The 144,179-nt window shown below is 41.1% G+C and overlaps 4 protein-coding genes and 1 long non-coding RNA gene across 14 annotated transcripts; 2 read left to right on the top strand and 3 right to left on the bottom strand.

The window, feature by feature from the left end:
* Positions 1 to 18,769: 18,769 nt before the first annotated feature.
* Positions 18,770 to 31,065, bottom strand: Klhl23 (kelch like family member 23). Its single transcript, XM_059260637.1, has 4 exons — positions 30,944 to 31,065; positions 27,961 to 29,175; positions 24,111 to 24,263; positions 18,770 to 19,495 (listed from the first exon to the last, which is right to left on the bottom strand). The coding sequence occupies exons 2-4, from the start codon at positions 29,171 to 29,173 to the stop codon at positions 19,185 to 19,187; spliced, it is 1,677 nt and encodes a 558-aa protein (XP_059116620.1). The 5' UTR covers positions 29,174 to 29,175; positions 30,944 to 31,065; the 3' UTR covers positions 18,770 to 19,184.
* Positions 31,066 to 62,371: 31,306 nt separating this feature from the next.
* Phospho2 (phosphatase, orphan 2) lies at positions 62,372 to 69,154 on the bottom strand. 2 transcript variants are annotated; one of them, XM_059260635.1, is made up of 4 exons: positions 68,918 to 69,154; positions 68,476 to 68,509; positions 66,372 to 66,529; positions 62,372 to 63,134 (listed from the first exon to the last, which is right to left on the bottom strand). In XM_059260635.1, the coding sequence occupies exon 4, from the start codon at positions 63,106 to 63,108 to the stop codon at positions 62,383 to 62,385; it is 726 nt and encodes a 241-aa protein (XP_059116618.1). In that variant the 5' UTR covers positions 63,109 to 63,134; positions 66,372 to 66,529; positions 68,476 to 68,509; positions 68,918 to 69,154; the 3' UTR covers positions 62,372 to 62,382. The 2 variants fall into 2 exon arrangements, with proteins under 2 accessions (XP_059116618.1, XP_059116619.1); XM_059260636.1 differs by having other exon boundaries at positions 68,952 to 69,154.
* A 119-nt stretch (positions 69,155 to 69,273) lies between these two features.
* Positions 69,274 to 100,787, top strand: Cfap210 (cilia and flagella associated protein 210). Of its 2 annotated transcripts, XM_059260633.1 has the most exons (9): positions 69,274 to 69,408; positions 70,176 to 70,402; positions 73,528 to 73,701; positions 73,814 to 74,007; positions 79,300 to 79,456; positions 81,484 to 81,623; positions 85,162 to 85,354; positions 93,044 to 93,208; positions 100,340 to 100,787. In XM_059260633.1, exons 1-9 carry the CDS (start codon positions 69,360 to 69,362, stop codon positions 100,682 to 100,684), a joined length of 1,644 nt encoding a protein of 547 aa, XP_059116616.1. In that variant the 5' UTR covers positions 69,274 to 69,359; the 3' UTR covers positions 100,685 to 100,787. The 2 variants fall into 2 exon arrangements, with proteins under 2 accessions (XP_059116616.1, XP_059116617.1); XM_059260634.1 differs by lacking the exons at positions 85,162 to 85,354; positions 100,340 to 100,787 and having other exon boundaries at positions 93,044 to 93,155.
* Positions 100,788 to 110,681: 9,894 nt separating this feature from the next.
* Positions 110,682 to 139,195, bottom strand: Ppig (peptidylprolyl isomerase G). 8 transcript variants are annotated; one of them, XM_059260626.1, is made up of 15 exons: positions 139,048 to 139,195; positions 133,826 to 133,939; positions 132,779 to 132,849; positions 132,305 to 132,382; positions 132,141 to 132,215; positions 131,647 to 131,754; positions 129,992 to 130,036; positions 128,387 to 128,474; positions 126,861 to 126,890; positions 126,634 to 126,773; positions 120,130 to 120,337; positions 118,199 to 118,366; positions 116,143 to 116,230; positions 112,197 to 112,333; positions 110,682 to 112,014 (listed from the first exon to the last, which is right to left on the bottom strand). In XM_059260626.1, the coding sequence occupies exons 4-15, from the start codon at positions 132,363 to 132,365 to the stop codon at positions 110,919 to 110,921; spliced, it is 2,244 nt and encodes a 747-aa protein (XP_059116609.1). In that variant the 5' UTR covers positions 132,366 to 132,382; positions 132,779 to 132,849; positions 133,826 to 133,939; positions 139,048 to 139,195; the 3' UTR covers positions 110,682 to 110,918. The 8 variants fall into 8 exon arrangements, with proteins under 8 accessions (XP_059116609.1, XP_059116614.1, XP_059116611.1 ...); XM_059260631.1 differs by having other exon boundaries at positions 132,821 to 132,849; XM_059260628.1 differs by lacking the exon at positions 133,826 to 133,939 and having other exon boundaries at positions 132,305 to 132,418.
* A 26-nt stretch (positions 139,196 to 139,221) lies between these two features.
* Positions 139,222 to 141,166, top strand: LOC131909203 (uncharacterized). Its single transcript, XR_009378798.1, has 2 exons — positions 139,222 to 139,339; positions 141,002 to 141,166. It is a non-coding gene; the product is annotated as an uncharacterized LOC131909203 (long non-coding RNA).
* The last annotated feature ends 3,013 nt before the right edge of the window (positions 141,167 to 144,179 follow it).

Genomic DNA, 144,179 nt, shown 5'->3' with positions numbered 1-144,179 from the left:
TGCTGAAATGTGTTACGGAATAATCCTTCTGTACACTGTATAAATTATGTTGTGATTGGTTTAATAAAAAAGTTGACTGGTCAATAGCTGGACAGGATAAGGTTAGGCGGGAGAACCAGACTAAGGATACTGGGAAGAAGAAGGGTAGAGTCAGAGGAGTCGCCAGCCAGACACAGAGAGGAAACAGGAGGTACAAGATGAAAGAGAGGTAACATCACGTGGCAGAATGTAGATTAATATAAGTTGAATGATTTAAGTTGTAAGAGCTAGTTAGTAATAAGCTTGAGTTATCAGCCAAGCATTTATAATTAACGTTAAGCCTCTTTGTGGTTATTTGGGAGCAGCTGCTAAGACACAGAGAAACTCCGCCTACAAGAATGCCCTTCACAAAGAACACAGTTCAGAGTCAGAAGAGACACACACCTGCATCTTTACAAGGCTACAGACAGCATCTAGTAATCAAAAACTTGTCTTAGATGTGTTTTCACAAGACCTCACATAAAATGAGAGCAGCATCCCCATTAATCTGCTAATACAAAAGTTGTAGTTGAAGCTGGATGTAACACGAATGATAAAATGGTCTTTTAATAAAAACCCGATCCAAATATTGTTGTAAATGTTGAAAGATCAGAGAAGCAGAGCCACAGTCAACTTCATCTCACCAACTCTCAGCCAATTCTGTTTCCACGAATCCTCAGACTGAAAGCTTCATTCAAAAGGCCTCAGCCAAAAAGTCTTTAGTTCCTGTCTCCTCATGCCTTATATACCTTTCTCCGCCCTGCCATATTACTTCCTGGGATTAAAGGTGTGTGTGTGTGTGTGTGTGTGTGTGTGTGTGTGTGTGTGTGTGTGTGCTTCCCAAGCAAAGGCATGAGATCTCAAGTGCTGGGATTAAAGGTGTGTGATTCCCAAGTACTAGGATTAAAGTTATGTGTCACCACTGCCTGACTCTGTTTTCTCTCCTAGACTGAGTCAACCTCATGTTATCCAGGGTGGCTTTGCATTCACAGAGATCCAGACAGATCTCTGCCTCCCGAGTGCTAGGATTAAAGGTGTGTGCCACCACTGCCTGGCGTCTATGTTTAATCTAGTGGCTTGTTCTGTTCTCTGATCTTCAAATAAATTTTATTAGGGTACACAAATACCACCACAGCTGGATGTGGTGGTACATGCCTGTGACCCCAGCCCTTGGGAAACTGAGGCAGGAGGACCATGAGTTCCAAGCCAGCCTGGACTACATTTGTGAGCTCTTGTTTCAAAAAAGGAAAAAAGTCACAGGTGATTTGATAGTAAGAATTTCCATGTTGTGGTGGGAATGGAAGCCCTAAAGTAGAGTGAACAGTGAACAAGGGGTGAGGAATTGGAACTAGAGTAAGACCGGTGATTCTCTTGAGAAATTTTTCTACAAAAGGGAATTAACAGAATGCTTCTAAAAGGGGGTCTAAGGTCAACTGAGTGGCTTTTTGTTTTTAGTTTTTTAATCACGGGATTTTTAGGATGCTAATTTAAGAATGGTAAAGTCCATATAGTAAAAGGAGAAACTAGTGTTGTGGAATAATCTTTCTGTACACTGTGTCTCTCTGATTGGTTTAATAAAAAGCTGAATAGCCTATAGCTAGGCAGGATTTTCAAAACAGAGAGGACGCTGGGAAGAAGAGGGCAGAGATGCCTAGAGACAGAGAACAAACAAGACATGCAGGAGGAGGAGAAGTGACAGCCACAGGCCAAGTGGCAGCCCGTAGTAATAGAAATGGGTTAATGTAAGTTATAAGAACCGGTTAGGCCGGGCCATGGTGGCGCATGCCCTTAATCCCAGCACTCGTGAGGCATAGGCAGGTGGGTCTCTGTGAGTTCAAGGACAGCCTGGTCTACAGAGTGAGACCTAGGACAGGCACCAAAACTACACAGAGAAACCCTGGAAACAAACAAAAGGGAGAAAAAAAAGAACTAGTTAGAAACAAGCCTAAGCTATTATGAGCTTTCATAATTAATAGTAAGTTCCTCTGTCGTTATTGGGAAGCTGATGGTCTGGTGAAAAAGTCTGACTACAGACTAGGAACCAATGAGAGTGGAGATAACGCCATGTTACCTCCCCAAGAAAGGAAGAGCTGGCTTCGGAAGCTGCAATGCTGCCCTCTGTCGTCATCGGAACCGTGGGAGGTGCAGATGTAGGAGGGTCTGGTGGGGAGAACAGTGTCTTCCTAGATGTTTACACTTTGTTTGTCCCCCACCCCAAGTCAAGTACAGGAGAATGGGACCAAAAGAAGAAAGGTTGGAAAGTTTAGCCACGTGGTGGTGGCACACACCTTTAACCTGCCTAATGTGGATATTAGGGGACTAAACTTGGTTCCTCTGGAAAAACAGCACACTTTCTTAACCACTGAGCCATCTTCCCAGCCCCCCAAAACAGCTTTTTAAAAGCAATGAAATTGGTGGACTGGAGACCCTAGGATGTGAGACAAGATGCCAATAAAAATAAAATGACAGGAGCAGGGATTAAAGGAAGACTGGGGGTCACCGCCAAGTCTTCAGGGAGTGAAGAGCCATGGGGAGGAAGGGTCGAGGGGCTGAGAGATCTGTAGACTGTAGAAACACAGAGCTGAGGCTTTTGAAGAAAGAGCAACCGTTTGAAAGCGACACTGTGTCAGGGAGGAAAAATCAGTAGGCCACATTCTGGCCCAGAAGGACACAGATTACGTGGGGAATAATTGCTCCCCTTGGAAAGGCTACAGGGGGCCAGTGTTGTCAGGACAGTGCCGGCCACACACAGTGAGGCCTAGGAGTCAAGGGAAACACCGTGGAAGGCTAAGGACAAGGAAACATGCTTATTACACACTTGGAACTCCAGCCTCTGGAAGGCACATAGAAAGGAGAACCTGGAACGGAATAGAATGAGAGTAAAGGCAGCCGGGGAGACCTGAGCTTCTGGGGGCCATGGAGCGAGGGCGCTGAGGCCGCTGAGTTTCTCAAAGGGTGGAGAAACAGATCAAGCCTGCTGTTCTCACATCTGCCATCGGACATCGTTCCTTGGGAAAGCTGCCATCTTCTATGACCCTCGGTATCCCCGCTTCCCCAGCGATAGCAGTCACTACTGTTTTGTAGAAGTATTAAGGCTCAGTCCTCCTCTGGCCACTTTGTATTATTAGAATCCACCCACAGGTGCTCTGACGTCCATTCAGAGGCCAGCTTATCGGGTTCCCCAGTATAAAGGCCAAACTTTTGTAGCTCTATGTCCCTTGCTCCTGATGAAAGGGTGCACACTCACCCTTCACCTTCCAAAGCTTGAGAGGCTGAGACTTGGCCAAAGACTCAGGACCATATGCGAGTCACAGTGACACCTTGGGTAGCTGCTAGGGAAACAAAGCATCCACATCTACACGGCAACAAGTGAGCCATCGCAGACATCACTGAGAGAATAAATTACTGTGGGTTCCCACCCCAACATCAGAAAACCATGTGAGTGGTATGATGGTGTGCTGATAAAGATAGTCTTGGCCAGGTGTGGTCATGCACACCTGTAATCCCAATACTTGGAAGATGGAGATGGGAAGATCAGAAGTTCAATGTCCTTCTCAACTATGTATGTAAGTTCCAGGCCAGCCTGAGCTACATGGGACCTATCTCCAAAACAACCACCAAAGCTTCTCATTTAGATAGATTAAATAATTCTATATTGAATAATCTTTTGTTCTATCTTAAAATTCTAGGATCAGTGAGCGATACCTTAGTGGGTAAAAGTATCTGTTGGCAAGCGCAACAACATGAGTTCAATCCCCAGGACCTACGTGGTAGAGAGCCCATTCCTGTAAGCTGTTCTCTGATTGTTACAGGAGTACTACAGTACCCAGAAATCACCCCCAATACACACACACACACACACACACACACACAGACCACACACACACACACACAGAGACCAGACACACAAGATACAAATACTAGTGTGAAAACAAATACAATTCTATAAAAATATAATTTGAGTTTGAGGCTAGCCTGGTCTACAGAGCAAGTTCCAGGACAGCCAAGGCTACACAAAAAACCCTGTCTTGAAAAACAAAACAAAAAAAAAGAACAGGATAATTTCCACCTGTTGGGGTGTTGGGGGCAGGGCACATTCTTACACTTTCTTAAAATAACACTCATTGTACACAGATTGTCATCTTTTATTATGTGTTTACTCTAAAACAGAGAAGGAAAATATAATGTAAGCTAAAACCTGAAATCTGGTCTGAGTTTGAGGAAAAGAGAGAATAAAGTCTTGGATTTCATTCAAGTCGTTTGTACTTAGTTCTGGATGAACTAAGAAGGGCAGTGGGGGGTGAGCGGGAAGGGCAGGGCTTCCATCGTCTCCCTTCTGTGTCCTGGAGTTGACACCAAGTTCTTGTTTCTTGCCAGTTCTGTGTAGTGGGATATCCATCAAGCCACAGAAGCAGAGGATGCCAGGCTTGAGGCTCAGAAACACTGTCACCATGCCAGGTGACCACTCTGACACTAACTGAGCCATACGGTACACATTCTGAACCTGACTTGCTCGTGGCATCCATGGTCAGGCTGGCCTGGTTTCCTGCCACTGTGTGTTGGGCCTTGAAGATCAAAGGGTTAAGAGTAGACTCTTCTGCCCTGTGCCTCAGGTTAGTTAGTCCTTGGATTACTCAGGTCACCGTGCTTCTAATAAGCATTCCTTTATAGAAGGTGGCTAGGTAACAAACAGGATATACTGGTTTAAAACTGTTTTTTTAAAAAAGCATATTATTATTAATTCTGGGTCGTTTAATAGCCTTCCTTCCAGCCACCCCCTCCCTTTCAGAGCTGTTTCTCTTACAATAACACCCTGAGCACTAACATTTTCTGTTTTCACTAAGTGGACATGTTTACTGTAGAAACAGCTAGGAGTTGTGGGAGGTGGGGGGTGGGGGGGTGTTCTTCCTGTCCTGGCCTCTTTGTCTCTGAGTAATCCATGTTTTATAGGACTTAAAGAATGGGTAAAGGCCCAAGCAGTGAACGCCTTTAATCCCAGCAAAGGCAGGCAGACCTCTGTGAGTGAGAGGCCAGCCTGGTCTATAAAGTGAGTTCAAAACTATCCAGGGCTGTGAAGAGAGACCCTGTCTCAAAAAATAAAAAATAAAAAAATAAAAAAAAACAAAATAAAACAAGAATGAATTGATTGCTCAGTGAGTACATGGATTTATTAATAGACTCCTTGATTTTGTAGATTAAAAAGAATTTAGGAAAAGTCCCTTTGGATAACAAGTACATAGCAGACTTCACAGGGCATGTGCCTCAGGGCCTCTGTGCTTACTGTTTCCAGGGTTCTTAACAGGTCTTAGCAGAAATGCTATCTTATCAGAGAGGCCCTGGCTGACCACGTCTGTAAACAGTACCTGTGTCCCAGTGATATCTATCATCTTTACAGTACTTATTGTATCTGCTCTCTTTTGAACACATCCTAGTTTGGGGAGACTCGAAGTTCATATAACTTGAGGCTAAGGACATCCTTGAGAAACAAAATATAGGTAAGGCCTGGAGAGATGGCTCAGAGTACCAACTGGTCTTCCAGAGGACCCAAGTTTTATTTCCAGAACCCACAAGGAGGCTTACAAGCATCTGAAACTCAGGTTGTAGAAGATCCAGACCCACTCTTCTGATGTCCAAAGGCACCAGTACCCATGTGGTGCACAGACAAACACACAGACAAAGCACTCATACACCTAAAATAAAACTAATAAGAAAGAAAGAAAATGTAGCCAGGCATGATGGTATACACTTGTAATCCTAGCACTTGAGAGGCTGGGGGAATTACAAGTTTAAGGCCAGTCTGAATTTCCTAACAAGAACCTTTTTCAAATAAACAAACAATAATTAAAAGGTAAGTATGAAAAATGAGTATTTAATTAGAATGCAAAATCACCATAAATTGCTGGAGCCTTGAAGATTCAATTATTTCTTAAGCCAGGCATGGTGGTGTATGCCTTTAATCCCAGCATTTAGGAGGAAGAGGCAGAGGCAGGTGGACCTCTGTGAGTTTAGGCCAGCCTGGTCTATAGAGCAGGTTCCAGGACTATTGTGGAATATTATTTTAAGATACGTTACATTTGTTTATGCTGTGGAACATTTGTTTTAATAATGCAAAGATGTGTTGCATTCTTTTATGTTGCATTTGTTTAACTCTCTGAAGCTGTGTTACTTTGCCTGTCCAAAACACCTGATTGGTCTAATAAAGATCTGAACGGCCAATAGCAAGGCAGGAGAAAGGATAAGTGGGGCTGGCAGGCAGAGAGAATAAATAGGAGGGGAAATCTGGGAGGAGGAGAAGGAGGAGCAAGAAAAGAAGGAGGACTTCAGGGACCAGCCACCCAGCTACACAGTAAGCCATGGATAAAGAAGTAAAGAAAATATATACAGAAACAGAGAAAGGTAAAAGCCCAGAAGCAAAAGGTAGACAGGATAATTTAAGTTAGGAAAAGCTGGTTAGAAGTAAGCCAAGCTAAGGCTGGGCATTCATAAGTAAGAATAAGCCTCCATGGAAGCTGGGTGGTGGCCCCCAAAAGAGTCAGAGTAAAAATAACCCAACTACACAGTTAGGGCTATGTAGAGAGACCTCGACTCAAAAACCAAAACCAAAAACAATTATTTCTTTTAAGATTTATTTATTTTTATTTTATGTGTGTGCTTGTTTCGCCTGCATGTATGTCTATGTATGTGCACCAAAGGAGTGTCTGTGTCTGCAGAAATCAGAAGAGGGCATCGGATCCCCTGGAACTGGAGTCAAGGGTGGCTGTGAGCCGGCATGTAGGTACTGGGAACTGAACCCAGGTCCTCTGAAAGAGCAAGTGTGGTTAACTCCTGTGCTCCAGCTCCTCTTCTAGAGTCTAAGAGTCCATAGACTGGAAAGATGGAGTAGCTGTTAAGAGCACTGACTGCTCTTCCGGAGGACCAAGGTTCAATTCCCAGCACCTCCATGGCAGCTCACAACTGTCTGCAGCTACAGTTCCAGGGCTCCCGACAACTTTACACAGGCAAAACACCAACACAGACTAAATAAATAAATAATAATAATAATAAAGATTCCTTTAGCCAGGAATGCTTGTGTAAAAATTTATAAAGCTATTGATTGCCGCCTGGCTTCTGCTTGTCCCCTAAAATACTATCATGCCCTCAGCAACACCCACCCTTTCCTGGAGCATCCCAGGAAATGTGACTCTGGAGTAACGTCGATTTGACTGCCATTGCCAGCTGCATCAGCCTGCCTTACGCTCCCTGAGAGAACAGCCTCCTCGATCATCTACGCTCATTGCTTTACAGCCGGCGCCCAAACAGTGCTAAGCCTTCTGAGGAGGAGGAAAGCCTGTGCGGAGGGTTCTCGGCGTGTTCCTTACCCTTTAACCATCAGGAAGGAAGTCATCCCCTCTTCCCCAGGAAGATGCAAGCAAAATGGGGAGAAGCCAGGAGAGTCACAGCAGAAGAGCTTTTCTGGCCCGGCAGGACCATGAGCATCCCCAGCCTCACCAAGTACTCATCTCTCCAAAGCGCTCTATTTGTGTGTGTGTGTGTGTGTGTGTGTGTGTGTGTGTGTGTGTGTGTGTGTGTAGATTGTGCAGGGCTACAGCACTCATACAAAGGTCAGAGGAAACCCCAAAGGGTCAGTTTTCTCCTTCCTTGTGGGTTCCAGGAATCAAACTCGGGTCAGGCTTGGCAGCAAGCACCTTGACCTCCTGAGCCTTCTCCACCCTCTACTCCTAAGACAGGGTTTCTCTGTGTAGCCCTGGCTGTCCTGGAACTCACTCTGTAGACCAGGCTGGCCTCGAACTCACAGAGATCCGCCTGCCTCTGCCTCCCGAGTGCAGGGATCAAAGGCGTGCACCACCACCGCCCGGCCTGCTGAGCCATCTTGCCAGCTCTCCTGTATCTTAATACATTTTCCTTGACTTTAGAGATGTAAACGATTCACAGTCCTTCCAGGTGAGCATATAGACCCAGACACACACACACACACACACACACACACACACAAATTTATGTGGCCAGAGAGATAGCCCAGTGGTTAAGATCTCTTGCTGCTCTTCCAGGGAACTGAGTTTGGTTCCCAGTGCTCCCTTTGGGCAGTTGCTAATCACATGTAAGCCCAACTGTAAGAGATCCAACACCCTACTGTGGCCTCCTCACATCCCTCCCCCAACAAACACATACACATAAAGAGAAAAATAAAAATGAATATTTAAAAAATATAGTACAGAGTCAAAGTTTTCCAGTTTCTCAATACCTTGAGGGTGTTTTTTTTTGGACCTAAGGTTTTTTTGTTGTTTTTATTTTTTAATGTTTATTCTCTCATTCATTATATCCAGATCAAAGTCTCCCCTCCCTCCCCCCAATCACCCATCTCCCCCAGATCAACTCCTCCTCCTCTTTCCCTAAAAAAAAAAAAAAAAAAAAAAAAAAAAAAGCAGGCCTCCTAGGAATATCCACCGAACATGGCCTAACAAGATACAATACAATAAAACTGGTCACAAACCCTCATATCACATCTGGACGTGGCAGCCCAGTAGGAGGAAAAGGGTCCCAAGCACAAGTAAGAGTCAGACACCCCCACTCCCATTGTTGAGAGTCACACAAGAACACCAAGCTACATAACCTTAAGGCATATTGTGGAGGCCCACAGAGGCTATCTAGTGAGACCTTACTCAGGGTCAGAAAATCTGGACTTGCTTTACCCAGCAGTACTGCATAAGGAGATGATTTGGTCACGGGCATGTTTACCAGGTGTTTGGAAGGGTCTACACTTGGCTGTACGGTGTGCTTTGATTTTGCAAGGGCGAGGTCTTTTGCCTCTCCCCTTGGCATATTATAAAAAGCCCTTTCGACTAAAGCTCTGGGCGGTGCCTGGGTATTGACCCAGGGCCCTCCCGAAGCTATCCTGTGTCTCTGTCTTTCTCCTTGTTGTCTAGGTCTATCTTTCTGATATTTCATAATTCCTCTATCCTCTCCCAAGAACCTGTCAAAAGGTGGGAGCAGGTTGGAGCTGGTCTCCAACAGACTCCCACAGCATCTGCAGAGGACCTAGCTCAGACCCATACAAGGTGGATGTGTTTGTTGCTCAGTCTCTGTGAGCCCCTATGAGCCCTGGTTGATTCTGTGGTCCGTGTTCTCATGGTGTCCTTGACCCCTCTGGCTCCTACAATCCTTCCTCCCCATCTTCTGCAGGGCTCCCCTGGCTCCATCTAGTGTTTGGCTGTGGGTCTCTGCATCTGCTCCCATGGGTTGCTGGATCATATCCCTCTGCTGACAACTGGGCTACGAATCAATCGATGAGAATATTATTAGGCATCATTAACTTGTTGTTGTTGGCCAGTCCTGTTTGGATCTATCCTGGGTCTCTGGGCTGTCTGGCCTCTGGTTCCTGGCCTTCCAGGCAGTGTCAGGTGTGGTTCCCTCTCATGATGTGGGCACTAGCCATGACTTGGCCGCTCCCACAAGTTCTGCACCAGAAGGTTCCCTTTAAAAAAAAAAAAAAAAAAAAAAATATATATATATATATATATATATATATATATTTTTTTAAAAAAAGTTGGATGTAGTGGTGCACACCTTTAAACTGAGCACTTGGGAGGCAGAGGCAGGTGGATCTCTGAGTTCCAGGTTAGCCTGGTCTACAGAGTGAGTTCCAGGACAGCCAGGGCTACTCAGAGAAACTGTGGTTGCATTTACATATGTGTGTCACATATGTGCCTGGTCAGAAAAAGGTGTGTGACTCGTCTAGGACTAGAATTACAGATGGTTATAGCTGCCATGTAGATGCTGGGAATAGAACCCAGGTCCTCAGCAAGAACAATGACTGCACTTAACCACTGAGCAACTCTCCAGCCGCCTAGGGTTTCTTTGTTGTTGTTGTTTTGTTTTTCGCTACAGGGTTTCTCTGTGTAGCTTTGCGCCTTTTCTGGAACTCACTCTGTAGCCCAGGCTGGCCTTGAACTCACAGAAATCCGCCTGCCTCTGCCTCCCGAGTGCTGGGATGAAAGGCGTGCGCCACCACCGCCCAGCAGGTTCCTTTTAAAAATGTTTATTGTGTGTGCATGTGCTCATGGTGTATATGTGGGGGCACTCATGCATGAAGTACATGCAGAAGTCAGAGGACATCACTGTGGAATCAGTTCTCTTCTTTTGCCTTTATGGGCATTCGGAGATCAAACTCACCACCAAGCTGCCACACCAAGTGCTTTTCTTGCTGGGCCTCTCACCGGCCTGAAGAGTCCTTTGTTTGCTTGTTGTTTTTTAAGACAAGGTTTCTCTGTGCAGCCCTGGCTGTTCTGGAACTCACCCTGTAGACCAGGTTGGCATGGAACTCAGAGATCCACCTGCCTCTGCCTTCTGACTACTGGGAATAAAGTCATGGGCCACCACCGCTGAGTTCTTTGTTTTGAAATACAAAACAGCCAGATTTTAAATTCTTGTTGCTTTATAGTATTTTGCTTTATTTAAATTTAAAAATATTATTTTGTGTGTGTGCCTGTGTGTGTGTGTGTGTGTGTGTGTGTGTGTGTGTATAGAAGTCAGAAGACAACTTGTGGGAATTGGTTTTCTTGTGGGTCCTGGGGATGACAGTCATATTGCTGACATACTTTACAATATTTTAATACCTGCAGAGACTGTCCATCACGCTGGGAGTTACTAACAAGGTCTCCCTGTGGATTATGGGCCTACAGCCCGGGCTGTAGCTATCCACCTGTCACTTACCTTTAGCTAGAGTGCTGTGCACAGCTGTATGGATTCCAAGTGAGATGGGATGTCACTACAGAGCACTGGACAGGAAATGGTAAGATTGCAGTGTCCCTCGGGCTTTGTGACCGTATTTATTGGCTCATGAGGAAATCCTGGTGAAGCTCTAGGCACTTCTCCCATCAGCCATCTGACCGGTGGGTCTTCGAGGGGTACAAGGGTGCTGGGGAACTGGGGAGACGGCCCTCTCCTCTCTATCTCAATTCTTTTTTTTTTTTTTTTTTTTTTTTCCGAGACAGGGTTTCTCTGTGTAGTTTTTGCGCCTTTCCTGGAACTCACTTTGGAGACCAGGCTGGCCTCAAACTCACAGAGATCCTCCTGGCTCTGCCTCCCAAGTGCTGGGATTAAAGGCGTGCACCACCACCACCACCACCACCACCACCACCACCACCACCACCACCCAGCATCTATCCCAATTTTTCCTGGTGAGTTTTACAGACAAAGAAGGAGAAAGACAACCGGTGTCTCCTGACCCTGAGTTCTGAGACAGGATGAAGTGCTGCTTCCACAGACGTTTCGTCAAGTACTTAGTTATTTTCTTATTGAACTTTGAGCTTCCTCACTGGAAAAAATATCAGTTTCAGTTTATCCGCAGCAATGGCCAAGGCCATCTTCATTTATAAGTCACAGATAAATACAGAGGTTCACAGAAGGCAGGTGCCACTGTGGAAAGATGCCCAGATAGGATGCTTCAAACTCTTAGAGGTATGCAGGAGAATAATCTCACACAAGGAATACAAAACCACAAAAATCGAAGCTGTGTCCAGTCAGATGACTGGTAATCCTTCCTGGCACATCTTTGGTTTGAGCCGTCTAAACCTTCCCTACGCCAATTGTCCACTGACTTTGGTGAGGCTGAAGAAATGTTTGCATGTGTGGTGCTTCTGAACCCTGTGCCATCCTTGCTCCAAACCTCCAAGAGCCGCCTTTTTGCTGAGGAGATACAGGTGATGACTCATCACTTTGTCTTCCTCATTTTTTTTCTTTTCTTTGGCATTTTCTCATGTAGCCCAGGCTGGCCTCAAACTCTCTATGTAGTCAAGGATGACTCTGAGCTTCTCTTCCCCCAGCTTCTACCTCCTGGATGCGCTACTATGCCTATTTTAACGCAGGGGGGAAAAAGGCCAAGGTATTGTGCAGGCTGGGCAAGTATGCTACCAAATGAGCCAGGTCTCCGTACAGCTACTTTCTCTTTCAGGCTGAAAAATAAGGTTTACTTCTGTAATTTGGGGAAAGTGATCACACCTGAGTCCCAGTAACTTTGGAGGCTAATGTGGGAGAATTCCTTGAGCTCAGGAGTTCAAAACCAGAACCAGTCTGGAATTATTGTGAGCCCCATTTCAAAAAAAAAAAAAGAGGTTTAAAACCAGTAACTCTGAGTGTGTGTGTGTGTGTGTGTGTGTGTGTGTGTGTGTGTGTGTGTGTACATGCATGCTTACATCATTCAGAGAACAGTTCCCAGGAGTCAGTTCTCTCCTTTCATCGTGCAGGTTCTGGGACTGAACTAAGGCTGGCAGCATGTACCTTTGACCATCTCAACAGCACAACTTTATTGCTGTTGTTTTTTTAGTTTGTTTGAGACAAGGTCTCACTAGTCAGCCCAGGCTGGCCTGGAATTCACTGTAAAGCCCAGGCAAGCAAACCTGAGGTCCTCCAAGGCTCAGCCTCGTGGTACTGAGATTAAGTATGTACCAATGCTCTTGGCAACTTTGTATTCATACATTGACTTAAAGATACTACAAAATAATTTTATTTTTCTTTTGTGTTGGTTTGGTCTTCCAAAACACCCGGTATGGAACCTTATGTTGTAAACGAGGAAACGGAAAAGTGGGAGAAGGCGACTCTCCTTTAAGAGGCCCGTGCCCACACTCCTGGTGTGGTTTTCTTCCCAAGTGCGTCTTTCTCTTAGCCCTACTGTTACAAGGCCTGGAGAGATGATTCATTGGTTAAGAGGAAGTGCTGCTCTTACAGAGGGACTGAGTCAATCCCCAGTACCCACAACTGGGGAGTGTTGGGAATCAGTCCCTGGTCCTCTGCAAGAAGAGCAAATGACCCCCACAGACTCATGTTTGGACACTCCACTCCCAGCTGGTGTCGCTGTTTGGGAGACCGTGGAACCTTCAAGAAGTGTGGTCTGGCTGATGGAAGTAGCCACTGAAGGCAGGCCTGAGATGTGGCCTGGCTCAGACGCCAGCTGCCTCAAGCTCCTGCCCCTCTGCTTCTCCCATCATGACAGCCTATAGCCATGAAACGACAGAAGTCCTTCTCCTCTGTCAGCAGGGGTTCTTCCAACCTTTAAGAAAAATAACTGATATACACAGATTTCTGTATTTCTATTATATTTAACAATAAAGTTTTAAAAATAACCATATCCAAATGGTCTCAAATGGCTGCCCATGCTTAAAGGCCTCATCTCTTGACTGGGAAGGCAGTGTGACTTGTGTCTCAACAAAAACAAAGGGCCACAAATAACCCAAGACACATTCAGGAAGCTACAAATAACACATTTCTGGTCTATCTGTCCAGAAAAGAACTAGAAATAGAGACTATCTGTGGGCTTTCTAACAAAAGATGTAGTTAGCGCCTGACAGGTTTTGCTGAATGCTCACAGATTACATGCGCCCAGCTGGCCCTATTGAAGCTGGTGAGTGAAGACTGGGGGCAGGATAATTACTGGCTGCACTAATTAAGCCTGCTCTATACAGCCCTGGCATTTCAGCTTGCCCAAAAACAATCTCTGTAGGTACTTGTAGGTGTACTGTCTTGTGGTTTGGTTTGGATTTCAGACAAAAGCTGGGACACTGGCAGTATCATGGAGACAGCATGATTTCTCAAGCAGCACAAAATGCTCTCAGGATGCAGCCAGTCAGAACGAGAGTGTTCACCGGGGGTTAGGCAGCATGCTTCCATCCCAGCGAAACTCCAAAGACAATATTATGTTCTGACTTCCAGGGCCAAAGTAAGAGGTAACAGTTCCTGACTCACGTTCTCAATGACAACTGTCATTCTAATAATGACACCCCCCACCCCCACCCCCACCCACGTAATGAGAATGTTTCATTGAGATTTTTGTGTCCACTGTAGTACATGAAATTCATGTTTTCAGCTTTTTCTCTACTGTGTCCGGCTCCCCATGTTTTGTTTTGACCTTTTTTTTTTTTTTTTTAACCCCTCTAGCAGAATATCTTCAGAAAGCATAAGATAAATTCACCCAAAGGGAATGCTAGAGTCAGGAGAAGGCAGTATTTTATCTAATGCTCCTTAAAAATGCCAGTGTCCTAATGCCTGGAAGCTGTGAATATATTGGGTTAGATGGCAGGGCCAGTTCATACCTGGTGGCTCACACCTGTGATTCTCTTTGTGAGACAGCGATGAAAAGATCTTGAGTGTGAGGCTAGCCTAGGCTTCATAATAAGACCTCCATGTAAAATAATTTTTTTTTTCAAGACAGGGTTTCTCTGTTGTAGCCTTGGCTGTCCTGAAACTCACTCTGGAGACCAGGCTGGCCTCTGCCTCCTGAGTGCTGAGATTAAAGGTGTGTACAACCACTGCCCAGCATAAAATAATTTTTTAAAGGTTGCTAACATTGACACAGTGAGTCAGTCATTAATATTTTTATTGTTTTTTATTTTGTTAGAGACAGGGTCTCACTCTGCATTGCTGGCCAGCCTAGAACTCAAGTTGGCCTGCCAGTCTCCGGAATGCTGAGATTAAACATGAATAGCCCACCCTTGATTTTTTTTTTTAATTTACTTATTTACTTGCGTGCATGTTTATATGTGTGAACATGCATGGGCCAGTGTGTATATGCAAAGGTCAGAGGACAACTTGTGAGAGTAGGCTCTTTGCTCCCACTATGTGGGTCCCTGGAACCCAACTCTGGTTGTTAGGTTTGGGAGCAAGTGTCTTCACCAGCTGAGCCACCTTGTCACTGGCCCAGTAATTTATTGTTTTAAGACTACTACTAAATTTGTAGTCTGTTTGTCTCCGTTAGGGTTTCTATTGCTGTAAAGAGACCCCATGACCACAGCAACTTTTGTAAAAAGAAAGCATCTAATTGGGGCTTGCTTACAGTTCCAGAGCTTTAGTCCATTTTCATCATGGCGGGGAGCATGGCGGCACGCAGGCAGACGTGGTGCTGGAGAGGTAGCTGAGAGTTCTACATCCAGATCCACAGGCAGCAAGAAGAGAGAGACTGGGGTTGGCCTGGGCTTTTGAGACCTCAGGGTCCACCCTCTCTTCCCCCAGTAAGGCCACACTTCCTAACTGTTCAAGTAGTGTGACTCCCTGAAATACTATGAGCCCACAGGAGCCATTCTTACTCAAACCACCACACTGTTGTAGCACAAAAAACAATACTTTCCAAAAATATTTAAATTTAAAAAAACAGGCAGAGTCCCCCTCCCTTTAATATAGTATATATCATTGAATTGTACATTTCTAATTTTGGGAGGTGTTAGAGATTGAATTCAGAGCCTCACAAATGATAAGTAAGGACTCCACCACTGAGCTCCACATAGACAAACCTTTTTGATACTAGTCTATGCTTTTTTTGGTTCTAAAAGTCAGAATCTGCAGGGCGGTGGTGGCACACATCATTAATCCCAGCACTCAGGGGGCAGAGCCAGGCAGATCTCTGTGAGTTCAAGGCCAGCCTGGCCTACAGAGTGAGTTCCAGAACAGGTACCAAAACAACACAAAGAAACCTTGTCTCAAAAACAACAACAATATAAAAAAAAGTCAGAATCCCAGCTCAAAGCAAAAAAGGCTAACACAGCCACACTGAAGAAGGTGGGGATGGGTCTGCAAGAAATCTAGGCTCTGAGACATTATCATTTTCATTTTTAGCCACTATGGCATCTTCTCTCAGCCCTTGTCAATCAAATTAACAGAGATCTTGGCCAGCCATGGCTCCAGACTCCCTGACCAGGGATGGGATGCTATGTATGTCACAGAGGGAGGGAGCTAGAGATCAGCAGATTTGATCTTTGGGAAGACTTCTCTGAGGTAGGAACTATGCTGTGTTTCTGTTACCTAAGAAACAGGCTGACTTTCTGAGTTTTAGAGATTTTTTTCTATTATTATTATTATTATTATTATTATTATTATTATTAGGTTTTCTATGCATTTTACATACTAACCACAGATTCCCCTGTCCTCCCTCCTCCCGCCCCCTAGAGATTTTTTTTTGTCTGACCAGGCTGGCCTCAAACTCAGAGATCCACCTGCCTCTGCCTCCTGAGTGCTGGGATTAAAGGCATGCCCCCCCCCCCAGCAAGTTTCAGATAAAACAGATGGTGGTGGTGACATGTGACAGGGTGAGAGAGTTGTCTGCCTCTTGCTGATCTGGCACCTCCATCCTGTCATATAAAGAGCCCTCTCCTTTGTAAGCTGCATCAGTCAACTCAGGCTGCCATAGCAACATACCAGAGACCAGGTGACCGCAGTACTTTCCAAAGGACCAGAGGCTGGAAGAAATGGCCACCAAGTTCAGGTAAATAGTGAGGCATGAGGGAGGGGGTGCAGGTCTTCTAACGACTTGTAAAGACACTTGCCTACCTGATGAAGGCCTATATTCAGGATATCACATAACTGTAAATACTTCCAGAGTATTTGTCCTGTTTCAAATACACTGAGGGCTACAGCTTTGATATATGAATACTGGGAAAATACAAACACTCAGAGAAATGGGACATACTGACATGGATATGCAAACAAGGGCCATTATGTCTTTAAGCAGCAAGTACCCTAGATGTTCACTGTCCTATGGTTCTGCTAAATGATCAAGAATAAAGCCTGTGAGAAACGGCAACTTTAAAAAATTGGGTAAAATCATTTCTGCAAATGTAAATGGTGTCTGCCTTCTCAAAGTAATGGCTTTTAAATTCAAACACATTGAGCCAGGGTGCAGTGGCACACGACTTTAATCCCAGCACTTGGAGGCAAGGGCAGGTGGATCTCTGTGAGTTCGAGGCCAGCTTGGTCTACAGAGTGAGTTCCAGGACAGTCAGAGCTACACAGAGAAACCCTGTCTCGAAAAACCAAAAAAGAAAAAAAAAATTACAGATTTTAACGTGATATAATTTATTTCATCGATTCAGACTGCTTTAACCCAGTTGGCTCAAACTTAAGCAGTCTTCACCACATATACAGTGACTTATATATTTTTATTGAAAATACAAAGAAAAAATTCAATAAATTTAAAACCATTCCACATCTCCTTACACTAACACCTTGAATTTATTTAGCACATTACCATCCACATGCATAAAGGCTTTACAGTGACAGTCCTAGTGTGAATACTGTTTTGCATTGTGCTTATTTTACTTAGCATAGACACATCATACTTCTACAGTCTTCCAAATAGTTATTCTCAGGGCAGTATACACCATTATTTCATTAGCACGCTCTCTTTCACATATAGATTTAGAGTGCAGACATAAACATTCTCATGCATTTACAATTTTTTAATCATTCTTTAGTTTAAAAATAATGGGAGCTCATGGGGCAAAGGATATAGTCATTTAAAATTTTTTTTTTTTTTTTTTTTTTTTTTTTTGGTTTTTCGAGACAGGGTTTCTCTGTGTAGCTTTGTGCCTCTCCTGGAACTCACTTGGTAGCCCAGGCTGGCCTTGAACTCACAGAGATCCGCCTGGCTCTGCCTCCCGAGTGCTGGGATTAAAGGCGTGCGCCACCACCGCCCGGCTCATTTAAAATTTTTAAATTTACTTCTACTTTGTGTGTGTGTGTGTATGTGTGTGTGAGAGCGCGCGCGCGTGTGCGTATGCACACATGTGGCACACACAGCACACATGGAAGGCAGAGGACAGCTTTCGGGAGTTCATGCTCTCCTTCCACAGTGGGTTCTGAGATGTGGGTCTCAGGCCTGTGAAGTAAGCACATTTACCCACTGAGTCATCTCACTAACCCAGTATGGTCACTTTTATGACTCTTTATAAAAAAAGTACCGTATAGCAACTCCAAAGGGTTGTATCTATTTAAAATGCTATCTCACGTGAGTATTAAATAGTCTTCTTAAAAGTTTTTTTTTCAATCAGAAGTAGTTTTATTTAAAGTAAAAAAACAAGTATTATCTCTTAAAAAACAAAACAAAACAATAAAAGCAACCTAGCGCGGAGTAGATGGCCTCGCGCTCACTGGTGTTTGGATGAATCAGTTGCCTCCCTCCCCCTTCTTAAGTTACAGCACATTTGGGAAGTGCCTGCACATAGAACAAGCTAGAAAAGGGTTTATCTGGCCCATAGGCCACCCAGGTCTCATCTGGCTTCAAAGGTTGAGGGGTTCTTGATCTAGATAGATCTATGTCTCAAAGTGCCAGTGTCCATGGGTCAAGAAGCTCTAGTCACAGATGGGTTCAGAGAATAAAGTCACAAAGTCTGGTTATGGCAGTGCCAGCAAATGAAGGCAAATTCTTCTCATCAGTGCATTTTCTACTGCATCATCACTGCTCTGCATGCTTTCTGGCTGTGGAAGTCAACTTTATGCGCAGGCATTTAACTATAAAGAGGATTTGTCAACATGCTTAAGCCTGATACCTAAACTAGCAATTTACACCCAAGCTAAAAATTAAACATAGTCCTTAGCATCAGCAAATATTTGACTATTTTCTCTGTGATTTTTTTAGATTTGCAATTCTTTTAAGTTGAGTTGTAAACTCTTTGAACAATCATTTGTACAGTGTTCAGTGTAGCTCTGATAGTAAATAAAGAATACTAGCAATAAATTATATACACCACAAAGGAAAAAGACAGTGAGTAAATCCACATTCTGAGTAATTCTAAAGGGCAACATTTGAAGTGTTGGTTTTGTAGAGGTAGAGACGGTTCCCTCTTTACATTTCAAATTCCTGCCAGCTAGAGACCTGTAATATACACAGGTACATCATAGGCTCTTAAAGACAGGTTCTCACTGTAGTCTTGACTGGCCTAGAACTTGCTATGTAGACCAGGCTGGCCTTGATGTCCTTGAACTCATCTGCCTGCCTCTGCCTCCCAAGGGCTGGGATTAAAGGCATGCGCCACCACTGCCCAGCTATATTATAGGCTCTTAACAGACATTTCATTACATAGAATGAATGATTTTGACTTTTACCCAGTGTTGATGCTACCAGGAAGGAAAGATTCACTACAAAGGTATTTCGCCTTTACCACGTGTCAAATACTCCAGAGACTCTAGAAGGGGTTAGCTCTCTTAACTGAATTGTATACATACATACATAACATTTTTCTTATGTTATTCCCATTAATCCCTGGACCTGGGAGTCGTGCAAGGTTAGAATTAAAAATCTCCAATGGCCTAGCATGTGCCGAACCACAATGACGGCAAGCCACCCCAAACTCTGCATTCTTTTTACTATGCCCCAAGTGATGACCTGGTTAGTCCTGTGGACTCAATCAGACATTATACACACAGACGCATCCATGAGAACGCATCGCACTCGGGAGATTGCCCACTATTTCCCACTTATTAAGATCTGGGTCGTATTTCTCAATACTCTGGAGATACGTCCCCTTTGAGTAGGAGTACCCTCCGGTGACATAGATGCACCCATTCATGATGACAGCCCCGCACTCCATCCTCCTCTCCATCATGGGCGCCGTCTCTCTCCACTCATTTTGTTCCGGGTCATAGCACTCTGTGATTGTAGTTTGTCCACCAACCAAGTAGAGCTTGTTTTCAAATGGAACTGAGCACAGTCCATATTCTTTGTAGAAGGAAGAAAAAAAAAGGAAAGAGCAAAATTTGAATCCTGATAACAAAGGGGCTATCATACTTTGGGTACAGTAGCTCCGTAATTGAGAACACAAAAACAGAGACATGGTGACATTTTGATCCTGTCATACTCGTGCTGTACACTGAGGCTTAAAATCCAATCCCTGTCATCTGGCTCAGCTGGCCTGTTCCTGCTGCTCGGCCATTAGCCCTCGGGGATAACCATCATTAATGGTAATCCTAAGCCGGCTCCGCATGATGACAAGGAGCAGCCCACCCTCACACCACATCTTTCTGGGAGCTGTCTAACCTATGGAGCTCTTCACTGACATTCATCTTGACACCTATCAGCTTCCCAGATGACGGCAGTCGAGTCCTCCTCCTGATGGGACATTATACTCAGTAACTGGTGTAGGCCTGCCAAGGTTTCCGCAACCTTGTGGCTAAGGACAGGCCACCCCATGTGTCAGCTGCTACACTTGCTTCAGAGGATGGACTGGCTAGCCTCTCTCACATTGCCAGTCTAGTCAGAGACACAAGTGGGAGAAGCATAGATCCAAGTTACTGAGGCCTATGGCTATCACACTCAGCCATCATGAAAGGCGTCCCCCGGAAGAAGGCTGCTGTGGGCACCAGGGCCCTCTCCTCCAAAGGGGCCTACCTCACCTAGACTGTCATAGTGTTTTAATTTTGTTTCTCTCCTCCCGCTGGTTCTTCCAACTACCATGATATGAAGCAGGCCAGGGAGAAGAAAAACAACACACCAAGTCCTTTGGTCTGGGATGTGACCAGAATTGGAAGCATCCTCGTGAGATGAAAAACATAAGCCTCATCTGACCAGGACAGCTACCCCCCGGCTTTCACCGCTGCTGCCAGGAGGGGATACCGTCGTGTTGCCAGAGCTTACCACTTGTTTCTTAAAGGCTCCAAACCATGGTTTTTGTTTGAAATCTTCTGAATTTTAAATTCTGGTAATGAGCCAACTCAAAAATAGTTGAAGCACTGTGGCAGCCAAATAGGACATACTGTGCAAGGTGCTAATTAGTATCTTTAAAAAATACCGCATCAGGAAAAGCTTAATATAGATTAAAACTTCACAGCTACAGTTGGAGGTTTCTATTAGTTTATGCCGTCCTTTCTGGACTGTTTTTCAATTTCGTGTGCCTTCTAACACTAGACTTGAGTAACACTGCCTCTTAGACTCTTTTTCAAGTAGCTAATAAGCCATATGCAACTCATTGACTTTGTGGGACACTTATTTATTTATTTTTGGTTTTTTGAGACAGGGTTTCTCTGTGTAGCTTTGGAGCCTGTCCTGGAACTCACTCTGTAGCCCAGGCTGGCCTCGAACTCACAGAGATCCAACCTGCCTCTGCCTCCTGAGTGCTGGGATTAAAGGTGTGCACCACCACCGGCCAGCTCGCTTTTTTATTTTTTTTAATTAAAAAATAAATATTTGTATATTTGTCTCTATGTGTAAGTGTCTGCATGTATGTACATATGTGGACCTTGTGCATGGCTGGTGCCCACAGAGGTCAGAAGTGGACTAATGAGCCATCATGTGGGTAATGGATACTAAACCTCGGTCCTCTGCAAGGGCAGCAACACTCTTAACCTCTGAGCTATCTCTCTAGTCCTAGAACACTTATTTTTAAAGTGATCCCCCTGTATAATGCATATTAAATATATTAATGTAAATAACTTTTCTAATTGTTTTTGTTGTTTATTCTATTTTTTTTTCTAAATCTTGGGGTTTGTTTTGTTTTGTTTTGTTTCAAGACAGGGTTTCTTTTGTAGCTCTGACTGTCTTGGAACTCACTCTTGTAGATCAGGGTAGTCTCAAACTCAGAGATTCACCAGCTTCTGCCTCCTAAATGCTGGGATCAAAGGCTTCTGCCACCATCACCCATCATTTTTTTCTAAATTGTAAATCTGATTTTTCATGTATTGGATTTTGTTGGAAAGATAAGTCAGACCACAAAATAAGCAGATTAACATGGGACTCAGGTTTTAACATGGTGTTCAAACTAAGGTAACAGTGGAGACCGTGGGCCCCAGGCCAGGCTACCTGGGCTGACCCTCATTTCTAACAAACATTCTAGATGGCTGACTTTGAGTAATGCATTTAATGTCACCACTTCAACCACCTGTTAAACCAGTTAACAACAGTACCTCTCCAGCTCACAGGATTACTAGAAGGTTTAAATATGGCAATGTGGCTCAGCAGGTTAAATGCTTCCCACGTGTGGTGGTTTGAAAGAAAATGGCCCCCAAAGGGAGTGGCACTATCAGGAGTTGTGGCCTTGTTGGAGGAAGTGTGTCACTGTGGGAGTGGGCTTTGAAGTCTCTTTTGCTCAAGCTTCCCTCAGTGGAACTGACAGTTGACTTCCTGTGGCCTGCAAGATGTAGCACTCTCAGCTCCAGCACCACATCTGCCTGCACGCCACCATGCTCTGCGTCATGATGATAATGAACAATTTCTGAACTGTAAGCCATCATCCCAATTAAATGTTTTCCATATAAGAGTTGCCATTGTCATGGTGTCTCTTCACAGCAATAAAAACATAAGACACCATGCATGAGGACCAGAGTTCAGAACTCTAGAACCCCAACCCCTAACCCTAACCCTGCAGAGGACAGAGAGAAGGGCATTCCCCAGCGTAAGCTAGACTAATCCAAATAGTGAGCTCTGGGTTCATTGGGAGACTCTACCGCAATACATAAGGTGGACAGCAATCAAGGAGATCCATCTCAGGCCTTCACATGTATGTTTAGTGTGCTTGTACACAGTGTGAACACACATACCCCACAAACGAGCATGCACACCACACACAAACACACCAAATAAATATATAGCGCTGTGGTTTGAATATGGGTAGTGTCCCCCAAAGGACTATATATAAATACTTAGTCCCCAGGACATTGATATTAGGAGGTGCTATGGGTTATAAAAAGTTGGGGCATTACGGGAGGTCCCTAAAGAATACTGTTTGACTCTGGCCAGTCCTTTCTCTGAGGTAACTACCTGTTTTAACACATGCTTCTGACATCACCATTACCTGCTCTCATCAGAGACCAGATGACCAGAGACCACAAAGGTGGCACCCAGTCTTGGAAAAGAACCTCACACTGTGAGCTAAATAAACCCTTTCTAAGTTAGTTGCCTCAGGCATTTCATTGCAATATTGTAAGATTGACAAATATAAACAGATTAATACATGTAAAATTATTGGAATAGTGTGCCTAGCCAATACTGAGTAAACCTTAGCTATCACTCAGAATGACCTACTATTATTGCTTTCCATTACAACTTTGTTGGTCGCAACAGAAAGTGACGGGAGTATCATCTAGACTAGACAATATGTCTGGACTACTAAGACCAATGTCTGTGCAATCCACGTTTTCAGAGCCAGGGCAACCTGCAGCTGGTTTCCTCTCATCAGCACCAGATGCAGGGCAGATGCGACAGGTGCAATGGGTGGAAGCAGCTACACGGGCTGACAGCAAGAAAGGCTGCTCCACTTGGCAGAAGCTGGCTACTCCGTGGTCACATCGCAGATGATGGAATCAAGACTGGCAGGATGTGGATCCCGGGCCATCACTTTCAAAATGTGATGTTGGAAAAGTTACTCATCTTTTCTAAATTACCGACCCTCCGTTTCCAAACATGTAAATCAATGATAAACAATACCTATGGACAGAATTTCAGTGAGAATTTCAGATAATGTGAAGTGCTTAGCCAATCCCTGACCTACATAGTGTGCACTCAGTGGTGTTAGCTATTGCTGTTAGTCACAAATATCTCAAGCTTGCAGATTTGAATTTCCCTCTCCAGTGACCCACTGAAAGCCTGATGCTCTGAAAAAAAAAAAAGTTTCAAAATAGCAAGGGGACATGATATAAATTCATCCAAATGCAAACTCTTCAACATACGGCATAAGTGTAACAGTCTAAAATATCCCATCTTTCACAGTGGAGCTGAACCCAGGGCCTAACCTATGCTAACCACATGCTCTTATCACTCCCAAGCCTCTGTAATAGGTTAAGAATAAAAGACAGCAAAAGGGGGCCTAGGAGCTAGCTCATTTGATAAAGTGCCTGACATACAAGCATGAGTTCAGACCTGAGTTCAAACCTCCAGCATTCCTATAAAATGCTGAGCTCAACAATGTATGCCTAAAATCCCAGCGATGGAAATGTAGAGATAGGATAACCTTAGGGGCTTGCTAGACAGCCAGTCTAGCCAAATAGGTAAGCTCCAGGTTCAGAGAGAGACCCTGTCTCAAAAAATAAGGTGGTGATGCCATCTTCGCGCGTGTGCACGCGCGCGCGCGCACACACACACACACACACACACACACACACACACTCACTCACACACCACAGAAGCAAGCATTTCTTTGATAGACAACACTTTCCTTTATGACTGTCAAGGTAGCGCACAGGGCTCTGCATATCTAGGAACAGGTGTTTAATAGTCCTTGCAATGCAGAGTGAACATGCTTCTAAAGAGGAAGAAACACTTGCCCGACTTTCATCTCTCTGCACCGTCCCGACCGACCGTCCTAAAGACAACAGTTGTATGCTTGAAACAGGGCTTTTATTACCTGGGTGTGGACTGGCAGTGATAAGGCTCCACTCGTTGATGTCTGAGTTGTAGCTCTGCACCTTGTCATAGGTGCAGCTTCCTCTGTAGCCACAGTGGCCGCCAATGACATAGATGACTTCATGTAGGACACAGGCAGTAGCATTTCCCACACCTGGATGTCAAGTGAAATCACAGCTTAGCTCGTTCATGCTTTTCTGAAATAAACACCAATCTGTTACTGTTTCTGTTGTTATTGATGGTAAATGCAAAGCACTGTGTTAGGTGCTCAGGGGTAAAAGTGAAAAATGAAGGCTTCTCTTGCTCTTTTAGGAGTACAAATAATTAGAACACTTATAGTAAGGGGGAAATACCATAAAGAGAAAGAGAGAGAGATGCTAACATTATTGGTCAGATCAAAGAGACATTGCTTTTGACTGGAAAAATCACAGCAGGGGTGACATGACTTGCCCTGGGCCTGGTGGTCAGGACTTTGGCAAGCAGAGGAAGGCGAAGCAGCTCTACGCAGAGGAAAGCCCCACAGAGGCTTATTAGGCAACGTCAAGCAGGCTAGCACAATGGGAGTCAGCACAGGAGAATTAGGACGGAATGTAAGCTGAAGCTAGATGCCTGGCTTCGTTCAGCAGGACATTTCAGGTTTATAAACAGAGGCAGGAAGGGACTAAAAAGGAAGGAGAGGACTCAGAAAAGATGTAGGTACGACTCACAAAAGGATTATCAAGGGCCAGGCAGACTTAGAAGGTGCTTTGGGTGTGACGGGAAGGGCAGAGGTGAGAGATGGGTCAAACAGACAGGCTTCCATGACAAGACAAACCAGGCGGATTCTGAAGTCCTGAACTTGGAAAACTGGGAGACTCTGGTGCCACGGAAAAGTGAGGAGGCGGAAACAGGTTCAGCCGGGTAAGAAGGGAGGCTCTCTTTAGTTGAAAACAGGCAGTTTGAAGTCTTTCCGCCAACTTTGACTAACACTGTTACATGTACCTGGCGCAGTTGAATCTCCTTGCTGGTCTCTACTTCTAAGTAAAAGTGGGTTTACAAGCAAGGTCGTTGTGATGAAAAAGAAAGACCTAGGGGTCCCAAAGAAGCCAAAGGCTTATTTCTCCTCTGTACATCACATCCCTAGATGCCCTCCCCCAAAAGGAAATGAAACTGAAATTGGACTCTACTCAAATGATGTTTATCTTACTAGAAAAGGTGTTACTTCACTTCAGACTGCAAGTAAAATCAACTGAGAAAACCTAACATTATTCTTTCTACTGGAAAATGGGAAACTAAAATGTTAGTCTATGCCCACCCATCAGAACAGTACAAATTAGGGCCGCACAAACTGGAGCCGAGCCGTTACCTTGCCCTTCCCTGGGCTAGCCAGCTAGAAACAAAGTTCTCAAACGAAAGTAATACACCTCTGCCCTTGCCTGTGGCTCACGCTCATAATCCCAGCATCTGGGAGGCTGAGGCTGGAAGATTGGGGGTTTGTGGACAGCCTGGGCTTCCACAGCAAGACACTGTCTCAAAAAATAAACAAAAGAGCAAATCTCTGTGATTTCAAAAGCCAACTGGCATCTGGGGAAGGATGACGGAGTACGGAGACCTCCCATACCACCAAGGCTAAGGTAAAAGCATAGGGCTTTCTTTCCCGGTAGCTACACAGGGCTAGTTACCCCACCCCACCCTCACCCCCAGCAAGCACTGTTTCAAATATAACTCTTCAAATTTTCAATAGAGCAACAAATTTCCATACTCAAAGATGTATTATCTATAAAATCTTTGAAGTTGTTATCACCGAGAAATAAAAAACAATAATACCAGCAGGTTTATAACTGCTGCTAACATACTTGAACCTGGCTGGTTTCTTCTGCAGGAGAGGAGTCAGAACATTCAGGATCAGCCTCTCAATCAGTAAGCCCTAGGTACAACCAGGCAAAGCCAAAACCTAGACAGCAACACGCTGTTACCTTCTCCCACTCACCCACACAGGTAGCTGCCTGTGAAAAGCAGACCCAATACCGAGGCTTCCTGAGCGCCACGCTCTGCTCCATGTGGTCTATAAGCACAGGGGTCTTTAGTTTTCTCAAGACCGGCAGCTGGCTAATGCCGCCCTCCCTGTCAGACAGATGGCAAAACGGGGCAGAGGGGTTGTTGAATCACTCCTCCAAGTTCAGCAGAGAAAAGTCAGAGCTGGGACCCAGGCAGCTTAGCTACAGAAGCAGTGTATGATCACAAGACCATCTGCCTCTAAGCTTCGGGCTTGTCATCCAAGGATCACATCAGGTCAATTTCTAGTCCAGGTCACATTCCCACACCCTCACTGTGTTAAAAAAGAAACAGAAAGGCCTGGGAAGAAACATTTGGGACAAAATGACACCAGTTTGTTAAGAATCTACCAGCTGGTTATTTTGTTTTGTTTTTAAGAACTTTTATCCCCCCAGCCGGAGGGAAGAAGAGCAAGGCTAAATAATCTCACCAAATACAGTGTTTATCAGGCAGACACTGGGATTCAGTGTGCTTGGCTCTGTGGGCCACAGGAAGTAAGACAACTTCATCTCTGCCCTTCCTTTATTTGGAGAAAGCCTGCATCACAAAAGCACAGGCTGTGTGTCTCTAGTTCTCGGGAGAATGTAGTGTTATATTCTGAAGTTTTAGTGAAAGACCTCATAGAGATGATCAGTATATTCTAAGAGGGAAAAGCTGGATATTAAAAAGTAGATCGATGCCAGGTGTGGTGGCTGCACCTTTAATCCCAGCTCTTGGGAGGCAGGGGCAGGTGGATCTCTGAATTTGAGGCCAGCTTGATGTATATAGCAAGTTCCAGGCCAGCCATGGCTACATAGTGAGACCCCGTCTCAAAAAATAAAATTAAATTAAAAAACAAAAACAAAGCAGAATTGAAAAACATTTTAAGAGCAATATAGTGGGTAGCTGTTCCACCTATGACCTTGAAGTACCTGCCCCTGTGGCGTGGCCGCTGAGGACCCATAAGACCTGGGATGCACGTACAAAGCAGTCCCCTCTTCACCTCCTCGTGGTATTGGATGTTGAGATCTTAGACCAGGCAAATCAGCATGGGATATAGCTCAGCTTTCCCAGACCCTACGATAAATCTCCCACGGTAGTGAGTTAACCCCCAAATAAATTACTTTGTTCATTAAATAGACTCCATGGATTTCTCCCATTATGTGGCACACAACGTGGGGCCCGAACCCACAACCCTGAGATTAAGAGTCTCATGCTTTACCAACTGAGCTAGACGGGCTTTAAAAAACAAAACCATGAATTAACAAAACTAAGCTGGATACAAATTAAGACTTGAAGTAAGATCTAGAAGGATGATGTAAGGAGGGAAAGTGAATTATACTATTTCCTTCACACAAATTACCTTTCTGTTCTAACCTGAACAACATGTTTTTAAAAATAGTAAAACACTTTACTCCATTTAATTAAAAAAAAATTTTTTTAAGATGGAGTCTTACATAGCTCAGACTGGCCTTGAACTCCCTATGTGGCCGAGAATGAACCAGAACTTCTGATTGCCTTGTCTCTGTTTCCTGAGTGATCGGTCATAGGCATGAGCCACAGGCCCAGTTTATATGATGCTGAGGATGAAACCCAGGCTTAGCGTGTGGAAGGCATGCACTCTACTGACGAGTTCTTTTGTGCAGCTTGAAGTCTAGACAAGCTGGAGACTGTTTTTACCCAGACAATGCTGGGCCAAATTACTTGCATAAGCTACTGTAGTTCCTCAAGAATATCTCAGTGTGATACAAACTTCCTAAAATTACCTCTCAAAGAGGGAAGATTGCGGCCTAACCTCAAGCATGTAAAAACACCGGGCAAGTAAAAGCTACCCTTACCTTTGATCATGTTTGCGATAGGAAGCCACTTCTCTTTCAGTGGATCGTAGAACTCGGCCTCTTCCGCCGGAGCCCCCTTTCTGTAACCACCTAGGGCATAGACACAGCCCCCCAACGTGACTGCACAGTGGTAATACCTGGCATTGAGCATCGGCAAGCCCTCTGTCCACTCGTCACCCTCACTGTTATAGATCCACACTGTGTCAAGAGCATCTATGTTATCTGTCCTGTACCCTCCGGTGACATAAATGTTGGGCCCCAAGCATGTAACACCATAGCTCTCCCTGGTATAATCGGGTATTTCTGCTCCCTGAATCCAAACATTTGTCAAAGGATCCCATATGTGGACCTCTGATAGAGGATGCCAGTAATAGCCTCCAATGATATACATGGTGGCTGTGGACCTCTGGGAAATCTCTTTATGCATGGGATTCAAGGCATTGTATATTAGGGAGCGTATTTTATTTTCAGTTAGTAGACAGCTTCTTTGGAGGCCTAACGCTGTCTTTAAGTACACTGGGTCTACGTCTATGTTGATATAGCTTAGTAGGTTGTACAGGCACTCAATTCGATTCTCCACATCATGAGCTGTCCACTTAATGACGGGCTCTATGACGGCTTCTTCCTTCCAGACATTGAGGTTCTTCCTGGACAAGATAAAGAGAAACTTCTCAAGGCTGATTTCCAGAAACTCTTCTTGTTGCCATACTTCCTTAAACCTTGAGCACAGAATTCTCCGAGACTCCTTCTCTAGTTCTGAACACACATGAAACTCTGCAAAGGAGTGCATCCCGATGCAGTTATCAATATCCAGGTGCCTGACCAAAAACTGCTCACAGGCCTTCTTTACCGAGAGAAACTGCAGCAGGTCGGCTGCTTCCAGAAGGCTTTGTACATTTCTTTTAGTTATTTCAATTTGGGAAGTATATGCATAATTTACAAGGCCTTCCAAAATATCATGGTGGATGCCAAACAGTTTTATTTTACTTTTAAATTTTTCTTTCATGTCAGCCGTGAACATGGCCTTAAAATAATTGCTGCAGGCAGCTAAAACGACTCGGTGGCAATGGAAAATTATGCCTGAAGGGCACTGAAGGGTAATATCAGTAAATAATCCATCCAAATAAAATGTTCTGAATGCATCCAGAAAATCCGCTGGATGCGATGAATCCTTGAAAAGATAAATGTAATCTTCTTGCCCTTTTAGAGCCATGGCTGTAATAGATATAAAAAGAAAAAGAAAAAGAAAAACGTTTTCAGTTTTGTGTAGCACCTCTAATAATTAATGTTCAATATCCCAATCGTCAGACATTTATGGCATCAGGCATATTCCAAAAGTAGACTGAATTCAGCCTCCCAAACAGCATATGCAAAATGTGCTGAACTATTTATACGATGATCTATTTAAATTCAAGATAGCTTGGAGCCCCCTATATGAGGCCCCTGAATTTTTCGGTTGTCCATTTGCTAAGAGATCCTGGCTTACTACCCCCAGTCACCTAATTATCTGCGATCTGTCCCAGTCCTGAGAGTTCCTGAGAGTTCACACGCAGGCCAAGTGTCCGAGGGGGTCACCCCACCGCAGCTCGGCCCCAATTCAGCGGTTTTTTTATTTATTTATTTTCTCTCGGTTTCAAATCCCACCGAGAAGCCACCAAGATGGAGAGACTCTCGGAACAGGGATCCCTGCGCCCTGCCGCTTGCTGACAGCAGAAGAGCGGCCCCGGCCCGAGCTAGGCTCTCCAGCCCGCGCTAGCGCCTGGGCCCGGCCCGCGTTCCCGCCGGGAGAGCGCCCCGCCCCGGGGCCCGGCGCGAAGGTTCGACTCCGGGGCGTCGCGCGCCACCGTTGGCCGGTGCCCGCGGCCTCTGCCAGGCCGGGAGCGCAGGTGTGGACGGCCTCCCGGGGCCCACCGCGCCCGCCCTCCCACCCGGCTCGCACCGCACGGCCATTGTCTGCGCTCCGGGGCGCGCGGGTTGGGGGGCGGCGCGGCCTCGTCTCCCGCGCGGCCCGCTCGCCCCTCCGGCCGGCCCCGGGCTGCTGGGCTCCGACCTACCTCGCTGGCGGCGCGGGGCGCGGACCCGGGCTAGCGGCCGGCGGGGGTGGGGGCGCCTCCCGACCCTCTGACCATCTTGGGCAGCGCGCGGCGGGGCGCGGCGGAGGCCGCCTGCTGGTGCAGCTCCAGCCCACAAGCCGCTCCCGCTTCGGGGGCCCGCGGCTCCCCGCCTCCGCCCGCAGCCCCCCGCAGCCCCCGCGCCGCAGCGCCGGCTCCCGCGGCAGGTGGGCCGCGTCCACGGGTCAGCCCAGCTCGGCTGGCGCGCTCACTCCCATCGCACCGCCTGCTCCTGGATCAACTCCAAGTCCCCAGTTAATGCCGGAGGGGAGTGTGCACCGGTACCTTCTCTCTCTCTCTCTCTGGAGACCTCCTGCCAGCCCAGGCCCGAGGGGTGCGGGTAGAGAGAGAGTGCCCAAAGAAGGCAGCGAAACTAAGGGCTGGGATTAGGGCTGCCTTCAAATGCCACAAGTAGCCGCTTTCCCACAAACTCCATGCTGCCTCCAGCAGAGCGCGCAGGAAGGCGCCTCAGGGCTGCTTAGCACAGCAGGAGTTAACCTGGAAGCTTCCAGGAAAAGTGGGGAGAGCCTGGATCAAGGCTGAGACCAGGCACCAAGATTCAAGTTATTGTGTTAGAACACAAGCAGCTGCAAGGGGCAACCTCCAGGCTTCTGGCGATGTCCATTGTGCCACACCAGAAAGTCCACTTTCTTATTGCAACAAAAGCTACGTATCACATGGTTTTATCAGCAAGATTTTGAATAACTTAGGAGCACCTCATAAAGCTGGGGACTGGTAATCAGGTTTGACGGCTGTCACGGAGCTTTCTGGAAGGTCAGGGAGAACTAAGAGAACTGAGAGAATAAGAGGACTAAGGTGGTTCTTCGAGTACTGTCAGAATGAAAGAGTATACAGACACATAATGGCCATACCTTACATGATGGGAGAACTCTGAAACACGTAGGAAGCGCAGAAAACCGAACCACAACCTCTGCTGAAATTGCACCAGAACAATCGGAAGCCAACTTCTGTTTCTACCCCCACTTCCACTCCTGGATCAACCCGGGAAATATAAATATGTCAAAACGGATCACACACGTTTGTAGCCCACCCCCGGCTTTCCCAGCCAACACCCTCCAATCAGATTTCTAGGGTGGCAGAGGTGGAGGCTGCCACTGCCCCGCCTCCTTGCTTCTTCCTCTTCTTTTTCTTCTATTTTTATACACCCTTCTCATGTCCCTGCCTGCTTTGAGCCTCTGGGAAGGACAAGTGATGATGATTGGCTTTCTTGCCAAGCAAGCGCTGAACAAACACATGCTTGTTCTCCTTTGAGTGGTTTTAGTTTGATTCCACATCCTAGTGTTGGTGCCGGGGGCTGATTGTGTAGAACCTCACAACCTCTACCCCAGATTTCTGAAATCTTCATTCTGTTCAAGAGCACCACGTGATTTTTAGAAGAAAAAAAAAATGAAAGGTTTAACATCCCAGAGTCTGGTCAACGATTTAATACCACAACAAGAAAGCAAATGAGACTTGGTTGGGGGCCTAAAGTTCACTCTGTCGCTTGGCTAACTAACATACAGCCTCCAGCAAGCTACTAATCCACAAACACCTACACTCACAAGCAAGCAAGCAAGCAAGCAAGCAAGCAAGCAAGCGCGCACACACACACACACACACACACACACACACACACGGATGGGGGATTTTTTTTTTTTTTTAAACAGGGTTTCTCTGTGTAACAGCCATGGCTGTAGACCAGGCTAGCCTCGAACTCTGCCTCTGTCTCCCGATTGCTGGGACTAAAGGCATGTGCCACCACCGCCCTGGCTGAGAAATAGTTTTTAAAATTTTATTTGTGTGTGTGTGTGTGTGTGTGTGTGTGTGTGTGTGTGTGCCTGTATGTACATCACATGTGTGCAGAACCTACAGAGACCAGAAGAGAGACAGCGTTGGATGCCCTAGAACCGGAGTTACAATGACTGTGAGGTGCCTTGAGAATTCTGCAAACCAAACCCTGGCCCTCTGCAATTGCAACAAGTGCTCTAAACCCATGAACCATCTCTCCAACACCCCACGGAAATAAATTGTAAGAAAATATATATTATAGGTTCTATACCTAACTTAGCGAATCGTAACAGCATAGGATAGATAATTCTTGAATAGAGAGGTTTACTATACTGTTATTTGTGCAAAATTTTTGCAGGTTGTTATAGGAACCAGTTAAAACTTTTGCTTCCAAGCTATCGGTGCTGCCATACTTCTAATCCTAGCAGAGTGGGCTAAGGCAAGAGGACCTTGAGTGAGAGGCCACCCTACAGAAAATAACAAGACCCTGTCTCCAAACAAAACAAAACTTTTGCTTCTAGTGTCTAATGTTCCCTAGTTCTGAATTATTGCTTAAAAATGTGTTGCCTGAGGCTAGGGATAGAGCCCAATTGCTAAGGTGCTTGCTGCACAAACACGAACACTTGAATTCAACTCCCATAACCCACGGAAAAATCTAGGCAGGGAGACATGTACTTGTAATCCCTGCACTCAGAATGCAGAGACAAATGGACTCCTAGGGCTCACTGAGAAGCCAGTCAAACCTAATCCTTGAGCTGCAGGCCCCAGTGAGAGACAAAAAAAAAAAACAAGATAGATAATTCCTAACACCACCAGAGGTTGACCTCTGACATCTATGTGCAAGCACATCACATGTTAATCAGGCTCACCTTGCCAAGAGAAGCACAGCCCCTGAGGCGTATCACAAGATACTCTTCACCGGGTGCTTTATCAAAGAGACTACAGGTTCGTTTTCCAGCAGAGAAAAACCACACCAAACAAAAACCAAAGAGACCGCTGCAAAGGTGAGTAGACCTGATACATTCCAGACATATGAGTAGCATTCATAAAGTAAATAATGACAGAAAACAAGCCATCCAGGATTCTAAGCCTTAATGAAATATAGGCCCAACCGGAGATGAGACTAAATGATTCTTAGCAGATATAGAACTTGACTTAGAGCTGACAGTGAGTCCACATTATACATCACCTTTCGAAAGCTCTTGACTTCTAAACATAATTATTTTTACCTCATTAATACATTACTAAGTATAACCCTCCCATTAAATGCTAGATATACTAATTGTGGTATCCTTATCAGCATGAGTAGGTGGTAGGTAAAAAAAGAAATTGTTATATACTTCATTTACATACTGGATTGAACAGGTTGTTACTGATAAAAATAGTAGGTATAATTTTATAAGGCTGATGCATACAGATATATAAATTTACACCCATTCCAGCTCAAGTTATTCAAGAAATGTTCAAAGTGCACACTGCAAACAGAAGTTGTACAATCCATGGAGCAGACATGTCTTGGTAAGTTCTCTGGTATCCTTCCTGTGAAATGAAAAAGTGAGCCAAGCGGTAGTGGCATAGGCCTTTGATCCCAGCACTTGAGAGGCAGAGGCAGGTGGATCTCTGGGCTGGAGGCTGCCTGGTCTACAGAGTGAGTTCCAGGACAGCCAGGACTACACAGAGAAACCCTGTCCTGAACAATGAAAATAAAACAAAGAGTGAACATTACAGGGTTGAGAAGATGGCGGAGTAAGGTGCTTGTGGCACAAGCATCGTGGCCTGAGTTCAGATTCTCAGCATAAAGAGCCAGGCACAGCCAAGCATGGTGGCACACTCCTTAAATCCCAGCAGTTGGCTGGGGCGGTGGGGGCAGGCGAATCTCAGTGAGTTCGAGGCCACCTGATCTTCATAGCAAGTTCAAGGACAGCAGGGGTATGTAGAGAGACCTCATCTCACAAAAAAAACTAAAAAACAAAAAACCAACCAACCAAAAACAAACAAACAAACAAAAAAACATAATAATGGGCACAATACCAGCTAGGCAGCTCTCTGTGAGTTCAAAGCCAGCCTGGTCTACAGAGTGAGTTCCAGGACAGCCAGGAAAACCTGGCTCACAAAGAAACCCTGTCTCAAAAAGCAAAAACAAACATACAAACAAAGGATGGAGAACAACGACAGAAAACACCTGCCACCAACCTTAGTCTCCACACGTAGGACGGGCAGCCAGCCACAAACACGCTTACACATATGCAACCACCCCCCAGACAAAGACATTCTAACGACAAATACTGCTACAATCGGAAGGTGTGGTATTTAGTCTTTAGTTGTCAACTCTCCGAAGCCTAGACTCACTTGGGAAGAGAGGTTTTTTGTTTTTGTTTTGTTTGCTTTTTTGAATGTTTGAGATAGGGTCTCACCAGACCAGGCTGGCCTTGAACTCACAGAAATCCGCCTGCCTCTGCCTTCTAAGTACTGGGATTAAATGTGTACTCCACTATGCCTGCCTCCATATAAGTAATTTTATTTCGATTACTAATACGATGAGGCACATATGTACATCAGTCAAATTTAAAATCCTCTGAAGGGGGCTGGAAAGATGACTCAAAAGTTAAGCGCACAGGCTGCTCTTCCAGAGGACTTGGGTTCAGTTCCCAGCACCCACATGGTGGTTCACAATCATCCATAACTCCATTTCCAGGGAATATGATGCCCATTTCTGAACTCTCTGGGTACCAGGGTACATGTGGTACACTTACATACATGCAGATGAAAACACTCATACACAAAGAAACTAAAATAAGCAAATCTCTTTTTAAAAAATCCTATGGAAGGCATTCATCTTTGTAAGACATCTGACACTCAGACTTTGGTATTGTTTGGTAGGTACCCTGGAAGTATTTAGTAAATGACACCCAAAACGGTGCCATAGGAGAGTATCTGGATTTAAACATGCAAGGAACTGTCAATAGTTTTCTCTGTGAATATACTTTTGTATTGAATTTGCTTGTAATCCCAACACCGGGAGAATCTTGAGTTCCAGTCAACCTGGACTACAAAGTAAGATCTTGTCTCAAAATTTAAAAATGCATGGGGTTGGGGAGACAGCTCAGTAGGGTAAGAGTGCTTGCTCTGCAAGCATGAGTACCTGAGTTCAAATCCCCAGCACCCATGTAAAAGCCAGACAAGGTTGCAGGCTCCTAAAATGGCAGCAATGAGTTGGGAAGGCAGGGAGATCCCAATAGCCCACTGGCCAACAAGCCTAGCTCAAACGGCAAGCTTCCAGGTCATTGAGAGTCTGTCTCAGGGCAACAAGGCAGATGTGGTGGAGCAGAACACCTGTCCCCTGTTCTGACTTCTGCATGGGCTCATGTGTGCCCCACATATTCATGTGCATGCACAAAACACACACACACACACAAAAAAAACCCCACAAATGTATGTTCATATTGAATTGAGGATAAATGTTGTTTGACACTGGTTCAAAAGAATGTTGTGACTTTAGTATTGTAACAAAATCCAGCATATGGGCCATCAAGATGCCTCCGCCATCAGAGGCCCTTGCCACTAACCCTGGTGACCTGTTAAAGTTACAGAATCCACAGTGTGCAGGGAGCCAACCAACTCCCACAAGCCATCCTCTGACCCCACATGCACACTGTGACACAAACACACATGAATATGTAAATAACTGTACATTAAAAAAAGTGCCCGACTATGACTGTATAGTGTTAGAAAAAGATGAAGGAAAGCCAGTGGTGGCGTATGCCTTCAATCTCAGCACTCAGGAGGCAGAGGCAGTTGAATCTCTGTGAGTTCCAGGCCAGCCTGGACTACAGGGCTAGTTCCAAGACAGCCTGGGCTACACAGAGAAACCCTGTCTATAAAAAGAGAGAGAAGGAAAAGAAGAGAAAAAGGTGAACAAGCAAGATTTTCTTTTTGTGTTGATTATAAAATCCTATGTAGCAACCAGTATTCAGTTCTGTAAATATTTTTTGATAGTTGTTTACATATACAACTAAAAATCTATCACTTAAATGTAAAAGAGAAACTAACATTTTTTTTCTAAGTAACATTTTCCATAAACAATGAGAGTCTCCAAGAATTTTTGTTAGGAAACACCCATGATATTTTGTTTCCATATGAACCATCATCACACAGACATTACTGTGCATAACATAAACAAGAATAGATTTAGCTCTTGGCTCACAGCAAGTTATCCCATAACCCCTCACAGAACACATCTAAAAATGCCTACGGCGGAGTCAGCCAGCACAGCCGAGAGGGACCGCAGAATGGGTATGGGTAGGAGCGTTTGCTCAGTTCACCACTGTGTAACTCTATGTCCTCTCCTCTTCTTGGCTACATGAAGGACTCATTCTCCCATGTTCTGAAAGACAGTCCATCTCATGCTGAGTAGGGAAGTTGCTCCCAGCCTACCCACACACTATTAGCAGAATGCCATACCCATCCAGGGGCTCCCTGCAGGTAGCTTCTCAGGTGTCCCTTGAAACAGTGTATGAGGTTAAAGGGAACTCTCTAACTATCCCCTAGAGCTAGTTTCAGCAAGGAGATAAAAAAATTTACATACTGTAAAAATAATGAATATGTGGGTGGGACAGAAATAGTATTGGAAAAGTACACTAGAGGTATAATTATAGCTTGCAGTACAAATGGCCTTAAAAGGCATATTTTAAAAAAAAAATTGAGTGAAGGGGCTGGAGAGATGGCTCAGTAGTTAAGGGCATTGGTTTCTCTTCCAGAGCATCCAGGTTGGATCCTCAACTTCCAAATGGTGGTTGTCAACTGCCTGTAACTCCAATTCCAATGTATTGGACACCTCACCTGGCCTCTCAGGGCACTAGACACACAAAGAGACATCACACATATGCATTAAAAATTAAATTAAATAAGGAGGTGGGAATGGGGGGTGGGCTGGGGAGAAGGTGAGGGGGGGCGGGAGGGGGGAGAACAAGGGAATCCATGGCTGATATGTAGAACTGAATTGTATTGCAAAATTAAAAAAAAATGAAAAAAATTAAATTAAATAAAAAACAAAACCTGGGTATCGGGATGCACGCCTGTAATCCTAGCACTCAGGAGGCAGAGGCAGGTGTGTCAGAAGTTCAAGACCATTTTAAGCTACGTAGTAAGTTGGAGGTCAACCTGGGCTACATGAAACCCTGACTTTAAAAAGCATATTTGAGATGCTAGCTAGGTGGCACAAAACACACATATAATATGGGAAGAAAAATTAATACATATCTGTCATGGCCAGGTGATGGTAGCACATGCCTTTAATCCCAGCCCTTGGGAGGCAGAGACAGGCAGATCTCTGTGAGTTCGAGGCCAGCCTGGTCTACAGATCAAGTTCCAAGACAGCCAGGGCTACACAGAGAAACCCTGTCTTGAAAAACAAACAAATAAAAATACCTCCGTCATAAGAAGTAGGTAACTGAATTATGTCTCAGTATATTTATTTTTAGATTTTTAATATATGTATATAGGTTTTTCTGTGTGTGTTCAGCTTCTCTTGGAAACTGGAAGAAGGATTTGGGTCTCTGGGAGCTGAGGCTATAGGCAGTTGAGACACCCAATGTGGTATCTCAAACTTAGGTTATATTCAAGAGCATCAAGCCTTCTCTCCAACCCCCCAAATATTAAATATTCACATGAGCACTGCCATAGCATGGCACAGCTATAGACACTGTGACAAGGAGTTTGTTGTTGTTGTTTTTTGTTTTTTGAGACAGGGTCTCTCTATGTAGCCTTGGCTGTTCTGGAACTCGCTCTGTAGAGCAGGCTGGCCTCGAACTCACAGAGATCCACCTGTCTCTGCCTCCAAGTGCTGGGATTAAAGGAGTGCACCACCACACTCGGCTGATAAGGGAATTTTTAGGCAAGGAAAATGTTCTCGATCTGTGGTTTTAGGTCAAGCCAGTAAGTAATACAGACTTTTATTTAGTGTGTTAACTGTTGTATCTTGACTTGATCTACAGAATAGTGGGGTAGATGAAGGATGGGAGTGTAGATGAGTAGTAGATTCTTGCCTATCCTGTGCCAGGTCCTGGGTTCTATTCCCAGTACAATCGATTGGTCATCAAAGACATGGATTTTAAACTGTTTTTTACTTTGCCTGGGAGGTACAGTTGCCACTGATCTAGTGTAGAGGTTTAAAACTGCTAAAATCCTGCAATGTTCCGGGAGATGTCTTCTGGGCCCCCTCCAAAAGAGAACAATATTAAAAAAGCCAAAATTAGATTGTATCAGTAAGGGTTCTCCAGCATCACAGAATTTTTGGAATGAATCTCTCTCTTTCTCTCTGTGTCTGTCTCTGTCTCTGTCTCTCTCTCCTCTCTCTCTCTCTATATATGGATAGATAGATATAGATATAAATCTACATCTCTCTCTTACCATATACACATATACATATATATGTATTGTAATAATACATATATGAGAATTTATTGGCACAACTTACAGGCTGCAGTCCAACAATGGCTAGCTGTTAATGGAAAGTCAAGAGTCTTTCTTCCTGCCTCAAGATCTGGACTGTAGTTCATTCCAGATATAGTCACGCTGACAACCAAGAATAGCCATCACATAGATCCTTAAAAATGAGTCCAACCTGGTTGTAGTTGGAATTTTCATTTGGCTTCCAACCAGCTCCCAAATAAAGACACTGAGACTTATTAATTATGAATTCTTGGCCTTAGCTTAGGCTTCCCCCACTAGCTCTTTTAATTTAATTTAATGTGTTTCTATTCATCTACATTTTGCTTCAGGGCTTTTACCCTTCTTTCATTCTGTATGTCCTACTTTCTTGCTTCCTCTGTGTCTGTCTGGCTGGCCCCTGGTGTCTCCCTGGTATCTCTTTTTCTATCTTCCCTGAGCCTAAATTCCTCCTCCTACTTACTCTCCTTGCCCGGAAGTCCCACCTATACCTCCTCCCTCACTATTGGTCATTCAACCTTTTATTAGACCAATCAGGTGCCTTAGGCAGGCAAGGTGAAACAGCAACACATCTTTGCATAGTTAAGCAAATATTCCTCAACACTTGGCCCCTCTAAGTAAGCAGCCACACATGAAGATCTTCAAGCTTATATGTGATAAGGGAAACATTTCAAACTGTCCTCAGTTTAACGGAAATTGCCAGGAATGGAACGGAAGATAGAGTGGTTAGCTAGTAGCAGGATAGAGGCTCATAAGAACAAAAGACCATTTAGGATTGATCCAGGGCCTTGAGCCTGCTAGATTCATGTTCCACCACTGACTTACATCCCCAGGCTCCCTTCAGTACATTTCAGAACCTTCACTCAAATCCCACAGCAGCTCCTATGAATGCATCACATCCTGAATGCAGTGCCTAAGCAATCCAGAGGCAAGGGTGCTTCTCCTCATTGAGTGCCCTCCTATCTCTAGTCTTTTCTACCTTGGTGTGGCCCTGCCGGTCTTCTTTATAACCAACATAGTTCCATGTAAGTAACGAGTGGCTTCTGTCCCAGAACTTCATGATAGTTTTCTCCAAACTGGTACCTTACTCCACTGTAGGGCACTATGGGGATTTATCCTCTAGTCAGCTCTTCCTTTTGGTTCTCAACCTATGGCTCATCACCCATTTGAGGGAATCAACCCTTTCACAGGGGTCACCTGAGGCATCAGAAAACACAGATATTTACATTACAATTCATAACAGTAGCAAAATGACAGTTATAAAGTAGCAACAAAAATAATTGCATGGTTATAGGGTCACTGCTGTGGGATGTATGGCAAATGTGTTGCTAATTAATCAATAAAACACTGATTGGCCGTTGGCTAGGCAGGAAGTATAGGCGGGGCAAGGAGGAGAATAAAGCTGGGAAGTGGAAGGCTGAGTCAGAGAGACACTGCCAGCCGCCACGATGACAAACAGCATGGGAAGATACTGGTAAGCCACGAGCCATGTGGCAAGGTATAGATTAAAGGAAATGGATTAATTTAAGCTATAAGAACAGTTAGCAAGAAGCCTGCCACGGCCATACAGTACCCTGTTAATCCCTGTCACAAAAAATAAAAACAAAATAAAACATATTGGTTATAAAGGGAGAAATAAATCTAGATACAGTAAAATTGCCTTCAATATACCTTTCATCAATAGATCCCATCTACACACACAAAATTAACAAGGAAAATTTAGAGTGAAGTACAGCCAAAGATCAAACAGACTTAGCGCACATCTCTAGGGTATTCAGCGCACATCTCTAGGGTATTCCTCCATGTTCTGCAGAATAACATTCCTCTCATCGGCCCATGGGATTTTCCCTAGAGCAGATCACATGTTTTGCCATAAAGTAAGTGTGGTGGTTTGATTTTGTTGGAGGAAGTGTGTTGTGGGATATTTTGATTACACTCTGACAGTCCTGAGACTGACAAAGTTTAATTTGAATCAGCTGACCAACCATAGAGATTTTGGAGGACCAAGGACATGTAGAGAGACACAGGAAGTAGTAGGGAGGAGTTTAGAAAGATTCTCAGTCCTTTTTGGATTAAGGAAAGACAGAGAGAGAGGAGGCCACTGGCTGCTTCTCCACGGTTTCTCTGATCATTCATATTCTTACCCCAATATCTGACTCCTGAGTTTTTATTGATAAAGAATAATTAGATAAATGCTTTATCTGGTGCCCAACGTGGTGCGCAAGATCATGAGGCAGACACTTGCCACTGGCTTTGCAGTCACTAGAGTTGCTGCCTTGGCTGGTTTTCCCTTTTTCCACTCCAGGCCCTCTGCAGGATCTGAGGTTATCCTGTTGTAGCCTCTCTACAGCAGCATCCAGCTGCCACCCAGTTCCAGCCCCAAAAGCCACAGGCAACTGGGTCATAAACACCACTGGAGTTAGCCACCCACCACTGGCTGGCTCTATCATTCAGGCAGTCCCATGCCCTTGCTTCCCTCCATGTAGGCTTCTTCCACACATCCCCCTGTGTCTGCTTTTCAGGCAGCTCATTCTCTCTCCTTGTGGGATGTGGTCTTCCCCTGGACCCCTTCCTCAGGCCCCTGCCACACCAAATCAGCCACCTTGACACCCACTGGGGCATTTACTGCTGCTGCCATTGCCACACACCCTCAGCCCCCAGCTACACACAAGCAGCTGAAACTGCCCTCGTCCAGGCCACTCACCACCCATGTTCTCTGCCCAGCAGTGTGGTACAGTGACAAGCAGTCACACACTTCGCTGCCACCATCATCAAATCTGTAGAGACACCTAAGAATTCTTAAAGGGGGAATTAGTGTTTTAATAAAAAGTTTTCCCCACATTAAGAATGGGGAACAATATTATGATACAGGGAGTTAGGTCTGTATGGTTCCAAAATGGATGGTTTGAAAATGGAAAAATTAAATGAATGGGTAATCAACTTATCTGGGACTGATATTATGTTGATTATAATCTTTATCAGTTTGGTAATTCATGTTTTATCCTTAAAAAAGTGGTTTGATATTGGTACCAAATACAAAAAATTGACTGATAAGACACAATCCTTGGAAAGACCTACTAATGAAACCAAGAAAAATATCCACACAGAGACAGAGGAGTTTAGAGCAGAACCTATTGTAACATTGCATTATGAAACTAAAAGGGAGTGCCCAAGATTATCAGAAAAACAACCTTAATTTACCAGTTACCATTCATGAACAACCACCAGATGATAGGCATCCCCAAGACTATAAGAATTTAACTGGGATCCTGTAGAAATGTTAGATATGAAGAGATTTAAGGAAGCAGTAGTTTTGTATGATAGGCATTCACCTTTTGTGAAACAGATGTTAAATTCATGTGCAACTCAGAACAGAATTATTCCACAAGACTAGAAAGATTTACTTACAGCAATATTGGAAGCTGATCCTCAGTTACAATGGAAAACATGGTGGAGAGAGGAAGCTAGAGTCATAGAATACTGAAATAGGGCTAGAGGTATTGAAATTTTCCAAGACCAGCTACTTGGTGAAGACCAGTATGCTGATTTGCAAAGACAGATTATGTTTGATGATCACACCTTGGACCCAGGAGCTTTGAATGCTTGGGACTGGGTTGAAGAATCAGGAAAGATAGCTGAGTCATTTACTAAAATTATATAATGCCCAAAAGAAGCCTTCACTAATTTTTTTGTAAAGGTTGACCTCAGCTGTAAATAGAATGATATCAGATCCAGAAGTTAGACAAATATTAATTGAATCTTTGGCTTTTGAAAATGTTAATGCAGAATGCAAAAGGGTTATTAGGCCTTTAAAAGCAAGATCAGCATCCATAGATGAATGGATTAGAAATATAGCTGATATGGATCTCAAATTTATGATACTTGGATAGGAGAAGTGATTTCTAAAAAAAGAAAAATCAAAAGATTAGATGTTTTAATTGTGATAAACCAGGTCATCTGAAAAGGGACTGTAGACAAGACATTTCTGAAACAATGTTTTTTCTAGAAATCACCCAAAGCGAAAACCCTAGCCTTCTGGAGTATACAGAAGGTGTGGCAAAGGCTAGCATTGGACTAATGAATTCAGATAAACATGGACAAGCAAGGAAAACCTTAGCCACTGAAAAACCACCTGGGGTGGGGGGTCTCTTGCAGGCTTCCATTCAAATTTGGTTCAATCATTCCCTGTCATCGTTGGGGAAACTCCTCCACAGAGCAATTATAAGACTTAATGCCAGGGCTGGAGAGATGGCTCAGAGGTTAAGAGTACTGACTGCTCTTCCAGAGGTCCTGAGTTCAATTCCCAGCAATCACATGGTGGCTCATAACCATCTGCAATGAGATCTGGTGCCCTCTTCTGGTCTGCAGGTGTACATGCAGACAGAATGCAGTATACATAAAAAAAAAAAAAAAAAGACTTAATGCCTGTTGTTAAAAACCTACTGCTCTGGATGGCAGAACAGCTTCAGTAGATAAAACAAAATTTTCACGAGAAACCATAAAACAAGTATTTTGGCAAACTCCTATATATGATCAAAGACCAAAGCTAAAAATACAAATAAATGGTATTTTGATTGAAGGTTTACTAGACATAGGTATGGATGTAACACTAATTTCACCAAAATCTTGGCATCCAGATTGGCTTCTTCAGGAGAAAAATATTCAACTTATATGGACTGGAACTTTATCTCAGGTAAAACAACGTACAAGATGATTTTATAGGGCCAGAAGGACAGGAAAAATAAAACCATATGTGGCTAACACAGCAATGAATCTATGGGGATGTGATTTGTTACAACAATGGAGAACACAGATTAACATTCCCCCAATCTCAGAAACAAACCACAAACTAAAGTATGCTTTTGATAAAAATATTAAAAGGCATTGTCAAGAACAGTCACCAACTGTCCAGGTTGTACATAAGTAGGGCATAACAGCTGTTGGTCTTTCAAAGGTACCAACAGGCCTACCTTTAAAATGGTTAACTGGCAAACTTGTCTGGGTGGAACAATGGCCTTTGACATCAGAAAAATTACAGGCACTAGAACAGCTGGTACAGGAGCAGCTAAGTGCTTAACATATTTGTCTTAGTTAGGGTTTACTATTGTTGTGAGGAGACACCATGACCACAGCAACTCCTATAAAGAAAACACTTAATTGAGGGTACTTGCTTATAGCTCAGTCCATCATGCTACAGAGCATAGAGGCATGCAAGCAGATATGGTGCTGGAACTGAGAGTCCCACATCTTGACTCAGAGGTAATAGGAAGTCCTTTAACTGTCATACCCATTGAAGCCTGAGGAAAAAAACCTCAAAGCTCACCCCCACATTGACACACTTCCAACAGAAGGTGTGACCCAGATTAAAGGTGTGTCCTCCAGCCTAAAGGTCTGGATTAAAGGCCTGTGACAGCCAGCCTCCTCCAACAAGACCATACTTCCTCCAACAAAGCCATACCTCCTAATAGTGTCACCCCCCTATGAGTTTATGGGGACCAAATACATTCAAACTACCACAATATTGAAGAACTAAGGGCTGGAGGGCTGGAGAGATGGCTCAGTGGTTAAGAGCACTGTGCTGCTCTTCTAGAGGTCCTGAGTTCAGTTCCCAGCAGCCACATGGTGGCTCACAACCATCTGTAATGAGATCTGGTGCTCTCTTCTGGCCTGCAGACATACATGCAGGCAGAATACTATATACAAAATAAATTAAAAAAAAAAAAAAGAATCGACCAGTCCTTGGAATTTTTCTGTTTGTCATTTGAAATATGGAAAATGGAGACTAGTAACAGATTTATGAGCTATTAATAAGATGATCCAGCCAATGGTCTCTTTACAGCCTGGAATTCCCTTGCCTTCTTTATTACCTAAAGGATGCTCTATTATAATGAAAAGACTACTCTTTTATTATACTTTTACAATAACATGATAGAGAGAAATTTGCCTTCACAATGCCTACTTATAATAATTCCAGCCTGTTAAAAGATAGTAGTGAAACATTCTTTCTCAAGGGATGTTAAACAGCTCTACTGTGTGTCAATATTTTGTACAACAACCATTGGAAATAATTCAAAAACAGTTTCCTTAATCTATAATTTACCATTATATGGATGATCTCTTGTGAGCTAATTCAGACTTAGATACCTTAGAAAAAATGTTCGAAGAGGTAAAGAAAATGTTGCCTTGTTGGGATTACAAATTGTTCCAGAAAAAATACAAAGAGGAGATTCTATTAATTACCTAGAATATAAGATAGGTTTACAAAAAATTCAACCACAGAAAGTACAAATCAAGAGAGATCAATTTTGAACTAATGATTTTCAAAAATTCCAGGAGATATAACTGTCTAGGATCCACAAGTTTAACTACTCAAGAACTAAATAATTTATTTCAAACCTTACAAGATAGTGAGAACTTAAATAGTCCAAGAAAATTATCAGCTGGGGCTAAAAGATAATTGGCTTTGGTAGGAGAGAAATTACAGGATATACATGTGTATCACTTGGATTCAGAGCTTGATTGTATTCTGGTTATTTTACTTTCTACACATTCTCCTACAGGAATTCTTATGCAGAAAGAAGATAATATCTTAGAATGGATTTTTTTTTTACCACACAAACAGTAAAAAATTAAAGACCTATGTAGAAAATGTTTCTGAATTGATTCTGAAAGGGAAATTGAGACTTCGTCAATTATCAGAAATAGACCCAATAGAAATTATGGTAACTTGTACTAATGCTAAAATTGCCAAATTATGGGCAGAAAATGAACATTGGCAAAGAGCTTGCAGCAATTTCTTGGGAGAGATTAGCAACAAATATCCTCAAAGCGAAAGACTTCAATTTACAAAAAGAGCTAATTGGATCCTCCCTCACATGGTATGAGAAACACCAATTTCTGGAGCCCTCCATTCTATACTGATGCAAATAAATCAGGAAACGCAGGTTCTAAGTCAGGAAATTTAAGTAAAGTGGCTCAAAGCCTTTATGAGTCAGTTTAAAAGTCAGAATTATATGCTATTCTCATGGTATTATATTTTCCAGAACCTCTTAACATAGTTACTGACTCTCAATATGCAGAAAAAGTTGTTTCACATACTGATACCACTGAAATTATTCCAGATGATTCAGATTTAACTTTGTTATTTATTCAGATACAATAAGTAATTAGAAATAAAAATTATCCCTTGTATGTAACACATATCAGATCTCATACAGGCCTACCAGGCCCTCTAGCAAAAGGTAATGATGAAATTGATCAACTATTGGTAGTAAATATGCTGGAAGCCTTAGAATTTCATAAGCAACACCATGTTACACTTGATCTTAGCCAAAAGGCCGAGAAGCAATAACAACACCATGTTAATAGCAAGAATTTTAAGAAAGATTTTTCTATCACTTGGCAACAAGCCAAAGAAATTATAAGGAAATGTCCTACTTGTTTTTTGTATAACCAAATTCCACTATCTGCAGGAAGTAACCCAAAGGGTACTCAAAAACAAACAAATGAACAAACAAAAACAACCCAAAATTTGGCAAATGGATGTGTTTCATTTTACAGAGTTTGTAAAATTAAAATATGTGCACCGTATCATAGATACATATTCAAGATTCCAATGGACAACTGTTTTGAATTCTGAGGGTGCTGACTCTGTAATTACACATTTATTAGAAGGAATACCTGTATAAACTAAGACTGACAATGCTCTAGCATGTGTCTCTAGTAAAATGAAACAGTTTTTTTGCTTATTATAACATAAAGCATATTACAGGTGTACCACACAATCCTACAGGCCAAGCAGTTATAGAAAGATCTTATCACATTTTAAAAGATATGCTCAATAAACAGAAAGGGGAAATAAAGAGCCCCAGAGATAGATTGCACAGTGCTCTATTCTCTTTAAATTTTTAAATGCTAATGAGAAAGGATCAGTTGCAGAAAGACATTGGATAGTAGAAAAAACTGCTGAATTAAATCGCCCTGTATACTTTAAGGATGTGTTGACCTCAGAATGGAAACCAAGAGAAGAAAAGCTATGGATACATCAAAATTGAAAAAGATTATATTCAAACAGGAGAGATTTCTTGACTAGGAGAGGTGATGATTCATCAAACAGCATGGCATTCAATCTAAACTAACTTATAAGACTAACAAACGCCTTTCATTTGATCAGATATAACCTGTCAAAAAGGTAAACTCCCCAAAGTTAGGGTTGGGGCAGGGTTTTGTTTTTGTCTTTCCAGGAGAATGAAAGGAACTAACTAAAGAATGTGAAGACCATTGGACAAATAAGACATCTAAAGAAAAAGGATGAACCATCCAGAGAAAATGTCCCAAGAAAAATAGTAAATTGACCTAATGGTATAACACACTTCCAACAGGATAAAATTTCATAAATGTTCCCAAATGTTTGTTTCTGCTGTTCTCTGCAGACATATAAGGCAAATAGTCTTTTTGTAGTCCCAACTCAATTAGAGATTAAAGCTGGCTTTGGAGCTGGAGTGTGGCTCTCTCCTTTGCTAATACAAAGCATGATTATTAAAACAATCCAAAATCTTTGTCTCATGTCAAAAGAGCCACGTGGTATGGGATAGAGGGAAAAGAAAAATTAAGGGGCTATTCTATTGCTGGTAATCTCAAAAGCCTTTGGTTTTTATTTTGACTCGAAAACTTTTCTTAAAGTACAAATATTATGCCAAAATTTATAAAATTAATATTTATGTATTTAAGCTCTCTGTTGTGATACTAATGGTCATATAGAGTAGTAACTAACTCTAGAAATATGCTTCATCTAGCTTCCTGTACCTGATTTCGGGCTTGAGTCTGAATCAGACAACAGTAATTAAGCTTGTGTACCCTGGATGTATTTAATGGATTGTGGTCCTTTAAAATCTCTGAGATCTGCTGCATATGACATGTAAAATACTTAAGTTTTCTGCAGTGAACCATGACCACTCCTAATAGTGATGTTTGAAGTCTCTGAAAGGATGATGGAGCCCCACAATGACGATTCTACTTGGATTGTGGTAATGCCATTAAGCTGGCAAATACCACCCAAAGATCAGCTTTGGACTGCTAACTGCTCAGAACATTTTCAAGGGGGTTAGCTGATATGGTCCAGCCTCACAGACTACTCCAGCCAGGACTTCAGAGAAGCCCTGCACTTTCCCATCACTCCAAGCCTAGACAATAGCTAGCATCCCAGGACTTGACCATTATCTCAATTTTCTCACGGTCCCCTGAAGACACCATTGTCCCCAAACAACAGGAAGTAATTTTAAGAAAATGATGCCCAGATTCCCAAGAGGTGGGGTGGGTGGTTTTTGGTCATTCGGTGGATTATGGATGTTTGTCATTGTTTATGGGGGGCTGGTTACAAGTTGTTGTTGGTCGTGGTCAGGGAGGAAATTAAGAAAAGGAGATTAGATTCAGGGATCTCATTATGAAAAGAAAATGGGGGTGTTTAGGAATCATAGGATAAAAGGGTAGATTAGTGAATCTACTTTTAACCTAAAAGAGCAACTACTAGTCTTAAATATTTTACATTTGTATGGATTTTTCTCTATTGATACAAATTTAAGGTTATTTTTGTTATACTGGATATATGTTTCCACTCCTGTTTAAGGTAGTTTTGTACATAGATACAAATTTAAAGTTTTTTGTTATACTGTATATATATATATATATGTTATATATATATTTCTAGTTGTGCTTAATATGTTGTTACCTATGGAGCTCATTTAACAATGTAATGTAAATTTCTAGTCCTTGAAAGTTATTATTATTTAGGATAATTAAGAAATATAGGTTAGTAGTCATCTAACAATCAAATTTGTGGCTATGTTAGGTATGTTTTCAAGGTTAAACAAAGATATATTTTAGATAGACAGATGGTCTTCAAACACTCCTATAGAATATGTACAGAGATCTATGGAATGTGGCATTTAAGGTGTCATAATAACATAAAGGTTTCATGACAGTCCTCCTGGCAGCACCACTCTACTTCAGAGAAGATTATAGGCATTGAAGAACCTCCACTTGGAGTTTGCTTTCATTGTGCAAAGTTATCCACAGAAACTGCCCTTGCCTTGACTGCTGACAGTATGCTGTCCAAATTGGAAAAGCAGGACACAAAAGAAAGTGACTGCCAAACTTTGCCAAGACAAGGTAGGACAGTCCTTCAACATTCCTGCTTCACAGAACAGTCTGTCAGATATTCTAGGCCTGCAGGCCGAAGATGGTTGTCCCAATGTTGCAGAGGAAACTTAGAATGGCTGTTCCAGCAGCTAGTTGTCTCTGTTGTTTCGGTAGTTTTGGAAGTTGTTTGCTCTGCACTTCCTGATTACTCAAGTAATATTTTATCCTTCTCAGGTCTCTGATGGAGTTGAAGATGAGATAGTTATAATTACAACTTTCCTTCTTACCAAATTCAGAAAAGAAAATCACAAAAGAGTTGTAACGTGTATAAGATTGAGAGACATAAAAGCTTAAATTGTTTATCCAAGAAAATGTTTTGAGGTCCAAAAAGATAGTTTTGGGTTGGTAATAGAAGTTACGATAGAAAATTAATTAGGTACAAAACTTTGGACACACCAAGATAGGATAGCTAATGGAGCATTTTCTCTGAATTTTCCAAATGCAAATGGACTGAACATTGTGAATGTAATTCTTTTTTTTTTTTTCTCGAGACAGGGTTTCTCTGTGTAGCTTTGCGCCTTTCCTGGAACTCACTCTGTAGACCAGGCTGACCTTGAACTCACAGAGATCCGCCTGGCTCTGCCTCCTGAGTGCTGGAATTAAAGGTGTGCACTACCACTGCCTGGCATGAATGTAATTCTTAGCTGATAATTTTTCTTATTGTATATAGTTTTACTGTGTTAGAGTTAAAACCTTCCCTTTTTATTTAGATAAAAAGGGGGAAATGTGGGATATTTTGATCAAATTCTGACACTTTCAAGACTGACAATAAAGTTTACTTTGAATCAGAATGCAGTGCTAGGTACTAGCTGACCAGAATTAGCCATAGAGGTTTTGGAGGACCAAGAACATATAGAGAGACACAGGAAGTAGTAGGGAGGGGTTTAGAAAAATTCTTGGCCCTGATTCAAGGAAGGAGAGAGAGAGAGAGAGGAGGTTACTGGTCACTTCTCCACTGGTTCTGTGAATCTTTAGGTTCTTACCCCAATATCTGACTCCTGAGTTTTTATTGATAAATGGTAATTAGATAAGGGCTTCAGAAGTGTGTCACTGGGAGTGGGTTTTGAGGTTTTAAAAGCCTATGCCAAGCCCAGAATATCTCTCTCTCTCTGCCTACTGATGCTGTAGCTCTCAGCTACTGCTCTAGCACCTGCCTGGTGTTGCCTTGCTCTCTGCCATGATGATAATGAACTAAACCTCTGAAATTTTCAGCAAGCCCCAATTAAATGCTTTCTTTAATGAGAGCTATGTGGTCCTGGTGTTTCTTCACATTGACTGAGCTTTAACAAATACAAAAGTACCAAAGTAATTTCTTATATCTACTGAAACCATAATGGAATAAAACTAGAATCCAATGGCAAGAGAAACTATATACAAATATATGGAATTGATCATTCTTGAAGGATCAATCAGTGGGCTACAGTTCAGTGCAAAATGAAATGAATAATGCATTGGATAATAAAAGAACAACAGCTACAAAAAAAAAAGCAATGAAACAAATAACTGCTTCCCTGGAAAGATAAAGAAGACCAACAAACCCTTAACTAAACTAACCATAAGACAGAGAAGGCCTATATTAATAAAATTAGAGATGCCGGGACTGGAAAATAGCTCAGCTATGTAGAGTGCATCCTGCTCTTCCAAAGACCCAAAGTTCTGTTATCAGCCCCCATATGGGTGGCTGACAACCACCTGTAGGTCCTGCTCCAGAGGATCTTGATGCCCTCTTCTGGCTTCCTTGGGCATCTGCACTCATGGTGCACATGTTCACATAAACAGCACATACAGAAGATAAATCTTCAAAAGAATTCAAGATTAGAGATGAAAGGGGAGACATTTCAAAGAGATCAATGAAATCTAGAGGCACATTCAGGAACACTTTTAAAACTTGTATTCTAACTGAGAATATATAAAAGAAATATATAAATTTCTAGACACATATGACTGACCAAAACTAAATAAGGGGATATAAAATTAAATAGACCTTTAATGAAAAATGAGCTTGAGGCAGTAATACTGTGTCTCCCAACCAAGGATTCCTGTCAGATCTTTAAAGAACTAACAGTGTTTCTCAAACTATTTCATAAGGTAAAAAGGGAAGGCATGCTAGGAAGTCAGTCTAAAGAGCCAGTATTCGCCCCATAATAACCGTTCTAAAACCTAGTTTTGAGATCAGACGTAGAGAAGGAGAGATGGAGAGGTGGCTCAGCAGGTGAAGGTGCTCGCTGCCAAGTCTGAGGACCTGCATTGCATTCCCATTCCATACGGTGGACAAAGAGAGCCAACGCCTGCAATTGGTTCTCTACCTCCCCGTGCACACTGTGACATGCGTGGACCCACATGCATACACATACACATGATGAAAAAATAAACATGATTCCAAAATGTTTTAATAAGGAAAGGATACAGCAAGAAAGAAAACTATGGGCCAACAAGTACAAAAATATACACCTAATTTTTCTATCTTATACATCATGATGGAATATGATAGACCATCATTTTCTCTGATGCACATAGCCACAAAACTCAATAAAATAATGCAAATAGAATTCAACAACATATTAAAAAGATCATTTACATACTGTGATTAACTTGGTTTCATTTCAAAGATACAAGGATGGTTCAGGAAACCTTTACCCAACATTATACTAAATGGTAAAAAATTTAAAAGGTTTCCTCAAAACAATAGAAAAGAATGTCCACTCTCTTAATTCTGTCTCAATATAGTGCCTGAATTTTTTTATTCTTCTCTCATATATTACATCCTGACCAGAATACCTCCCCAGTCTCCTCGCCCCACCTCCCCTCTTCCCCAGAACTATCCCCCTCCCCACTTCCATCTCCCCTCTGAAAAGAGCAGATCTCCCAGGGACATCAATCAAACACAATAGTGCCTGAATCTTAGCCAGGGCAGTAAGAGAATGAAAAGGGATACAAATATGATATAGAGATGTCAAATCTTCCCCATTTCCAGGTGTGTGGAATATTCCTTTACACTCTGCAAACATATGTCACTGTGATTGGTTTAATAAATAAGCTGACTGGTCAATAGCTGGACAGGATAAGGTTAGGTGGGAGAACCAGACTAGGGATACTGGGAAGAAGAAGGGCGGAGTAAGAGGAGTTGCCATCCAGACATGGAGAGGAAACAGGAGGTACAAGATGAACAAGAGATAACACTACATGGCAGAATGTAGATTAACATAAGAGGTTAATTTAAGTTGTAAGAGTTAGCTAGTAACAAGCCTGAGCTATTGTCTGAGCATTTATAATTAATATTAAGTCTCTGTACGTTTATTTTAGAGGTGGCAGTCAGAACAAAAACTCCACCTACACAGGTGATAGGCTTCTAAACTTAAAAGATCCTAGAAATTCCATCTGAAAACTCTTAAATCTAATAGACACTTCCGTAAAATTATCAGATACAAAACAAGTAGGGTTTTTTTAAATATACTAATGACATGCTGAGAAAGAATCTGGAAAAATTCTATTCAAACACACACACACACACACACACACTCACGCAATGTGCCACCTCTATAAATAAATCTAACCAAGAAGAGGAAAGAGCTCTACAGTAAGAAGTTTAAAATGCTGAAGAAGACAGTAGAAAACATAAAGACAGGACATGCTCATAGATGAGCAGAATGAACATTGTGAAAATGACTGTGTTGCCGAAAGCAATGTAGATTCAATTCAATCCATATAAAATCACAACGACATCCTTCACAGAAGCAACAGCAAACCTTAAAAGTCATGTGGAAGCACACACACACCAAAACCCCTAATAGTTAAAACTAACCCTGGGCAAAGAGAACAATGCCAGAAGGAAGTATCGTGTCACCTGATTTCAGCTTCTACAATGGTCTTTGTAAAGCAACAAAGGAATAGGAAGAGCGTCTGGGCATGGGGGCACACATCTTTAATTCCAGGCCTAGTGGTGCAGAGGCAGGCAGATCTCTGTAAGTTTCAGGACGGCCTGGTCTATATCGAGAGTTCCGGGACAGCCACAGCTTTATAGATTGTTGCGGTAACGCCCACGCTACCACCACCCGTTCACCATGTCCAAGCAAAGGGCTGTGGATCAAAAAACAGAGACAAGAGACAGTGGGTCATTTGCCTCAGCAGAATACCGAATGCCATTTATTGAAGGAGGGAGGAGGCCTTAAATACAGGCTTACAGCACAATGAAGGATCCCCGGAGGGCAGAAGTTGCTACCAATGTTTTTCAATCTTGCATCTAAGCTGTTAATGCCCAATATGCAGGATACACAAACAAGGAACTTCCCTTAAGCATTCAGGAGGGTGGAAACCGGCAGGGAATTAGCATAGGGAGGACATCAAGGTCAAGGTCAGCAAGCAAGGCAACAGCTACCCAAAATGGGGGCTAGGGCCCTACAATAGATAGACCTTATCTTAAACAAACAAACAAAGGAAAAAACAAACAAGCACAACTACAGTTATCCTTTTCTTTTTACAAAGGTGCAAAAAAATCCAAAACAAAACAAATAAACAAGACAAACAAACAAAAACACCTGTTGGAGAAGAAACATCTTCAAAACAGGTACTGGGAAAATTGTAGTGCACCTGTAGAAAACGGAAACTCCATCCTTATTTCTCAGCCTGTAAAAAAAAAAAAAGCCAATTCAAAATAGAACGAAGATCTTGAGTAAAGCTTTAAACTTTGAAGCTGACGGGGGAAAGTAGGTCAAGATACAGGCGCAGACAAGGATCTTCTGAATAGGACTCTGGTGGTCAAAGGAATAACAGCAAGAATATTGGCAAATGGGCTTCCATGATATTAAAACACCTCTGCATAAAACCGGGCGGTGGTGGCACACGCTTTTAATTCTAGCATTTGGGAGGCAGAGGCAGGTGGATCTCTGTGAGTTGGAGGCTAGCTTGATCTATATGGTGAGTTCTAGGACAGCCTGAGCTATATAGTGAGACCCTGTCTCAACAAACAAACAAACAAACAAACAAACAAATAAACAAACCAATCAACCAACAAACAAACAAAGCCTCTGTAGAGCAAAAGAAAAAGATTACTAAAGAGAGAGCACACAGATGGAGGAAAAAAATCTACCAGCTGCAAGGAATTAACACAGAATATATAAAGAACTAAAAAACCTTCCCAGAACAAATAACCTAATTAGTAAATGGGTAAATTAATTGGACATTGCTCACAAAAAAAATACAAATGGCCAAAAAATATGAAAAAATGTTCAACATCTTTAGCCATAGCAGAAAGGCAAATCAAGCTGGTCGGCGGCGGCGCACGCCTTTAATCCCAGCACTCAGAAGGCAGAGCTAGGAGGATCTCTGTGAGTTCAAGGCCAGCCTGGTCTACAGAGCGAGATCCAGGACAGGCACCAAAAACTACACAGAGAAACTCTGTCTCAAAAAAGCAAAACAAAACACACACACACACACACACACACACACACACACACACAGAGAGAGAGAGAGAGAGAGAGAGAGAGAGAGAGAGAGAGAGGAGAGAGAGAGAGAGAGAGATTGATTCGGTCTTATCTAGTCAGAAGTACCACAATTGAGAAAACAGCCAGTTGTTGATGGGAGTGAATAGTAAGTAGGAAAGGCCCTTAAAAACTAAAAGTAGAACCTCACGACTTTGTACCATTCTCAGGTACGTACCTAAGACAGACTATAATACATACATACCTGTATAGCCATGTTTGTTGTGACACTATTCACAACAGCCACATTAGAGGATTAGCCTAGGCACCTTTCAACAAAGGAAGAAAATGTGGTATATAAGCACAATGGAGTTTCAGTCCACCATGAAGAACAAAATTTTGTCATCAAAAATTTTCCTCTATAGGAAGATAGAGGAAACTGGAGATCACCATGCTAAGTGAAAGAAGCAAAACCCAGAAAGACAATACAAGTTTTTCATTCACATTGCAGAAGATAGATTTTAAAAAGACAAGAAATTAGAGAGGGGCTGTTTGAAGAAAGGAAGGGGAAGAGGTTAGGAATATGATGGTTAATCTCAATTATAACATTTTTGAGACCTAGAATCACCTAGGAGATGGGCCTCTGGGGGTTGTTTTGATTAGGTTAATTGATCATGGAAGACCCAACCTCACTGTGGGTGGTGTTATCCTGGTCTGAGATCCTGGACTGTATACAAAGGAAGAAGTGAATTAAATGTAAGTCTTCATCGCTCTCTGCTTCCTGATTGTAGATGTGATTTTCTCAGCTGACTCAAGCTGCAGCTGCCTGCCTTGATTTCTCATCTGTAATGGATGGTACCCACGGACTGTGAGCCAAAACAATCCCTTTCTCTCTGAGTTGCAAGAGGAAGAGAAGCTAAGACAGGGGGTAAATGTGATTGAAGTACATGGTATATGTGTGAAATCTCAGGATGAAACCATTATTTTGCACAAATAATACGCTTTCATAAAAGGGTAGGGATAAACTAATAAATCCTCTTCTGTAATAGCAATGAAAGGTAGGCTCTCAAGTCCCATTCCACATTTGCTGAAATAGAATTGACATTTTAATTGTTATTTCAATAGATTAAGTGAAAAAAGGAATCAAAGTGAGACAATAGTCATAAGAGTGAATTAGGGTGATCAGTGGTGTGTGGTTCTTGCTGTGTGGCTCAGAGATACTCTTGCAGGCCACAGAATGCTTGGATCAGAGAAGATGCAAAAATGAAGACAGCTTCCTGAGGACCAAATAAAAATTGAGCTTTTTGGCTCTAAGACAAAAAAACTGAATGCTGGGTGCAGTGGCTCATGCCTTGATCCCAGCACTAGGGAGGCAGAGGCAGGTGAATCTCTGTAAGTTCAAGGAGAGCCTGGTCTACATAGTTTCAGGACAGCCAGGACAAGGTAGAGACATCTTGCCTCAAAAATTAGATAGATAATAGCCAGGCGGTGGTGGCGCACACCTTTGATCCCAGCACTCAGGATGCAGAGCCAGCTGGATCTCTGTGAGTTCGAGGGTAGCCTGGTCTACAGAGTGAGATCCAGGACAGGCACCAAAACTACACAGAGAAACCCTGTCTCGGAACAAATGAAAAACAAAACAAAAACAAAAAAAAATTAGATGATAGATAGATAGATAGATAGATAGATAGATAGATAGATAGATAGATATAGAGATAAAACTGACTAACATGGGGAACTTAGACATTACCCATGGGCTTTAAATCAAAATAAAATGAAAAGCCTCATCTAATGGCCTTTAAAGATGAGTGTGATTATTTTGTTTCAAATAATTAATTTATTTTTGCCTGTGTATGTGTCGTGTGTGCACATATGTGCATATAGGTATGCATACATATGTGTACATTAGTGGAGGCTAAAGGTCAATGTTGAGTGTTTTTCTTGACTCCATCACTCTGTACCTTGTTTTTTGAGACTGGGTCTCTCAGTGAACTGGAGCTCACTGATTCCACTAGAATGGTTGCCCACTGAGCTCCAAGGATCCACTAGTGTCTGTGCTCCCGAGGGCTGGGGTTAGAGATACATGCAACCACATCAGCTTTTACATGGGTGCTTGGGGATCTGAACTTAAGTTCCCATACTTACGTGGCAGAACCCCATATGATTGGAAATGTAAGCCTCCTGCCAACAATCTTTGATAAACTAAGCCTTCCTTATTTTATATATATGTATCACAGTCAGGAACTAGGCCTCCTACTAAAAGGCATGAGTGACCCACCTGAGAAGAGGCTCCTCTAGCCTGTCTTTCATCTGACTGAAGAGCCAGGCAGTATCTTGAACCACTTTTATCTCAAGCCAGAACCATCTAGCCAACTCCTGACTTCAGATAGTTCATGTTTATTATTCTAAGCTGTTAGGTTTATTTTGTTATCATTGAGAGGACATCATTATGTTGTCCACATGGTCTCAAATTTCTGGGCTTGTGTGTGTGTGTGTGTGTGTGTGTGTGTGTGTGTGTGTGTGTGTGTAGTGTGAATCTCACAAGAAGCTGGAACTACAGGTGTACACCACTGAATTTGGCTAAGCTGTTAAATTCTGATAATTTGTGCAATAATAAATAATTGATACTTAAAAACTACCAAAGAACAATCAAGAAAAACTATACAACCGGAGGAGCTGAGCTATTAAATGATTGAGTTACTGGTTAAAAACCTTTCAAAACAGAAACTCTGGACCTGCTTCACTACCATTATTTTAGAAACAGAGAGCAGGCTTTTGGCTCCTCGCACATGTTGGATCTTTTGTTATGTGATGATGATGTGATTGTGGTTTTCTTGTTGATGGTGGTGTTTTTGTGCTAGGGATTGAACCCAGTGCCTCACAGGTGCCAGGTGTGTATCCTGCTACTAGGTTGCAACCTAAGCCTAAGTTTTTATTCATCCTGTTATGTTATGGGATATTTGTACACTGTATGACAGCGTATTACTGTGACTGGTATAATAAAAAGCTGAATAGCCAATAGCTAGGCAGGAGGTATAGGTGGGATTTCAGGAGAGAGAAAGAAAGAGGAGGAATGTAGGTGTTCAGGAGAAGCCAGGAGACACGGAGAGAAAATAGGAGGTACAGGATGAAAGAGAGAAAGCACCATGTGATAGAACGTAGATTAAAATAAATGGGCTAATTTAAGTTATAAGAGCTAGTTAGGAACAAGCCTAACTATAAGCTGAGCTTTCATAATTAATAAGAAGTCTCCCTTATGGTTTCTGTAGCGCTGGGTTTGTGGATAGGTATTGTTTAAATCCGGTTTTATCATGGAATATTTTATTTTCTCCATCTATGGTGATTGAAAGTTTTGCTGGGTATAGTATTCTGGGCTGGGGGGGGTGGCGGGGGCGGGGGAAGGTTGGGGGTAGTGGGAGGAGGGATGAGAGGGGAATCTGTGGTTGGTATGTAAAATGAATAAAAAAAAATTTCTTAAATGAAAAAAAAAAGTCTCTGTAGTACAGCAGGCCCATAGGGGCGAGGAAATTGGCTCAGTTGCCAAGGCATGCACATAACATACTCCTTAAGAGCCAGCCTGGAGTCTGCCTGAGACCTTAGCAACAGTTGTTGTCAGAGTTCCTGATCGTGCCCAGCCAATGAGGGATGGCCACATAGACTGGGCGCTGGGAGGAGGGTATATAAGGCCTACTCTGTTATTGAATAAATGAGTTTGTTATTTGCCTTCAACGGACTCCTGGTGTCTGTGTTGTTGACGCTGCACCTTCTCACCCCCTCCCTGAGGGAGCCATTAGAATTCAAGCTACAAGTCTCCATGTCATTCATTACTTGGGAGGGACAGAAAAAGACTCGTTATACTGCTAAGTTTTTATTTATTCTGCTAAGAACTGTTTTTGTTTTGGTTTGTTTCAGCTATGTTGACAAGGCTGGTCTGTTGGGGTTCTTGCATCTCTAGTTCCATCTCTTCTTCAGTTTGTAAAGTTTTGTCATATCTAAAGTATGCTCACACTTAGTCTTACAAGGAATGCCACTTTCCTGTTATACCTTCTTAACGTATCTTTGTTTCAACTTCTCTTTTGCACTGTTTTAGCCCTGCTGCATCACTCTGAAGTTTCTTCTAACTTTTGCTCATTCACAAACTCTCTTTTCAGCTATGCTTACTCTGATGTAAGATCCTAATTCCAAGCTGGACATAGTGACACATCCCTGTAAGCCTAGTACTTGGGAGGCTGACAACTTTTGATTTTTGAGGCCAACATGGCCAACACAGGGAGACCCTATCTAAAATAAAAGAAAAATTAAAAAGAACAAATACCTAATTTTGGTGCACGGTCATTTTCAGTTCTAATATTTCTGCCTTTTTTTTCTTTTGTTGAGGCCTGATCTTACTATATAGCTAAGCCTTGCCTTGAACCTACAATGCAACTACACTCATCTCAAACTTACTTCCCTGCTAGAGCATACCAAGTGTAGAACTCAAGGTGTATATCACCATGCTAGGCTTCCACTTTTTCTTTTTTAAAATTGTAAGTGCGTATTCATGTGCCCACACGTACACATGCCTTGGTACATGTGGAGGTCTGAGGGCAATGCAGACTTGGTTCTCTCTTTCTATCCTGTTGATCCCTGCCTCTGCCTCCCGAGGGCTGTGATTAAAGGTGTTTGTCACCACCGCCTGGCTGAGATAGCAAGGTTTTAAATTAAAACACTTTGATGAAATGTTGTTAGTAATAATATAGGAGGTCTCAAATATAAGAAGTTTTGCAGGTACATTATAGGTCGGTGGGGCACATGCCTTTAATCCCAGCACTTAGGAGGCAGAGGCAGGCCTGATGATGAACTTAGGTCATCAGTATGGTGTTAAGGGCCTTTACTTGGTGATGGGGGCATCTCTCATCATGTCCCCCAGCCTCCTTTTTAAATATTTTCAATTCTTTGCCAAAATTCTCAGAAATTTGTCTCTGAAAACCCTAATATCTTTAGATCCTGCAAATAAGCTTAAATGGAATCTTGCTTTTCACTCTTGTCTGTGTGTCTATTTTATTGTGACCTATAACGTACCTGCAAAACTTCTTAGATTTGAGACCTCCTATATTACTACTGTCTAACAACATTCCATCAAAGTTAGTGTTTTAAAACCTTGCTATCTCAGCCAGGCGGTGGTGGCACACGTCTTTAGTCCCAGCACTCAGGAGGCAGAGGCAGGCAGATCTCTGTGAGTTTGAGGCCAGCCTGGTCTACAGAGTGAGTTCCAGGAAAGGCGCAAAGCTACACAGAGAAACCCTGTCTTGAAAAACCAAAAAAAAAAAAAACAAAAAAAACCCCAAAAAAACAAAAAACAAACAAACAAACAAAAAAACCCAAAACAAAACAAAACAAAAAATCCTTGCTATCTCACAGGCTCTGCTTGGCTGGTTCCTCTGCTTCATGGTGTAAGGTTATTATTAGAGATAGTATTTAGCTTGTCTCAGATGAGGCTCCAGTGGATAGGATCCACTTCCAAAATCACATGGTTGCTGGCATCATCTTACTAGCACAAGCACCATACTCCACTATCTCTTCTTGTCACATGAGGTTACAGACATATCAAGTTAAAACAATTTCAGATTGGCCAACACCTAAATAGGGCCCCTACCTCTGCATTTCCTTGGAAATTCCTCATTTGTTGTCAGCTTTCTGATGTAGTTGAGCTCAACTATATATATATATATATATATATATATATATATATATATATAGAGAGAGAGAGAGAGAGAGAGAGAGAGAGAGAGAGAGAGAGAGAGAGAGAGAGTCTGGAAAAACCAAACCAAATGAAACCAAACAACTGCCCCCCCCCAAAAAAAAACCCCAAAAAATGTGTTTCAGCATAATCTAGTCGATTAAAGATTTACTTTGTATTTAGGGAAAAAAAAAACTAGAGTACAATTTTTCCCTACTACATTATACTGAACATTTCTATTTCTGGAGATTAAGAAAACTGTATTATGCCAGGTGTGGTGATGCATGCCTATAATCCCAACACTCAGGAGGCAGAAGTTGTCCAGATTGTTGTGGGTTCAAGGCCAGTGTGTTCTACGAACCAGGTTCCAGGCCAGTCAGGACTACTTACAGTAAGACCGTGTCCCAAAAAACAAAACAAAAGAATCCAAAAAAAAGAAAAAGAAAAAAAAAAAAGCCAGAGCAAAAAACTCACAACTAAAACATAAAAAGAAAGAAAACCCTGTTATATTTACTGAGTATGATTAATTATGAGCCTATGGATTAGCATGCATTTATAAATATGTGTAAATCAGCATATATTTTGCTAATATTCCTACGTCAAAGTCCCTTAACTGTTGAGTATTTATACAAGTTCTTATTTTTCACAACTGAATTGCCAAATATAAATAGCACACTATCTAAACTAGCAAGCTGAAGCCAGGCATGGTGGTGCACATCTGTAATCCCAACACTCTAGATGCAAACAGGCAGGATTGAGAGATTGAGGTTTGTAGCTAGAGTTTTCCTGCCTGGTCCACAGTCAGGACAAATCTCTGTCACCCGCCAGTCCCACAGCCACTCAGACCCAACCAAGTAAACACAGAGACTTATATTGCTTACAAATTGTATGGCCGTGGCAGGCTTCTTGCTACCTGTTCTTATATCTTAAATTAATCCATTTCTATAAAGCTATACCTTGCCACATGGCTCGTGGCTTACCGGGATCTTCACATGCGGCTTGTCATGGTGGCGGCTGCCAGTGTCTCCCCCACCCAGCTTCCTGTTCTCTCAATTCTCCTCTCTGTTAGTCCCGCCTATACTTCCTGCCTGGCCACTGGCCAATCAGTGATTTATTTGCTGACCAATCAGCAACACACTTGACATACAGACCATCCCACAGCAGAGTCTGGGTTACATAGCAAGACCCTCTCTTGAAACAAAAATAACAACATATAATAGTAATTAAGATACTTTAATATAAAAATACAGCATGTGAAGAAAATTAATATGTATTTCATTTCAAAAGGAAATCCTGACTGATGAAAACTTCCAGCAAGAAATACATTGGGGCTGGAGAGATGGCTCAGCAGTTAAGGGCATTGGTCACCAAGGCTGGTGACCTGGGTTCAATCCCTGGGACCCACACGGTAGAACAAGAACAAACTCCCATGAGCTGTCTTCTGACCTCCACATATGCACCGTGGCATGCCTCAACCCACACAAATAAATAAAACCTAAAATACTGCCTTATTTTAAAAACAGATTTCAGAAGACATTATATACATTTGAGAGCCTTTTATTCTTATGTGAATTAAGCATCAGGCTTTTTGTGGGGTGGGGGGGGGAAATTAGCCAATACTATTTCTTGCATTTCAAGTATTCTTCTATGGCATTTTTTTTTTTTTTTTTCGAGACAGGGTTTCTCTGTGTAGTTTTGGTGCCTGTCCTGGATCTCGCTCTGTAGACCAGGCTGGCCTCGAACTCACAGAGATCCGCCTGACTCTACCTTCTGAGTACTGGGATTAAAGGCGTGTGCCACCACTACCCAGTTTCTATGGCATCTTTAACGCACTGCAAGCAAGCAGTTTATATAGTTTCCTCTTTTGCTTTCACAGATGCCTAAAAATACTCAGTTTCTTGTCATCAACTGTAATTAGGTTGATCTTCATGCTCAGGACAAAGCTCCTCCACCACCTTGACACACAGAGGCTCATCACAACTAGGTTCAAGCATGCATTTGCCTAAGGCTTCGGCAGCTTTGTTTGCGTGATTCCCATGCTGGGCCACGTTGGATGAGGGCAGTCTGCAGCGCCACTTGTAAGGCAGTATTAGCGTCCACTACACCCCCAGCAATAACGGCTTCCTCAGCAGTGGGTTATGGGTGAAGCTGAATCCTGAACTCACTCACGCATCTATATGACTTTCTGATAGCAAAGGATGAGATCACACCAGGCTATTTTCAACATTTCTAACTACTGGATAGATTTTTGAAATAAATGAGTAAAATAAGGCTACCTTTTTCAGGAATAAGTTTAAAAAATACAATTCAGTAACCACCCTTAGTCGAGACCGTGAGTTATATCCACCTCAATTACGTACTGTGTTCCATTTCCCCAGGCACACAACACCTGGGATGAAAGCTCTATTTCCACCTTTGCAGTCAGGGAAGGCACTGACGAGGTTTTGGCTAATGGTCTTTGAAGAGAACCATTTGGTACAGCTGGACAATGTCATTAAACAAAGGGTCCCAGCCTCACTGCCCTGGCTCTTGCTGGCCAGAGTGCTTGCTGTGACGACTTGAGCTTGACATCAACCACAGATCATAAAGCTGAGGGTGGCTAAGCAGCAAAGCGGCCTTAAAATATCACCCAAATTCTCTAAAGAGGAAAACCCCTTTCATCTTTATAGGTACTAATACTGGGGATTTTGTTTTATGTTGCTGAGCCCAATCTTAACTAATACACATTTCAATTGTTGGCACATTACTTCTTTATTAGAAATTGTAAATGAGAAATTATTTCAGCACCCGAAGACCAGACTATAATGGAAGATTCCATAGGCTCGAGATTCTGAGTCATTCTGGTAAGAGTCCTATGTAAAGTGTACCCTTTCCGCGGCATGGCGACATCACTCTTCCTTAAAAAGGTTACTGGACAGACATCATTTCCACCATCGCCTACATAAACAATCCGTGCGTACCTCACCCCCTGTTGTAACTGTTTCTCTACAAACTCTGCCAAAACTGCACTTTTGCAAAGATTCTTTGGGCACTTATTGCAAGAATGAGCATGGCAATGTTTCACTATGAGACGACCATTGTTATCAAAAGCTGCTGGATTTGTAAACACGCTATCAAAGACATCACGAAAATCAGCAGCTTCTAAAACCCAATCTATGAAGACTGAATTTGAATCTGAAATAATGATGCAATCAAACTTATCCTTATTCATTCTTAGAAAGCTGAAAAGCTCTACCATCCCTGAAGTGAAAGGCAGTGAGGTCACTGCTCTTCTCATTTCATCTTCTTTTACCCCTTCATCTCTCAAATACTTAAAGACTCTGCCCATAAACTCTGTCCAAAACCCCTTTTGATAAGAATCTTGTAGTTCAATAGGGAGCTTCTTGTTTGGAGCACACTGTACAATCCAGGTGTCACTATTGTCATCAATGATTGTATTGTCGAAGTCAAACACCAACAAAACTTTCATGGTTCCAGTAATAGATCTGGGTCACCCTGAAAAAGAAGAAATATTATTCCCTAAACATACTGTGTTTACATACCTATTCCTTATTTAGGATCACAAGTAAATGCTAATCTGCTCAGAGCTAGATGTGGTAGCATATGCTGCCATCCTAGCACTCGGGGCTGGGGCAGAAGCAGCAAGAGGTTGAGGCTGACCTGGCTGTACAGTGAGAACTTTCAAAAAAAACCAGTTAATATGCTAAAATAAGGAATATAAATTAGTAAGGTTTTTATTTATTTATTTTGAGATGGGGTCTCACTATTCGCCCATCTGGTCTGGAACTTGCTATGTAGGACAGGCTGTCCTGGAACTCAGAAAAGTCCATTTCTGCCTCCCAAATGCTGGAATTAAAGGCACGTGCCACCATACTCAGACCTTATTATGCACTAAAGAAAAATTTAAAAATTTTCTGCGTGAGTATTTTGCTTACATATTATGTGTACCACATTTGCGTCTGGTACCCAAGTAGGTCAGCAGAGATCACTGGATCCCCTAGAACTGGGGTTACTGGTGGTAAGCTGCCATGTGGTGCTGGAAAATGAACCTGGGTCCTCTGAAAGAGCAGTAAGTGCTCTTAGCCAATGAGCTTGGTCTCTAGCCCCCGAATAACCATTTTTTTAGGACCACCATTTATTTTTCCTAAATAACTACTACACTTACTTTATTAGCTTCTAATACTCATCCTCATATTAAGTAACAGGATTATGGATATTATTATAGATATTCTGGATACTAACAAAAGTTCTGAATAAATTTAAGTCATGTAACTTTATAAAATATAAAATAATTTTTAAATGGTTTTCAGATTGAACTCAATTTCTAAATGTCAATGTTATGACTAAATGATTGTTTAATGCTATACTTGAAATTCTAAAACAATTATTTGAGATATGGAGGTCAATTCAATTCTCCAAAATTAGGATGACTTCTGTTAAAAGTTTTGATAATTTGTTTGTATTTTCTCTAACATGTTTAGTTTGAGGTACCAAATGTTATGTGACTTGAGTAATCATACCACATATGATGGGACAGATGTCTTTGTTTTCATTAGAAACATCATTAGGTGATGAACTTACAAATCTCCAAGAGAAATGGAAACATTATGTTGGCCCTGGTTAATATGAGTGAAAGCTATAATATTAAAAAAAAATAGTAATCATACACAATTCCAAGAAAAAGGTAAAACTGCCATGTACAAACAAACAAAAAAGGGAGAACATGTATTTCTGAAAGATCACACAAACATTTCATCTAATTTTAATACCCTATTAAGTAGAATTATTGTCACTCTCATCTTTTTTTTTTTTTTTTTTTTTTTTTTGTTTTTCGAGACAGGGTTTCTCTGTGTAGCTTTGCGCCTTTCCTGGAACTCACTTGGTAGCCCAGGCAGGCCTCGAACTCACAGAGATCCGCCTGGCTCTGCCTCCCGAGTGCTGGGATTAAAGGCGTGTGCCACCACCGCCCGGCGTCACGATCATCTTAAAGATATATAAACCAATTATTAAAGAAGTTGATATTAGAGGGGCCTGGAGAGATGGCTTAGCGGTTAAAAGCACTGACTGCTGTTCCAGAGGACCCAGGTTCAATTCCCAGCACCCACATGGCAGCTCACAACTGTCTGTAACTCCAGTTCCAGGAGGTCTGACACCCTTACACAGACATGAATACAAGAAGTTGATATTAGAGGTGGAATTGTGGTCTCAGGTCAGTTGGCTCCAATTTCATGTTTTTAAGTACAACATTCTAGGCCTGGTATGGTGGCAATGCCTTTAGTCTCATTACTTGGGAGGCAGAGGCAGGAGGATCTCTGTAAGTTCAAGGCCAGACTGGACCACATAGCCAGTTTCAGGACAGACAGAACTATGTAAGAGAGGCCCTGTCTCAAAAACACAAAACCAAACAAAATTAATTAAATATACCAGTTTAGTGCCTAAGAAATAAGATATTAAAGCTACTTATTAATTTATTTTTTGAGACAAGGTCTCACCATGTAGCCTTGGCTTGCCTAGAACTCTATGTAGAAGTCTGGCTTGGAACTCACAGTGATCCATCTGCCTCTTAAGTATTGGGATTAAAGGCACATGCCACCACACCTATCCATTACTTTTATTTCTTTCTATCTATCTATCTATCTATCTATCTATCTATCTATCTATCTATCTATCTATCTATCTTATTCTTTTATCTATCTATCTATCTATCTATCTATCTATCTATCTATCTATCTATCTATTCTTTTATCTATCTATCTATCTATTTATTCTTTTATCTATCTATCTATCTATCTATCTATCTATCTATCTATCTATCTATCTATCTATCTATCTATCTATTCTTTTATCTATCTACCTATCTATCTATTTATTCTTTTATCTATCTATCTATCTATCTATCTATCTATCTATCTATTTATTCTTTTCTGGTTTTTTTGAGACAGGGTTTCTCTGTGTAGCTTTGCGCCTTTTCCTGGAACTCACTTGGTAGCCCAGGCTGGCCTTGAACTCACAGAGATCTGCCTGGCTCTGCCTCCCGAGTGCTGGGATTAAAGGCTTGCATCACCACCACCCGGCCCCATTACTTTTAAATAAATACCAAGTAGGCAATTTTTGTTTTTTGTTTTTCAAGACAAGGTTTCTCTGTGTAGTCCTGGCTGTCCTGGTAGAGCAGGCTGGCCTTGAACTCCACCTGTCTCTGCCTCCAGAGTGCTGGAATTAAAGGGTACTACCGCCGGGGGCGGTGGTGGCACATGCCTTTAATCCTAGCACTCGGGAGGCAGAGGCAGGCGATCTTTGTGAGTTCGAGGCCAGCCTGGTCTACAGAGCAAGCTGCAGGAAAGGCGCAAAGCTACACAGAGAAACCCTGTCTCGAAAAACCAAAAAAAAAATTAATAATAATAATAATAATAATAAAAAGGGTACTACCACTGCTCTCTTAACTCTTTAAAGAGCACAAGAGTGAAATAAACATACATTTAAGGTTGATCTAAGAGTATTTTTTTTTCTCAATTTTAGATTTTCAGGTCTTTTTTTGTTCGTTTGTTTTTTTGTTTTTTCGAGACAGAGTTTCTCTGTGCAGCCCTGACTGTCCTCAATCTCTCTCTGTAGACCAGGCTGGCCTCGAACTCACAAAGATCCACCTGCCTCTGCCTCCCAAGTGCTGGGATTAAAGGCTTGTGCCACCACCGCCTGGCTACATCTTTTTAATATATTTTTATTAAAACAACTTACCCAAACTGGCACTTGCTGCAGTCCAATCAATCTTATTTCAGCAAAGCGCTTAGGTCATTCACATCTTTAATCTGCCAGCTGTCTTTAAACATTACTCCACTCCTGTACGCAGAGAAACTGCTCTGATGTGCAGCAAAGGAATGGTGACTTCTTAACTCCTAAAATTAGTAAGATATTTTAAAAGCTTAAAATTTATGTTTTCTAATTGGCTTCTTTTCCTCATATCAAAAAACATGTACTGGAAATGAAGAAACACAATTTGATTATACATATACACTTGAAATAAATACAAAAAAGAATGTCATATGGAAATATTTTATCTAGCTAAAAAAATCACAAGTGTTGCATGCCTTTAATCCCAGCACTAGGGAGGCAGAGGCAGGCAACATATTTTATTATCAATAAATATATAGATATTAGTGATGTACTTAAAATAAAAATCTACAAAACTCAAGAAAGTGTACAGATTGACTTAATGTGAATTTACCTGGAAACTCTTTTATTAACATTTGAAAAGCACACCAGGCACAGTTGCTTACAGTAGTGATCCTAGCACTCAGAAGCTGGGTCAGGCACAATGCTGCACACTACAGCCAGGTTAGGTTACAAAGTGCAACGTAAAGAGGCCAGTGGGTGACTCAGGTGGTAAAACACTTGCTGAACAAGCCCGACAAGCCACGTTTGACCCCTGCCAGCCACTCCTGAAGGACAGAAACTCACAGTGGAAAGAGGATTCCTAAAAGTCCTCTGACCACAGAGCATTGCTGCACTCACTCAGCACACACAATAATATGTTTTATTAAAAAAACAAAAAACAAAGCCGGGCAGTGTGGTGCACACCTTTAATCCCAGCCCCCAGGAGGCAGAGGCAGGTGGATCTCTGAGTTCAAGGCCAACCTAGTCTACAGAGTCAATTCCAGGACTATACAAAGAAACCTTGTCTCCAAAAATCAACAAAACCAACCAACCAACCAACCAACCAACCAACTTACTCTCAGGACTAGAGAGATCCTGGTTAAGAGTACATACTGCTCTGGCAGAGCACCCAAGCTCAGTTCTCAGAACCCATGTCTGGTGGTGCAACTCGAGTTCTAGGAACTTCAGTGTCCCTGAACTCCAAGGTGTGCACACACACTGAATGAATAGGCAAATAAATAAGGGCTGGAGAGGAGCTCAGCAGTTAAGAGCACACACTACTTATGTAGAAGAGCCAAGTCTGAGTGACTTCCCATCACCTGTAACTCCAGCTCCAGGGGGATCTGACAACTCTAGCCTCTTCCAGTACCTTCATTCATGCGCACATACCCTCACACAAACACATGTACAAACATACACATAATTAAATAGGGTCTGAATGAGTGGTATGATGGTTTTGAGTTTTCCTTTTGTTTTAAATATGTCTACATATTTATTTAAATTCTGTTTCCAATTAGGGTGTAAATGCTACCTTCTTCAATTTACAAAAAAACTCAGGGCTATGAAGCAGAAACCAAGTAACTACCTCTAGATCACCTTATAGGTAAAGACTGTAGATTGGAGTAGCAATCAGGAGTTTGAACTCAAATATTAGACCACTTCAAATTAGAAAACTGTCGTATTTTATGAGGATCAGTAATTGCAACTAATTTAGTAAACTACTGAGGGTTTTTCATTGAGAGACATGGTCTATACTGCTCCTGTCTTCTAAGTAATATAATCAATGCCCCAGTTGCTTCAAGGATGCCTCTATGATGAACATTAAAAGACACACATGTTATCCCTTGGGATTTGAGCTCCCTCAGCTCAGAGTTCCGGTCCTATAATGCAACACACATCACATCCCTGTGACTTCTTGCCAACTCTGCAGTACCCTAGGGGGACCTGAGCTCAGAAAAATGAAGGCAAACTTTGCTGACGATGCAGCTACCACTGTAATTCATTGATCCCTCACTAGGCGTCGTGGGTCTCCCACAAAACCATGCAAGCTGCTGTTGGCCCGTAATACAGTAAAATCCCTGACCTTTTTAACTCCTGTCATGTTTTTAGTTACGCTTCCAAGTCACTAGTGTATGTGCACCAAGTCCTGTCCACAGATATTCTGATGAACCAATCCTTCCGTACTTACCAGCATTATTACAGTGGAACATCTGATAGAAAACCTGAAGAGAGATAGCACAACTACGTGTTAGAACTTTCATCTTGAAAATCTTACTTGCTCTCATTTGTGAAGGACAATTGTTGCTTAACTGATAGTGCCAACTACTTTGTCATGAAATCATTTCTACATCGGTGTGTCAGGAAAGCCTCTTTAGAGATCCACTGCCAGTCCACATTAGAGACTGGTTCCCAAGCACACTAATTATAATTTACCAAGCAGTTTAATAAATATTACAGGTCTTAACGTGGATGTCCTGGGAACAACATTCAAGCTTTCACAGTTCTATGCAACAACAATAAATAGGGTCTCCTCTACTCCTGGCCATACCGCACACACCCAATAATTTAAAAACAGCTTTTATGTTCCTTAGTCCCTGGGGTTCTGGGGTCAAGCGGGCTCGGTCCTTCACCTCAGCCCCGGAGGAGCAGGGTGGGAGCTCGCACCGAGCCTAGGCCTCGACTCGCACCACCAGCCGGCTCCACACTAGCGCGGCGGGTGGGGACACCGGCCTGGCGGGACCGCGGGCTTCTCACGGACCCAGGCCCGGGTCGCAACCGGCAGCCAACATCCGTTCCAGCAGCCGCCGGTTGGTCCTCGGGGCTGACGTAAACGCGGGACCGCGAGCGCCGCGCCTGGCGCACAGCTTCACACTGCGCAGGCGCACTTCCCGCGCTTCGGACCCCTGGCCGCGGACGAGACTTCTTCCTGGTTCCGCGATGGCGACCGACGTCGCTTCCGGCGTGGTTGCTAAGCAACCAAACTGTTTGCGCCCCCCCCCCCCCTTCCGCAGCTGAAGTTGGCGTGGCGGTAGTCTCCGAGCCCTGGACTCGCGGGGCTCAGCTAGTTAAGAGATGGAGGTGCGCTTTGGACGGCGCTCCGGACAGACCAAGAAAAGCACGGGTGAGCTGCTCTGGTCGGTTCCCGAGCTGGCAGAGTGGAAAGTTCACAGGAATGGGGGTAGAAAAAGCAGAAAGTGAGACGCCTTCCCCCCAACTGCCCAGCGGGTCAGATACTCAGGAGGCTGGGGGTTCTTAAACTTTGTTATCTGTTGAATAAATTTTGGAATGCCGTTTGGAAATGTTACTGAGCTGTTAAGTCGCCATGCTGTTGCAGACCTGCTGAGTGGTCTTTTCTGAAGCTCAAGGAATTATTCTAAAGTTAAAACTCACCCCAAGTCAAATGCTTTGGTAGTGTAAAAAATATGGTACGTAAAGTAATTAAGGTGATGTAAGCTTTGATTTTTTTGTCATAGATGTGAGCAAGTAGGACTTCTAAAAAAAAAATCTTTATCAAGCCCAACCACAACAGTTTAATTGTTGTCATGGTAACTAGTAGATTCTTGGAAATGTGAACTATCTTCGTGTTTTGCCTGAGCTCTGTAGCAGTAGCGCTGCCCTCACCCCCAGAGAACCCGAGTGACTACCTGTTCAGTGTGAACATTACATGTCTTACCCAAGTTTACACATGAAGGGAACCACCAAAGATTCAATCAATTTCCTCTGATTTCATAAAGCCTTGTGGGTTTTTTTTTTCCTCAGCCGTTCTTAAGTTACACATTTGAGGCAATTTCCAGATACCACTCCACTACAGACATTTCTGAGAAAAAAAAAAAATCATGGGAACGCTTCCTGGAAAAGTATTTAATAATTATATTTTTAATGCATTAGGAATGAAGAGCTTTGAAAACGAAGAAATTTCTTATCCACCTCTCCTACCTAGCAAGGTAGATCTCCGGCAGGTCACCATAATTCCTCACGCTGAGTGGGAAAGGATTCGGGATAGCCTTGACAGGTTGTCAAGAGAAGCGGCAGCCCTTCGAGCAGAAAGAACAGCAAAGAAAAAGATGCATATCCAATCCCAAGAAATGGTGAAACACTGGACTAACACATATGCAGTAAGTATCAGCCTTCCAGAAGTCACATGCTTTGAACACTAACTGTTGCTTCTTAGTAGTGCCTTGTCCCTTTTATAAATAATAATTTTACATTCAAACTGTCATAAATACAATGACACCTTTTCAATATCCTTAAGTAATATACTGTAAATGACACAATTAAGGTAAATATTTTGTTAAATTTTGGCATATATATGCCTCCAAAACCATCATTACAGTTAACATAATGAATATATTCATCACCTAAAAATTTCCACGTCCTGTTTAACTCCTTGTAACTCCTCCTTATAAGTTAGTAGGTCACCACTCGACTATTTATTATTATAGATTTTATTCAACAGGGTGTGAGAGTTATTCATGCTATTATATATACTCTCTGTATTACTGAGTAGTATTCTAGTGTTTGATAAGTACAGTTTATTTATCTGGTCACTTGATGGTATGGCATCAACCAAATGTTGACATCTGGTTGTCTCCATCTTTTGACTATTACAAATACAGTTGCTGTGAACATTCATATCAGTCTGTTTATGGACATATGCTACTATTTCTCTTGAGTAAATATCTTGATATCTATGTGTATAGTGAGATCATATGATCACTGTATATGTAACTTTGTGATTTTCTTTTTGTTTCATTTTTCAAGACAGAGTTTCTCCGTGTAGCTCTGGCTGTCCTGGAACTCCCTTCTATAGACCAGGCTGGCCTCAAACTCACAGAGATCTGCCTGGCTCTGCCTCCCCAGTGCTGGGATTAAAGGCGTGCGTCACCACCGCCCAGCTTTGTATATGTAACTTTGTAAGTGGGATAAAGGGTGGCTGGAGAGATGGCTCAGCAGTAAAGAGTAGGCACAGTTCTATCAGAGGACCTGGGTTCAGTTTTCAGGACTCACCTTGAGCAGCTCACAGTCACCTGTAACATCAACTCCAGGGAATCTGACACCATCTTCTGGTGTCTTGAGAAACCTGCACACACACACACACACACACACACACACACACAAAAAAAAAAAAAAAAATATAAATCTTACAAAATTAATTTTATAAAAAATTTCCAAACTGTTTCAAAGCAATTGTGATTCTATGTTCTCCCCAGCAGGATGAAAGTTCTGTTGTCTCCGTATTCTCATCAGTAGTTGGTGTGGTCAATCTTTCTTATTATAGACATTCTTTTTTTTCAATTTTTAAATTAAATTCATTTATCATTACAGAAAATCTGATGGGTATGAAAATTTCCATATACCTTGAATTTGAATTTCCCTAATAACAAATGTTAAATATCTTTTACAAATATTTATCATATATGCCCCCATAAGCTCAAAGGGAGTGGCACTATTGAGAGGTGTGGTCTTATTGAAGTAGGCGTGGCTTTGTTGAAGGACTTGTGGAGGCGGCTTTGAAGTCTCTTTTGCTTAAGCTTCACTCATTGTCACAGTCTACTTCTGTTGCCTTCTGATCAAGTTATAGCCAATACCGTGTCTGCCTGCATGCCACCATGTTCCCTGTTGTGATGATAATAAACTAAACTTCTGAAACTGTAAGCTACCACCCCCAATTAAATGTTTTCCTTTATAAGAGTTGCCGTGGTGGTCATGGTGTCTTTTCACAGCAATAGAAACCCTAACTAAGATATCACCTAAGTTGCTTTTGGCCAGAGTATATTATCACAGCAATGAAAAGGAACATTGACCAAACATCTTTTGTTGTTGTTGTTGTTGTTGTTTTTGTTTTTGAGACAGAGTTTCTCTGTGTAACCTTGGCTGTCCTGGAACTCACTCTGTAGACCAGGCTGTCCTCAAACTCATAGAGATCCTCCTGCCTCTGCTTCCTGAGTGCTGGGATTAAAAGTGTGTGCCACTGACCAGTGGCCAAACATCTTTTGATGAACTTGTTTTCCACTTCTTCAAATTTTTATGATTAGATTTGTTTTCTTATTATTGATTTTAGAGAACTTTGAAAAAATATTCTGAAGGTAAGTGTGGTGATGCATTCTTGCAATCCAAATACTCAGGAAACTAAGGCAGAAAGAGCTTGGGTTCAAGGCCAACCTGGACTACATGGTGAGTTCAAGGCTAGCCTGTTCAACATACTAAGACCCTGTTTCAAAAAGCAAACAAACAATAACAAACACAAGGCTAAGAATGTATGCAGCTGGTAGAGTGCTTGCTGAGAATGCATGAAACCCTTGGTTCAGCCTCTAGCACCACTCAGAGCCACACTGCATGGTGGTCCATGCCTATAATCCCAGCACTTGGAGATGGCAAAAGAGAATGAAAAGTTCAGGGTCATCTTTGACTATCCAGAGCTTCAGGCTGTCCTAGGCTCCACGATACCATCTCAAAGAAAATGTATGTATTTGAAAATATTTCCTCTCAGTATATATCTTGAATTATCACTTACTTACCTTGTCTTTTAAAAGACAGAAGATCTTTTGCTTTTTGATATTTCTTTGTACTGTCTAGGTTGACCTCAAACTCAGTCTCAAGTATCCTTCTCCCTGGCTTCTGCCTCCCAAGTAGCTGGAGTTACAAGCATGCACCACGATAATTTGCTAATGAAAAATTTTTAATCTTAGTGAAGTCTTAGGATTGGAGAGATTCATTATATACTCCATTAATGGTTTGGGTTTCAAATCATATAATGTGCTACCCACCTAAAATTAAATTAAAAATTAATTCAGGGATGGAGAGATAGCTAAGTAGTTAAGAGTATTGACTGCTCTTCCAAAGCACCTAGGTTTGATTCCCTGCACACACATGGCAGTTCACAGTGTTCTGTAACTATAGTTCCAGGGCATACAACTAGTTGTCTCTTCTGACCTCCTTGGGCAGCAAGCAAGCATGTGATACATAGATATACATTCAGACAAAACACTCATGCAACAAAATAAATAAATAAAATTTAAGAATTAGTTCAAAGTGTAAGTTCATGTTTAATAATAAATTATGCAAACACAATTAAAATTAATAATGAAATTCAAGTGATCTTATATTGATAATAACTTTTGGGTCAATTAAATTGAAAAATAAAAACAAAAGATTGCTTTTGGGTTAGGGTAACCACAAGGCCTGGGTTTGATCCCCAACAGTATAAAAGAGATTGATTGATTATTTTGTCTTTTCACAGGGAATGAAAGAACAGAAACTTAAAGCCAAGCAAAAGCGTGATGAAGAGATTGAGGCTGAAAGACAAATTCTTGACTTGGAGGAGGAAATATACAAACAAGGAGAAAGAAAGAAGGCCATCGAAAAAGCAAAGCAGTATCAGTTTTACCAAACAGAGAGAGTGAAAAGCTTTCATGTACTATCTGGCTTTTCTTCTGTTTATCGATATGTATATTTAACATGCATAGTTAACAGTTGTCTCTAAGTATTGATACACACTTTTCTTAATTAGTGCAATTTTTTTGTAGTCAGGACTTCATCTCAGTAAAGTTATGAAAGAGCGTGATGCCCAGATTGAGTTCAAAAAGAATTCAGTAAAATCAGATAAAAAATGGGAGGAACAATTGAAACTCAACATTGAGAAAGCTCTTAAACAAGAGCAAGAGAAAGAAGAAAAACAGCGCAGAGAAAGAGTCGCTCTTGCTGAAGATCATCTGAAACAGTATGTATACATCACCTTTTATGTGTCTTCCCTGATTCTGAAATTAATGCATGCCAAAATACATGGTAGAAAAAAATACAAAGAAAAAGATTAAAGCTCACCATTAGAGTCAAGTATGGTGATACATTCTGTAACCATAACACTTGGGAGACTGCAGCGGGAAAATGGAGAATTGGAGACTAGTCTGGTCTACGTAACAAACATCATTGAGATGCTCAGTGGGTAAAGACACCTGCCACACAAGCCTGACATGAGTTCAGTCCCTGAAGGAAAGAACTAACTCCACAGAGTTCTCCTCTGACCTCACAAGTGCATCAGTCTACACACATCGTTCAGGCACACACACATTTACACATACCCACTAACTTTTTCTTAAAAAGACGAAACAAAGGGCTGTTGAGATAACTCAGTGGTTAAGAGCACTGGCTGCTCTTCCAGAGGACTCAGGTTCAATTCCCAGCACCCACATGGCAGCTCACAGCTGTCTGTAACTCCTGTTCCAGGAGGTCTGATTCCTGCATACAGACATACTTGCAGGCAAAACATCAATTTATATAAAGTAAAAGCAAATAAATTATTTTTAAAAATTGCATTACCAAGGGCTGGAGAGGTGGTTCAGTGGTTAAGAACACTGGTTGCTCTTGCAGAGGACCTGAGTTCAGTTCCCAGCACTCACATGGTGGCTCACAACTATCTGTAACTCCAGTTCTAGGGGAGCCAACACTTTCTGGCGTCCATGGACATGTGTTACACGTACATACATGCAGGCAAAACATTCATACCATCGAATAAATAAAATTTTTGAAATGTATTACTGGTACAGGTGATGGTATAAAATATGTCCACGTGTTCTTTGATGATTTCCTCAGAGGATGGAGTCTAATTGTTCCACTGGCTGGAGTACAGGCTATGCATGTTAACTCATCACCAGGGACCACAGTATGACAAAAGTGACAGTGTGGGACATTTCAGATTAGGACATAAAGGTATCTTGCTTGTCCATCAGACAGCTTCTTAGGAAACCTGACTGCCCATCTTGTGAGAGCCTAAAGCAGGTCTATGGGGAGGAACAGGTGCCTGAAAACTGAAGGTGTGTGACAGTGGATTTCCTAGCCTTATAAAGCTTTGAACCCACTGCAGCCTCAGCCAATAGCTTGACTGCATTCTCTTCAGAACTGCCCGTCTAAGCCACTCCTGGGTCCTGATGATCAGGAATAGCGTGAGATATAAATGTTTATTGTTTAAGACCACTACATTTTGAGGTACTCAGCAATCAGTTATTAAAACTTCTATCCCCATTCCTGGAAAAGTAAGATATACATATAATAACATTGTAAACAGTGCCTAGGCACCAGACCTGGGCAGGCTAATCTGTGGCTGTGTGGCCAGCAAGAGAGTCTACCTTGCACGAGCATCCTGAAGACAGGGCAAATAAGGAACCATGGAGACACAAATCCCCAAATAGAGATTTTAACCAAGAAATTAAACATACCTATTGCAAAGAAGCATAACCTAGTATCTATTGACAATGCATAGTTCTCATTCCTTCATTAATTTTTCTGTAGGAAGAACTCATAGACCTTGCTTAAGGAAATTTTACTGCTGAGATTGGTGGTGCACACTTTAATCTCAGTATAGGCAGAGCTCTGAGTTTGAGTCCAGCCTGATCTAAATAGTGAGTTCCAGGCCAGCCAAGGCTACATAGTAAGACCCTGTCCTAAATGTTTGTTTGTCTGATTACTGCCTGTGAACCCTATTGACTTTGCATCGTTTTCCCCTGGATAAGTTCCTTTATGAAAAGGGTAGAAAGAGAGAAGAGGCCAAAGTGATTTTATCCATCTTAGAGATCTCAAGCACTTCTGGGAACTCTAGCTTCACATATCCAGCTGCCCAAGAGATCATGGGTACCTCAAACAGGATTATAAACTCCCCACCTCTGAAGTGGACTGCCCAGGGGCACCCATTTCCACCCACTTCAAACCAGAAACCCCACTGTCAACTTTGATCCCTCATTTTCTTCATGTTCCACAGCAAATCTGTAAGCAGCTCCTGCTGATTTGTTTTCTTCCCAAACAAGTCTTGGCAGTTCTAGTTGTCCTCTTGCTAGCTTCAGATGATCTCATCCAGTACATTGACTATTACATCTGCCTCTTAGTTGACCCCACACTCTCATATTCCCCATCCCTTGCTACTCATCATCTGTGATTTCCATTAAAATGGAAATCACATGAAGTATTCTGTTACTTTCAATGCTTTGGTAGCTTTACAGTCATTTGAAGTAAAATGAATACTTGGCCCTGTGGAATCTGACCTCATCTTTTCCCAGACTTCTCTCCTACAACTTTCCATTTCCTAATTACTCAGATGCACTCGCCTTCCAGGGCCTTGAGTACCTGATAAGAGCTTTCTGTACTCAGTACTTCTCACACACTGTTTTTTCTCTCTGGAATTTACTCCCCTGTTCTTTATCTGTCTTCTTACCAGCTCAGAAAGGCCTCCCATCTCTTGGGTACAGCTCAGTCCAGAGAGGTCTGTGTGACTCAGTTGTTAATCTTTTTCTTATTCTTTTTTCTTCTTCTTTACTTATTTTTTCCAAGACAGGGTCTCTCTGTGTAGTCCTGGCTGTCCTGGAACTTGCTCTGTAAACTAGGCTGGCCTTGAACTTAGATGCCTGCTTCTGCCTCCTGAGTGCTGGGATTAAAGGGGTGTGCCACTCCCACCTGGCATCTCTTACTTTCTTTCTGACAGACACATCACAGTTTTTACCTGTAGTCCCTAACTCTAATGTAAGTTTCCTGATGGCTGTTTCATTGTTGTATTAGAACTTTAATATAAATAGCTGTTAGATAATTGAATAAGGGGCTAAGGATTCCAGAAGGACTAAGGACAGTCCTCAGGCCTCCAGCATAGACAATGGGAAAGATGGTGCTCCTGTTCATCAAAATGAAATCACAAGGGTCTGTTTAGAAGAAGAAGCTTTGGATTTGGCTTTACATATAGTGAATGTAAAATGCCTATGGAATTAGCCAGGCACTGATGCTGCTGAATTGCCCTGTAAGGACCAAACTTTCCTGTTGTAATAAAAAATTATTTATTTATTTATTTATTTATTTATTTATTTATTTATTTTTGAGGCAGGGTCTCACTGTGTCGTCCTGGCTGACCTGGACTTGCTCTGTAGACCATGCTCACCTTTAACTCACAGAGATCTGCCTGCCTCTGCCTCTGCCTCCACCTCTGCCTCTGGGACTGCTGAGTTAAAGGCTTGTGTCACCAGGCCTGGCCTCCCTCCTGCTTTTATAGGACTATTCAAAGCCTTGGTAAGCTTGAGAGGTGCTAGATCTCAATCAGCACAGTTTGGGACAGTGAGAATGTGAACCTTCTTTAATGCTGTTGGGCTGTCTCAGCCATCACGGTGGCCTGTGCATGGTGACAGAGCTGCTTTAGAGTGCACTAGCCCATCTGGAAGTCAAACATGTCTGTGCATCCACTGCATGATTCATTCTTGGGGCAAAAAGCAATTATGTGAATGTGAGGGAAACATCTGCTGGACCAGTGAAAGGAGAGAAGTTGTCATTGACTGACATTATCTATGATTAAACTTTTAATTATCTGTGGGTAAAGATTTTTAACTTATTTGGGTAATTTGACTTAATGCAAATTTAGAATGTTGATAGAAATTTCAGATCCTCTGGTTCAACAAAGAAATAGAAACATTCATATCTTATTTTCAACTCTCAGGTTTAGAGCAGACTTCAGTCATTCACACCACCTCCCTCCTGCTGAGTCTTGGTCCTCTTCATCCCAATACTCTGGGCAGCTTTTACTAATCAACCAGAACTGACTACATCATAAGACTTTCTTTGGTATTGGTGATGGTAAATCTTGACTCTTAACTTGATCAGATTAAAAAAAAAACCAAAAACCACTGTATTTATTTATGTGTCTGTGTGTTTGTGTGTATAAGCCACACAGTATGTTCCTACAAAGACCAGAAGAGGGCATCAGAAGCCATACTTATGTGGCATTACATGGGGTTGTATACCCAACACAGGACGTGCTCTTAACCAATGAGCCCATCTCTCCAGCCCTAAAGCTGCATTTTTTTTGTGTTTTGTTGTTTTGTCCTAAACTTAAAAAATTTTAAACTTTTTTTTTTGCAAAATTGGATGTTTTTTTCTAATGTTTCTTAGATCTTTGTTGTAGACTTGTGAATCTGCCTCTTCAATGTGATTAGTAAACATAAAATATTACAAAATCAGCCAGTACAATTTTGAAAACTTAATTTTTTTAGGGCCGCCATTAACCTGGTGTGGCAAGGGCCAGCACAATCCTTAGTTTCTTTAGTTCCTCCTGAAGAGAATGCTTGCCTGCCAAGCTGCTTTCTTTTGTGTCTGTGTGGAATTTCTTGGCCTACTTCCCCGTGTTGTCCTCTGTGACCTAGCAGAAGGGAGTTTTCCTCTCTTGTTGCAAAAAGACTCCAGGAGTAACGTTTGCTTGATGGTGCGCATATGAAAGAAGGGCTTATTCTTCAGCTGTCTGTTTAGATTGCTGACTTACCCTGAGTCACCTGTTTAGAATGAAAAACACTTGTCACACTAATGCATGGGCTTTCAACGAGTGGGTAGATCTGTGGGACGTGAGCAGTCTCTGTGCTCAGGGATGTCTGCCAGTTGAGGGAGCCCAGGGATCCAGAATCCGCTCTGTACTGCTGCTGATGGGAGCACCTGGTTTGGTGGTGATGGGGTTTTGGGAAGTGAATTGAAGAGGTGGTGCTGGAGAGAAACCTTCCATCCAGACCAGGGCTGTGCTGTTAGGCCGACCTTCAGATATCCCTAAAGAACTCACGCATGAGCCCTGCAAGTCAGCGAGCATTTGGACCTTACCACTCAGAAGGCATTAGTAGCCAACTAGCAAGGAGCTAGGGAAGGAATAGCAACTGGAGCGGCCGGTTGGGTACACTCTATTGCTCTTTCTATCACACCGACATCTTGAGGCCTCAAGAAGCTTCTGCACTGGAGCCCACGAGCTTTCCCATTCCTTACTCAGCTGACTGTCCTGTCTAAAGACAAGGAGCACTTGAGTCTGCTGTCAGACTTCTTCCAAACAGAGTGGGTTTGGAGCCAGGCGATCTGGCGGTCCTGGGTTGTCCCGGTTGTCTTCGTCACTGCTATTTTGTGTCTTCTTTTCCAGAAGAAAACTCGATACCCTATCACCCCAGGTTAAAACCTGCTGCTCCTCTCTAAAATATGTCTGGTTTGCTCTCACTTACACTTACGTTTTTTGCTTTAGAATAAAGGAACGTGAGAAGGAAGAAGAAAAAAGGAAAATAAATGAAGAAAAAGATGCCGAGGAGATAAAGCGTCAGAATTTGCTGTATGAAATAGAAATGAAAAAAAAACTAAGCAAGAAACAGAAGGAGATCGATGAAAGCAGGAAACTGTTCTTGGTAAGTTGAAAATGCCTCAGTGGAGCGGTTACACAGTCAGATGCCTGACATAGGAAACGCTAGGGGAGGAAACAAGTATCCAGCAAGCTGTGTTCCTGTGAACCCTTCCTTGGAGTGAGCCTATTCAGTATGGTTTTGTGCAGATGAAAGTCCATGCAGGAGAGAAAAATAATACGTTTTCTATTTAAAATTAATTTCCTTAAAAGCTGTGAGGAATGAATGGGGGTAATTTATGAATGATTTTGTTGTGATGTCTTATGGATGTAATTTATTTGATTTCATGGTTTTTTAAATCTTTTTCTTTAACATTTTTAAACTTTTTATTTTTAACTTATGCGTGTGGGTGTTTTGCCTGCATGTGTGTCTGTGCACCACATCTGTGTTGTGCCTGCAGAGGCCAGAGGACGGTGTTGGATCCACTGGAACTGGAGGTACAGGTGGTTGTGAGCCACCCACCATGCAGGGCTTCTGCAAGGGCAGCCAGTGCTTTTAACTACTGAGCCGTCTCTCCAGCCCCAATGTTTCTTTTAATTTTTAAGTAATACACGTACAAAGTTAAAACATTAAACACCCGGAGTCAAATGTTACCAGATTTGTTTAACCTTTTCTTCTGCTGCTAATAGGTGTTATGTATTATTTTATTTTGTTGTTATTTGTATTACATTTACTTGTGTGTGTGTTTGTATGTGCATGTGCAGAGCACAGAGGGCAACTTTGGGGAGTCAGTTCTCTCCTTCTACCACGAGACCCCAGGACTCAGGACCGTGAGGCTCAGGCAGCCTGCCTCCTTGAGCCGTCTTGCTAACCCCTGTATTTAGTTTTTATATTAGGTTCCAAATGGTATCAGTCTGATTTATTAGTGTCAGCCATTGTCTGCCTCTTTGTCCTGGTTGTGGAGGATTTGGCTCTCATCCTTTGTAATGCATTTCTCATCTCCTACTCAAGAGTTAGCACACTTAAGTCATTATCAGGATTGTGTAAATATTTGCCTCTGCAGATCCAAGTTATACACCACGGTGGCTCTAGTTCTTACATTATGTGAATGTTTTTTTTTTCATTTGAAGACAGGGTCTCCCTAGGCAATCCTGATTGGCCTCAAATCTATAATTCTCCTGCTAGCCCCTCCCTCTATCACACAGATCACAGGTGTGCATCATTATGCCCACTGTTACAAATCATTACCATGCCGGGCGGTGGTGGCGCACGCCTTTAATCCCAGCACTCGGGAGGCAGAGCCAGGTGGATCTCTGTGAGTTCGAGGCCAGCCTGGGCTACCAAGTGAGTTCCAGGAAAGGCGCAAAGCTACACAGAGAAACCCTGTCTCAAAAAAACCAAAAAAAAAAAACAAAAAAAAAACAAAAACAAATCATTACCGTTCTACCTTGATTTTCATTTGTTTAGTGACTACGTTTTTGATCTTTTTAAAATTTTATTTTGATAACTTAGGGTTTTTCTATATATTCAATGAATTTTTCCCAGTGAATATTGATGCTAATTTTCAGTATTCAACTGAACAATGAGCACTTACCTATGTTGTTTCCCTTAGAGTGTATCCGCTGAGCCTCCTCCATCCCCTCTCCTTTAGGACTGCCTGTTCCCTAGGCCTGCCTGCTGCCTGGCTGTCGTCCTGGGGCTTCCCTTGCCATTCCGACTCTGATGTCTCCCTGTTTCTGGTTCACTTTCCCTCTTGCTGAAGAATATCCTTGAGCATCTTCCTAAGGAAGGGTGTTTGGGATGTCAGTGATTTGTTAGCTATGTTCTAAAGTTTCATGCCACTGATATTACAGTTTACTCAACCATCTCTGCATTCTAGAATACTTACAGATTGTTTCCAATATTTTTGTGTTATTAATGTAAATAAACTTGATATAAAGTATGTGGACATAAACATTTATTCAGGCTTCTGATTATTTTGGGATAAATTTTCAGAAGAAAAATAATTATGTGAGAAGCCATAACCATTTGACAGGTTCTTGGTAGGTATGTTGGAAGGCATTTTTGTGACAAACCATACTTCTTTCCTTAAGGACCATATGCATGACAAAAATATCATCCGAGCTGTAGAACAGCAGCAGCAAGAGGAGGAAGATGAAAAGATCAGAAAGTTTATCAAAGCCAAAAAACGTCTTATACAAATGAGGAAAGACAAGGAAGCTGAAACACACAGGTAGGATTTAAAAATACTTTTTGTATTTCTTTACCTTATGACTATGAACATTTTGCCTGCACACATGGGTATGTGCCTGTTGCATTCCTTGGAACTGAGGTTGTGGATTGTAGTGAGCCATCATGAGGGTGCTTGAAATGGAACCCAGGTCCTCTGCAAGAGCAATAAGTGTTCTTAACTGCTGAGCTGTTTGTCCAGCCCCACAGGTAGGATTCCTACATAATTGCTAAAGTGCCTCCTGAGATTGGTTTTCTTTGGAAAATGAAGTCTCAGAGATGACTGGGACATTTGGTGACATGAGAGTTTTAGTTTGGGGCATGAGAGTTGAGGTGTACCCATGGAATGTTCCAGAACTCTCTGTGGTAGATTGTTGAAAATACTGGTCTCCTCTAGGAGAAAGAATGCTGAACTGGAGGAGCCTAGTAGACATCGGTCTAATCATTTCCTTTTCTTATTGCTGTCAATGAACATCTGAAAAGAGACAGCTGAATGGAGGAAGAGTTCCTGTTGGCTCACAATGTAGAGTATGAACAGCCCGTTATGGCAGGAAGTCATGGTGGCCAGAGCTGCACCTGGCTGTGGAGGCAGAAGCCTGAGGCTGTTTGTTCAGCTCTGTGTGGACCAGAAAGCAGGGAGAAATGAAAGCTGGTACATCGGCTCAGTTCATTTTCTCTTTCCTTAATCCAAGACCCCAACCCATGGGATGGTGCTGTCCAGAATCAGGATGGGCTTCCCCTCTCAATCTTCCCTGAAATGCCATAACAGATGTGCCCAAATGTGAGCCTCACCAGTGTCCTGGGTCTGTCTATTTGTCTATCTTTCTTTTTTATTGGTTTTTTTTTTTGGTTTGGTTTGGTTTTTTGATTTTTCAAGATAGCCCTGACTGTCCCGGAACTCACTCTGTAGACCAGGCTGGCCTTGAACTCACAGAGATCCACCTGCCTCTGCCTACCAAGTACTGAGATTAAAGGCCTGTGCCACCATAGCCCAGAACTCTTAGATCTTTAGTAAGTATCACATTCCTATTGAGGATTTTCAAAATCACCCAAATTAAAAATTGTATCTTCTAGAATAAAACCACAAAATAAAAAGTGAAAAATAAAGGAAAATTACACACTTTGTTATTTCCAATATTGTAAGACACTCCTGATTCTTCAGCCAAAAGAGGAAAATTTTATTTTGGCTCACAGATTTGGAGGCTTCAATTCATAGGCAGTTGATCTTGTTGCTTTTGGATCTACAGCAAAGTGGTATACCAGGAGGGGAGTGTGTCCGTCAGGAAACTGATGCCATTGTTGAGATGTGGTGAAGAAGGTGGAGCGTAATTGAAAGAAGTATGTTACTGCAGACATGCCCTGGGGCTATGTCTGTTACTAACCTTTTCTTTTTCTGTTTTTTAATTTTTAAATTTTGGTTTATTCGTTTTATTTTATGTGTGAGTGTTTTGCCTGCATATATGTCTGTTTACCACAGATGTGCTTGGTGCTGGCAGAGGTCAGGAAAGGGTGTTGGCTTCCCTGGAACTTGAGTCAGGGATGGTCATGAGCCACCATATAAATGCTGGGAGTCCAACCTGGGCCCTCTGGAAAAGCAAAAGTTCTCTCAACTAGTGAGCTGTCTCCCCACACACACTCCTGCTTGCCCTTTATACTTCTTCCTGTCTACCATTTTTCTGTCTCGTTCTGCCATTTTATTCCCTCCATGATGAACTAACACCTGAAAACATGAGCTGAAATATCTAATACCTTCTTTTAAGTTTCTTAAATTAGGCACTTTGTTATAACACTGAGAAGACTTATACAAGGGTGGAGATCTTTACCATTTTCATTGTGAAATCCTCAGTACCTAGAATAGTGTCTGTAAATAGTAAACTGTTCCGTCTGTGAATGTGCTTAGAACAGTGTTTTGAAATGTTAACTGAACCATCGTCACCTTTTCCACGGCCTGTACCACCATCTGCCCTGTGTATTTGCATAAATGTCTCTTTTCCACTTTAGACTCTACTTCCTTTGCCCATTCACAGTATCTTTTTCACAATTTCTCATACAAAACTTCACCAACTCACTCAATAAATTAGTGAACTTGTCATAACTAATTAAAATATTTCTGTTTAGTCTCCTTCCCTCATTCTTTTAATAAAATGTGCTTGTTGTGTATGATGTCCCAGACACATACTTAGCCCTGGACTAGAAAGAATTCATCCAGCCCCTGACCTTAGAAACTTCACAATGTATAGGACAGGGACATATAAACAGATGAAATCAACAGGTCTATAATTTGGTTCTGGATGGGATGTTGTGGTAGTATGAATTATTTAGTATTTTGGTAACAATATAGTTATTTCCAAGGTTTTATTTAAAGAAAGGGTTTTTATAGTATAAATCTCAATGTTAGGGCAAGCAGAATAGTTCAACAAAGTATTCCAGAATATGTTCTGGGCTGCACAAGCAGATCATCATTGATGTACATATAAAAACTGCACATGGTAGGATAACTAACCCCAGTACTGCAGAGGTGGAAATAAGTGGACCCTGAAGGATCACTAGCCAGCTGTCTAGCCAAGATGGTGAGCTTTAGACTCAAAGAAGAGATCTGTCTCAGAAAACAAGAACAAATAACAACAACAAAAAAAAAAAAAAAAGTGGGCATGGTGATACACGCCTGCAGTCCCTGCACTTGGGAAACAGAGGTGGGAAAAAATCTCTGTGAGTTTGAGGCCAGCCTGGTGTACACAGCAGTTCCAGGACAGCCAAGGCTACACAGTGAAACCCTGTCTCAAAAAATAAAAATGCTGGGCCTGGAGAGATAGCTCAATCGTTACAGCACAGGTTGCTCTTCCAGAGGTTCAGTTCCCAGCAACCACATGGTGACTCACAACCATCTCCATTGGGATCTGATGCCCTCTTCTGGCATAAAGGTGTACGTGTAGATAGAGCACTCAGATACATAAAATAAACAAATCTTTAAAAAATAAAAATAAAAATAAAAATGCTGAGAGCTATAGAGGAAGACATTGCAGTATCATCCTCTGGTCTCCACTTGCACCCACCCATACACTCATACACTCATGACCACACGCATGCGTACACCACACACATACACACAAGAAAAATATTTTCCCGTGTTATAGAGAATCTTAACGTCTTGCTTTTACACACGTATACATGTACATGCATATGTGATTATATTGTACATATTGATCATTTGGAAAAGTTTAGAATATATGCTACTTTGTAGTTGTAAGATTAATTTCCTTATTTAGCTCAAGTACTAAAATTTCTAAAATATATGACAAATTAGTTTCCATTTGATATAATCATATATATAATATATGTGTGTATATATACATACACACACATACACACACATGCATATATATATATATATATATATATATATATATATATATATATGACCACAGACTTCTTTTTTGTTTTGTAGATGACTATAAAATGCCTCCACTTCCCTAATGAGAGTATTTTAGCTCCATTACAGAGCTGGTCAGGATGATTTGGCAAATGTGGTTGTTCTGTTATAGGCTAATGGAAGAACGGAGAGAAAGAATAAATAACTTCCTAAGTGAACTAATGAAAGAGAAACTTGACACTGAAGATTTGATTATTGCTAGAGACATTGCTGAAGCCGAGGCTGAACTGGAGAGAAGAGAAAAAGACAAACATGAGAAAACTCAAGCCCAGCTGAAAGCAATCGCAGACTATAGAGCCTCTGTGGTAAACACTTCAGTTCCAGGGCGTAGAGCTGAGACTCCCCTGCTGTGGCAGCTACCTCTTGCCTCTCTCTCAAAACTAACAGATTTGAAAAAGCAGTGTGCAAATTGTCTTCCCACATTCTTGAATCAAACACTTTTTTATTTATAAACTCTATTATATAAATTATATTATAAAAAACCCTTGCAAATAAAAAACCCTACACTGAAATGAACTCGATGCAAAGTCCACACATCCTGATGAACGTCTCTACAGTTAGGATGGCCCTTAGGAGAAGACGTGCAGCTTCACATTGGACTTGACGCTTTGACTGTTGAGTTTATTTGTACGCTCTTATCCTCCACCACGGGTGAAAACTCCATGACAGAGATAGAACTAAATGAACAATTGGAGTTTTTCGTGACTCCTTCTCATTAATTGCACCCAGTCCTTCCTCATCTCCTAATGATTAGCTTTTCTTGTTCTCTTTCCTACATCACACACATGTACATTTATTTACACATGTACATATATTATCGGCTAGGTTTGTATATAAGGGAGAACATGAAGGTTTTTTCTCCTGAGATTGTGTGATCTTACCTGAAGTATACATTCTAGGACCATCCAATTTCTTGCAAATATTCAGGTTACAGTTTTCTTTAGAATATATACAACGTATTTTCATTATCCATTCATCTGTTGATGGAAAACTAGGTTGATTCCTATTTTTTTGCTATAGTGAATAAAGCAGCTGTAAACATGGGGGTTTAATATTTCTGTGGTAAGGTAATGGAGTTCTCTGGATATTTGCCCATAAGTGAAATAGCTGGGGAAAATTGTAGTTCTGTTTCTAAATTTTTTGAGAAATTTCCAAACAGATTCTCACAGTGGCTGTATTAATTGGCACCCTCACCAACAATAAATAAGGGTTCCGTTCTCTCCACATCTTCTCCAACATTTGTTGTCAGATTGGTTGATGATGGCCATTCTGACTGGGGTGAGAAAGTATCTTTTTTTTTTTTTTCTTTTTTCCGGAGCTGAGGACAGAACCCAGGGCCTTGTGCTTGCTAGGCAAGCGCTCTACCACTGAGCTAAATCCCCAACCCCGATAGTATCTTGAAGTCATTTTAATTTGCATTTCCCTGATAGCTATTGATATTGTACACCTTTTCAAACAGTAATGGCCATTCATGTTTTTTTGTTTTGTTTTGGTTTGTTTTGGTTTTGGTTTTTTGAGACAGGGTTTCTCTGTGTAGCTTTGCGCCTTTCCTGGAACTCACTCGGTAGCCCAGGCTGACCTCGAACTCACAGAGATCCACCTGCCTCTGCCTCCCGAGTGCTGGGATTAAAGGGGTGCACCACCACCGCCCAGCTGCCATTCACATTTTTATGTATAGTATCTGTTCAGGTCGTTTGCTTTTGTTGATTGGCAGTTGTGTTTCCCTAGTGTTTAATTTCTGCCATTTGTAAACTCTGGATGTCAGCCCCTTGTCTGAAGTTGGTTAGTGATGATTTTCTCCCATCTGGGGTCTGTCTGTGATCTCTGCTGGTGGTTTCCTTTTGCTACACAACCCTTTTTATTTTCAGGGAGCCCCATCTGTGGATACTGGGGTTGGTTCCTGTGCTGTTACTGTTCTAGTCAAAAATGTCTTGCCTATCCCAGTATATTGAAGAGTATTCCCTCTGTTTTCTTGTAGTGTTTGGGGCTCTAAATTAAGGTCTTTGATCCATTTTGAGTAGATTTTTATACAAGATGAAAGATAAGAATCTCTTTCCTCTTCTGTGGGTGGAAATCTGGTTTTGCCAGCACCATTGGCTGACTAGGCTGCGTTTTTCCAATGTGTATTATTGCCTTCTTTGTCAAAAACTAAGTGGGCACAGCTCTGTCACTCTATTTCCAGGTCCTCTGTTCCCTCCCTTTGATCTGCCTGTCTTTTTATGCCAGCATCAGGCTTTGTCACTATAGCTCTGAAGTGTAATTGGAAGTCAGCTATTGGACCGTCTCCAGCAGGGTTCTTAGTCCTTGTAATCGCTTTATCTCTTCCTTATCTTTTGTGGTTCCATATGAAAAAAACGCTTGTTTTGAGTTTTTTAAACCTATGAAATATGACATTAGAATTTTGATAGATGTTATGTTAAATCTTTAAGTTTATTTTTGCAGTATAGCTATTTTCACAGTATTTATTCTATCAATCCAAGAGCATAATAGAATGCCTTTCCATTGTCTAGTATCTTCTGTGATTTCCTTTTTCAATATCATGAAACTTTTTTTGTAGAGGTCTATCACTTCTTTAGCTAGATATATTCCTTAATACCTATTTTTAGAGTTATTTTGAATGGAATATAGTTCCCAGTTTCTCTCTCTGAGAGTACAATATGAAGGCTATTGTTTTCTTTACATTGATTTTGTACTCTGCAACTTTACTGTTTACTAGGTTCAAACATTTTCTAATAGACACAATAGGATCTTTTAAATAATCATGTCATCTGCTAATAGGGATAGTTTGACATCTTCCTTTCTATTTTTATTCCCTTATGCTTTTGTCTTGTCTAATTGCTACAGCTAAGATTCCAAGCACTGTAAGAAGTAAGAGAGGGGAGAAGGTCTCGTTCCTGGTTTTAGAGGAAATGCTTTCAGTCTGTCTCCAATTAGTATGTTGGCTATAGGTTTGTTGTATATAGCCTTTATTATTTTGAGGTATGTTCTTTCTATTCCTAAAGTCTCCAGAACTTTTATCATGAAGGCATGCTAGAATTTTTCAAATGCCTTTTTAGCATCAATTGAAATAACTATGTAGTTTCTGTCCTTCAGTTTATTTACATGGTATAATACATTTATTGATTTACATATGTTGAATCAACCTTGCATTTCTGGGATGAAGCCCATTTGGTTATAGTATATAATCTTCTTAATGTGTTTCTGAATTTTGTTTGTAAGTATTTTGTTGAGAATTTTTGCATCTATATTCATCAAAGAAATTGGTCTTTACTTTTCTCTCTCTCTTTTATAGTATCTTTACCTTGTTTCAGAATCAGAACAACATTGGCTTCACAGAATGAATTTGATAGTGTGCCTTCACTTTCTATTTTATGAAACAAGAATTGGTCTGAGGTTATCGTGGAAAGTTTGATAGAATTAGCAGTGAATCCATCTGGTTGTTGACTTTTCTTTGAGGGAAAGCTTTTAATAACAGCTTCAATTTCATTGTTGTAATCGGTCTAAGTTATATCTTCAGGACTTAATTTTGGTATGTGATATAATTTACAATTTCCGGATTATCCAGCTTTTCAGAGTATAAATTTTCATCCTCCTTCCTTCCTTCCTTCCTTCCTTCCTTCCTTCCTTCCTTCCTTCCTTCCTAATTTTCCTCCTTCCCTTCCTCCCTCCATCCCTCACCCCTCCTCTCTTTTTCTTTCTTTCTTTTTGGGTTTTTTTTTGAGACGGGGTTTCTCTGTGGAGCCTGTCCTGGAACTTGCTCTGTAGACCAGGTTGGCCTCAAACTCGCAGAGATCTGCCTGCCTCTGCCTTCTGAGTGCTGGGATTAAAGGCGTGCGCCACCACTGCCTGGCTCATATTCATTTCTAATGATGTTCTGTATTTCATTGAAATCAGTTGCAGTGACACCCTTTGATCTCTAGTTATATCCGTTTGCATCTTTCCCTTCTTTCTTTTTGTCAGATTAGTTAAACGTTTGTCAGTTTCTATAACTTTTTCAAGGAACCAACTGTTTGATTGCCTTTGTATGTTATTTGCTAAATCTATATTTCAGGGAGCTGGAGAGATAGCTCAGTGGTTAGCAGCACTGACTGCTCTTCCAGAGGATCCGGGTTTAATTTCTAGCACCCACATGGCAGCTCACAACTGTCTATAATTCCAGTTCCAGGGGGGCTGACACCCATGGCAAAAACACTAATGCACATAAATAAAATAAATAAATTAGAAAAATCTGTGTTTCATTAGTTTATTTGCTAATATTTATTAATTCTTGCCATCTACTGTGTTGGAAACTGGCTACATATTTGTCTTTTTTTTTTTAAGAATATGAGGTGCATCATTAAGTTATTTATTTGATAGCTCTCAGATTTTTTAACATATAAGCACTTGTTGTTATAAATGTTCTTCTTATGACTCCTTTGCTGCCTCCAAGAGATTCTGATAGGATGTGTTTATCATTATCATTTATCTCTAGAAATTTAAAATTTCCTCTCTGACTTCTTGGATGACCAAATGTTCATTCAAGAAATGTGTTGTTTAGTCTCCAAGTATTTTTTTTTTGTAGTTTCCATAGTTTCTCTTATTGTTTAGTTCTAGTTTTATCACATTATGGTCTGATAAGATACAAGGAATTATCTCAGAGTTTTTGCTTATGTTGAGACTTGGCTTATGTCCTCTGATGTGGTTGATTTGGGTGAAGGTCCCGTGTGCTGCTGAGAAAAACGTGTATTTCTTTCTGTTAGATGGAATATTCTGTATATATCTATTAAATCTAGTTCACCCATAGTATATTTTGCCTCTGAAGCATCTTTATGTGTTTTAAGTTTGGGAGGACTATCTAAGTATGAGAGTCGATTATTGAAGTGCCCACTACTATTGTGTCAAGACCTATGTGGCCTTTTATGTTTTAATGCTTGATATATGAGACTAAGGGTTCCAATATTTGGTGCACAAAAGTTTACAATTGTTATCTCTTCTTGATGAACTGTTCCTTTTATGGAGTATCCTGTTTTAGCTCTTCTAACTAGTTTTGGTTTAAACCTTACCTGGTCTGATATAAGGAAGGCTATGCCTGCTTGTTTACATTTTGTTTGCTTGGTGATTTGTTTTCCATCTTTGATATTAGGCTTTACTGCATTTTTTTTTTCTAGCTTGGAGACAACATATAGTCATTCTTGGTTTTTTTTTTTTGTTTGTGTAAAGATTTATTTATTTATTTATTTATTTATTTATTTATTTATTTATGTATTATGTATACAGCGATCTACCTGCACGTTTGCCTGCAGACCAGAAGAGGGTGCCATATCTCACTACAGATGGTTGTGAGCCACCATGTGGGTGCTGGGAATTGAACTCAGGTCCTCTGGAAGAACAGCCAGTGCTCTTAACCACTGAGCCATCTCTCCAGGCCCTCATTCTTGTTTTTTAATCCAGTCTATTAGTCTGAATATTTTTAGTGATGAGTTGAGGCCATTTACACTTAAGGATTTATCATAGAAAGGGCTTGTTATTTTGTATAAGTCTGCTAGATGGTATTCTATTCTGCTGGATTGTTGGTGTTTTTCTTTCTCCTGTGTTAATTCTGAGGGTTTGCTGAGTTGCAGTGTTGGATATGCTGTTTCTTTCCTATGGTTTATCATGGTCAAGTTTATTTGGGTCAGGCTCTCTTGTCTTTGTCCTGTGAGGCATTCTCTGCAGCACTGGCTTGCCTGTCGTGAATTGACTCCATTTCTATTTGTCTTCAAATACCTCTGTCTGGCTCTTGTCATTGCTGATGAAGAGTCTGGGGTAATTCTGATGTTTCTGCCTTTGTGTGAGTTGATGTTTTTCTCATGCTGCCTTAGGAGTATGCCTTTACTTTGTGTTTTTGACTTCCTGACTATAACATGTTGTGGAGTTTTTTCTGGGGTCATGTCTAAGTGGAGGTCCATCTGCCTTCTGTTTGGATGCCTCCTTTCTGTAAATTTGGAAAGTTTTCTGCTGTTCTTTCATTAAATTGTCTGTCTATTCCATTTGATTTTTTCCTCTGCTCCTTCTTCTATTCCATGAATTCTCAAGTATGACCTCTTGAATGTATCCCAGACATCTTAGAAATAGTTTGTGCTCATTAATTTTTTCCTGAATAAATTTTTGTTTGGATTATTGTCTCACTTTTATCCTCCAAACCTGAAATTAGTTTTTTTGCACGTGTATGTCTTGTCTGTTAATGATGGTTTCTGTTGTTGTTTTTATTTAATTGACCATCCTTCATCCTAAGTATTTCTGTTTGTTTTTTTAATGTTTCAATCTCCTTGACAATTTTTTTCTACATTTTGAACTTTTGCCTCTAATTTACTGTTATGTTGACTTTACAGACGGTCTTGTCAAGGTCTTGGATAGATTTCCTTAATTCATACAACTTTTTATTTAACTTTGTATATAGCCATTAATTCTTTTGAACAGTAAGACTAAATTCTTTCTCAAACATTTCAGCACACTCTGTAATTTTTGCTTCCCTTATAGGACATCGGTAGGGGAGTAATGGGGCATGGGTGGTAGTTGTGTCGTTTTTTTGTCTTCTTTCTCATGTTTACACATCTGTTGACATGGACTTGTTTTGATTTCCTTCTCTTCTGAGCCCATTAGGATAGTCTGTTTTCTGTGACTCATATCTCATAGAGATCAGCTAGGGGGACTGTGAAACTCGGTGTTGAATATCAATGAGTTGCTGAAGCGACCCTTCCTGTCTCGGCTATATGACAACAGTCTCAAGGGCAGGGCCGCACACTAAGCCACCTTGGTGGTTATAGCCTCAGGCCCAAAATAACTCTGGGACCACAGCAACAAAGACTTCAAATCCTGCAGTGACCAGTGGAACCTCGAAAATCAAAATTCTTGACCATAATGACCTCAGAGACCCATAGAACCGAGACTCCAGTCTCTCAAGGGACCCTGGGCATATTGGAGCTGAAACTCTGTCCCTGCATTGACCTCTTAGACCATTAGTTACAGGGTGCTCTCTGGTCTGCAGACACTGGAGCCCTAGTTGTCCAGGGTGCTCTGGTTGCAGAAAATCAGTGTTTAATTTTATAACAAAGATAGTAAGACTATCAATTACATAAAAAGTATTTTTTAAAGGTATTTATTTATTTATTTATATTTATTTTATTAGTTTACATGTATGAATTTTTTACCTATGCAACATGTGTGCTTGAGTGCCCATGAAAGCCAGAATAGGGCATTGGATCCCCTGGAACTGGAGTTACAGATGGTTGTGAGCTGCCATGTGGGTGCTGGGAACCAAACCCGCTCCTCTGGAGGAGCAGCCACTGCTCTTAACTGCTGAGCCATCTCTCCAGCCACCTCCACCCCTCTCGCAAGCTGTTTATGGATGCAGAGCAACAAGTTCTTCGTCAGAACTATCTTAAATGGAAGGATTGCTTTTTATATTTAAATGTTTTAAGAGAAGCCACATAAATTACCTGATTGCATTTCTGTATTTCTTAATCCTAGAAAATAGATCCCTTCCTTATTCCCTATATGTCTATCCTAACATTCAAATTACATGGCTCAAACATTTTAGCAATTAATTGTTAACATATCAGTATTTCTGTACCTTGAGGTCTTGCTTTTCTGTTCCTGTGTTTTCTTCTTCCTGCTCCTGCTTGGTCTAGCCTCCTTCCACAGAGTGTCACTATGTAGCCCAGGCTCCTCTTGAACTTCTCATCTTCCTGCCTCAGTGTCCTCCCTGCTGGGATTACAGGCATGCACTGCCATACACAACTGTGAGTGTTGTCGTTTTTAACAAAGAGATTGCTCTATGTTACTCTCCGTATGTTTTCATTAAGTATGTCTCTTCGATAGTCAAGAGAATAAAAGTAACCCAGCCACATGCATGCAGTTTCCTGTCCTCACGTGGCTCCTGGCTCTTTGCTTGAAGCATTCTGACTCCATTTCTTTTTAATGAGAACTGTTGGCTAAAACTGATTTAATTTTTTCCTTTGTCATTAAACATCTAGATGAAAAATAAAGAGGAAGAAGAAAGACAAAGAAAAATAGATTCTAAAGAACAATTGATAGCTGTCTTGAAGGCAGATAAGATTTTCCAGGAGCTTGAAAAGGAGAAAAAGCTCAAAGCCAGCAAAGAGAAACGAGAAATTCAAGATGCTCACGTTCAGCAAATGGTAACTGTTCCCATTTTTACAGGGATTTTAAAAGTAAATATGTAGTAGAGATTTTGTTTTGGTTTTCTTTCTCTTAAGTTCCTCTCCTTTTATTGGAGAGGAACAAAGGATCATTATGGAGTCACGATAAAAATATATTAAAAATGTGAAAGTAGTTTTAGAATCTCTGCTCTTTGGTCCTCTTCTGTGATGGTTTATGGGTTGACCTATCTGGGGCAATAGGAATGGAGAAACAGATGTACATAGAGAACAGCAAGGATCGGGTGGGTCATGCACTCTGATGAAGACACACACGCAATTGGAGCCTAGAAACTCAGCAAGTTTATTTCATACCTCTGAAGTGAGGAGGTGGGGCTGTTATATACAGCCGAACCAGGAGGTGGGGCTATTACATACAGCCAAACCAGGAGGCGGGGCTATTATATACAGCCAAACCAGGAGGCGGGGCTATTATATACAGCCAAACCAGGAGGCGGGGCTATTATATACAGCCAAATACAGAGTCAGGTTTAGTTCATCTCGGTAGGGGGTCTCTGTAGGGAAACAGTCTCAAGCTGTAAACATCCAGGAGGAGGAAGCTGTGGTGGACATTTTCTGCACATGCTGTTGGACCAGGGGAAGGTTTGCCTCCTTCATGAGGCATTGGCGGCCTTGGCATTTTTGTGCTCATGTCAGCAATAAATATTCACTCAGGACTTCATCCACTCCCCCACGGGTCTCATTCTAGGTTTATTTGTTTGTTTTTTGTACACATTTTATATCCTTCTTTAGTGCCTGTTATGTTTATTGCATACTAAAGAAATGCAGATTCATGGGATAGGCCCTAATGCTTGTCCTGTTACATTTTTCTCCCACCTTGACTTTCTTATGGCACATTCCAAAGCAGTCTACCTCTAGATTGCCAAACATTATTTCCCCATCTTTACAACAATATTCCAGAGGTCACGTTGATTAGGATTTCGTGGGCTTCGATTTTGAGACAAGGGAATGTTAGAGATTTAAATGATGAGTAGAGAATCTGATGTCTAGTCATGTCTGTGTAGAATCTTTTCCAAATATGTAGTCCTCTTTCCCATTCCTACCAGCAACAGGTATAAGTGTGAGTCTTTCTGCATCCTTCCCGAGCCGTGGCATTGGCATCTTGGAATGCTGACCATTCTGATGGAGTGGCGAAACCTAACACTTCAGTGCACTCCTTTTCATATCCTTGTTAGACATTTAGACGACTTCTTTTGCAAAGTGTCTCTTCAGACCTGTTTATTATTTTGATTTGTTTTCTTTGTGTATATGTAGAGGTGTGTGTGTGTGTGTGTGTGTGTGTGTGTGTGTGTGTGTGTGTGTATGTGTGTGTAGATGAGCATGTGTGTGCATGTGAGGACTAGAAGCCAGCCTTGGGTTTTGCTCCTCCAGAGCCCTTCACATTGTTTGAATCAGGGTCTCTAACTGGGACCTGGGGGTCACCAATTTGGCTAGACTGGCTGCCTGGCAAGTCCCAGGGATCTGCCTCACTTTACTGTCGCACATTTAGGGTTTAAAGGTACACCATCTTGCCCAGTTTTTTACATGAGTTCTAGGATCCAATTCAGTCTTCATGTTTTCACAGAAAGCACTTGAGTACCTAAGCTCTCTCTCTAGCCTCAGTTTTCTCTCACTGCTGAGGGGTGTGTGGTGTGTGTGCACATGTGCATGAGAATATGTGTACACACATCTGCATGAGAATATGTGTACACACATCTGCATGAGAATATGTGTACACACATGTGCATGAGAATATGTGTACACACATGTGCATGAGAATATGTGTACACACATGTGCATGAGAATATGTGTACACACATGTGCATGAGAATATGTGTACACACATGTGCATGAGAATATGTGTACACACATGTGCATGAGAATATGTGTACACACATTTGCATGAGAATATGTGTACACACATGTGGCAACCAGAGGATAACCGTGAGCATCTTCCTGGATCGTTCGTCACCTTACTTTTCAAATTTTAATTTGAGTGTGTGTGTCTGTGTGTTGTATGTATCACATGTATGAGGGTGCCTACGGAGGCCAGAACAAGGTGTCAGATATCTTGGATTTGGAGTAACATGTGATTGTGAGCTGCACAGTGAAGGGGCTAGAATCAAACTCAGGACCTCTGGAAGAGCAGCCAGTGTTCTTACCTGCTGAGCCATGTCTCCAGCTCTTCCATCTTATATTTTGAGACAGGGTCTCACATTGAACCCAGAACTCACTGGTTTGGCTAGACTGGCTGGCCAGTGAGCTCCAGGGACTCTCTGCCTCCTCAACAATGTGCTTACAGACGCACAGCCCTCACTTAGCTTTTCATGGGGCCGTGGGATCAGAGTTCAGGTCAATGGACTTGAGCACTTTCCTGACTGGGCCTTTTCCCCAACGCCTACTGTTGAATTATTTTTTTTAATAGAAATTTTTTTAAGATTTATTTATTATGTATACAGTGTTCTGCCTGCATGTATGTGTCTGCAGGTCAGACGAGGGCACCAGATCTCATTATAGATGGTTGTGAGCCACCATGTGGTTGCTGGGAATTGAACTCAGGACCTCTGGAAGAGCAGTCAGTGCTCTTAACCTCTGAGCCATCTCTCCAGCCCGAATTTTTTTAAGCTTTTAAAAATTGTGTTAAAATGTACTTAACACAAAATGTACCGTGCTAACGTATTTTTCTGTGTATGGTACTGGAGATAAGAAACAGAGGTATTTACATGTTATAGTTTTTTTCTTCGCAGTGCTTCTGGAAACTGAAGGCAGGGCCTCACATGAGCTTGTATATAGACAGATCCTTGGGGATCCCCTCCTGGCTGAGTTCCATGGCAATGGGAAACCCCAATACATGAAACAAGGCAGATGGCTCTTAAGAAATGATATCCAGAACAAGACTGTCCTGTGGGCCCCATCTACAGACACGCACATGCATGTGTACCTGCACACACAAACATGCCTGCACACATACATGCATGCGTACTCCCTCATCTGTCGTATTTTTTTTTAAAGCTTTCACTATTTAAATATAATTGGGGAAATATTTAGGTGAATACTGTAATATCAAATCTTCAAATTTGTAAGAATTACATAGTAAGTTCTTCACAATTTCACCATAACGTTTGTAGTTCGGGATGTAGATTTATTTTAAATTTTTCATTAATTTTATCTATTTGTTTGATACAGGCTCTCACTATGTAACTAAGGTTGGCATCAAACTCATGACCCTTTGCTTCTTCTTCCCAGGTGCTGGCATTTACAGCTCTGAGTTGCCATGCCAGCTCTCCCTTTTTAAATGACTCTGTCACTGAAATTCGTTTATATTCCATATTCATATCATTTGTTTGCAATACAGAGAGGCAGATTTGATCTATGTATTGATTTGTATCCTGCAGCCTACTAGCTTTTCGGTAACTTTAACTTCTCACCTATGTGATCATGTTATCTGTGACTAAAGACACTTTTAATTCCTTTTCCAATCTGTATACTAGTTCTCTCTCTTGTTTTATCCCAGTGACTGAAGACAGCACAGTGTTGATTACATGTATAAGTAGCATCGTTCTCCAGCTCTCAATCTAAAGTAGAAAATAGTTCTTTTCCCAGGCACACACTGTGGTGGTCTGAATGAGAATGGCCCCCTAGGCTCCCATGTGTTTGAACACTTTGTCCCCATTTGGTGGAACTCTTCAAGAAGGACTAGTGTGGCCTTGTTGAAGGAGGTGTGCCAACGGAAGGGGGCTTTTAAGAAAAAGCACCATTTCTGCCCGCTGCTGCCATGCTCTCAGACATGATGGTGTAAGTCCCCAATGAGCCCTTTAATCTGTAAGATGCCCTGGCCATGGTGTCACTTTACGGCAATAGAAAAGTGATTAAGACAGGCATGCTACGTCCTGGAGTTTTTCTGTAGATACATCTTATCAGCTATCTCTGTATTCCTAATTTGTTGAAATTTTTAACATGGTTGTTGAATTGTGTTAAATATTTTTTCTGCATATATTGAGGTAATTATATCTTGTTTTTCTTTTATTCTACTAATATGGCAAGTAGGTTTCATTAGTATTATTATTTCTGATGGGAATCTCACTATGTTGTCCAACCTGATCTTTAACTCCTGGGTCCAAACAGTCCTCCTTTTTAAATAAATGAATAGCTAGGCCTACAGGTCCACCCAGATTATTTAAAAAAATGTGTGTGTGTGTGGTGTGGTGTGGTGTGGTGTGGTGTGGTGTGTGTGTGTGTGTGTGTGTGTGTGTGTATAGGCCCAAAGTTGACGTTGGGCATCTTTCTCAATTGCTCTCTTTTTTAGGCAGGTTCTCTGTCGGACCTGGAGTTCACAGATTCCAGCTAGCCCAGCCTGCCAGTTTGCCCCTTAGATCCCATCTCTGCCTCTGAGGAAATTACAATTGTCTCTATGCCTGCCTTGCTTTTATGTGGGTTCTAGGAATTCAATCTCTGGTCCTCAAGCTTGCGGGGCAAGAGCTTTATCCACTAAGCCACCTCCCAGCCCTTAGACAAGTTTAAACATTGAAACAGTGTAGTGAGTCTTTCTGTGTCCCACCAGCCAGCTCCCAAATGATGACCTGGAGACTTCTTTTTAATTATGAAAGCTGGGCCTATAGCTTAGGCTCATTTCTATCTATCTCTTATAACTTAAATTAACCCATATTTTTATTAATCTATGTTCTACCACGTGGCTTTTACCTCTATCCCATTCTGTGTGTCCAACTAGTTCTGAGTCTGGCTGTTTCTCTGCTTCTCTTCTTCCCAGAGTCCTCCTTGTTCTTAGAAGTCCTGCCTATACCTCCTGCCTAGCTATTGGCTATTGAACTCCTTGTTAAACTAATGAGAAGGTGCCTTGGCAAAGATACGTCTTCATTCACAGTGTACAAAAAGATTATTTCACAACAGTGTATTCCTATGATTAACCCTACTTGGTCATGATTCATTTTTTAAAATGTATATATGTGCTGGATTCAGTTGCTAATATTTTGTTTATGTGTGAGGGCCTACACACACACACACACACACACACATACACACACACACATCATATATGTATATATACACACACATATCACATATGTATATATACATATACATATACATACATATATACATATACATATATACATACACACACACACACACACACACACACACACACACACACACACACACATATATATATACTTCGCACATGCCTAGTGCCTCTGGAGGCCAGAAGAGGGAGCTGAATCACCTGCAGCTGGAGTTAAAGACAGTTACACCCATAATGTGGATGCTTGTAACTGAACCTTAGTCCTCTGGAAGAGCAGCCAGTGCTCTTAACTGCCAAGCCACCTCTTCAGCCCCTCCAATGTATTATAACTCAGTGTCTACTATGTTCCAAGCACTACTTTTTTAATTTCTTTTTTTTACATGCAGTCCCCTATATTGCTTAGGGTAGCCTCCTGAACCTCCCTGGACCTCAGTGATCCTTTTACCTTATTCTCTCCCATACCATGGAGCACAGGCTATGAACACCACCATGCTCAGCTGAAATTCCATTTGTACTTACGTTTAATGCATATCAAACTCGCAGCACTTATCACATGAGCCATTGCAGCCAGTCCCCTTTGCTGTTGTCATTTGCTTCTTAAGTTTCCGGGTTCCTCAGTGTCTGTCTGGAAACTATTACTGAACAAGGATATCTCATAGTAGCTTATTACCTTTAGTGAGACTGTTTAACTTCGGACTTTAGTCTTATTGAATACTAATTTTTTAAAGACTCTTTTTATCACCACTTCAACAGAATATAATCCTTACTTGTAGAACTCAGTAATAAAATGTTTAATATTTCAAATTGATATAGTTGCCTTTTCCTCATAATTTCAATTAGTAGAAATGATTAGATGTTGAAGTTATAGATTGTCAAGATATTTTAATGGATATTAAATATATAAACACATGGGAAAACAACTTATATTTAGAAATTAAGCATTTCTTGAAATGTTACAAATATAAAGTGAAATCTGCCAATCAAAATTTCACAGAAAAGCCATTAAAAACATCTCTTCCAATAGAAATTAATGTAACATTATAAGACATTATAAGACAAACACTTTCTAAAGTAAAGTATTTGGGAGATTGCCTATAGTATTTATTTTCTCAGTTCTGAATAAATTTTCATAGATTAATGTCGCTCATTCTTCTAGCTTTACATTCCAGGGAAATAGAACATAATTGGTTGCATATAACTTAGGGATTCCCTGCTGACTTAGTTTTATGTTGACTGACAGGAACAATAATTATTTTTATGCCTTTTAACCTACTGAAGATCACATATGTAAATTATTGAAAGATAATTGTGGTGGTATTGTGTTCCTCAAAATATTGTGCACGCTAATAAACATATCTGGGGTCAGAGGACAACCACAATATTAAACATAGAGGATAGGCAGTGGTAGCACACGCCTTTAATCCTAGCATTCCAGAGGCAGAAATCCCTCTGGATCTCTGTCAGTTCAAGGCCACATTGGAAACAGCCAGGCATGGTGACTCACACCTTTAATCCCAGGGAGTGATGGCAAATAGCAGAAAGGTATATAAGGCGTAAGGACCAGAAACTAGAAGCATTTGGCTGGTTAAGCATTTGGCTGGTTAAACTTTTAGGCTTCTAGCAGCAGTTCAGCTGAGATTCATTCGGATATGAGGACTCAGAGGCTTCCAGTCTGAGGAAACAGGACCAGCTGAGGAACTGGTAAGGTGAGGAAACTGTGGCCTGATATGTCTCTCTGATCTTCCAGCATTCACCCCAAAATTGGCCTCAGGTTTGTTTTTATTAGTAAGAACTTTTAAGATTCATGCTACAGATAATTGTAAATATAGCTGCCTGATTTTTATCTAAATTTTATGCTTGTAATGATTTTGCTATGTCGTTTGACTCTGTATCCCATAAAGCTATGAGTTTAAATGTTTGATCCACTTTGAGTATATTCCTAGTATAGAAGAATCAGTGAGTTATAGCATATTTATAAAATACTGAGTTTATAAAATTACAACTACATCCTAAAATTATATAGATATTTGGAAAACTGATGCTTTGACCAATATTAAAATTTTTCTTCCCAATAGGCCATAAATAAATTTAATGCACAACAATCAAAAGAAGAAGAATTAGATTACTGGAGACTGAGTGAAGCCCTTGCAGCTGAGAAGGAGAAAGAGTTTCAGAAGTATGCCAGAGAAGTAATTGAATCTGAATCTCAATCAACAAAGAAATACACTTACCCTCTGGTGAGAGCTGTAGAGGAAGGAGTGGGAGGCGGGCGTGGACCACCCTTCGAAGGCAGAGGTGGGATACGACCAAGCTATCAGACAAATGATGCCACTGGTGTCCAGCTCCCTTTTTATAAATCTCAAGGATCAAAGTATAATGATTTTCAGAAGTCGAAGAGGAGGCTAGGTTTTACATGGTAAAAAAAAAAAAGTTTATTTTTATGATTGATAAAATTTATTGTAGCAAGTATGAGCTACAAATATAATGGAATTTCTGATAATAAAGCTACTCATCTCTATAAAATGTGTTGCCTGATTTGATTCTTTGTAGTATTTCTACTGAGAACATAAGCTCAGGCGTATGTGTGTGTGTGTGTATGTGTGTAGATTCCAGAGAACAACCTTGGGTGTTGTTTCTTTCATGGCATCCAACTTTTTTAGAAGACTGGATTCCCCCCTCACTGGCCAGGAACTCAACAAGCAGGCTCCGTTAGTCCCAGGGATCTGCCTATGTCCACCTCCTTCGCACTAGGATTACAAGTGTGTGCCACCACACTGGATTTTTTTTTTCTTTAATGTGGGTTCTGGGGGTCAAAGTCAGGGCCTCACTTTATTGACTGAGTTATATCCTCAGCCACATAATGTCGATTTCATTTAAAATGTCTTCAGTAGGGACGAAAAAAATTTGCCTACAATAAAGTGCATTCCCAGGACTGTACTGCCATGACCTTGTCTCCATTGAACAGTACCTCCTGTTTCTCCTCCACACAGCCTCTACTTTGTCTCTCTACCCTAGTTACTCTGTAAGCATACAACCACACTGTGGACTTCAGTGTCTGACTTACTTGACAGAGTGTAATTCTGTGTTGTGGACCATAGTGTCAGTACTTTGTTCTTACGGCTGAATCAGAGATAGTATTTTCCTCAGAAAGAAATTTGTGTGCTTATTCAGTGTTACTCAGTTCTTACAATCATTCAGATCTTCACTGTTGCTAAGATGGTAACTTACAACAGGGTTTTGACTTTTCTGTGCTTTATTGTGTAGAGTATATTTCCTAGACATGAAATTATTTAAAATAATTCTAGATGTAGTTTTGTCTACTTGATACATAGGTTCATTGAGTTTTTATGAATTGCACCTCCTTTTTGTTTGTTTGTTTGTTTGTTTGTTTGTTTCGAGACAGGGTTTCTCTGTGTAGTTTTGGTGCCTGTCCTGGATCTCGCTCTGTAGACCAGGCTGGCCTCGAACTCACAGAGATCCGCCTGGCTCTGCCTCCCGAGTGCTGGGATCAAAGGCATGCACCACCATCACCTGGCTGCACCTCCCTTTTTATAAATTGTGGTTTAAAAAAAAAGCCAATAGAACATGAGCTACCATCTTAGCCACTTCTAAGTAGTAACACTTAATAGCGTTAAGTATATTTACACCTGGGTGGTGGTTGGTGGCACACACTGTTAATCCCAGCACTCAGAGGGCAGAGGCAGGTGGATCTCTGTGAGTTCAAGGCCAGCCTGGTCTACAGAGCAAGTTCCATGACAACCAGGGATACATAGATGCTGTGGGATGGTCTGTATGTTAAATGTGTTGCTCTGATTGGTCAATAAGTAAGTCACTGATTGGCCAGTGGTTAGGCAGGAAGTATAGGAGGGACTAACAGAGAGGAGAATTGAGAGAACAGGAAGCTGGGTGAGGGAGACACTGCCAGCCGCCACCATGACAAGCCGCATGTGAAGATGCCGGTAAGCCATGAGCCATGTGGCAAGGTATAGATTAATAGAAATGGATTAATTTAAGCTGTAAGAACAGTTAGCAAGAAGCCTGCCACGGCCATACAGTTTGTAAGCAATATAAGTCTCTGTGTTTACTTGGTCGGGTCTGAGCAGCTGTGGGACTGGCAGGTGAGAGAGATTTGTCCTGACTGTGGGCCAGGAAAACTCTAGCTACACATAGAGAAACCCTGTCTCAAAACACAAAGTGACTCACTCCCAGATAGAACAGAAGATGACTTCAGCTGTTTTACTTGGTTCTGTATTCCTGAGTATATTTCCTCAATTTATATCTTAGTAAACCCCTATTACCCATTTAAAAAGGTATTAAGTATATTTACATTGCTGTGGGGGACCATCCCCCACTTATTTACCCCAGGAACTCTTGAGGAATGAGGGATAAGAGACTTATTTAGAGATAGAATGGAGAGAAAATAGAAAACACAGGATAGACTCGGGTGGACTGGATCCTTATCCAAATGGGCCCAAAGCTTTATTCCAAAGGTCTATAATAATGCTAAGGGGTGGAGCAATAGACCCCTCTCCTTTCTAGTTAGACCCTTACAAGCACCTGGTACCCAGGCCCAAGTTCCAATCAACCTCCCATGCAGTCCTGCTGGGTATAGCTACTAGGAAATCTAGTGGGCTCCAACACATTGCTATGCCATTTGTAGACTTTTTATATTTTGTACAACTAAAACTCTATACCCACTTAAAGTATTCTATGGTGATATTTTATTTGTGCTGAAATGTGATTTTATTTGTATGCTAATAAAGTTGCCTGGGGGTCAGAGCTAATAACAAGCCATTTAGCAGAACTCTGACAGTTGTAGCACACGCCCTTAATCCCGATCACATGGCAGGCAGATCTCTGTGTGTTCAAGGACATCACCAGTATGGAGACAGACGCCTTTAATCTCAATACCAACCCTAGAGACCTGGAGGTCTGTATAGACAGGCAGTGACAAGGAGGTCATGTGGTTGGGTTTACAACCAATGAGAAGGCAGAACAGAAAGTCAATAAAAAGACAGACACACAGGAAGTAGGTCTCTTTCTGAGGGGAAGGACGACAGTGAGGGGTAAGAAGGCGGTCTTGGTCTTAGCTCTTGGCTGCTGCTCTGACCTGGGCTTTTAACTCTGCATTTGGCTCTGTGTTTCTTATTTAATAAAACCATTCAGAATTACATATACAGTAGTCCCCATCTCCTCCTTCCCTCAACATTGTGAACAACCATTGTTTGCACCTACAAATCTGGCTAAATACCTCATATAAGTGGAACGCTACAGTATGTACTTATTTATTTTCATGTGTATGTTTTGCCTGCATGTATGTATATGCACCATGTGCATGACTTGTGCCCACAAAGGTCAGGAAAGGATGTTGGATTCTCTGGAACTGGAGTTACAGATGGCAGCGTGGGTGCTGGGATCCAAGCCTGGGTCCTCTGCAACAGCAGCAAGTGTTTTTAGCCACTGAGCCATGTTTCCAGCCCAGTATGTATTTAATTCCTCCCACCCCCATTCTCTTGAGACAGTGTCTATGTAGTCCAGTTCTCAAGCTCCGCACTCTCTGTCTCATGGATTACAACTGTGGCCTAGCCCCCGGCTGCCCTGCTTTCTATTTTGTATTTGTATCTTTCTGTTAAAGGTCCATATTCTTACTAACATTTTTTTTCTAAACATTCTGTGAGGTTGTACATCTGTGATTAGTTTGTGCTAGGATTTAGCCCAGGGCCTTGCAACCGTGGTTGTTATTGCATGTGTGCATGTGTGTGACTTTCTTTTCTCTCTTCTTGAGACATATATTTTTAAAGATTTATTATTATTATTATTATCATTATTTGGGGGGGTTCGAGACAAGGTTTCTCTATGTAGCTTTGGAGCCTGTCTTAGAACTCACTCTGTAGACCAGGCTGGCCTTAAATTCAGAGATCTGCCTGGCTTTGCCCCTGAGTGCTGGGATTAAAGGTGTTCACTACCATCACCCAGCTATTTACAATTTTTAAAAATATGTATTTATTATGCAGACAGTATTCTGTCTACATGCCAGAAGTGGGCACCAGATCTCATTATAGATGGTTGTGAGTCACCATGTGGTTGCTGGGAATTGAACTCAGGACCTCTGGAAGAGCTGCCAGTGCTCTTAACCTCTGTGCCATCCCTCCAGCCCCTTGAGACAAGATCTTATGTAGCTCAGGCTAGTCTCAAACCCAACCACTAGGATTATATTTGGACATCACCACCCTGATGACCCTTTTTATATTTTTGTTGGTGGTGGTGGTGGTGAGGTGTGTGCCAAAACTTGAGCCTTAGATGTTGTTCAGTTCTCCCCTTCCCTCTGTGCCCCCCCTCCCCATCCACTGCTCCTCCATTTCTCTTCAGAAAAGGGCAGGCCTCCTGTGGATAGCAACCAAACATAGCAGCCAGTGCTCTTAACTGCTGAGCCAACTCTCCAAATCCTATCGCAAAATTTGATGTCAAAATCCTCTAGGGGAAAAATTATACATCTCCTTCACCAGTAAAGCAAAAATAAGGAAATGTGCATATATCAGGGCTTCCTAACACTCAGACTGCACAGTGCAGTGACTCTCATACTCGACTAATTGTGTATGTGGATGACGATAGCCACCTATACTTTGAAAAATGGTATGGCTAGAGTCACCTTGAATCACTGTGATGTTTATCCCAAACTCAGATAAGCATGGTGGCACACATCTTTAATCTCAGCACTTGGGAGGCAGAGGCAGAGGGACCTTTGTGAGTTTGAAGTCTGTCTGGTCTACATAGTGAGTTCCTGGACATCCAGAGCTATTTGAGACCAGACCCTATCACAAAATAAAATAAAAATAAAAACTGAACTCTTCCTTAAAAAAAACAAAGCACTGGCATTTAAAAAGAACATGATAGCAGATTCCTAAATTGTGTGCAAAGGTGTCCTGAGACCACAATGAACTCAAAGGGACAAATGGGATTTTTTGTTTTTTGAGACAGGGTTTCTCCATGTAGCCTTGGCTGTCCCAGGAACTCACTCTGTAGATCGGCTGGCCTTGAACTCAGAGGTTAGCCTGCCTCTGCCTCTTGAGTGCTGGTACTAAACGTGTGCACCACCACCTCACCCCAATCGAGATCTTTAAAAGCTTGAAGGAAACACACAGTATCTGATATATGCAAGATTCCACAGGTTACTTATTAGCTTATGGTAGTTTTTGTTGAATAAAATATCCTTTTGATGACTATCTTTGTAAAGCCACATTTATTAGAATAAAACTCAGCAAAGAGGTAGTTGTGTCCAATCTGATTCCAAGGCTTGAGAAATTGTTCTATAGCCAACAGTTGCACAAAATAAATCTCAGTAATGAATTGTGAGGAAGGAAAGGAAGGTGGTTCTGGCAGCTCCGACTTGAGCCTAACATTGAAAAGGCCATGGCAGGGGCTGACAGGATGACTTAGCAGGTAAAGGTGCTTGTCACCATGCCTGACAACAGTTTGGATCCCAGGATCCACATGGCAGAGGAAGAGAACCAACTTCTATTCTCTGATCTCGGGTACACCTGGCATGCACACACACGTACATACACGTGCACTGCCCACAAAGTGGAGGCCAGCCTGGGCTACTGAGCGAAAACCAATTATCAAAATCTCAAAACATTCTTAGGATACTTTAGCTCTATGAACTACTGTATAAGCATAGCTGCTAGGTATTTCTTTTGGCGTAAGGATAATTATGGTATAATCACTGAAATGCAAAGGCAAGGTAATGTATGCCCATCAACATAATACAAACCACAGAACAGTTTTTACTTACACATTTAAAAAAAATGTATTTCCAATGATTAACTCTTGTGACCATTTTCCCTAAACATTATCTAAATTTAAACCAAAAATATCTAAATATGTCTTACAAATCTTAATATATAGCTCTTAGGGGTGTGCACTGGTGCACACCTTTCATCCCAGCCCTTGGAAGGCTGAGGCAGGTGGATCTCTTGTGGGATGATACTGTCTCAAAAAAACTAAAAACGGCTTTATGACTAGTATTAAAACTGACAGGTGGGTGAGGGGCATAGCTATTGGAGTATTTACTACCATGTATGAAGCCCTGGGTTAACCCCTAGCATCATATAAACTGGCTGTGATAGCTCACTTTTAATTTGTTGGCTACATATTGACTTTGAGGCCAGTCTGGAATAAAAACAAAACCCTAACAAAAATTCACCACTACACACACAAACAACAACAAAAACCAGACACAGAAAAAAATGGTTTCTAACACTGGGAACTTGGAATAATTAAAAAAGAAATGGTGAAATTTTAATAGATAGTAATACAAATACACAATTTGGTCTTAAAATTTGCTGAGTTAAAAGTTACCAAACTGAAACACTGTGCTTAAACGTCTGACCTAGAATCTACTCTTTGACGTGGCATCACCACAGCTGACGACATTCTTCTCATTCTGTTTGTTTGGGGAAAGGCCATGTGCGCCGCGGTGCACGTGCTGGAAGGACAACCTGCAGTCCGTCCTCTCCTTGCACCATGCGGTCCCAGGGATTCACCTAAAATCACCAGGCTTGGCAGCAATCATCTCTACACTGCACCATCTTACAGCCCTGAAATTCTTAGGATCTCACTATAAGATCCGTTTTGTCAATTACCTGTTTGTGCCTGGTGGTGGTGGCGCACACCTTTAATCCCAGCACTTGGGAGGCAGAGGCAGGCAGATCTCTGTGAGTTCGAGGCCAGCCTGGTGTACAGAGCAAGTTCCAGGACAGGCACCAAAACTACACAGAGAAACCCTGTCTCAGAAATTTAAAAAAAAAAAACAACAAAAAAAAAAAACCTGTTTCTCTCAAAATACAAATGACTTTGCGTTTTTATTTTATTGGTTGTCATTTAATTTTTAATAAAAACCAAAAAATACAATCCTGAATTGTTTATTATAGTATACTTTATTTAATACAATGTTTAACTATAAAAGTTAATACAGTTTTGAAGTTTAAATTTTGTAAAATGCAATTTGCAGAAAACAGTCCAACATTTACTATACTAATGATAAGAGAAGCAGCATTTTAAACTAATTTACAATTGAGAAAACAAGTTTTCTAAAGTCCATTAAAAAAATATCCGTCACAGTGCCTTTGGAGCTAGGAAAAGAAGCGCATTAACTTGATTATCTATCCCCTTCCCAGAGAGCAGCCACGGCTTCAGACCCACAGAAACACCCAATTGATTGATCAATCTTTCAAAAATACTATAAACAATTGGGGGGTGGGGGGAAATACAGAGCATGTGCTTTTAGTAACATGAAGTGTCTAAAAGGAAAAACAAAAGCAAACAGAAACACAAATCAACACCCTTACCCCCTCCAGCACTGGGGACAAAAGGAAGTGAACAAAGCCCTTAGCACTTCCTTCTTTGGCCTAGATGGCTTTTTTATTTATTTTTTTTATGTGGTATGTTGTTTACACTATTATTTGTCCCACAGCAGGTGAATCCCTTCCAGGCAGCTGAGAAGCCCACTGCAGGCAGTGATGGCAACCAGCACTTGGGATATACTTTATTTTTTAAAACAAGAATTAGTTTTAAAAAACTCTTACAATTAAGTTTATCAAACTACACAGAGTTTGCCAACTGCAAATGAATGAATCCTACAAGGAATTATTACAGTAGACAGAAACAAGACAGAAAAATGCTCATTTGGTTCTTTATACCAATCATTAAGTCTAAATCCCTTCTGGGGGAAGGAAGACAAGTTCAACCCATTTCTACAGAGATCTGCTGTAAAAGGTTCTGTGTTGAAAATGACCACCATGTGGAACAGAGCATAACCAACTGCTATCATACTAACTGCTCTAAATATGCACTAGAAAATAAATGAGAAGCATCAGCTAATACTATTACCCCAAGTACCAGAAACCCAGCATGTGCCTATCCAGAACATGATGCAGTCTTTCGTTTTTAGTTTAACACCTTCCACTAGGATACACAAAGCAAAGGCCAGCTGGCAAAGCCAGTGAGCACTGGATCACTCTGGGGAAAGGAGAAAGCTAGCAGATTAATTCTTGACAAATTCTAAAGGCTCCAATTAAGTGACTTAAAACAAACGAGTTCTACAACAGCATCAACTGTAAGTCAAAGAATTTTTAAAACAACCAGTGGCTTCCTTACTGTCACAGATGCACTGTGGGTATCTGTTTCAAGATATTCTATCAGTCTCACCCTCTGCACTGTCCAGTCTATACCAACTACAATGCCAAAGGTATCTTTACTTTCACTCCAATCTCTTTTAGTGTCAATTTCTATGGCAGACGGCTTACCCAAAAAGGAATTCATACAAGAATCACTAAAGTCTTACATACTGAAATAATTTCCTCAGCTTTGGAATCAAGCAATAAAAACAAGTGAAAATACTTTTAAAAGGTATTAAGACAAAATTACAAATTAACTGCAAATTCATATATTTCTATAAAGTCAATTTGATGAGAAAATTGAAATGGGAAAGATCTACTAGCACAACTACTAAAACAAGGGCTTAAGCTTTGATTAGATCAACTGGAACTCTTGGGATACAGTTAATGCTAGTAAGTAGTTTTCTATATTCTGAAAATAAAATCTATATGATTGTCTCAACTCCTCACCCCATTCTACTGTCTCTACTGAAAAAAGCTAAAAAAGCAGGGGTACGGGAACCACTCTGTTGATAACCCAAACAGAAGAATATTACAGACATTACTAATTCTCTCCCATGCCTACTTTTTTAAAGAACTGAAAAATCCTTGTTTATATATATGCTAACAGATAAAAGCTCTAGGACAAGGAAAAAAGTCGTTTTACTTAGTATGGATTTTAAAATGTTAGTAGAAATTCCTTCCTTTTTTTTTTTTTAATGAAATTCCTTTCTTAAAGATCAGATAGTTTGGGATATATTTTAAAACACAATTGACTGGATTTAAGACATGATCAATTTGTTTTAAGTCATGTAACAGATCATATATATATATATATATATATATATATATATATATATATATGCTAACTTTTCCCATCAAGAAAAACAATTTGTAAAGAATCCGCCATGGGTATTTGTTTTAAGGATATTCCAAACAGCTTTATAATCACCGCATCCTTCATTCTGTACCAGCTACATTGCCAATTTATATAGTAATAATCAATAATGGGAAGTACATTAGGCATTACTTTATGCAGTACAAAAGCATTGAATAGCTACTGGGTTTGCCAAGAAGCTACCTTGGTAAGAGTTGACACTATACTGACAAATATTAAAGTACAAAACTTTCTAAAGGCTACTTTTAATTGGAGTTTTGAAATATTTTTCAAATGAGGCAGGTTTTGTGTTTGCTGGATGTTCAATGTTTTATTTAGAAGGATATTACAGAATAAAAGGCCACACATCACAAAAATAGCAAAATACAACACACAAAATTCTGAATGGACTTTGGATATGTTTAGTGTTTACCTCTGTAAGGTATCATATTTTGCAACTTTCTACTCTACTCTATATGGCAATGTAATACATGCCAAGTTAAAATAATGTTAACAGTAAACTGGTCTAAAGTCATCTGAACAGAAAGAAACCAGAGTCACAGACATGCTGCGGCCTATCATGGTACAGATATAGAAAGATGCATCTTCTTGACATTTCATATTCACAGCTATGAGAATTAGAGAAGTTAGTCCAAGTTTAAAAAAACCCAAACCATGCAGGTTTAACACTCAATGTGATACAGGCTAACAGCCAAAATAGGGAATCTTATTTCCAATACTAACGCTTTTTAGAATCTGTCTAGATTAAGAAGTACCTACACAAGTAGTATGTTTTAGTGAGAAATGTCTTTTAAATTGTAGAAAAAGGTAGTTAACGTGTTCTTAAAAAGCAAGTTTCAGTTCTTCACACCAAAAGCAACAAAGAATTGAAAATTATAGTATGATCTTCCAAGGTATAATTTCTGTCAAACGCTGTATAACAGCAACTCAAGCTCAACCAGCACATAAACTGAAAAGAGCATCCGTCTCCTTTTTATAGCTCACAGACATGGACAGTATTCAGAAACAAGCTATAGCTGGAACTGTAAAGTACAAGGGATGAAGCCCGAGAAAAGCATCTAAAGCAGAGATAACTGTAACATCAAGTGATGACTTAAGATCACCTCAGAATCCTGCTTCTGTGTAATTCAAAGAAACACCTGTAAGCCTGTGAATTATAAATGCAAAACAAAAACTGCACAAAACTTCTAGTGGTTTCTCAAGGGATTTTTATCAAAAGAAACACAAATTTGTCTAACAATGTACTGCAACCAACTTAACCAACAGTTAAGCTTGTTTCCAAATGGCTGATTAAGCAAAGTAGGCTGCTACTGACTGTTGCAACACAAAAATGAATACATAAGCTAGTTAACACAGCACACAATATTACACCAAAGTGGGTTTTTTTTTCATTTCAAGTTTATTAAAACTTTAGCAGTACAAATTATCCAGGTAGCAGATTATCAAAATATCAACTCAATGAAGTCCACAATTAAAAAAAAGGGGGGTGGGGGAGACAAACATAAAACAACCCCAAAACAATGAGAACAACAAAAAAGAGATTCAACAGTAAGTCTCAAAAACTGAAATTGGACAGGAAGGAAATAAGCATACACAACTCACTCATCCACTTTTGTCTTCATCTGTTCCAGGGCTCGACTCACGATCACATTTTTTATTTTTGTCATGTACATGGTCATTTTCTTGACCCTTTGATTTTTGGTTTTCTTTTTCCACTGGGGATCTGGTCTTCTCGTCCTCCTGACTTTTCAATTCACTGTCCTGACTGCTCTGTTTTGGTTTTGACACTGCTGGACTTTGATCTCTATCAGCTTTTTTTTCCCTATTATTACTTGAGCTATTATGATCACGGTTTTTAGAGTACACTCTTTTTTCACTCTCCGAATTTTCTTTTCTGTGGGAACTCTTACTTTCTTGGCTTCTGTATTTTTCTTTGTTTCGACTCTGACTTTCTTCTCTTTCTGAGCTCCGGGAATCCCTCCTTCTTCTCCTTCTGTCTTTACTTCTTGATCGTCCTGGAGTTCTTCGATCCCGGCTCCGTGACCTTCCTCTTCTCCTATACTCCTGCTCTCTGTACCTGTGGTACTCCTTGCTCCTGCTGCGATCTCTGTCGTGGCTTCTAGAGCGCACTCTTCTGCTCCTGTCCCTGCTTCTGCTTCGCTCCCTCGTCCTACTGTTGTAGCTGTGTTTACTCTTAGTTACATCGCGCTCTCTACTCCTAGACTGTGCATGCCTATCCTTCTCTTTACTCTTGCTATGGTCGTGCTCACTCCTTTTGGACTCCCCCTGTTTAGAGTTCTCTTTGCTTTCACTCCTGTCCTGATCTTTCCCTTTCGACTCCAGCTGTTTCTCTTTCGGAGTCTCGTGACCCCTGTCTTTACTCCTGGACCTCGGCGGCCTCTTGTCTTCATGTCTGCTGTGCTTGGGCTCCCTCTCCTTACTCTTGGACCTCTCCTTGCTCTTACTCCTACTTCTGGATTTGCCCCTCTTCTTCACTTTGTTTTTAGTGTACTTATCATCCTTTTCTGAATTTCTTCTCACATCTCTCTCTTTGCTTTCAGATTTATGGTCTTTAACTTTCTTTTCCTTTTCTACTTTTCTGTTTGGACTCTCAGACATGTGTCTGTGATCCGGTATTTTTTTCTCTTTTACTCTAACTGGGCTCCTTTGATTTTCTTTTATTTCATTTAACTCACTCCTAAAAAGTAAAGGGAGAAAAGATATTGGGAAATGTTATTAGGAAAAGAATAGCATAATTATAGGGTATAATGCTACAGTGTTTTCTGTACGGTATACAGAAATAAAATGGCTCCTAATAAAATAATTGTGCACAACAGTAAAAAAAAAAATCACTAATTTGAAATAACAGTTAAGTCTTACTTATCCCCTTTGATCCATCTTTCACCACTTGACACCCTCATTCTTTGGGCTCTCTGCATTTCTTGTCTCCAATGTGGAGGAGTCTCACTTCGTCTGAACCGATCCCTTGATCTGGATCTGGAAGGAGTTCGATAACGCTTAAAAAAACAAAAGGGAAAAAAAGACCACATAAAAATTTAAAAGCGATACCATAGCTAAGATACATACTTATTTCTAGGTTGAAATAAAATAAATGAGGTTTTTCTGCTTTCTAAAATTGTTAAAATTAGGAACGAGGGCTGGGCAATGGTGGCACACTCCTTTAATCCCAGCACTCAGGAGGCAGAGGCAGGTGGATCTCTGTGAGTTCGAGGCCAGCCTGTCTACAGAGTGAGTTCCAGAAGCCAGGACTGTTTCACAGAGAAACCCTGTCTCGAAAGCCCAAAACCAAAACCCAAACTACCCCCCTCCAAAAAAAGGAATGAGGTAAGAATGTGTGCTTAGCATACATCACACTCTAGAATCTAATCCTCAGCACAATCAAATGTCTCAGCTTTCAGGTAGAAACAGGCAGAGATCCCTGTAATAGTCTAACCATAAATTCCAAGTAAGAAACACTACCCACAGCGACTCTGGCTTTTCAGATCTTGCTAGGAACAGTCTTGCTCAACTGATGCTAGAATACTTGGTATATTAACTACTACAAATTCCCAAGTTCTTATTTGAATGTTACATAAACGTCACCTTCCAAAGCAAAGCAATATCATTAAGTAGAATAAACACAGAGAAGCCCTTTGTTCAACCAACATTTACTCAGCTCTTCGGATGGCTAACCACATTACTAAAGAAATACCAGTGAGCCAAGATATAGCAGATTTTGATCTCTTGGGACTGAAAATTCTAGAGTTAGAGGAACAAATTAATGGATAGATAATCGCACACATTAAACTACACTAGAATGATTACAGAAGGAGAAATGGTCCTCAAACAATCGAAGAGAGATCTGACTTAGTTATAGGAATGCGATCATCTAAAATAACAAAAGCTGAAAAAAAGAATGTTTATGCTAAGTTACCTAGGCAAAGATGAAACAAACCATGGAATATTATAAGAAACCTCTATATTCAAAGTTCTGGGGCAGAAACATACAGCATTCTTTTAGAAATGATCACAAGACAGGTCAATAATGGCTAAAGCTAAAAATTCCAAGAGAAAGTAAAACTAGACCACACTGATGAAGTAAACAAAGATAGATTCTGTGAGAGCTCAGTCTCTGGTAATTATTTTTTATTTATCCTAAAGTCAATACTACAGGAGTAACATAATCAGACTTGTTCAATGCTCAAAGGGCTAGAGATCAAACTTAAGGCTTCCTGTATTTCAGGCAAATACTCTTATCACTGGAGCTACATCTCAGCCCAGATGTGCACTTTCTGACTCCCCTGACCACTGTTAAATACACCACATGCCTTTTCCACTTCTGTCTCTTCATGATTATATGGTAGAATCACTCAGAGACCATAAAACAGGTTTTTGTTTTTGTTTTATTTGTTTGTTTTCGAGATAGGGTTTCTCTGTGTACCTTTGGAGCCTATCCTGGAACTCACTCTGTAGACAGGCTGGCCTTGAACTCACAGAGATCCACCTGCCTCTGCCTCCTGAGTGCTGGGATTAAAAGCATGTGCCATCACCACCACTGCCCAGCTAAACACACTTTAAAAAAAAAAAAAAAGATTTATTTATTCATTCATTCCTTTATTTATTCATTATGTATACAGTGTTATGCCTGCATGCCAGAAGAGGGTGCCATATCTCATTACAGATGGTTGGGAGCCACCATGTGGTTGCTGGGAATTGAACTCAGGACCTCTGGAAGAGCAGCCAGTGCTCTTAACCGCTGAGCCATCTCTCCAGCCCCTAAACACACTTTTTGATTTAACTACTTTCATAGCTACTTATACTTGTGGTGAGTATTTCTTAGTTTTAATTTCTAAAAGTACTAATATTGATAAATATTTAACTCACATGAACAAAAGCTCTTCAGGGTCTGCATTTATTTAAGGTTTAAGTTTAAAACCAGTACTGATGGAGAAAACAAGAACAAACCTACCAAACCCAAGTTTGGAAGCCCTTTCTACTTGAGACAGCACTATGAGTAAGCTTTACAGAAGCAGGTGCATGTCAGAGCAGTGAGGAGAAGGAAATGACAGGAGTTGACATAAAAAGTTGTATAAAGTATAAAAGAGAAGAGAATGAAAATGAGTTTGGGCTTTAGGGTGAAACAGGCAAACAGGTGGTGCACCAGTCACTGTGAATGACAGCCTAAAGAGACATGAGATCTGAGGAGTAAATGCCTATGCTGAGCTTTCTTGATGGTAAATTTGAGGTGTTCATTAGCCACATAAACCTTTGGTGCCAAGAGCATATGGAACTGTGAATTATCCATGAGACTAAAGAGCCTGTCCAAGGAGTTTGCAATTTAAAATGAACTAGAGCCTTGACACTAATTTATAAAGGTCATGTATAGGATGCAAAATAGTAGTCTAAGATTAAGATTGGCTTGAGAGATAGGAAAAGACAAGATTAAAACAATATGGAGAGAACACTAGAAGGTGAGATTAAGTAATGACTGAAAAGATTCAATGAATTTTGTAAATTGAAACCAACCAGACAGGAAGTGCTATTTTCAATAGACTGTAGAAAGCAGAAGAAAAACTGGGTAAAAAGCAAAGACCTAAAATATAAAGTATAGCCACATTTCTAAAAAAGTTTTGAGCCGGGCGGTGGTGGCGCACGCCTTTAATCCCAGCACTCGGGAGGCAGAGGCAGGCGGATCTCTGTGAGTTCGAGGCCAGCCTGGGCTACCAAGTGAGTTCCAGGAAAGGAGCAAAGCTACACAGAGAAACCCTGTCTCAAAAAACCAAAAAAAAAAAAAAAAAAAAAAAAAAAAAAGTTTTGAAAGAAGTTATTTAAATTCTGGGAAAATTTAGTAAAAAGAAAAAAGAAATGCAATGACCAATTTTTATTCAGTTTTTGGTAAGAATAGAGATGTGATGGGTAGGAATTACCAAAAGTCAAGACTTCAATACCCTTTATGTTCTGATTTATTTTATTTATTTATTTATTCATTTATTTATAAGTGCCTTTATTGGCTTTTTTTTCTTCTTGTTTTTAACTTTATGTGCACTGGTGTGAAAGAGTCAGATTCCCTGGAACTGGAGTTACAGACAGCTGTGAACTGCCATGTGGGTGCTGGGAATTGAGCCTGGGTCCTCTGAAGAACAGTCAGTGCTCTTAACCGCTGAGCCATCTCTCTAGCCCCCCTGATTTTATTTTAATGTTATTTATTTTTGAGACAGGGTCTCATGCTGTAGCCTAAGTTGGCCTAGAACTCACTATATAGACCAGGCTGGCCTCAAACTCACAGCAATCTCCCTGCCTTAGTCTCCTAAGGTATTAGCCACCACATCCATCTCAATCTCATTTTAAAGCATGGAAATTTATAATCTACTTTCAACTAAGAAGTACCAAGACATAGAGTTACTATAAGAAAGGGATCTATAATTGAAACCATGCATGTCTCCTATAGTTCTAGTAACCTGAATAGTAAAATGGCACTTGAAAATATTTTTAAAACTTTAAATTCCTTTTTTCCTTGTATTAACTGGGGCCTTTAAACTCAGGGCTGTAAACATGTTCTGCAAGCACTCTAGCACTGACCCACACCCCCAGAACTCCACATTCTGTAAGAAGGATAAATGCAGTGTTATTAACATTTCTGACAAAGAATCACCTACCCTTAGCAGGGCGGTGGTGGTGCATGCCTTTAATCCCAGCACTAGGAGGCAGAGCCAGGCAGAGCTCTGTGAGTTCGAGGCCAGCCTGTCTCCAAAGCGAGTTCCAGGAAAGGCGCAAAGCTACACAGAGAAACCCTGTCTTGAAAAAAACAAAAAAAAGAATCACCTACCCTTGGTCCTCTTCCTTTAATTTTCCTGCCAGACCTAGTAACTAAGAATCGTCGCTGGTATGAAGCAGGCTGAGAGTTAGGTGGATTACTAGAAGCAAGCAAAGGGAAAATTTAAACATATTACTTTTATAAAGAGGAATATTGAAAATATATCTTTACTGATCTAAATGAATGCATTTAATTTATAACTGAAAATGTCATCAAATCCCAGTAAGCATTACTGCCTATGGTTATATCACCCTGAATGTGAATAATCTTTGAAAGAAATATTTAGTAGTAAGGTGAAACTAATTTGATAGTGCTAAGGAAACTAATATATAATAACCCAGGGGCTCCAAGAGAGAGAGAAAGAGAGAAATTAAGACTATCTTATTCCAAAATGCTTTATAATTTCCTATGAGCAGTTGCACATTAGTAAGATAACTTTGGAGAAATTAAGCAATGTAAATTAGGCAGAGACAAATTGGTCTGAATTAGTCAAATACTACTCATATTATGATATACATCAAGTGTGAAACTGGTTTTAAATTATAAGTAAAATTAGCTCAATAATATCCATGTAAGTAATATTTGAAAGGTTGAATTTTAGTAGGTCAAATAGTTTTTCTTTAATCTTCATTTCCTTAAAAACACTCTCTTCCAGCCGGGTGGTAGTGGTGTACACCTTTAATCCCAGCACTCGGGAGGCAGAGCCAGGCGGAGCTCTGTGAGTTCAGGCCAGCCTGGTCTACAGAATGAGATCCAGGACAGGCGCAAAGCTACACAGAGAAACCCTGTCTCAAAAAACAAACAAACAAAAAAAACCCAAACCAAAACAAAAAAGCATTCTCTTCCAAACCAGTAGAAAAATAAACTCAATAAATCAAAATTATTCCAATTTTAAAACTCTTTTATTTCTGTATACTATGTAAGGTACGGCATATTTTTGTTATATCATGCTTAAGAATTTTGTAATTTTAAAATTGCATTACTCATCATGATTAAGAAAGATTTCAATTTCTTTTTAATTTTTACATGTAATTATTAAAATTACTCACAAAAAAATAATAGAATTGGTAACAATAAGACAGATTTATATAGAAAAATATTCAAAATACTTGAACATCCCAACTTGTAATAACGATAAAGTCAGGTTAGGAAAATAAGGTTTTCCTCTTTATACAAATTTATAAATCAAGGTTAATTTTTCTTTTTGTGTGTATGTGTCTGTGAACGCATGTGTATGTAAATTCAGGTGCACTATTTGTGTGGGCAGGTCTGAGGTTAACCTTGGGTGTCACTCCTTAGGAGCCATCCAACTTTTTTGACACAGGGTCTCTAACTGGCCTGGAGTTCACTGGCAGGCTAAGCAGACTGGTAAGCAAGACCCAGAGGTGCACCCATCTTTACTTCCCCGGAACTGGGGTCACAAGCATGCCACTGCACCCAGCTTTTTTGCAGGGGTTTCACAGATAAAATTGAGGTTCTTATACTTGCACAACTTGTGGGAGTCAGTCCTCTCCTTAGACCACAAGGGCCCTGGGGAAAATACATACATTCGCCCCTCCCTCCCTCTCTCAATCTTTTCCTTGTCAATAGCTTCAGGAAGGTCTTTGCTTATTAGGAATCTATTTTTCTGATAGAGGAGGGATCTTGAACTCACACACATATATGTATACTCATATGTACATACCCATGTGTGTGTGCGCAGACACAGACACAGACACACACACACACACACACACAAATCAAAAAATAGCAAAATAAACCATTTTAGAAACACAGATAAGCAACATACCAAAATACCATCTTGTTTTACTGGTTTAACACTATACTATCTCATTATTAATGCCATTTGCAATGTCATCTAACACATATTAAATTTCAGAACTTATTTCCTCAAAATCTGTTGGTAACCGAAGTCAATTTTTAGTTATTTATGTATGTATTTAGCAAAGAATGAGCTTTGCTAGCTTCTTTTACCCCGAAATTAAGAGGCTTTCATTGGGATAAGGCCACCATGTCAACACTGTCAGAAAAGAAATCACAGCACTATAAAGTATACACATTCACATACCAGTCTCTTTCTCGTTCTCTCTCTCTGTTTTTCCGCTCCTTGTCGTCAGCTTTCGGAGGACTTTTTCTCATGAGGAACCGATTTTCCGGTACAGGAGGGATCTCCTCTGGACGGACAGTAGACTGAGGCTGGGCGTCAGGATTCTCTGCTTCACTCTCACTAGACGGGCTAGACAGGTAAAGTCAAAGGAAGGCACACTTGGCTATTAGGAACCTATCTAAAATTTCCAGTTGTTGGCATTCTTTCTTTCTAAGTGACATTTTCAGTCAGTGTGTGCACAAGCATGCATGCCATGGTACACATGTGGAGGTCAGAGAACAATCTGCAGGAACCAGTTCTCCCCTTTCACCCTGAGTCAGGATAAATCCAGGTCAATGGGCTCGGTGGCAAGTGCCTTTACATGTCGAGTTGTCTCATCAGCCCAGAATTTCTTTAATATCAAAATACATATGCTCACCTTTCCCTTTTAAAGATGTCATCATGTGGCCAAAAAAAAAAAAAAAAAAAACCTTCCTTCATTCCCCTGACAAACCAAGCAACCAACCAACTCAACCAAACAAAAACCCACTTGTTTTCAAACTCAAAAGTACTCTTCTATAAGATAGATGAGACCCTACAGGCAATATATTCTGATAAATTAGAAATACAGAGTAGGGGCTGGAGAGGCAGCTGAGTGGTGACAAGCACTGGTTGCTCTTCCAGAAGGCATAGGTTCAATAGGCAGCACTCACAAGGCAGCTCACAACCAACTCTAACTCTAGTTCCAGGGGATCTGATGCCCTCTTCTGACCTCCATGGGCACAAGCATGCAAACACCTATGCATATATAAATAACAAAATTTTGTACAAAATAGTACAGGCTAAAGAAATTAGTCACTTTTGAGGTAATAGGTATAATTAAATTTTAATATAAACACATTTCAAACAAAGCAGAAAATAAAGCAGTGACTGAATCATCTGCTCTCAATTCATATACTGCTATCAGAGCAAAAGAAATATAAAAGGACTTACATATATATATATATATGTATGTATGTACTGCTACAAAGTAAGGGACATAACTGTTGGTTTACTGTAATTCAAAGATATCTCACAAATCTCTTCAAAATAAAAATCCAAACCCAGAATGATATTGTGCACTTGTAACTATTACTACTTGGGACAATGTTGTGTAACTGTTTCCTGAAATTAAAACATTCCATCCTGCAGGAAGCTCCTTAAGCAAGAAAGTAACCAACTCAAAATAGCTTCAGGAAGTCTCTGAAACTGACAATATTGACTAGGCCTTCCCTGCATGAGTAAGCAGAGCAAAGAAGACTCTCAGAAAAGACAAACTACAGAAGATTGTCAGACCATCCCAGCTGCCAGAGAAGTAGAAACTGGCCTAGCTGCCTGGAAGAGGTTTAGAACAAGTGAGGCACCCAGAAAGGACACTCTCCAACCTGTTGAGTGGCCTGCACGCTGTGCAGTCTGCTTCAGGTTCCTAGCTTTGTGAGCTGTCCCCTATGCTAGAGCGCACTTTGGTGATGTGACTGTCTTTGAGAGATTTCTGCTTCTGTAAGTAACCTCAATAACACTCACTGGTTCACCAAGTTGGACTTTGGTGGTATCCAGACTTTGATCTGTCATGGGTTCCCTATCTGGGGCGAGTAGACGGGTCTGTTGCATCTCCCCAGGAAAAGTTTTGTCCCACAATAGTAAAGGGGGTAGAAGGACTATGAATTTGAGGCCAGCCTGGGGAACTGGGAATGCCTCAATAAATCAAAAAATAAAAGCCCTGTAACATAAAACCGAAAGCATCATTTCACTGGAAGAACATAAAATTAACTGAGAGCTTTTGTTGCATGATCTCATGACACTGTTATAAAACCTATTTTAACGCTCTTATATAACTGATTCAAAATCTTAAGAGAGAACAACATTGTAAAGACCTCTTCTTGCTTTTCTTTCGCTTCTTCTTCTCCTTCTTATGCTTTCGGGAGTTTTTCCTATGTTTCTTTTTCCTTTTTCTGGATTTTTCTTCAGAAGCACTTTCAGAATCAGAAGAATCAGAGGAGGACTGAGAATCACTCGAGCTATCTGAATCACTGGATGATGATGATGATGATGACTTATGCCTTTTCTTTTCTTCTTTCTTAACTTTAAAAACAAAAAGATTTTTCAGGCAAACTTACTAAGTAAAAACAACATTTTCTATCAATTTTTATTAAGGCCAGTATTAGGTATTTTGTTCATCCAGTCATCTCAACTCCATCAGGACTCAGGGTTAGAATCTAGATTTTCAGATTCATGAGCCAAAATTCTATTAAGCCAAAGTATTCTGATAATAAACAAGCTCCAAAATCTAAACCAAGTTAACTTTAAGAAAATAACTGTATAGAAAAATTTTAAGCACAGAGTAACATCTGGATTCCCCCAGTCTCTAATATTAGTTTTCCACTTCTCCTATTATTAAGACTGGAGGCAGAACCAGAAAAACATCACTGTGTCAACATAGGAAGAACATTTCATTGGCATTGGGTTACAACTTCCATGACTGAACATTCCTCAAATGATTAGAAATACAACTTTAATTGAAGCATAATCTCTCTCTCTCTCTCTGAGACTCATACAATCTTTTAATGCAATCCCCTGTAAAATCAAAATGAAAAATCAGATCACATAACTTCCAACATATAATGACACAGGATATACATTACTGTCCCAAAGGGGAGGAAAGGGAGCCTGGTGAGGAAATACTGGACCAAAGCAAGACTGAAAACCAGCAGGGCAAACTCTAAACGCTGTATTTCCATGTCAGATGTCAATGCGCTCCTCCAGTCCAACTCCTTTCAGCTTTGTTGACTGTAACACACTTCTTTATCTTGGGTTGGTTCCACTCCATGTAGCAGCTCTCCAGGGCAGGTATCCCATGACTTTGGCATCTCCAGTATCTTGGTGTCTCCAAGGCAAGTCAGGCTTCAACTTCACAGCCTTAATCAATGGCCTCTCTGGGCCTCCATTCAGGGACACATGCCTGGCCTCATCAACTTTTCTGTAGTCATGGAGGGAGATTCCATAACTCCTTATATCCTTGACTCTAAAGCCAAAACCATGTGGCCAAAGGTACTAAATTCCACTGCTTTCTGGGGCCAGTACATGGACCCTCTTTCAAATATATTTTCATCAGCTTTTTATTTTCATGGTTTCCTTCACTGCCTAAGCCTGTCATCCTGGAACCCTCTCTGTAGACCATGCTGACTGTGAACTCTGAAGTCTCCCTGCCTCTGCTTCCTGAGGAAGCACAATCTCTTAATCAGAAGTAATTTATCAGTAATAACTATGTTTAAAAGTCTCTACAAAAAAGTCTCAAGCTGAAATTTTACTTTGAGTAAGGGAACCAATTTTTTTTTTTTCTTTTGAGACAGGGTCTCACTATGTAGCTCTGGCTGTCCTGGAACTCACTATGTAGACAAGGCTGGCCTCAAACTCAAAGAGATCTGCCCACCTCAACCTCTGTACTGGGATTAAAGGTGCATGCCATTACACTTGGTTAGGTAATCAATTTTTTGAAAATGATTTTATTTGTTATTATCATGTGCTATGATGTGTGTGCCATGGCCAGAGAACTATTTTGTAGAGTTCCACTTTTAGGTAGGTTCAAGGACTGAACTTAGGTCATTGGACTTATATGGCAAGCACCTTTACCCATTGAACCATCTTCTCAGCTCAGGAAATAATTTTTTAATGTTTCTTAAAACTTGGATGCTGCCGGGCGGTGGTGGTGTACGCCTTTAATCCCAGCACTTGGGAGGCAGAGGCAGGCGGATCTCTGTGAGTTCGAAGCCAGCCTGGGCTACAGAGCGAGTTCCAGGACAGGCTCCAAAGCTCCACAGAGAAACTCTGTCTCGAAAAGCCAAACAAACAAACAAACAAAAAACCAAAAACGTAGATGCTTTAATGAACATATTAACATAAGTAAAGCTTTCAGATCACGTAAGTTATCACATATACTACATATGAATTTTTCAATAGGTAGAACTTGACACATTTAAAGCTGTGCTAACTCAAACTAGGATGTGTTGTGGAATATTTAACTATGTAAAGAAAAGATGTATTACATTTGTTTCTGCTGTAGAATATTAATTTAACTGTGTGAAGGTGTGTTACATTTGTTTCTGCTACATTACATTTATTTAACAATGTAAGGATGTGTTACATTTGTTTCTGCTGCATTTAATTATGAAAAGATGTGTTGCTGTTTTACCTTGCTTGCCTCAGGCACATGATTGGTTTAATAAAAAACTGAATGGCCAATAGCTAGGCAGAAAAGGGATAGGTGGGGGTGGCAGGCAGAAAGAACCAGAGAAGAGAAGAGAAAATGAGGGAGAAAGAGAGGAAGATGCCTGGGGGCCAACTGGGCAGCTGCCAGTCAGCAGATATAGAGTAGGACATACAGAAAGAAAAGTAAAAAGCCCCAAGGCAAGAGGTAGATAAACAGGTTAATTTAAGTTAAAAGAGTTAGCCAGAATCAGTGTAAGCTAGGCCAAGGATTCAAAGCTAATAATAAGTCTCTGTGTCATGATCTGGGAGCTGGTTGGTGGCTTAAAATAAAAAGGATGGATTTGAAAATACTTACTCAGGCCAAAAATGGGTCAACACACATATACATAGAAGGGAATTTCAATAAATTAGCAAACAGTAAATAAATACACTTGTCCATCAGTTCATAATAGTACTGATAAATTAAGATATAAATAAACCATTCCGCCTTTCCTATATGATTTCTATCAATAAACAAAGGAATGCTGCTCTTTATCAGAAGAGTTCCAGCAGTAAGTGACAACAGAACTACTATCAGAGTACCTTTTGGCAACTCCTAATGAGGCACTAAGTGAACACCAATTACAGAGCAGAGAGAAACCAGCCCTGTGTAACTCCTATTAAATTAACTCTCATTAAAAAAAAAAAAAAAAAAAAAAAGGACGGGGGGTGGGGGGGGGACACAACAAAGTTGAATCTAATCAGTTTTCTAGACTGATCTACTAAGTTATTTGAAACAGAAGCACTAAACTATGTAAAGTACAACCATGAGAAATGCTCCATGACAAATAACCTAGCTGTATGGCAAGCTCCTGGCCTCAAATAACCCTACACCTCAACTTCCCAAGTAGCTGGGACTACAATTATGCCTGGCAAAAACCAACAAAAAACAGCCTTTAAGACCAATCTCAATGTTCAAACCTTATTTGAGTCCAGATTCAAACAACAACAAAATTACTAATATTGATAAAACAACTAGAGATCTGAACATTGCCAAGTTTTTGATAAATATGAATATGTGTGTAAGATTATGGTACTAGCTATCCTTTTAAAGAGTCATTTCTTAGGGGAAAAAGTAAAATATCTGTTGATAAAATGTATATCTGGAATTTGTTTCAAAAAGGAAAATAGCCGAGTGCAATGATTCATACATATCTAGAAATTTGAGTCTAGCCTAGCAATACAGCCAAACTCTGCCTTAAAAGTAAAGGTTGGTGAGGGAGAGAAATAGCTGGAAGTAGGTAAACCAAGGCTGGTCATGAGTAAACTGTTGAAGCTGGGTGATGAATATGCCTATGGAGATATAATAGCATGGACAAGTCAACAAAGTTAAAGGACAAAACATCTATATCTTTGGACTCTTTATTGGCTTCCTTGTTATAGGACCTTGCACTTCTTTTTTTCTTTTTGTTTTTTTCGAAACAGGGTTTCTCTGTGTAGCTTTGGTTGTCCTGGATCTCACTCTATAGACCAGGCTGTCCTTGAATAAAGCCTTGTACTTCTTAACTCAGTATTTATTAGGGCACACTAAATCCAAAATAGAAAGCACCTTTCTGAAGTTACTATGTCCTTGACCTTTATGTCCTTTATGGTTCATGGGTCATTCTGCAGTGAAGAGACAGCAGTGTACTAGCATACAGGAACAAGTATAAAAGCTGAAGAGACCCCACAGCAATGGTTTCCATAAACTAAGGCAGTCCATGCTTACCTCGTCACCTTCCTCTAGATCACAAACTTAGTCAATTCAGTGTGGAATGAAGCCTACATTGTTTCATGAATCCAATTATTAATCTGAACCTAAGTCCATTATAGCTGGTAAACCAGAGTGGGTATGCAGACTCAAAAACTGAAAAATCTATTTATTTTTACTTGTAGTAACTAAAAATCAGAGGGAAAATGGGTGGGACATACTGAACTATTTTTTTTTAATTTATTTTAAAACAGTTTCATACTGAACTTTTAAAGATGTTTATGAGAGAAAATTAATTTGCAATGAATGTAAGTCAAAGAAATACTGGGAGTATATACTATCTAATCAAAATGAAAATTGATATATCCATCAAAGTCATTTGACTTTATCAAATACTTTATCCCATGATTAAGAAACTTTCATTCACCAGCTCCCACTTTATTTTTCACTAGAGTTCTTTCTTACAGAAAAGCACAACATGGCTGATTTTATTAGTGCATGAGAGTGTGTGTGTGGTGTGAACATACACTTGCCACATTCATGTAATTTCTCGTACTGAGTTCAGGCTGCCAGGCTTGTGTATCTGCTAAGCCACCTTGTTGACCCAGAAGCTGCTTTATTTGAAAAGCTCATTATTCCTACCAAGTGTATCAACTACATCTTAAATGACCACTAACTCATACATCACTTTTGAAGAAAAACAGAAAGAAATTGAAATTTTTCTATAGTAATGGAATTTGTTCAATTTTCAGACTAACTATAAAAAGAAAATAAACTGTCTTAGGGAAAGTACCTTGAAATTAAAAAGCTCTGAGATTTTAAAAGTCCCCTCTTTTTCAAGTTCATCAATGTTATTTTGAATAAAATTTAAATGATATGCCCTTTTCATGCCAATCTTTTTCGGTGGCAGGGCTGGAAGAGACTGATTGAGAAATGTCAGTTAAAGAACAGAAGGGTAAAAAAGCAAAAAACAAAGATGTTACAATAATATTGTTCCAATAGCTAGTAGCTAAGTTTCAAAAATCTGTGTTAACTAAAATTTAAAAATATGATTAAGGCATATTATGAATAAAACTAAAACGTAATCCTTAAAGTTCACCAATACATTTAAATGAACAGTATACAGATATGTACTAAACACCATGCCAGGAGTGGAGATGAGGTATTAGAAAGTATGTTGAAAAGTTCTAGAAGAAATTTAGACATGAACTCTATCCTTACATAGCTTATATCTTATTTCAGACAATAAGGTCAACAGCAAACAGGTATTATACTTATATGAGAGGGTTATAGATATTGTCTTAGTATAAAGTATGTAGGGATTTGTAAGTTAAATTAGTTAATAAAAGTAAAGCAGAGAGATTTAGGAGAGGTACAATCAATTTTGCTGTAACAACATACTTGCTCCTGTAAAGCACTACATTAAGAACAATTAAGAACACAATGGCTTTGGTGTGGTGGCGCTCATCTGTAATTCTAGCACTTGGAAAGCAGAGGCAGAATAAAGATAGGAAGACAACAAATTTGAGGCCAGCCTGACTGCAGACTGAGTCCTTGTCTCAAAAAACAAAAACAAAACATGGCCTTTTGAGGAGCACTCAAAACCTTCACTGGTGACATATTAAAACAAACAAACAAACAAAACAAAAACAAAAGTGATGATCCAGTTTTACTTATACCAAATTACTAAGAAGTAAAAAATAAGTAACGACACTGAAAAATACCAGAAGTTTACTCATGAAAATACCAGGAGTTTGTGCAAAATACCAGGAGTTTTTGCTCATGAAATTATCAGAAGTAGCATAGCTTATAATATACTTTTTGTATATGCCTATAAAGGTATTCAGCCAAGTAAGGTTCACTTAGTGTGCAGACAAGATTATGTGTAAACAACATTTTTAATACATCAAGTGCACTAGAACAAATGTACACTTTCAAAACAAGCATTTAGCAGATGTGGCCTATATTAGAATTTGAAACAGAGATTGAGCAGGGTCATGCTGATGTATACCTTTAATCCCAGCACCTGTGTGTGTACATCTATAAAAATTACAGGCCAGCCAAGGCTACACAGAAAGATCTCACCCCACCTCACCCCAAAAAGAGGTTGAAGTAAGTAGTGAAGAAAAATTATCTGTAGAGCACATACAAAATGCTAAACACTGTGCAAAATTCTTTCCAAGAATAATTTACTTACTGTATATTGTAGTTATAGTATATTGTACATGGCTTCTGAGGAACCATAACTGAAGTTGTGCTGACACAGACACATATGTGTAGGAGCATACACATACAAATTAGAAAAAAATAACAGCACAAAATACATCTAAACCCACAAAACCTATATGCTTTATACACACTTTACCAAATACTTTATGCCAAAGATTTAGACTCTTTCTGCTTATTTGAGCAAGAATTCCCTAAAGTATGTACCTGCTCTTACCTTTGGATTTTGGAATCAGCTCTCCACAACTGAGTATCCGGACCTCAGCAAATGGTTTGCTAGCAGCATCTGTTTTCTGGTTTTCAATCTCTCTCACAACTTCTTGACCAGAGATCACTTGCCCAAAAACAACATGATGCCTAGAGTGTCAGGTAAAGGTATCTAAATAAAAGCTTCTTACTTTAATAGCAACAAAGTAAAGTAAGATGTAAAATATTAAACTTTACCCATCTAAATGAGGAGTTGGCTTCGTTGTTCTTTTCGGAAGTCATCAGAAGAAAACAAAGAGACAAAGTTAGTATCTCTAAAAAGAAAAAGTGCATTGGAAACAAGAAATCATATGTGACCTTTACACAGCAGAAGCTGATTATGAGTGCAAAGGATTTTCCATACAATCAAAAAAACAAAAAAAAAAAAGCTTGTTGTGAATATAAAAGCAGTACCTACTTACTGTTGACCTGCATGTAGTTGACATGTGGTGTTACTCCTATCCACTTGTATTTCTTAAATGTAACTGGGTTTTTATTAAATATTCCTGGTTGTGTGATGTTCTACTGTATTGACATTACCAAAATTTACCAAATCATCTTACTAGCTTACGGGTTTAACAACAGTGCTTTTCACCCTAACATTTTAAAGTTAAAGTGAAAGGTATTAAAGGAATTGAGGTGGGAACAGTCATAGTCTGATGGCCCTGAAATGTACTTGCTGAACCTGAGTAGAAACAGTCCACGCAGTTTCATATATTTAAAAATTAACTGCCAATATTTGACTGCGGGTACTTTTGCATGAAAATCCAAGTTCCAGACCTCTCTGGAATATCTGAAAATTATGGTACCTAGCACATGGAATAAGTGACCAGTGCTCAGTGTTCTTGTTTCCTTCAACACAGGTATTAATAGCTTAGATTCCATGTTCCAACAGGTTTACCTATGTTACTCGCCTTTACCAGGCTTTTGAGCTTATTATCTGTGATATACAGTAGAATCCTGTGTTGAAGAAAAGTTTTGTTAAAATGAGTCAACTCCAAATAAAGACATAATGGTACATGTACTGTGAGAAGCTAAGATGGAGGATAATTTGAACCTAGAAGTTCAAGGAGCCTGGGCATGAGATTCTTTCAAACCAAATTCACCTGAACCTAAAGTAAGCACTTTTTGTTAATGGTATTTTTGCAAGCATCGCCCCCACTGCCTTTTTATTCCCAAAGTCAAACTTAAAACAATGTAGTTAGAAGCCTAGTACGTGGTTTTGTACCAGAGACATGGTGGTACAAAAATCTCTCACAGCTAGATAAAGTCCTTGACATACAAACATGAGTTTGATCCCTAGCCCTGACATAAGAAACTGAGTACAGCTGGGTGGTAGGGCACGCCTTTTATCCCAGCACTTGGGAAGCAGAGGCAGGTGGATCTCTGTGAGTTCTAGGCCAGCCTGGTGTATAGCGAGAGTTCCAGGACAGCCAGCACTATAGAGAAACCCTGTCTCAAAAAAATAAAACCAAACGAAAGCTGGATACAGTGCTGGATGGTGCCCAAGGTGGATGGATACCTCAGTTTGTTCTCTGACAGTGAAATGCCTTAAAGTCACCTCTCCTACTTTCTCAGCAAGCTCTATCTTTTGAGATCTCTAGTAACTTGTTCTACTATCCCCCTCAGTAATTCTTTGCTTCACCTCTTATAATCTTACAATCATTCTTTTGTAAGGGCCATGGGGAAGGTTAGAAGGGGTAGTTTAGATCTTAAATACTTACATGAAGAACTGTGAGCCATTTGTATCCTTCCCTCTGTTGGCCATTGATAAAAGAAATTCTTTGTTGTGTTTAACAGCAAAACTTTCATCTAAAGAGAAGAAAAATTTTCAGTTATGTCAGAAGTAGAAGCTTCAAAACAGTTTTTTTTTTTTTTTTTTTTTTTTGGTTTTTCGAGACAGGGTTTCTCTGTGTAGCTTTGTGCCTTTTCCTGGGACTCACTTGGTAGCCCAGGCTGGCCTCGAACTCACAGAGATCCGCCTGGCTCTGCCTCCCGAGTGCTGGGATTAAAGGAGTGCGCCACCACCGCCCGGCCCAAAACAGTTATTTTAAAGGCTGGTGAGATGGTTCAAGTGGTTAAGAGGTTTGCTGTGCAAACAAGAGGACCCAATAACTTCAGATCCCAGGACCCAACCCATGTAGAAAACCAGGTTGATCACTGCACACCTGTAACCTCAGCCTTGTGGGCGGCAGTAATAGGACAACTGCTGGGCCTTGCTGGCTGGTAGTTTAGCTTGAGGTTCAGGGACAGACCCTGTCTCAAAGGACTAAGGGAGAACGACAGAGCACCTGGTGTCTTCCTCTAGTCTGTACACATATGCAAATGCTCCTATTTGCCTACACATGAGCACATACATCACACTCACAAAAACTCATTTTCCACTCTTGCTCACAATGGAAATGTTCCTGTTTGTTTAATTGAGACAGGGTCTTGTTATTTAAGCCAAGTTGGCCTCCAAATCCTGCCTCAGCCTCCCCAGTGCTGGTAATACAGATCAGTGCTACCATGCCTGGTTGGAAGTATTCTTTACTGTCAAACACAACACAAACAACAAAGTAGGTTATGAAGGAAGAGAGAACCAATCATGAATCTATTTTTTCCCTGTCTTTTTAGATTTAATACTAACTTTTTCCTCCCTTGCATAAAGGACTGAACTCAGTGCCCCACGCATGCTAATCAAGTCTAAAGTATCACCAAGTCTAAAGTACTTAAAATTTCCTTGGCTACCATGCACAGGACCTGGGATTTGATCCCAGCACTGCACTAAAAACAAACAGCAATACAGTAAGAGTCCAGATGCAATTTCTTTACATTTTATCCATCTCATTGGTGAGCATGGAGAGATAAACATCATAGTTTGGACTCATTATAACTTGACCTTCACCATAGCATTATTTACTCCAATGGAAAGAACTTATCTTCCAATCTTTAATTAGAGTATGAGAAAAAAAAGTAAGTGAAATTTGATACAATATTCTCCTGAATACCAAAAGTGAAAAATAAAAACCATTAAGTTATTTCTAGGGGTTGGAGAGATGGCTAAGTGGTTAAGAGCACTGACTGCTCTGCAAGAGGACCCAGGTTCAATTCCCAGCACCCACATGGCAGCTCACAACTGTCTGTAACTCTAGTTCCAGGGTATCCAATACTCTTATACAGACATACATGCAGGCAAACACCAATGCAAATAAAATAAAAATAAATATTTTTTAAAAAGTTATTCCTATATTTATCTGCTTATAGTTGTATGAAAACTCAAGTTCCAGATCTACTGTAATTTATATGAGTGAAAAATATTAAAAACAATTTAGATGTGAAAATTTTACCTTCAAAGAATCCTCCATAAATAGATTCTCCTCCTCTTCCATTCCCTAGAAATGAAAAATATCACTATTAGATCTCAGGATCTAAATACTTCTCAAGTAGGTACTCAAATGATTCTGAATCAATAACACTCAAAGGAGCACAACAAATTTTAAGATAATATAATGTCAATAACAACAAGATCCGAAATTACCTTTCTCCTATGATACCATAGTAAGAATTCGACAAGATACCAGGTAGTGATAGCACACACCTTTAATCCCAGCACTCAGGAGGCAGAGGCAGATGGATCTCTGAGTTTGAGGACAGCCTGGTCTACAGAGTGAGTTCCAGGACAGCCAGCACTACAAAGAGAAATCCTGTCTCAAAAAGAAAAAAAAAAAAAATCCCAAGCCTATTAAGATTCCTGGGAAAGACATGAGACAGCTCAATGGGTAGAGGTGTCTGGGCCATCCTACCTGACAACCAGAGCTCAATCCGTGGGACCCACATGGTGGAAGGAAAACTCTCCCCTGCAAACTGTTTTATAACCTCCACATACCATGACATACCAACACCCACAATAAATCAATGTTTAAAAAAAAATCTATGGGGAAAAGATCTGTCAAATGACTATACAAGTCTCTTAATAGAAATTAATGACACTTTTTCAAAGTGTCCTCAAAAATAATGTAGTTTTTACATTTTTACAAAAAGCAATATAGATAAAATTGAAAAAAACTGGGGAAAGTACTTCTAGCTGTGCAAAAATCAAATTCATATAAAAGATTTAGAGACTACAATGTAGTACCCAGAAGCAAACCCGTGAAATTAATTCACAAAAGATGCAATTGGTCCTGAGATCCAGCTCAGCAGCACTAACTAGCATGTATAAGACCCAGGCTTATTCCCTAGCACTGGGAGTAAGAGGTGAAATTCTCTTCTCGGTTTTCATCTTTTCTGTATTTCTGTTGAGTATTCCTGTGTACTTACTTCACTGAAGACTTCAATGGAGCAAGAAGAAAACCAGACTAAAACTTCCTTTATGGAGCTGAAACAATGGCTTGGCAGTTAAGAGCACATACTGTTCTCACAGAATCCCTGAGTTCGGTTCCCGGCTCCTAGGTCAGGTGGCTCACAACAGTCTAATAACTTTGGCTCCAGGAGATCTGACACCTTTGGCCTCTTCAGGTACTTGCACTCAGGTGCACATGCCACATGTACAAATGTAGTTAAAAAATAATAAAGAAGTCATTAAAAACAAATCCTTTATGGGCTGGCAAGATAGCTTTAGTGAGAAAAGGGCACTTACAGTTAGTTCCAAGTATGACAACCTGAGTTAGATCCTTAGAAACCACATATTGGACAGGATACTCTTATGTCTTCCGATTTCCACTTCCTCATTCAACACACACAACAAAAAACACCCAAAACCGGGCCGGGCGGTGGTGGCGCACGCCTTTAATCCCAGCACTTGGGAGGCAGAGCCAGTTGAATTTCTGTGAGTTCGAGGCCAGCCTGGGCTACCAAGTGAGTTCCAGGAAAGGCGCAAAGCTACATAGAGAAACCCTGTCTCGAAAAAACAAAAACAAAGAACAAACAAACAAACAAACACCCAAAACCTCCATGTTAACAAAAATATAAATGTCTTTTCTTTTGTGACACTCCAAAGTCTCACCTTCACTGAAGTCACCACCCTGAACCATGAAATCCTTGACAACTCTGTGAAAGAGACAGCTCTTGTAATGTAATGGCTTCTGAGTTGATTTCCCTGTCCCTTTTTCACCTGGAGAAAGAAACATTCATAGGTCAATGAGAAGAAAAAACTCAAGTTCTACAAAAGCCCCTATTTTTCTGGAGAACACAGAAATCAATCTCAGATACAATCTTATTACATCTAATATTTATTTTCTAATTGATTAATTAACTTGGATTTTTGAACCCAAGTCTTAGTATGGTAACTCAACCTGGCATTACACTCACAATCCTCATCTCAGTTTCCCAAGGGCTGGGTTTATAGGAGTACGAATCACATCTTGCATGTGGCCCAAACTGGTCTTGAATTCATGCTGTTGACTGAGCCTAGGTTTTGGCATTACATGTGAGCCCACATGCAGGAATCACATCTAATATTTCTAGGAATTATGAGGGCAATTGAAAATGCAAACAAACCTGTACAAAGACAACGAAAGTTCTCACATGTTTTGGGACATACATCGGAAAATAATTCAAAGACAACTCTTCCAGCTGAAAAAGAAGGTAACTGGTTTAAATTTCTTGATTACAATTTTAAATGCTAGTATAAAACTGTTAATTAGAAACATTAATATTCTTACCAGGTTGATTATTAATGGCAATGTCAAAAAAACATCGAGGACGCTGGACCTTTATTCCCATGGTTCCAACACTTCAGTCTGTGAGTGTATATGATACAGTTTTAGGCAAGCAGACTAAAATGGCAAAGATTTTCTATTAATAACTAAAAGCCAATTCTACTACACATAAACTACACATGTTATTTGAATTTATTTTACATTTGTTTCCATGGGGTAACTCATTATGATTTTTAGAGATTAGACTGTACTTTGAGGAAAATAGAAAAGAAAAAGGAAAATAGAAAAGATTAAGGCACAGTAATTACTGGGCAGGAGTCACGCTAATCTCTATTATCCCAATTTTAGTATGGAATGAAGAGAGCATAATAATTATCATATAATAAGTTTCTATTTTACCAACCAAAACCAGACTGCCACCCCATACAGAAAACTATATTAAGTATGTATGACTAGTCAACAGAACATGAGCATTACCTTTAAGTTGGGGGAAACAAACAATAAAAAACAAAAACCCACCAAGGGCAACTGAGCCAATCCTTTTGTTCCTAGGAAACAAAAAATGAGAGCTCTGATTAAAATGTGAGATAGTAAAGAAAAATACTCAAAGTTCCAAACAAAACCAAAATAAATCATCTATGAAGAAAAGAAAGAGGTTTTTGTTTTTGAGGCAAAGTCTCACTATGTAGCTCTGGCTGGCCTCAAATGTATGGCAATCCTCCTGCCTCAGTCTCCTGAGTGCTGGGATGACAGGTGTATAGCAATACACCTGACCTGAAAGGGTAGTATTTTAAAGATACTAATATATGGTAGATAGAATTCTGATCAAAAGCACATTAAACTTTACATATGAGGCAACTTCTGATCATGAGAAACAGCCTATGACAGGCACATACTAATGTGAGATACTATGTAGACAGCTTTATCTACATAGCAGGTACCTTTTACTTGACTTTTTTTTTTTAACCATTTATTTTAAAAACTTAAAATGTCCAATTATAATACCTGGTAGGGAATGCTACAGTAAGGTGAAGAGCAGATGAAACAAAGCCAGCAAGTACTGAATAACAGCCGAACTAACAGACTACAAGAACGACCATTTCATCTGCTCAGAAGAGAGTAAAATATACATGCTTTTATTTAAATAATCATAACTAAATTTCTAAGGTGCCTTGGCAAACAGCCTGTGACATGTTAAGGTAAGCAACACCCAGAAAGGTCTATATTCTTCACTGTGAAACGACTTTCCGTTTTGTCTTTTTTTTTTGGGGGGGGGGGGGATGCTGGGTATATTCAACCCAGGGCCTTACACATGATACTTGTGTTCTATCACTGAGTTATACCCCTGCATACCTTGGCTTAAAATTTTAATTGTGACAATAGAGTCACATCCAGTTATAGAAAATAACTGAAGGACAGGCATGATGGCACACCCCTTTAACTCAAACACTAGGGCACTTTATAAATCAGGATAACATAGTGAGTGATAGTCTGTCTTTAAAAAAAAAAAAAAAACTACCACACCTTTAATTCCAGCACTCAGGAGGCAAAGGCACGTGGATCTCTGTGAATTCGAGTCTACAAAGAGTTTTGCAGGACACACAGCTGCATAACAAGAGATCCCATCTCAAAACAAACCTAATGAAGAATGGCGACATGAAAGGTGGCTTATATATTATGTCTCTAGAGTTACTAAATGGGGTCAGAAAGATGGTACAGCTGTTAAAAATCACTTAGCTGCTCTTCAAGAGAACCCAAGTTTGAGTCCCAGCACCCATATGGTGGCTCACAACCACCTGTTAACTCCAGTTCCAGGGGATCTAATGCCCTCTGTGACCTCTAGACACTGCACATACATGGTGAGCACACATACATGCAAGCTAAACACCCACACATATAAAATAATAATGTTTAAAATAAGTAAAATTACTAAGATGTTATTATTAATCATCACTAGAGACTTAACAATTGCTAGTTATAAATAGGATATGTTTCCTCTGTATTTATGACTCTCAAATATTTCTTAATAATACCTAAAATATGAAACAGTAAGACAAACATCTAATCAATTTCTCATTTTTTCAAGAAAAAGGAGATTACTAAGATTATATTACTAAGATATAGAAAATTTAAAAGAAAAATTAAGCCCATAAAAATTTCAAGAAAATGGTCATTCACTCCTGTGTTCCCAGCACTCCAGAGGGTCTTCCGTCTAAAACTAGCCATAGCAAGACCCATTTCAGGAGGAAAAAAATTAGTCACCAATTGTTTTAGAATACAATCAAATCTTTTGTGATTAATTACTTGTGAATATCTGTTTGCCACAAATTTGCTTAGCTTGAATGAATTATAGCTAATGTCATAAAGCCAGATTTGAGTTTTTCTGAAAAATAATTCCCACACCTGGCACAGCATCCTATATTTGTAGAGCGTCCAGCATATACTGCTCTCATGAGGTGAAATGCAGGTTCTAGTTTGACCCTGTTTCCATTATTGCTTATGAACTGTAACCATTTATCATCTACTTGGTGTTAGAAACTCACTTCACCTATCTGACTTTCTCAGAAATGTGAGTGATACTGAATTTATTTCTTTTCATATTAGAGATACATTTTTTTGAGGCAGAGTCACCCAATGTAGCTCAGGCTGAATTTCAACTTTCAATCCTGCTTCTGCCTCCTGAGTACTGTGATTACAAGAGTGCACTATGATGCTTGGCATGGAAATACTTTTAAAATAAGAAATAAAGTTAATAAGCTCACACACACATAACCTAGTTATAAAAATGCATGCAAAATCCTAACTATAACTGTTACCTTTGTATTACATTTTACTTTCTATGCAAATGATTAAAATCTTATTTAAAATGTTTATTAATCCTTTGCATGTCAACAATAAATAATATTTATAAACATAAAATTCTAAACTTCTTCAAATATATTTTGGAAACATCAGTGAGCGGTCATAAGTTCATTTTGCAGTTTCATATGTAAAATGATTTCCATATCCACCCTAATGGGTCTTTAAGATTTAAGTATATAGGCAACTAATTAGTAGAGTATTTGTAATTCGGTAATAAATAATGTAGTGACTTTCTCACATTCAAAGAGTTATCTGAAGTTTCAGAGTCAGCATTACAGAGTCTTAACTCTTAAGGAATATAGTGGATTCTTTAAAAATGATTAAGATGCCACAAGTCTTTGCTTCTTTGCGCCTTCTCATTCTTCTGATTACATGTCCCTTAAGATTCAGTTCAGCTACAGTACTCTGGGAACTCACTCTATGGACTGAACAGTCCTTCCTCAGTGAAAATTATAAACTCGTCTATAAATTCCACCAACTCAAAATCTTTCTGGCTTTTTGGGTTGTTTTTATTTCTTAAAAATTTTAAGACAAGGTCTCCCATAGTTGTCAAAGATGGCCTGAACACACTCTGTGGCCCAGGCAGGCCATAAACTTAGAATCCTTCTGCCTCAGTTTTTCAAGTGCTTGAAATTAGATGCTTGTGCCACAAGTCCCTGCTATAACTTTGTCTTCTACACAAAGCACAGTGCCTGGGCCAAGGACTTCATCATCAAACAGAAAGAATGCTGGTTAATGCAAATATGCCTGAAAGTAGTTAGTGTTCTGTTGTTGGGTTTTATTTTTAGTTTTCATTTTTTTCTTTTTTGTTTTATTATTATTATTATTATTATTATTATTATTATTATTATTTTGTTTTTTTTGAGACAGGGTTTCTCTGTGTAGTTTTGCGCCTTTCCTGGATCTCACTCTGTAGACCAGGCTGGCCTCGAACTCACAGAGATCCGCCTCCTGAGTGCTGGGATTAAAGGCGTGCGCCACCACTGCCCAGCTTAACTCCACCTCTGAACTGCTGGGGTGACAAACGTGTACCAAAACACCCAGATAGAGCTTGTGCTATTATAACCTGTGCTGTTATCTCCTTATGTGTATGCTCCTCATATGGTGCACTGCTATTATTGACTCTCCCAGAATCCACCATCAACAATCCCATCAGTCTGTACCGCTAATGAAATCGGGCCCACTCCCTTCATCTTTCTACTAGGATGCTTTCTATTAAAGTGCTTTGTTGTTGTTTTCCCATTTCTTTCCTTTTTCACTTCTTCAGCTCAAAACCTAGACAGCAAGAAAGATACTATGTTCTTATCAACTAGGCTTATTTCTTTTTAATTTACTATTTATTGTTGTTTTGAGACAGGACCTCTTTATGAAGCCTTGGCTGTCCTGGAACTTGATCTGGCCTAGAACTTAGAGCTCCACAGGCCTCTGCTGGGATTAAAGGTGGCAACAGCACACCCTGCATCTGCTAGGTTTGTGACAGGTAACCATTTTCTTACAGGACTCAGGTAAGTTAAATTAATTAAAAGTATTCCAGATCTTTAAGATTTTGTTTTTTATGTATGTACTTTGCTTTTTTTGAATTATGGCACTTTATAAACAACAACAACAATACACTATTTCATTTTCAAAGAAAATACAATGTGGGAGTGCAAATACTCCTTATTCCAAAAAAAGGAAAAAGGATTTTAACATGATCTGTAAGCCCTTAACTGCATAAAACATTGTATTTACAACCAGTACACTTAAAACTACTATTTCCTTTCTTGACATTCTAAAAGAGAAATATGTTAAATGTGGTAGGATACATAAAAATGAAATGTCATTCATGTATATCAATGTAATGATCTAGAAATTCTTAATGTTTTAAAAGTAAAACTTGCCGGGCGGTGGTGGCACACGCCTTTAATCCCAGCACTCGGGAGGCAGAGCCAGGCGGATCTCTGTGAGTTCGAGGCCAGCCTGGGTTACCAAGTGAGTTCCAGGAAAGGCGCAAAGCTATACAAAGAAACCTGTCTCGAAAAAACCAACCAACCAACCAAACAAACAAACAAACAAAAAAAACCAAAAAAAAAAAAACCAAAAAAAAAAAACAACAAAAAAACCACAACTGTTTTGGAGCTTCTACTTCTAACATAACTGAAAATTTCAATCCATACACACAAACACAAGTGGACAGCAAGGGCTAGGCATATAGCTCAGTGGTAGAGTACTTGCCTTAACAATGTCACCAACGCAAAACAAAGCACAAGATTTTCCCTATCAGTAAAACACCAAGTTCCAATTATAGCAGTTTTCTCTGAATATTTAAGTACAAAGTACTGCCTGCAAACCTCAAGGTTCAAATTTTGGCTTATAAAAAGAAAAATAAGTTTTTGTGAAAGACATACACACATTCACCCCAACGCACCTAGGGAGCAAGCAAACAATCCCATCAATTCAACGAAGCTTTAAAGAAACTGTTAAACAATTAAACAGGAATGTAAACTTTTACAGGAATAATTACACCCCACATATTAAAATTAAAGAGTGGGGTCCCTCAGTCCCTAAGAAAATGCTTTTGTTTGTCTGAGATAAGAGTCTCATCAAGTTGTTCAGGCTGGCCTTGAACAATAACCCTTTCGTCTTGAATGTGGAATTATGGGCGTTGTGACACTATATCAGAAGTTAACTTTCAGGTTTGTAAAAAATAAATAAATAAATAAACATGAAAGCAGCAGCAGCCATTCTAAATATCTGTGCAATTTCTGAATTTTATGGCAGTCTTTTAAAACTTACAAAACGTTTAGTCGAACCTTCCAGTCACTGTTACAAAAGAGCAATCACTAGTCATTATTCTTTATACAACGGGGTGACAACGACACAAACATGCATATTTTATCCTTTCTGGTTTTAGCTTCTGAAAGTTAATATGGAATCTCCAAATTTCCAAAATATTCTATTATTTCTTAAATGTATTGGTGACCAAAACCAAAAAAGACCCTCTTAGTGCACGGAATGTACCGTGCTAAGAAAGCAAGTTGAGTGCACAAGGTGGTGCTTTTATAAGGTTTTCCAAAAACGGTTAGACGTGGTTGCCAGCTAACTTTGACTTTGTTCGACATCAGAGTAAATACGGGCCAAAGCAGTACGTTTCTCCTAAAGGCGAACCGGCTTCAGAAACCATCTTCTAAACAGAACCCTCCTCCCCAAAGGCCCGGCCGCTTCCAGCTGCCCAGGAACGTGGGAAAACTTCTAGAGAGCTAAGGTTAAGATCCCACACTTGAGTTTTAGGAGAAGCCTTAACATCAAGGGCCTTGTGTCACTTAGGCATGCACGACAACCGCTGTCCTATCAGAGGAAAAGGTCGGAGGAGGAGGAGGAGAGCTCCTCGTCGATTTTATCCCTGGTGATTCTGGCTCTGCGCCCGTCCCTCCCTAACCCTAACCTGACAGGCCCTCGCGCTGCGCCTCCTCCTTCCCCAAGCAAACGTCCCACCTACCGCGCAGCAGCGCTCGGTCTCACGGTTTGGAAGCATCCAAAACGAACCTAGTTCCCGGGAGCCGAGGCCGCCGTCGCTGCCGCCATATTACAGCCTGTGCGGCAAAATGCGTCAGGGAGGAGGTGTGCGCCGGGCGGGGAGGGCGGGGGCTGGAGAGGAAGAGCGGCTTCCTGCGCCCGGGGGCTCGACTGCAAGCCGTCCGGGTCACCACGGTGCCGCAGGCCGCGCCGCGGTCCCCGGGGCCACCCCTCCGCGCCCGAACAGCCCGGAGACCTCGGCGGAAAGACGGTTACCTCGGCCCAGCCGGGCGCCGCGGCTCCGCCCCTCGCCCTGGGCCCTTCCCGCTCTCGTACCCGGGGACCGCGGCAAAGGACGCCACGCCGACACACGCCTTCACGCCTCTCACCTGCACCGCCGCGGACTTCTCGTCTCCGGGGCCCCGTCCTGTAAAGCGCTTCAAATCTACCGCCGTCAGGAAAGGCGCTAAAGCCCACTAACCGCCTCCCTCCCCCACGGCCCAGTCCAGGCGTGGAGGGAAAGCGTCGCGCCGGAAGTACGTCATGGGCGGGGGGGTGGGTGAAGGCGTCTCCCGGCGTTCCCTGACTTACGTCATCATCTTCTCCTTGAGAGTGTAGGAGCTTTCTGCCTTTTAAATCCATCCCTGACAGGTAGCGTAATGTGTTCCGCGAGTTGATTGGGTAAGTGCGTATTCGTCAGAATGTCACAGCGCTCTCGACATGAAGCACTTCACTTTGTAAACATTGGCATGCTCTGTCAGGGTGTTTAGGAAGACGTTCTGCCATCAAGGAGCTCCCGATTTTCACCTTCAGCCAATGCTCAAAAACCAGTGACAAAAAAAGAGCTGCTTTCGGGGTGTGGTTGCCCATGCCTTTAATCCCAGCACTTGGGGAATTATATTTTCTGAGACAGGGTCTTACAATATAGTCTTGGCTGGCCTGGAACTCACTATGTAGCTCAAGCAGACTTAAAACTCAGAGAGATTCATCTGCCTCTGCCTCTAATCCTAAATGCTGGGATTATAGGTGTACGGCACCATGCCTGGTCCTATATATTTGTGTGTGTGTGTGTGTGTGTGTGTGTGTGTGTGTGTGTGTATGTGTGTATTTGCCTGTGTGTATATGCACCATGTGTGTAGCTGCCAGCAGAGGTCAGAAGAGGGTGTCAGCTGACCCTGGAACTGGAGTTAAAAGCGGTTATGAACCACCCAATACGGGTGCCACTTCAAGAGCCTCAAATGCTGCTAATGGCTGAGCCATCTCACCCGCTGTTGGCCCTGTGATTTAGTTCTCAAAGATGGAATTGGAGACAAAATGGCATGCTGGTTCAGGCCTTAAAACATTACCTCTTATTTTCATCTGCCATCTGTAGTCCAATGCAACATATTCTAATCATCCAATGACAAGGACCTGGCAGACATTAGAATAACATGATAGAAGAAATTCAGATTCCTGAATGACTACAAGACCTGCCTTTCAACAGGCCCATTCACCTAACTAAGATCTTACTTTGTAAGAGAAATACATCCTTTAAAGCCGTAGTACCAAGCCGGGCGGTGGTGGCCCGTGCCTTTGATCCCAGCACTTGGGAGGCAGAGCCAGGTGGATCTGTGTGAGAGAAATGCTGTCTTGAAGGAAAAAAAAAATCCATAGTACCAGACCCCAAAAAGAAAAGGAAAGAAATTCCAGTGGAAAAATTAAGTCTAGGAAGCTGGGAGATGGTGGTACATGCCTTTAATTCCAGCATTTGGGAGGCAGAAGCAGGTAGATCTCAGCCTGGTCCACAGAGTGAGTTCCAGGACAGTCAGCTGTTACACGGAGAAACCCTCTCTTGAAAAAACAAACAAAAAAAGATGTGATCTATACTAGATTAAGACAGAGCAAGAGCATTATCAGGATTCCAGAAGCATACTCCATATCCTTTCCTACTAATTCCACCACTTTCACCCCCTGTTGTGTGACAAAACTTTTCCTGGGAGATGCAACACACATGTCTACTCACCCCAGATAGGGAACGGCCAGCATGGGTGACAGCTCCCAAAGCTGGGAACATGGAGCACACTGCACAGCCTGCAAGCAGCTCAACAGGTTGGAGAGTGTCCTTTCCAGGTGCCACAGTTGGTCTAAACCTCTTCCAGGGAGCTTGGCTGGTTTCTTCATCTTCAAAGGCAGGCAGCGGGTCTGGTCCTAGAGCAGCTTAGCTGAAAGTCTTTGCAGCTCACCTTCCCTTTCTGTGAGAGGCAATCTCAGCTTTCATTGCTTATTCTGGCAGCAAGGGGGGCCCTTTGAATCTGATCAGTTTCAGGGACTTCCTGAAGCTATTTTATTTCCTCTTTTGTTAAGGAACTTCTGGGCAGGATGGAATGTTTGGAAACTGTTGCCCTGCTGCTTGCTGTCCCTGCTCGGGGCTGTCAAGAAAAGCAAGGCTCCCAAGTCCTTGTCCTGCAGCCATGATCAATCAGCAACTCCACTTATATGGTGATTTATTAAAGTCTTTGGAACCCATAATGTTGTCTCTCTCCTTAATCTTAGCACACAATGGATTGGGTGTAACACTATGACTTACTCCATGTCCTTAGTATGTGTTCATAGTAAGGCGTGTATACATATGTAGGAATATATGCATGTTTATGGGGCTGGACACTAGTTCAGGATCTTGTTCTTGCTAGACAGGTTGTCTACCACTGAGCTGTGTCTTCAGGCACTTCTTTATTTTTATTTTTGTTAGTTGAATCTAGAGGGTATTAAGCAGTAGGTAATTATGGAAGAAGCCTGTGCCTTAGTGTGTTTCGTATTATTAGAAACATCTATGAATGTCGGGCAGTGGCGGCGCATGCCTTTAATCCCAGCACTCGGAAGGCAGAGCCAGGCAGATCTCTGTGAGTTCAAGGCTAGCCTGGTCTCCAAAGTGAGACCCATGAAAGGCGCAAAGCTACACAGAGAAACCCTGTCTCAAAAAAAAAAGAAAGAAAGAAAGAAAGAAAGAAAGAAAGAAAGAAAGAAAGATCTATGAGTTGAGTAAGTATGAAAGAAAGGGAGTTTATTTTGGCTTATGGTTCTATATGTCTTATCTGCTCACAGGTCCTCACAGTTTCTTCCACTCTTGTCCTCCCCCACCCCTCCTCCTTTCCTGGCATTGGAGCTTGGACTGTACAGTTTCCCAGGATGGTCTCAAATTCATGGGCTCAAGAGATGCTCATGCCTCAGAAAGAAGCAGCTATGGCTACAATTCCTAGCATATTGTAAACATTTGAGCATTCAGTACAAGATTTTTGTTTTTTGAGACAGGGTCTCATATAACCCAGACTGACCTCAAACTCACTATATAGCCAAGGATAAATTTGAATGCCTGATATTTCTTGTCTACCCCCCCCCACCAAACCCTTTTGATTACAGGCATACATCACACACCTGGTCCCTTAAAAGTTTTGTTGTTTTGGTTTGATTCTTGTGGTATTAAGAATTGAGCCCAGGCTTGCTTCATATATGTTAGACAAATGCTCTAACATTCGACCACATCCCCAGCACTCCATAGATGTTTAAAATCTAACAACTTCCTAATCCCTTCCAATCCCATTTATCCTAAGGTATGAGCTGCTGTAAGTTCTATCACTAAAATAGGTTTTTAACTTTGATGCCTACACAGACCTACACTTAGAAGACTGAAGGGAGAGTATTGTATAGTTAGTTCATCTGGATGGAAAAACATTCCCTCCTGGAGGTAAGTAAGGACTAGACGCACAAAACTCACAAGCAAATTAAGAACTTGGGGGCTGGAGAGGTAGCTCAGCAGATTGGAGAGCTCTTGCTGTGCAACCATGAGGTCCAGAGTTCAGATCCTGGCACTCACATAGCAAGAGAGGCTTCCTGGGTAAGCCTGTAAGCCCAGCTCTGAGTAGGGGGTCGAGATCAGAAGGTTGTTGGGACTCACTGGCTTCCAGCCTAGCTGAGCAAATACAAGCCCCTGATTCAGGAAGAAAACTTGCCTCAAAATAAATAGAGAGTGATAGAAGAGGACATTCAGTGCCCTCCTCTGGCCTCTGTACATGCATATGAATGTACATGTGCATAAACTTACACACACAGACATAGGCACACACACAAGGAAACAGACACATCTTTTAAAAATTGCAAAAATTGGTAAGAAAGTCATGAAACTCACAGGACCCCTTTCTGAGCTCAGATGAGCTAAACAGCTGCTGGGGGAGAGGAGACTGTTTGCTGAGCTGTCTGAAAGCAGCTTTTCCAAGTTGTCACCCAGACTGAGGGAGTTGTTGTGGTGATGCAGCTGCCTTTCAGTCACTCGTTATCCTGTAAGTAACCCTCGCCCAAGTTTGTAGAAGTAACCCCAATAAACTCACCGAGTTCACCAAGATAGACTTGAGTGGAGTTGTTCTTTCGGTCTGTCATCAGTGTCCTTACCGAAATGACAAGGCATTTCTTCATATCTCCCCAGGAAAGGAATGCAGCACTCTAGGAACCTAGACAGTGTCGGGAAGAACCAAAGATGAGTTTGAGAGGAACAGTTTCAGGTCCCTGCTATGGGTGATAAGATGAGCAACTGAGGCTGAGCCATCTGAGGGTGGTACATCCTTGGGGGGGGGGGACTTTCATAATGGCTCTCTGATCAATTAGTCTTATCAATAAAAACCAAGAGTCAGATATCAGAGTAATAACCTGAAAGATCAGAGAAGCAGCCACCAGTGACTTCTTTCCCCTCTGGAACCTCAGACTGAAAGAGGGGCCTGAGATCCTGTCTCCACCTTCTGATTGTGCTGGGATTAAAGGCGTGAGCTTCCCAAATGCTGGGATCAAAGGTATGAGCCTCCAAAGTGCTGGGATCAAAAGTGTGAGCCTCCCAAGTGTTGGGATTAAAGGTGTGTGCCACCACCGCCTGGCCTCTATGGTTAACTAGTGGCTAGCTCTGCCCTCTGATCTCCAGGCAAGCTTTATTTGTCAGAACACAAACAAAATATCACACAATAGCTCTCTTGTGTGGTATGGGGTGGCATACCTCACTAATGAATGGGGTTGACCTAGCATATGTAAATTGTTCTGGTTGGTTTTTTTGTCAACTAGACACAAACCTAGAGTTATCTGGGAAGAGGAACTGCAGTGGAGAAAATGCCTGTATCAGATTGTGGATAGGTAAGTCTGTAGGTCATTTTCTGGGCTAATCATTGATAAAGAAGGGCCCAGCTCACTGTGGGTGGTGCCACTCTTGGGAAGGTGGTTCTAAGTGGTATGGAGAGCCAGTAAGCAGCATTCCTCCATGGCTCTGCTTCAGCTCCTGCCTCCAGGTTCCTGCCCTGACCTCCCTTGCTGAGTTGTGATATGAATCAGACCCCTTCCTCCCTGAGTTGTTTTTGGTTATGGTGTTATTACATCAATAAAATCCCTAATGAACATAGGGATGTTCCCCAAACAGCTGATTGATTAAAGCCAGATTTTTTTTTCTCAAGATAGGGTTTCTCTGTGTAGCTTTGGAGCCTGTCCTGGAACTCACCCTGTAGACGACGAG

Source organism: Peromyscus eremicus, chromosome 4 (assembly GCF_949786415.1).
Source record: "Peromyscus eremicus chromosome 4, PerEre_H2_v1, whole genome shotgun sequence".
NCBI lineage: Eukaryota > Metazoa > Chordata > Mammalia > Rodentia > Cricetidae > Peromyscus > Peromyscus eremicus.
The sequence above is the reverse complement of the archived record's forward strand: the minus strand, read 5'-3'. Positions and strand labels throughout refer to the sequence as shown.

Bases quoted from the DNA above. Each gene is read 5' to 3' on its own strand.
- Klhl23 (XM_059260637.1), bottom strand. From the start codon at position 29,173: ATGGCTCTAAAAGGGCAAGAAGATTACATTTATCTTTTCAAGGATTCA. The intron at 24,264-27,960 runs GTAAGGGTAGCT...CTTGACATCCAG, and splicing joins TATCGCAAACATGATCAAAG to GTGTGGGAAATGCTACTGCC. The intron at 19,496-24,110 runs GTAATAAAAGCC...CCTTCTACAAAG, and splicing joins CACTGCCAGTCCACACCCAG to AATATGGACTGTGCTCAGTT.
- Phospho2 (XM_059260635.1), bottom strand. From the start codon at position 63,108: ATGAAAGTTTTGTTGGTGTTTGACTTCGACAATACAATCATTGATGAC.
- Cfap210 (XM_059260633.1), top strand. From the start codon at position 69,360: ATGGAGGTGCGCTTTGGACGGCGCTCCGGACAGACCAAGAAAAGCACG. The intron at 73,702-73,813 runs GTACTATCTGGC...ATTTTTTTGTAG, and splicing joins AGAGAGTGAAAAGCTTTCAT to TCAGGACTTCATCTCAGTAA. The intron at 93,209-100,339 runs GTAACTGTTCCC...TCTTCCCAATAG, and splicing joins ATGCTCACGTTCAGCAAATG to GCCATAAATAAATTTAATGC.
- Ppig (XM_059260626.1), bottom strand. From the start codon at position 132,365: ATGGGAATAAAGGTCCAGCGTCCTCGATGTTTTTTTGACATTGCCATT. The intron at 126,774-126,860 runs GTAAAGTTTAAT...CTGACACTCTAG, and splicing joins CCAACTCCTCATTTAGATGG to GCATCATGTTGTTTTTGGGC. The intron at 116,231-118,198 runs GTATGTGAATGT...GCTTGCTTCTAG, and splicing joins AGAGAACGAGAAAGAGACTG to TAATCCACCTAACTCTCAGC.